The 144,179-nt window shown below is 34.0% G+C and overlaps 8 protein-coding genes and 1 pseudogene across 14 annotated transcripts; 5 read left to right on the plus strand and 4 right to left on the minus strand.

Annotated features, from left to right (window-relative positions):
• Positions 1-3,648: 3,648 nt before the first annotated feature.
• LOC140842757 (casein kinase 1-like protein 3) lies at positions 3,649-9,759 on the minus strand. Of its 3 annotated transcripts, XR_012120480.1 has the most exons (16): positions 9,518-9,758; positions 9,347-9,387; positions 8,746-8,815; positions 7,872-8,020; positions 7,676-7,771; positions 7,525-7,592; positions 7,083-7,144; positions 6,927-6,990; positions 6,737-6,821; positions 6,533-6,659; positions 6,270-6,346; positions 6,066-6,120; positions 5,592-5,728; positions 5,216-5,404; positions 4,925-5,034; positions 3,649-3,850 (listed from the first exon to the last, which is right to left on the minus strand). XR_012120480.1 is itself a non-coding variant. In XM_073210882.1 (15 exons), exons 1-14 carry the CDS (start codon positions 9,591-9,593, stop codon positions 5,264-5,266), a joined length of 1,248 nt encoding a protein of 415 aa, XP_073066983.1. In that variant the 5' UTR covers positions 9,594-9,759; the 3' UTR covers positions 3,649-3,850; positions 5,216-5,263. The 3 variants fall into 3 exon arrangements, 2 of the variants coding, with proteins under 2 accessions (XP_073066983.1, XP_073066982.1); XM_073210882.1 differs by lacking the exon at positions 4,925-5,034 and having other exon boundaries at positions 9,518-9,759; XM_073210881.1 differs by lacking the exon at positions 3,649-3,850 and having other exon boundaries at positions 4,659-5,034.
• Positions 9,760-17,430: 7,671 nt separating this feature from the next.
• On the plus strand, positions 17,431-21,354 carry LOC140842758 (chloroplast processing peptidase). The gene is made up of 5 exons (XM_073210883.1): positions 17,431-17,942; positions 19,613-19,750; positions 20,644-20,730; positions 20,947-21,014; positions 21,100-21,354. Exons 1-5 carry the CDS (start codon positions 17,466-17,468, stop codon positions 21,233-21,235), a joined length of 906 nt encoding a protein of 301 aa, XP_073066984.1. The 5' UTR covers positions 17,431-17,465; the 3' UTR covers positions 21,236-21,354.
• A 7,641-nt stretch (positions 21,355-28,995) lies between these two features.
• On the plus strand, positions 28,996-36,675 carry LOC140842759 (putative ABC transporter B family member 8). Its single transcript, XM_073210884.1, has 9 exons — positions 28,996-29,362; positions 29,463-29,517; positions 29,687-29,865; positions 31,741-32,198; positions 32,980-33,520; positions 33,888-34,067; positions 34,153-35,439; positions 35,657-36,072; positions 36,160-36,675. The coding sequence occupies exons 1-9, from the start codon at positions 29,135-29,137 to the stop codon at positions 36,527-36,529; spliced, it is 3,714 nt and encodes a 1,237-aa protein (XP_073066985.1). The 5' UTR covers positions 28,996-29,134; the 3' UTR covers positions 36,530-36,675.
• Positions 36,676-38,362: 1,687 nt separating this feature from the next.
• On the plus strand, positions 38,363-68,737 carry LOC140842760 (uncharacterized). The gene is made up of 22 exons (XM_073210885.1): positions 38,363-39,405; positions 42,400-42,515; positions 44,970-45,178; positions 46,131-46,250; positions 48,274-48,402; positions 48,485-48,610; positions 49,630-49,685; positions 49,773-49,872; positions 49,987-50,104; positions 50,417-50,626; positions 54,389-54,716; positions 62,296-62,389; positions 63,308-63,416; positions 63,623-63,894; positions 63,978-64,105; positions 64,330-64,564; positions 65,494-65,682; positions 65,801-66,081; positions 66,189-66,372; positions 66,475-66,717; positions 68,368-68,453; positions 68,572-68,737. Exons 1-22 carry the CDS (start codon positions 38,573-38,575, stop codon positions 68,714-68,716), a joined length of 4,311 nt encoding a protein of 1,436 aa, XP_073066986.1. The 5' UTR covers positions 38,363-38,572; the 3' UTR covers positions 68,717-68,737.
• A 15,039-nt stretch (positions 68,738-83,776) lies between these two features.
• LOC140842761 (heparanase-like protein 3) lies at positions 83,777-87,928 on the minus strand. Its single transcript, XM_073210886.1, has 9 exons — positions 87,265-87,928; positions 86,259-86,295; positions 85,975-86,158; positions 85,736-85,884; positions 85,406-85,636; positions 85,139-85,328; positions 84,920-85,045; positions 84,397-84,496; positions 83,777-84,300 (listed from the first exon to the last, which is right to left on the minus strand). Exons 1-9 carry the CDS (start codon positions 87,520-87,522, stop codon positions 83,929-83,931), a joined length of 1,647 nt encoding a protein of 548 aa, XP_073066987.1. The 5' UTR covers positions 87,523-87,928; the 3' UTR covers positions 83,777-83,928.
• Positions 87,929-90,446: 2,518 nt separating this feature from the next.
• Positions 90,447-94,920, minus strand: LOC140842763 (ubiquitin C-terminal hydrolase 22-like). Its single transcript, XM_073210887.1, has 3 exons — positions 93,861-94,920; positions 93,083-93,207; positions 90,447-91,592 (listed from the first exon to the last, which is right to left on the minus strand). Exons 1-3 carry the CDS (start codon positions 94,745-94,747, stop codon positions 90,820-90,822), a joined length of 1,785 nt encoding a protein of 594 aa, XP_073066988.1. The 5' UTR covers positions 94,748-94,920; the 3' UTR covers positions 90,447-90,819.
• Positions 94,921-99,991: 5,071 nt separating this feature from the next.
• On the plus strand, positions 99,992-104,240 carry LOC140842764 (translocase of chloroplast 90, chloroplastic-like). Of its 4 annotated transcripts, none has more exons than XM_073210890.1 (3): positions 99,992-100,164; positions 101,345-101,473; positions 101,894-104,240. In XM_073210890.1, exons 2-3 carry the CDS (start codon positions 101,350-101,352, stop codon positions 104,149-104,151), a joined length of 2,382 nt encoding a protein of 793 aa, XP_073066991.1. In that variant the 5' UTR covers positions 99,992-100,164; positions 101,345-101,349; the 3' UTR covers positions 104,152-104,240. The 4 variants fall into 4 exon arrangements, with proteins under 4 accessions (XP_073066991.1, XP_073066993.1, XP_073066989.1 ...); XM_073210892.1 differs by lacking the exon at positions 99,992-100,164 and adding an exon at positions 100,238-100,257; XM_073210888.1 differs by lacking the exon at positions 99,992-100,164 and adding an exon at positions 100,373-100,529.
• A 1,999-nt stretch (positions 104,241-106,239) lies between these two features.
• Positions 106,240-116,533, minus strand: LOC140842765 (synaptotagmin-5-like). 2 transcript variants are annotated; one of them, XM_073210893.1, is made up of 13 exons: positions 116,280-116,533; positions 116,093-116,197; positions 115,932-115,982; positions 115,730-115,850; positions 114,951-115,072; positions 113,474-113,575; positions 113,227-113,301; positions 110,929-111,008; positions 110,542-110,692; positions 110,202-110,432; positions 108,507-108,800; positions 108,189-108,302; positions 106,240-106,552 (listed from the first exon to the last, which is right to left on the minus strand). In XM_073210893.1, exons 1-13 carry the CDS (start codon positions 116,382-116,384, stop codon positions 106,406-106,408), a joined length of 1,698 nt encoding a protein of 565 aa, XP_073066994.1. In that variant the 5' UTR covers positions 116,385-116,533; the 3' UTR covers positions 106,240-106,405. The 2 variants fall into 2 exon arrangements, with proteins under 2 accessions (XP_073066994.1, XP_073066995.1); XM_073210894.1 differs by lacking the exons at positions 116,093-116,197; positions 116,280-116,533 and having other exon boundaries at positions 114,951-115,080; positions 115,932-115,956.
• A 6,642-nt stretch (positions 116,534-123,175) lies between these two features.
• LOC140842766 (probable sucrose-phosphate synthase 1) lies at positions 123,176-130,964 on the plus strand (annotated as a pseudogene).
• Positions 130,965-144,179: the final 13,215 nt, after the last annotated feature.

The raw sequence follows: 144,179 nt of genomic DNA on the forward strand, positions 1-144,179 counted from the left end.
GTGTCTAAAGTTTGATTTTATCTTTATATGATAATTTGGCTCACACACCATGTTTATGCAACAGCATAAATGTTTCTCAAGATACAGCTAAAACTGTGATAGCACTCCAAATCACATGCATTGGTGACATAAACAAAAAATTATGCAGAAATATGCAAAATGGACGAATACGAATGAAATGACTATTTCGGTGTTGAATGAATTCCATTCTTCAGGCAAGAATTTTGTCAATGTCTTTTCAATAGTAGTAGGGGCATATTTCGAATAGTTGTGTTTATTGGATTTAATATCATTAATGTTCTAAATCGAGTCTCATTTGATAGTTCAAAAATTATGTCTACCAACTCCAACACTCGTGTCGTCAAGTTTGGATAGAAAGTTATATTGGTTAGCCTTGAATTGTGTGTGATGTAATTTGATGAAGTAATATCTTGTTAATGAAAACAATTATAGAAAACTATACATTTTTTAAAAATATGTTGATAAGTTCATAATGAAACTTAATCTTATAGTTACAATACAAATCTATTGTATGACATGTATAAATTAGTGCGATTGGCACCTCGTGCCTTCCATTAGCATTTTAAAGATTCCCCTTAGATCAACTGTTATAAATTTTGAGTATTAAAAAAAATTAAAATGATTTAGAAGAATTTGAAATATATATATATATATATTAGATGTTCCGTTAATAATAACTAAAACAACAATACAGACCTAAATTTATTTTACGCCTAAAACATATGACAAATTGACAAACATGCGTAGGCTCCATTAATCTCATAGAGAGAGAAATTTTATATCACTACTCATTTTTACCACTATATCATTTTTGTACTTCTTGTACTACGATACAGAGATAATTTCTTGAATTTTCATAAGTTTTATGAGAACAAAATTTAAATTATTTGCAACATATATTTATTTACACACAAAAATACAAAATTTGTTCATATTATTTTAAAATCGATCACTTTAGTTGTCAATATTTCCCCTATTTGTAAATATAAAATGGTCCATCAAGTATGCTTTTGTTATAGATTTAATGTCTATATAAATACAAAAACTTCTATGAGATCGACTCGCGGATTAATTTTGTGAGACAGATCTCTGATTCGACTTGAATCGTGAAAAATATTAATTTTTTATATCAAAAATATTAATTTTAATTGCAAATATGAGTCAAGTCGACCCATTTTACAAAATACTTATTCTATTAAACACTCGCTATAGAAATCTATGTGGACACCGCAGAGATATGATGAAATTGTACATCCAATAAAAGATGTCGCAACATAAGAGTATTATTTATTAAAGAAACTATGTTTTGTTAGACAATGTGATATATTTGAATTTTCTCATTACTACCAGCTATAAGTTTTGTAAACAAACAAGTCTTCAATCTTACCATTGATGTCAGAGTCAAGCTCATAAGTTCGATTCGCATTCATTAAAAAAATACAATTATTGAGAAAAATATTGTTGAAATACAATAATTATCGTATGAGATATCACTTGTAGTAAAAGAGGAAAAAATTCATTCCTACGCTACCTGAATTGATTTGAGTCAAATTTTTAATTATTATAAAATGATTTTTTTATTTATTATAAATAAAAATGTATATATATAAATAATTGGTATTGATATTATTAGAGGGTTTGATATAAGCTATATATGTGTTAATATAACATTAATGAATTTATATTTTTTATATGGGCTCTCTTATTTTTGGTTAGTATGGACCAAGGATAAATTTACGAAAATCTTTCTTATCTACAATACTACCCCTAGACTATTTAAATTTCCGTAAACTTATCCATAGTCAATACTAGGGTCAAGTCCTATGGGTTAGTTTTTGTCCCGTAGGTTCTTAAGTGGTCTGGAAGGAGTTGGCTCATGATGGTTCGAGCATGACTCGATGAACTAAATTAATATAAACAGCCTAAGTTTTAAATTTGAGAATTTTATATTAAAGTTAGAAATTGTTCGGGATTAAAACACATTAAAAACGAATATTTACGAATTAATTAAAAAATCTAGTATTTAAGCTAAATAAAATTATGGAAAATTTAATTTAAACTTAAATAATTATTTGGGACATGTTAGAGCCAAAGAAATTAAGAAAAAAAATAAAAAAACGTGAAATTTTATGTTTAGGGATAAAACGGTCATTTTACACACGAAAATTAGTAAACGTCATGACAGTGCTCAAAATACTGTTTTATATGCTAATATGTTTATTTAATGTTTAAAGAAAACCCAAAGGGTAAAGAAATGAGTTCGGATGCAGACATGAGGCGAATGGCGATGGTTACTTTTGTTCGGAAATAAATGGAAAAGATACATGGTAGTTTAATTTAGATGGAAAATTGACAAGAAAGGAGAATATAATTAAATTTGTAACATATTTTACCTTTAAAATAGATATATACAAAGGATAATTTTGGAATTATAAAAAACACTTCATATGCATGTCAAAACATTAGTTACTCCAAGGGACAAAATGTTTTAACTTTTTGGAAGGGTGCAGATATATACTTACCCCAAAAGGTAGATGAGGGGTTTAGACCCAAATGTATATATTTTGGTTAGGGATGTCAATTTCCTCTGAACCTGTTGGAAGATCCGATACTCGACCCGAATATAAGAGGGTATGAAGGGATTTTTAGACCCGATTAAATAATTGGGTAATCGGGTATGGGGATTTTCGGGTTCGGGTATGGAGGCGGGTTTAATATAATCCGACTCACACCCGACCCGATTACCCGTTTAAATTAATATATATAAATATATGTGTATATATATATGTATGTGTATAGTAATTATATTTATTTCTATTAAAGATTCATCTTCTCAAATCCGAATAAATCGGAACTTTTTCTTTTCTCTTCCCTTTCACTTTCACTTTTACATTTCAAGGTTTTACCACTCTTTTATTTTTCATTCAATTTCTCATCTTCTCCACTGGCAAGTTTATTCCATGTTTGATTTCAAAAATTGAAAAATACTTTATTTCTTGATTATGGTTCATCGTATTCCTTAGTTCGGAGATATGTATGATTAGTTCGAAGATGAAAACATGTGTTCCTTAGTTCATTGTATTCCTTCTACAATGTCTAGTGATGAAGACATGTACGATTAGTTCGGTGATAAACCGATCTAGTTTGATTTTGGGTTGATAATGTTTACATATGATTAAATTAGGGGTAGTCCATAGATGATTAATCAATTGAATTATGAATTTTTGAATATAATGTAAATTCTACTATATTTTTGTTGAATTGCATACTTTTGTTCAACTAATATAAAATATTTTTAATATTTTGTTATTTTTTCTATAAAGTTTCTTTTGTAAATTTTTATCTTTAATAATTTTAAATATTCATAACTTCATTGAAACAATTTAAATTTGAAAAAAATTCAATTGTATATGATAATATGGTATTTGGATAGGGTACGAGTATCCGATAATCCGATAAGTATGGGGATGTGGATGAAATTCAATATCCGATGGGTATGAGGATGAGGATGAGGATGAATTTAATAAATGGTTATGGGGATGGATATATGAAATCCGACCCATACCCTACTCCTTGTCATCCCTAATTTCGGCGACCATAACACTGCCACTCTTTGCAAGGTACGAATAACATCGATGGATCACACCATTTCATTAATAAATGCTAACCTTGAATCATCAACAAATCCTCGGTAGTTTGTTGCCAATCACAGAAAGCTTCAAACTTATCTGGCATTAGTTGTTTGCAACAGCAATCGCGATAAATCTCGCCAAATAACATTTCTCTGCTCATCAATCAAAGTCGGCATAACGCGCTGGAAAGAGCACACCTGAAATTTAATGTGAAATATGGTATGTTCCGAGAAGTATCATATTTTGACACATCTTTACTCAGTATTACTGTTAGACAGAAACAAGAGTGAAAAACATTGATAACATTTAACCATGCAAGAACCCATATATAAGAAACAAGAGTGAAAAACATTGATAACATTTAACCATGCAAGAACCCATATATAAGAAACATAGATATTTCAGTTTGGTTGAGCAAGCTAGAAAGATGCACAGATGACAACAAAACATAGTTTCTTTACTAAATAAAAATATCCTAACATAGAGTAACCAGATAAATTTTTTTTTTTTTTTTGAAAAGAGTAACCAGATGATTGCAGGAACATAAATAGGTTAATTTACAGATGAATCATCCCAACCACAAAAATTGAACTAAAAAAACAACACACACAAAAGATTCATAATTAACTGTAGTTAAACAGATGGTGCAAGATAAAATTCAGGAGAACAAATCAACAAATTAAATTCAACATGGTGAGAGTTGTGGACGTTGTGATCTATGTGACGATAAAGAAGGAGAGGGTCCGAACGAGGGATCAAAGATAAAGGCATTTCTCCTTAACCATTGAAGAAAGGCAAAAGAGCACTCAGATTCCAAGCGCCAGTAAAAGCTTGAGAGAACCAAGACCCATGGTCAAAATTATGACCAAAAAAACAAAAACAAAGTCAATGGAAGAGGTTTCTGCCCTAAACAAGAAATAGTTGAACAAGGCACAAAATTCGACAAATATTTCATCACCAACAAATCTAGTCAGGTTAAGCAGGCATTCTCATGACAATACCGGGTGCACAGAATAAGGATCTAAAGGTGGCAACATAGCATCAAAATGCTGTGCACATGTACAATGATTCAAAAGCCACCATATGGACAAGTGAGACAGAATGATTTATTACAGATTAACATTTCATTCTTCTTACTGAACAAAAAAATCAAAACAGCAACTAAATAAATGTTTCAATATAGGAGAAACAGAATGCTGCCCTATATGCAAGCAACAACCAAAAGTGTTCACTGATGATCTAAATTAAGACATCTAACATGAGCTTCACACCTCAAAAAGAATAGTGCATTTCGCAGACCAGCTCCTTTGTAATTGAACATTACCATATTCCACTAAAATGGTAATGAAGTCTTTAGCAGTACTTTTGACACGATGTTTACCTGGAAAACACAAACAAGAAGTATATAAGGACTAAGGAACAGAAAATGGTTCGCTGACATGCATCATAAATTGCGTGCTGAAATTTTAAAAGAAAAAAAAACTACATATTGAAAAAGAGAAGTGGAAATGGCAGGTGGATGAGGGAGAAAGAGGAAGATAGAGGCTTAAGTGAATGAGTACCGTATAAATCATTTGGAAGAAGAAATCCGGTGTAGGGAAGATATCCAACTACTTTGACGGACCAATGCTATCACCATTTTCACGAGTAGCATTTGCTTCAGTTGATAAATTAGGTTTTGAGGCATTCCCTTTTGCCACAACAGCAGGAGTGAATGAAGTAGGTGTCAACTGCGGTACACCGCTTAGCACCTACAAAAGAAAGGACATCGTGTTTCTAGTTTAACTAGAAAAGGAAAAACATGATATGATTGCCCCAAGCAATATCGTACACAAATCAATGTTATGAACACATTATCACAAAAACAAATAATTTATTCTTGAAGAAAGGAAAGGGAATAAGCTTGTTCCACTTTCTCTAACCAAAAAGGTTGCGTACATTTCTATCCATAGGAATCCTATAAGTAAGATTTCGATTCGCCGGTGATCCAAATTGCACGTGAACACCAGGATTGGTAGCAGCATTATTCGACCTCATACATTCACCCAATTCAGCCGAAAACAATGCATTGTTATCTGCAAAAATGACATGCAAAAGATTCCAGAATTAGCAATCTCACAAAATTTGGAATTATCCCTCTTATATGCATAATGAATTACTAAAGTTATCCTTATTCTCAATTTGTTTTTCATGCATTGTATTTCAATTTCAACCTTGGTCAGACATTCTCGCAGCACTGAAAACCATATGACAAAAACTAGGCTCGAACAATTAACTTAGAGAGTATATACACTCCAATGCATAACTTCGTTACTTGAAAATAATTGAATCGAGAATATTATTTTCAACAGGAAACAACATATAATCATAAGTTCTCATTTATCGACGAAATCTATGTATCAAAATTCTAACCTCGATGCTTTTCCATGTCCATTGGAGTTGCTCGGCTACCCTCACAAGAAATTGGCTGTGAAAATCAATCAAAGAATGTTTGAATATTATGCATACCAACTCACACAGTAAATGAAATATTTTTTATAGTAATCTTTCCAAGTAAGCCATGAAGTATGTTGAATCGGGAAAATAAAATGAGATAACAAGGAAAACAATTTACACCTGCTGCTGGTTTTCACTTGTTTGTGCCTGCTGATACTTCAGAATGGTCCAGTCAAATATGTAATCAAATTCATACCCTGCAAGATGACAAGAAACAAATCAATACTTCAAGCCAATAAAAGATAAGGGGACAATTCACAAATCAAATCCACACTTCAGTTTTCCAAACAATTTACAATATCCAAGAGTGTGATTTATCACACACGTGAACTTTTATGAAGCACAATATCTACGTAAACCTGGAATAAAGCCTTGGCCCTAACCTTCACGGGTAAACAGTTCACGAAACAGGCGTTTCAAAAATCCATAATCAGGCCGTTGGTCAAATTTCAACGAATGACAATAATGGAAGTAGGATGCAAATTCCACAGGATGAGACTTGCACAAAACCTTCAAGACATAATTGATGAACAACAAAATATAGAATAAAAAATACTAGAATTATAATTATAGATGAATGTATCTACCTCAATAGTAGTTGACAGCTTTTTTTCAGAAATTTTGTCATATTTTTGCTTCTTCGTAGCAGCTTTCAGTCCCTGCCACGGAAGGCTAGAAGAAGATTATTGGTTGGTCAAAAGATGTACAAGTAATGATCACATCCTTAAACAATGGAAAACATATTCAAAATAGTGAAGGAGAAAAGAACAAGCACGCCTTCCTCTCAAGAAATACAGAAGTACATATCCAAGGGACTCTAAATCATCTCGACAGCTTTGCTCTTCAAAATAAATAAAATGGGAGTTCAGAGCCTATCTCGTCACTCTTTTACTGAAATAAACCAAACAAAAGGAAGTTTTCTCCTAGCTTTACCAATCCCAAGATGTGTATTACAACTTGCATACCGCGCAGTTCCTGTCAAATTCCCATTCTCCCTGTAGAGTTCAAAGTTAAACAAAACAATGAAGATCAATAAACCTGAGATAGAATGCCACTCACAAGTGGAATGAAATGAAAACACTGAAACAAATCAGAATATGATTCAAATAGTGGAAAAAATATTATTAATTTTAATTTCCAAAACAACACAAATGAAGATTATAAAAAATGAACAAAGTAAGATGTCAAATGAGGTGTGGCCAACCTCAGGCAAACCAATTACTCAATTGGTGAACCATGCGGTTTCTCAGGAGTCAGGACTTAAATCCCCAATCTCAAACGACATCAATTACATACATGAGAATTTATCATAAAAATTAACAAAATTGGAACAATTTTACCAATGGTTTCACAATCAAAGAGCGAAAAATGTAACCTGTATGTAATGTGCCGGTTACTTGAATCTCGATATCTTTTAGCGAGGCCGAAATCAATAATATAAACCTATGGAGTGCGGTAGGGAATAAAATTACAAAAAAAGACGAGGTGAAGGGCCAGAAGAAATGGTAAACATAACAATGGCATACTTGATTTGCTTTTCGACCAAGACCCATCAAAAAGTTATCAGGTTTAATATCCCGATGTAAAATCCCCTTCGAATGCACAAATTCTATTCGAGTTATCTGTAGACTCAAAAAAGGAGAAAAATTCCAAATCAGAATACCAAAACAATTTGTGACCGCAGAAATAAGATAACAAAGTATCGTTTATCTATTAACTTACCATTTGATCAGCCAACATCAAGACGGTCTTAAATGATAATTTCCGACCACAATACACAAAGAGATCCTCAAGGCTTGGACCGAGTAAATCAAGGACAAGAACATTGTCATCCCTGTCCACACCAGACCACTTTGTACCTGGTATGCCACCTAAGAAGAGAGAAATAGAAATAATTTATAGGTAAATAATGAAGACACAGTTCGTAATTTCAATACGTCATGCTAACTCAGCAAACCAAACATGTTTACTGGAAGCAACATCATGCCTCAGGACACAAAATAAATCTCAAGGTAACACTATCATCTTTGTCAGTATTGCTGATAAGCAAACAAATTGATGAATATCGACTGAATATATACACAAAAAAGCTCAGTTTAACATATCGGCAAAGTAACTTCTGATATACTTCCTTTATCTCAGTCATCAAATCAAAATAAGATTCTCTCATAGACTAAATTACAGAGATCTTTGAACTTAAAATTTTCTTCCGCAAATGATGCACTAAATTATCTGTCATTCCTTTTCAAATTGATTATCATAATTAAGACGAACAACTGACAAGATGTGAGAATTTCGGTGCTCATACGAAAAATTTTGACTTCCTTTTTTTTGTTTTATATGGATAGCGTCGAATGATTGCTCAATCCAAGCTTGACAGCAATAACAATGAATGTCGTCCGGTCACCTTGTTTCTTTTTATTAAAGCAATAAATGTTCTTAAAAGCGCACAATTACTTCCTCACATAAGCGAATTACGTGTGAATTTGATTGGAATGAACCAATCATCAATCTATTATGTCATTCACACAACCCATGGATTTGAAAAACACGTGCCAATTGCACACCGAATCCCTTGGGATTCAATAGTACATACTTCCTCCTTGAAGAATCTTGTATAACTTGGCCTCATAAAGAAGTTGATGGTGCTTGGTTTTGTTATTTTCCTGAAAACAGAAACAAATAGAAAAACTTTTGATTAGCATCCAATATCACACTGACTAAAAATCTTCTCTTCAACAAATAAACAAATACAGACAACTGTTCCATTTCTGTAAACAGGACCTTCCAAAATAAACAAACCAAATTTCTAACAATCCCACGTTTAGTCGATTTGACATAGTATAAAGGATCAATTCAAGTGCAATGCGGTCATGTTTTTTAAGCAAATTGGTATGAGGAACCTGATTTAAGAATCCTTTAACACAACCTTCGACACAAATTGATGTGAAACCACTTAAACCTACTTAAAAGCACACAAAATAGCAATGAACCTAAATTACAGTGGCTTTAGTCTAATTAGCACTTCTATTTCATGAAAAATAATAATTAAACAATAAGAGATACTCCGCTACATGCAACTTTACAATTCTATTCCATCTCTCATCAAATTATAAGCAAAAATGTACAGAACAGAACAACCACATACGCAGAAATAGAATCCATCAGTTTCATTAGCTAAAGAGGGGGGAACTTACGATTTTCACAGCGACGATCTCAAAACTATCGACATGCGTAGCTGCATAGGGGAAAAAGGTCAGAAAAATCATACAAATAAAAAAAAGGTCAGAAAAATCATACAAATCAAAAAATGGCTAACCTAAAGTGACTAAGAGAAGTATGATACATAAATTGAAAAGAGAACTCGCCGAGAAAGATTTCACCGAAGGATCCACTACCGATCTTACGGCCGAGCTTGAATTTGCCTCCGATGATCCTTTCCATCAGATCCAATCTCAACTCTCATCAGTCAATCGAAGCTCCTCAAAATTAGTGTTCGCAAAGAGCAATGGAGAATTTTTTTTCCCGGGAAGAAAACAGAAACCACACACCTAAGAGGGTTTATTATTTAGTTGTTCGTTAGGTGATATGTTCTTATCACTGTCGAAAAAGAGAAAAGAGAAGATTCATTGACTAGTTGCACTGGGATGCCGGGCCGGGCCCGGATTTGCCCCTCTCATTTTTGTCCTCCAACTTCGTCTCCATCATCTTTATATCTATTTCGATCTTAGTTTTTTATGACACAGATCAAATATTTATTCTGATTTCAAAAATATTAATGGGGTGTATTTAACGTGAGAAATTTATTGACTTTTATGACTTTTGTAGATTTTAAAAATCTAGAGCTATTCAATTAAGACTTTTGCATACTCTATAGAAGTATTGTGGTATTCAAAATAGACTTTCATGGAGTTTTAAAAAGTCAAGTGGTATTCAACATTGACTTTTATAAACTCTATAAAAGTCTACAAGTATTCAAATTTTCCATGGACTTTTAATAACTCCATGGAATTCATTGACATACAAACATTAAAGCCTAAGGTACAACTACAAATAGTAAAAAATTGTATTTGGTTCACCCCAAAGATTTGAATGGATTTTTAAAACTTCTAACTCTCTCTCTGTCGCTTCACATCACATATCTTCATATCTTCTCTCCTTTCATCTATTTCTATTACTCTCTCAAATTTTCGAAGTGTATTTCTATATATATTTTCATCTTTCTTTTTTAAATTTTTTATTTTTTGGCTGATTGTTTATTTAATAATTTTTTATTTTAATAACACGGGGAAATTTTGAATTATAGAATTGATTTTGTGATTTTTAATTTATGATTTATACAAATTAATGTAATATTCAATAATAATAAAAGATGATCAAAAAAATATTGTTTAATTCTTAATAATTGAATAGTTTCGTAACAACAATTATTTTTTAAATTCATTTTCGTATTTTTAATTAATATGTAAGCTATGATATTTTTATACAAAATTATATTCACACAATAATAAATAATATTATTTTTACATTTATTTTATCAATTTAAAAATAAGATTACATGTTAATCAATTGATGTATTTTAAAAAATTTACAAACATACATATAAACCCACATATATATACATGTAAGGATTGAATATGTTATATATGTCAATTAATTATTGGTTCAAAGAAATTAATAAAAAATCACATGTTATAGTTAAGTACAAAATTTATAAAATTCTATAAAAAAAATTTACAAAAGTCTATAAAAATCTTGCAAAAAAGTCTACATAAATCCACATAAATCTGTTTATAAATCTGTGAGATTCCATAAAAGTCAATAAAATTTATCAAATCCATAAAAGTCTATCATTTAAAAAAGTCATTAAAAGTCATCAAAACTCTGAATTGAATACACCTCACTTAGTTTGGCAATACAAGCACAGTTCAAAAAATTTCCTAAATCTAGTGATAATATTGTTCAATATTAATAATAATAATAATATAAATAATATTATTACATCATTAATATTAATAATATTATTAATTTTATTTTTGACGTGACTTCGAGAATGAAAATAATAATTTCATATCGGTCTCAAATTATTTCAGATATTTTAAAATTCGAAAAAGTGTCGGATTTTTCCGATGAGCCCGAACATGTCGAGAAATATGTCATCCTTAATCTGTACCGTACCACTTGCGTTACGACTCTAGCCATCTGGCAACCCATGGTGATTTGGTGGCATGCAAATCGTGGAGGAGAGATGAATCATGAAGATTTTTTAGTCATGTCAAGTCCTCGTGATTTTTTATTTCAGAAAAATAATTTTAGTCTTTTAAAAAAAATTTCCAATTTAAAATTTTTTGGTTGTTGAAATTTAGGTTTTAGTTATATACTAGGTATAGACACCTCAATTTTTGAGGTGTTTACCCAGTCTTTTTTACATGTAATCGATTCTTTTTTATATTTTAAAGATATATTAGTAATAGGTAAATTTTACGTATACATTCGATTTTTTAAAATTGATTCACATTTATATTTCTTAAAAATAGATATTCTTGAGTTGTTTTAGATAATGAATTGAATAAAAAAGTATGTAGAGGCTGAAAGAATTTTTCATTCATTTAAACCATAATTATCATATTCTTAGTCTGGTGATTATTGACATTATTGTTAAAGCTTAAAAACAAGCTATATTTTGCTTGAATCTTGTTATCAAAATATTAACAAATTCTAGATATAATAACAACGGGATAATATACATATATTCCATGTAATAATTCCAGGTAGTACATATCTAGAAAGTAGAAAAATCCTAGCTATGTTCTCATTATTACAAGTGCACTTTAATCCTCGTTTCTGACTGTTGAATTAAACTTGAAGAAAACAAATCTCATAATAAGGTGAGTTAATTTCTAGTATATTTATCGATATCCAGTTGTAGAAATTTTACTGATTGAAAATAAAAATATTAAGAAAATCTAATCATATCATCTTAATTTATTGAAAACTAAACAACTTGTGCAAACAAACTGGTTAGAATTTATCAAATTGCATTCTTGAAATAATAAAGACAAGCTATTGATCGTAGTCAACCACAAACAGTAATAAATTCGGATAAACTACGTATATTATCTATTGTTATTTACGAGGATATCCGCAATTCAAAGGATATATATATAGCATCTACTAACAAAATCCGGAAACCAGCTAGATACATCAACTATTAGCTGGTTTTGAGATAAAAGTTTTCAAGACTGTAAGACCGTTTAAGTGTACTTACTGAGTTTGCCGGATAATGTTGATATCTAGCTCTGTTTCGATATCAGCTGCGTAGTCTAACAGAAGAGAAAGCTTTGATTCCATGTTAAGTGCCCTTCATAAGTAACGGCAGTTAGCTTAAAACCCTTTCACAAGCACAACAAATATCTTAGATCCCTCGTATCAAATGCAAGCTAAATCCTTTAGTTATCTGAACTTAGTATTAAGGCAGAAACCGAGAACCGAAAAAAACATACTGAAGTAGTATAATTGTGGAAACACCAAAATAAATTTTCTATTCATCTAATTTTGCCCATTATTGCATAACCTAATCCAAGAAAGAGTAATGAGCTTTTGTGGCTTCAACCGCGTGCTTGATTTATCGCATGATATAATGAAGTCAGTTGGATCACATTATTGATTTAATAGGAAATGATTGAAGCCCACTTGTTTAAACTAAACCTAAACACCTAACTCCCGAGAACAGTTGCTCACTGCTTTTGCAAATACCTAGGTAGATCATCCTAATCTGAAGCTTGGAGATAGAAAAAAAGTGTTTGAGCAAAAACAGATTTCCCTAAATGTTTTCAGATGCTTGATTGGAAAATTTATCTGGTGTCTAACTTCAAAGTTTTCCCTCTCCGTGGTCTTCTGTCCTAAATATGGTTTATTTATATTAGTTTTCAGTTGATTCTCATTTTATATTCTTTAATCATTGGCTAACCACGTTGTTAATGGTAGCACCACAAATAAAACACAGGACACAGGTAACAAACCGAAACAAAACCGAGGGAAAAAAACAAATGCGAACTAACTTAGGAAAATCTGCCGGAGCCCAAAAAGAGAGAACACCGTGAGGCCAAAAGCGAAGGACCTACAAGGTCACCGAAATCTATATGGCCATCCACATCCTTAGAACACGGGCAAACAAGCGTTAAAACCATGCGTTCTATGGTTAATTGGGAACAAAAAACGAGCAATTCCAGAAAAAAAAATCAAACAGAAAGTTTAATTGCACAGACAGGGCGTGCCAGCAGAATGCCAGATTCGAACAAATCCAAGGGAAACACGCACCCGGTTGATGCTTTCCAAAGATCGACCGACGCACGGAACGGTGGAGAGAAAACGATGGCAGCAAGATGGAATCTTGAATGAGACCGAACAACATACGAAACGATTGAGAAAGAACGAATGGTGGAAAAGGAAAGCAAGGAGCTGGAATTGAAGGAGAATGAAGAGAAAGAGAGAACCGAATGCTATAACCCTTCACAAGCCTCCTTCAGTCCTTCTATTGACAACACAAACCCTTGCTCTGTTGGAGGAAAGAAGGCAGAACACGTGTATTTTGGATGACCGGCAACCGTACAAAAACAGGCCCATTTCAAATTATTCGTGCTTTCATATATGTAGATATATTTTATTTTTGGTAATTTTAATATTTTTTTTGTTAGAAATGTTGATGTGATACTATATATATTATTGATATATTAGTGTCACACCAAAAAAATATAAAAAAAATCGCAAATCTGTGTTTATAAGACCAAAAATTAATTTTTCATTTATTCTATGTGGCGAGGTTGGGTGTAGTTTCGAAATATGTAGGAGCAAATGCATTGTATTGGGGGATTCACCGTTCGCCTATGGGTGAAGATATTCTATGTGATCTGATGAGTTAATAGTGCAAGAAGTCTCTGGCCAAAGCAAAAAATGTGCTTTAGAGAAAGGTGTTTTTTTAGTTGCACATACCATGCCACTATTAGTACTCAAAGATAAATCACGTTGTTATCGAATTCATTTGCAACTCTTGATATATCAATGATTGTAGATTCGATCGGGATATGTGTGTGGACCTTACTGTACGCTAACCATGAATAAAGGTTTTTGCAGGCACTATCAGTGATACCTAGGAGATCACGAGACAATGCTACTAGATGCTCTTACCATGATTCGATGGTGTAATCAGAAATGAGTTCTGACATTCTTAATCAATATGTTGATGAAAAGAATGTGGCTAACTAGGGTAAGCCCGAATAAGAATAAATGTTATTCTGAATCACATAGAGATGTGAACCCGCGGCTAGCTGTATATTTGAACCATTGAGGGTCATACAAATATCGGATTCTGTGTTTCCGTTGAGATAGTCAAATTTCAAGGAGTTGGAATTTGACGACTATAGTTTGATGGAGATCAAACAAGAAGCTTATAAAGGAGTTTATGAGCTGATTCAATATGATTGAAGAAATGGAAGTTATCATGATTGCTAAATAAGGAAGGATAGTGGAACTGTCTGTTTTGTTAAAGAGTTCACTAAAACTGGCAACTGCCCAATATGGTAAATGAAAATTTTGATCTTCGAAATTTTCGATTTTCATTATATGAACAAGATTTGTATCCTCGGTACATTGGCGTTTTCGGATCGTCGATCTGAATTATAATGAGTTCAGAAATACACAATAAGAGGACATAATAAAATAGAGATTTTATTCAATAAAATCCACAAAATTCCTTCCCCAATTACAAAGATAAGTCTCGGCCACCATCTTGAAATTTGGAAGAAGATTTTGGCGAAAAGCAAATTAGATTTGCTTAATTATGGATTAAGAATCTATAATTTTGGTGAATGATTAATTAAGAGTTAATTAGCATAAAAACTATGATTTTGAATCATGGATCTCTCGGCCAAGACACAATTGAATTGAAAAGGTTTAGGCCAATTTTTTTTCTTCCACCGCCGCACTGTTTACAGTCTCAACTCACAAATCGTTTGTGATTTCTATTGCAATCCAAGCGAGGAACATAGTTTTCGATCGTGGACCTAATTTAGGCGATCAAATCTGAAGAGCAGTTCGTAAGAAATACAAGAATGGCTATATCCGCCTAAATATCAGAGTAGTTCGGATTCCAGCGATGAGAACGCAAATATATAATTCTAAACGCCCTACGTATGTTTCTAAACACACGACGCTCAAGGAAAAAAAATTTTAAACTTCTATTACGTCTTGAGTGCGAAAATACGATGTTTCAACACATGAAATCAATAATTTTTCAGATAATTGAACTTAATATTTAATACTTTGAATATCTAAGAGTATTATGGGTTTGCCTGGTGACCGCTCATTTTCGACAATAGTGTTGTGGAGTTGGAAACAATGGATAATTGTATTTGTACATCACTATTATTGCCACCAGAATCAACATTAAAGGATGGACTGGAGCCCAGGTGTTTGATCTGTGATAGTTGTACCCAGGGACGGATCCAGGAATAAGAGTTGGGGTGGACTTGAACTCAATATGATAAGTTATATATTATTAAAAAAAAAGTACATTATATCGTTCAACGAAGTTGTGCCTTACGGGATTTTAAAACATAAAATTCATCAATAATAGAATTTACATCAATATGTTTAGCTAAATCTCGTTCAATATAGAGTGTCAAACAATCGGCATGAAAGTCATCCTCCATTTTATTGCGAAGTGCCGTCTTCACATGCTTCATTGCTGAAAAAGCCCGTTCAATAGTGGCAGTAGACACAGATAATGTCAAAACAAGATGAATCAATCTAGTCAACATAACATAAACACTTGACCGTCCACTCTCGGTCAATTGCTGACACAACTCAACAAGTGTAGAAACCTTTAAATTCTGCATCACATCGAGTTTATAAATGTATCAATTCATACTTCAAAACAACAATTTCTTGATCTGTGAAATCTCCAGGATAAAACTTCTTCGCAAGCTTGCAAATATCATCACTGTTAAATGAGTCAAATGAATTTTTAGGATCTAAAGCTATACTAAGAGAAAGAAGTTTCACCGATAACTCATTGAACCGAGTATTTAACTCCATCAAAATGAAATCTATTGCTGCATTAAAAACATCAAAGTGGTAATGATGTTCTATTGAATAAACCGTCGCTAATTAAAACCGCCGATCCACTTTTTTTTTTATTTTTTAATAATTTAACGACGATTTTAGCAATAACCGTCGCTAATATTTGCGACGGGTTTTGATAAAACTGTCGCCGATCCCCATCGGCGACAGGTTTACTAAAACCGTCGCAAAAGTAGCGACAGTTTTCAAAAAACCGTCGCTAAAACCGTCGCTAAATAAAAAAAAATGGGCTGGACTACAGCCCAGTATAGCCCTAGCGTAGATCCGTCTCTGGTTGTACCATACGAGTACAGGGAGGAAATACACAATAAACATTTCTTCGAACAGAAACGGCGCGATTTCTCGTCTGCACAACGAAGGCTCTGCACAAAGTACATCGAGAAGACTGAGAGAAGCACCAAGGGACGGTGGGAGAGGGAGTAGGCTAGTGACAAAAAAAAACGAAAAAGAGCGGTATTGTCAGAAGAAATAATCATTTCAACAAGATGGAGAGACGAGCATCGTATGGTGGAGCTGGTGGTGGAGATGCATTTTCGGTAGTTTGTGAGGCGAGGTGGAGGGATTTGGTGATCAAATGGGCAGGAAGTCGGTTAAAGAAAGCGGAGAAAACATGGGGGCTTAGGTGTAGTGACGGAGACAGGTTTTCATTTTTATCTGTTTTTATCTGGTTTAAATTTTTTTAAACCATGGTTAATACTGAAAAATAGAATCTTGGACTACTGAAAAATAAGACAAAATTTTATATATAAAAAATATCGGAAAAAAATCATATGGACTACCGAATTATCTAACATATTAATAAAATATATCATATTAATAAAATATTAAAGCTCACGAATTATCTAACAAAATAACTTTGGTTCGAGTTCGGTTCGAAAATATGTTTGAACATTTTCGAGTTCAGCTCAAATCCGTAAATTCGAGTATGAATTAAATATTTATCGACTCGTTCGAAAAATTTGCGAACCAATTCGATTTGTTTAGAACCTAATATGTGCCCACATGTGCCTTGCCATGTAAATTACGAACAATATTCTTATTAAATGAATAAAAATTAGAATTATTTACAAAAATTAATACATATTTGCATAAAACTAATGCAAAGTTTAGAATTTAAAGTGGCTAATTTAAGTCAGCGGTAGCTGGGTCTGCAAGGAGAGGCAATTTATTATTGAAATGGTAAGTCTACAGTTGCTCCCTGGCTTCGCTTCTCTTGATAACCCAATCTTCACGTCAGTACATTTCTCCACCCCCGCGGCCACCAATTTTTGTGAATCGAACCTTATCCGTCCACGTTCTCTCTCAAAACCCGCCAAGTTCGTGTCTTTGAACCATAATAGAAGAGCCCAGATTCAGACCCTTCATTGTAACGGGTCCAAACAGGACACCAAGGAGACCGCGGCCTTTGACACTCAAAACGATGGTAATGGAGGCGGAGGCGACGGGGGCGGCGGAGGAGATGACGAGAAAGCGGGGAATGATAGTGGGATTCTTCCAGATTGGCTGAATTTCAACTTTGACGATGCTAAAACTGTTTTAGCGGCTCTCGCCATTTCGTTGGCCTTCAGGTCGTTTGTGGCTGAGCCTAGATACATCCCATCTTTGTCCATGTATCCCACATTTGATGTTGGAGATAGGATTGTCGCTGAGAAGGTTATTTCTTTAGTCTTATTCGTTTGCATTCGTTTCTTGCTAGTGTTTTATGTCTTTGTTATATATATATATATATATATATATATATATATATATATATATATATATATATATATATATATATATATACATATATATATATATATACATATATATATATATATATATATATATATATATATATATATATATATATATATATATATATTGGCCTGAATTTAGACCATACGGGAATCGAACAAGTTGGAAAAACAGTTGAAAGCATGAAGACTTGAGAATAGTGATAACAGTAACGAAGACTTGATTTCTATCAACCAGTGTCTGAGGTGCTTCCCATTTGGCACACGATTTTATCCTTTTGTATAGAGTGAATGAAAGCTACAGAACTTTCAACTTAGATTTCCCCTGCCTATTGTTCATTCTTAGTAACCCAGGAGAACATAGACAAGAAATAACCGTAGTCCATGATGAGCTGCTAGGCAATATGGACTAGTGGTGGCTTAACTTCATGATGGATATATATTCGAGGCTTACCACTCATACTACTCAACATGACTCCACTTCGCTATTAATCCATTACAATTATACTTCTGACATCCCTCCTTAATTTTTAAAATGAATTGTACTCATGTAATATCCGAATTTTCCGTGGAAATTTGTTTATTTACTGGTTCTTCTATTTGACCTTTGGTATTAACAAATAGCAAATGAATTTCTCCATAATCTACCAGTTTTCCGGTAAAATGACACAAGGTTCTTTAAATTTCATTGGTGCACAAGAGGATCTTGATAGCAGTAGCCAGTAGGGGAAATGTTATCACAGTATTACTGTGGGAGCTGCAGGCTTTTGTTGTAAATGTTCTAGGATTCTCTGATAACTAAATCGCTTCGTTGGTGTACTCCAAAAAATATAAATATCTAACTTGACAATATGGCCATTTATGAAAATGAGATGACATTTTTTTAAAAAAATTTATTTTTGAGATATAGGAAAATGTGATTGATATACGTTTTTATTCATAGGAATATGAATGAAAAAAATGGAGACAGACATTGACCAAATTTTCTCCAACTTCAGATAAATATCACTCATTTTCTTTGAACTTCAAACTTATCAACTCGTATCACTTGTGGTGTTCGAAACCTAAATTGTACTTTAAGGTTCTTTTTCCATGTGTGGTTTTAAGTTCATGCTGGATAATCAAGTAAGTTGAAGCTTTTTCTTAAATTTTTTTAGTCTCGGAACCATTATTTGTCTTTTTTTAAGGAGATCATTATTTGGTCTTTTTCGGCCTTTTTTATGGTGGGTTCATGTGAAGATATATATCGAAGAGAGAAAAAAATACAGTACAAAATTTACATGGTTCGTTCATGAAGGTATACATCGGCAAGTAGGCTAAAATCGTTTTGGTATATCTTAATTTAGAATACAGTTATCTCATGTTTGTTTTGATGAAACGATTTTGGGTGAGTATTGAAGAAAACCTTTTATCCACAATTCATGTGCCTTTAATAGGTTACAATTTTTGATCCAGCATTGCCTGGTTTTTATCGCTAGTTTTGCATCGGTGATGGAGTTACTATGTTGTACAAGTCTCAATGTTTTATCCCTAAGCCAACCTCTTCAGACCAAACTGCCATCTTATACTTGCATTTATCTCAACTTACAGGTCACATATTATTTTCGGAAGCCTTGTACCAATGATATTGTAATTTTCAAGAGCCCTCCAGTGCTTCAAGAGGTTGGCTACACAGATGAAGATGTCTTTATTAAGAGGATTGTTGCAAAAGAGGGTGATATTGTGGAGGTGCTATTTAAAAACTTTGCTCGCTTCATTTGCCCTGTAACTTAAACCCATTCACTCAAACACTTTAGAACTGTTGTTTGACATGATCTCCTGCGCATCTAAAATATTACGGGAAATAAATCATTCAGTTGTTTTCCTACCATTCAGGATCAATCAGAGTTAATCAGCATGCTACTTTCGGTATTTTTATAGTTTTGAGATGAGAATGGAGAATGAATTAGTCAAATTGTGACTACATGGTTTATCTGGTTGATTTTTTTGGAGATTTTATGAATAATGCACCATCATTATTGTAGTAAAATATCCCAGATATCTTGTGGAAGTTTATTAGATCTCCACAAGATTCACATCTTGTAAGATAAGCCATTGTCATTGTCATTGTAAGAGAAGCGAAGTTAGAAGGTATGTTGGATAATGCCTCAAAATCTTTGACTACTCTCAGCTTTTGAAATTTGATTCTTAATCTTATTTGTCTTTTGAAAAGTATCCTACCATGTGTCTTATTTACAGCAGCTAATTAGTACTTCTAAATAAATTTACCTAGTGATTCATTCATTTCTTATTTTATTGCTCCAGACTGCATATTTGTTCATCTTATTTTGGCTTTTCCAATTGTCAGTCCCATACCCTTTTGTTCCAATCTTGAGGGAGTTCATCGCATTTTGCATACAACATCATCTTGAGCGTCAAGGTCTCTTTTCCTGGCAGCAATATCAGTTTATTTCAAAGCCCTTTGGTATCACATATTCAGTTTTCAACAAATTCCCAATCCGATATTTTCTTCTCCTCTTTCTCAAGTTTTTGTTGCTTTCAAGAGGTATAAAGTTTGTTTGCCTTCTAAATGTTTTAAGAATGTGAATGTGTGCAGTGTTTTTTACTTCCTGATTATGCAGGTTCATGATGGGAAGTTGATCGTTAATGGCGTAGTCAGAAATGAAGACTACATTCTTGAAGTGCCTAAATACGAAATGACAAAGATAGTGAGTTCAGTTTTCTCGATTTTGGCATGCAGATCAGGCAGTTTATGAAATTCTGTGACTCCCTTCGTATGTTTTAATGAATGATAATAATGGACAAGCAACAATGATCGAAAAAGCACAAGGGCATAAATTTTTTTTTTAATATCAAAGCATAATGGAATCATTATTCAACTTGGTGAATGTTCAATCAGTTTTCTAATGGCCTTTTTGGTGCAGCTTGTACCGGAAAACTCGGTATTTGTGATGGGGGATAATCGAAATAACAGCTACGACTCGCATGTCTGGTAATAGTTGATTTCAGTGAATTTTGCATAGCAGCTAGTTGCATATATGGTCACTAGTTAGTTATGTTTAGAATTTGTGTGGTAGGGGACCGCTTCCTTCAAAGAATATAATCGGGAGATCGGTGTTTCGATATTGGCCTCCTACGAGACTTGGTGCCACTGTTCTCGCCGAAGGCTGCGCCGTTGACAAGCTGGAAAATAGGAGCGTAGCTGCTCAATGATCAAGATATGACCACTCGCGCGCCTGTTCATTTATGCCTTCTCTAATTCGTTGGAATTTTGTATCATGTGGAGACCTTAGATTTTCATCATTAATTTGAAGGCTTACTATATGCTCTTATCATATGCGTAAACCCGACCACGGTTGATGCCGTGGGTTCCCGGGGATCCCCAACCGATTCATTGAACTGATAGTTCTGGTTTCAATTCTGATTCCAGTCAATAGTAGGTCTCGGCTAAGGTTAAGGGTCGACCCTTGATTTTTAAAGATTTTATCAAGAATAATTATGTTTAATATTTTAAATCTTGGAATTTTTTTTAAAAAAATCTTCAACTAAAATGTAATAACACATATATAAAGAAACAAAAGAGCGTAGTGTAAAGAAATCAAAACCATACGGTTTCTCTTATCATAATGTTCATTCCAATCGTGACTATTTCTTATATTTAGAATTAATTTCGTTTGCCATTATCGTTTTTGTGAAGTGACATAAACTTATTTTCTTCGAAAGAGATATGAGTTCGAACACACTTAAAAACCCAAAAATCCTCTAGATCCCTTAATCTTGTAAGAGTGAGTCTCATGTGAGACCGTCTCACGGGTCATAATCCGTGAGACGGGTCAACCCAACCCATATTCACAATAAAAAGTAATACTCTTAGCATAAAAAGTAATACTTTTTCATGGGTGACCCAAATAAGAGATCCGTCTCACAAATATGACCCGTGAAACCGTCTCACACAAGTTTTCGCCATCTTTGTAATGAATAAATACAAATTTCATTTTGTTCAATATATTACCTCCTGAGATGAAGGATTGCTTCATTGAAACTGTCGACATGAGGCGAGCTATAGTCTATTTTGTTATCTCATCGCACACATATTTTATTCCATATATCCAAACAAATCACAAAAGAATTTATCACCTGACTATATATTCATGTCTTCATCTAATTTTGATTATTGTTTTTAAAAATGTGAAATAAAAATTGATAGGATATTCTTAGAAATTTAAGTCGAGTACGAATAATTTTATCTTTGAAAAACATTTGATTGTCGATTCTCATGCCTTTTTTATCACGAGATTATAAGACAATGTTTCCAATCACTAAAAAAATGATTTTTGGTTTAAAAAATCAAATTTATTTGTTTCTTACTGTTTAATATAATCGAAATATAAATTCTGGTGGGATGTTGATTCTGCTTCTACAAAAATGATTTTGACAAAAGGTTAGTATTAAATTAACTTATTTATCAAACACTACCCATTCTGATATTTATTTTTTCATTTTTTATTTTCAAACATCATCTATATCTGATTTTTCTTACTTCTTCATAATCTATAAATTTAATAAATTGTATAAAACATATTTTTTTTTCAAATACTCTCTTCCCCAAGTTGTGTGACACAACTCAAATATTAGATGTTTTTTTAAATTATTATTTAAACTTTATTGCATGCATTTTAAAGAGAGAGTTTAGTTCTTAGTCTCTTGTCTTTATTCCTATGCTTTTATGTTCGAAACTTTTTGACTACTTTTAGGAATATATATTGAAGTTCAACAGCTCCACCATTGATATTTCAACAATAACAAATATTCCACTCGCGATAGTTATAATGATTAATGACCAAATCAAGCCTAATTTATCAATATATATAATTAATACTAATTAATAATCTCTAGCCAGGATGAGGCTAGGATAAAGTAATCAAAATCTCATCCATTTATTATGTTTTGTTTCTTCCCACTCATATTTGTCATATTATAAAACTAATCTCATTTGAGCCATGCATCTTTAAAAATTCTCACTTTTGGGAAAGATATTATTAACATGATACCACAACTAAGAGATCATACTTTTTAGTAGGGATGTCAAAAACGAATCCAATATAGAATTTAAGTTAGGGTTGGAGGTTTTCGAGTTCGAGTCAAATCGGGTTGGACCTAAAATCAAAACCAGAAAAATTATTTGGGTTGGGCCGGGTTCGGATCCACCCAAGTTGACTTGATTTTTTTTTTAAAAATAGTTTTTAAAATAGAATTAAAAAATATTGGCTATATTTTTTATATTTTATGTTTGAATTTTTTAATTGTATATCGATATCATAATTTTCATCTTATAATATTTATTTTGTAAACTATTGATTTTTTAAATAATTGTTTATTTTTTGTATTAAAAAATACTTTAAATTTTCTATAATTTACTTTTATATCTATGAATTTATTCATAAATGAGGATGTTTGATAAAATATTTATTTTGAAAAAAATTATTGAAATTTATTTGACATGCTTGGAAATTTTTTTAAATATTTATTGATCTCATTAATTTTAATCATGTAATATTTATTTTGTGTGCTTCTTTTATGGAGTAATTAATAGTTTACACAACTTCTACTCTTAAATTTAAATGTTTAATCCACAAAACATAATTATCATATATCTAGGCAATATTTTGTTATTATGTGTTTAGATTAAAATATTAATAATGTGTTTTGAATTTTTATTTAATTATTTTGTTAAATAATAAAACAACAATGTTCGCATACTTGAATATTAAAAAAATCATATATATTTTTAAAAAATCATATTTTTTAAAAGAACTTTTCAGGTGGGTCGGACTAATCGGGTTGGTGCAGTTCTCGGATTGATGCGGGTTCGAGTTGAGAAATTTTTTGTATTACCCATAATTCAACCCGACCCACCCTAATTTACACCTACTTTTTAGACCACTTCCTAGATCAAATCCCTGTATATTCTTTCCATTTATAAGTTGAATTCGCAGGTTCTCTTGTAGCTTAATGTTTCCTCATTTTTAAAAAGCGCACACACAATATAATATAGTGCATGATAAATGTTTTTTTGTCCGGCCACTACCTTGTTTAATTAGTTTTGAGTTTTAGTTTATTAAGTAGTCAAAGTTTGGTTGTGATATACAAAATTTCAATTTTCATTTTTATTGGTCAAATTGATGAGATGAAATATGACAAGTCAGAAATTTTTGATGTAATGTCAGTATTTTTCAGTGCTTTGTCAACAATTAGATCAAAATAGCCAAAATTAAAAGTTAATGTATCAAAACCAATTTTTGAATAGTTAATGAACCAAAACCCAAAATTAAACAAGGGCAAAAACTTGTGTGAGACGGTCTCACGAATCATATTTGTGAGACGGATCTCTTATTTAGGTCACCCATAAAAAAATATTACTTTTTATACTAAGAGTATTACTTTTTATTGTGAATATGTGTAGGGTTGACCCGTCTCACAGATTATGATCCGCGAGACGGTCTCACATAAAACCCACTCTTAAACAAGTTAGTAGAAAAACTACGTTTCCTATAAACTGTATATTTATTATCGTGGAATAATATTCACTAGCTCAAATTTTTTAGAATTTAATTTTTTTAAATAATTTATGGTCGGTGCATGGTATTTACGCAGCAGGTATAGTTTTATGCACGTGTACAATAAAAAAAAGGGTTTAAATAATGTTTAGCACGTAGTATCCTATACTAAGAATTTTTAAAGTCGATGAAATTCTTTTAGCACTAAATAATAACGCCCACCTCAGAGAACTCATGCAAAGTTTTATTTTAATATTCGTCTTTCAAACGTGCTTATATATATATATATATATATATATATATCTTGCTCTCCAAGGTTATTTAAATTTTGATCATGCGAGAAGGAGTTGAATGATTGCGGGAATTACTTAGTAGCGACGTCGACCCGCGTGAATAAAATCAGTGAGTAATTATTACATTCAATTACATATGTAGTTTTCAATGTCCTATATTGTGGTTTAATTAATTTTTTTGTTTTTATAATTTGGGTTGGAAACCGTTTTGGTTCAACATTCATGTTAAAAAGATCTATTGACATGTGAATTTTAGACAAATGTATTCTCGGCAATAGTTAATTGTTAAATCTCGATTGACCGTACGATTATAATAAGAGAAAATTGTGATTTTAATTATGTAAGTTAGTGTGTCTTGTGTTTTAGTTAGTTATGTAATTTGTCAAAGTTTGATCTTCATACAGTAATTTATATATGTATTTTGGTCTTTTTTCGACCGAAATCACTAAATCTATCGAATATTGCTCAATTTATCATACTAAAATTGTAATATTTTAATAATAATTTTAATCTTTACTCTAAATGTATATTTATTAAGAGAATATGGAGGGTTTTTCTTCTATTTATTAAGAGAAATGCTTTATGAAGATGAATTTTAAACATCAAATATAAACTTTAAAAAATAATCTCAATCACAACTAAAGCAGAAGAAATCAAATGAGAGTTTACTTTCCAAACTCACAAACCAAATAAAAAACAATATCCTATAATCTTAATTTAAGTAGAAAATAATATGAAAAATGTATTTAAATTAATTATTTTAACAAAACTTTCATTAGCCGTTATATATATATATATATATATATATATATATATATATATATATATATATATATTCTATTTTATTAAAGTTGAAGACATTATAATAATCATCTAGGAAGGATATCGACTTTTTCCAACTTTACCCTTATATGATACTAATATTACACTTTTGTTTTGTTTTTTTTAAAAAAACTTCAACACACACTTTATTTATTTATTTTTTTATTTCAACAATTCAAATATCAATTTAGTCATTCAATAATTTGTCAAATTTCACTTTAATCTATCGATAATGATAAGAAAGACTGTATACACGCATGATGTATGCAAAGTAACTAATATATAGAGTTGGCAAGCGATGGCCATTCATGCATGTTTTCATTTTAATAGAAAATATCGTTCTCTGCTGAGTTAACTTAGCCAAAAAAAAAGGGGGAAAAATTAATGAATGTGATTTTATCCTTATCGGGTTCTTTATTGAATTCGTCTTTTTGTTAAGTCACTGTATTTGAACAATAATTCACCAAAAGGTGGTGTTGATTGAAATCTCGATCGACCCAACGCTTCGAAATCTACAGATCTCCTGTTTAAAGCAAATCAATAATGGGATCTGCTACTGACCCATTAAAGCAAAAAATTAAAATAGATTTGATAATTGATATTAACTAATTGTTTTGATTTTGTCATATTTATATATATTTGAGTCGTATAGGTCTGGATATTGTGAAACAGTCTCACGGATATATTTATTCGTGAGACGGATCAACCGTGTTCATATTTACAATAAAATTAATACTTTTGACTTTATATTATTTTTTATGATAAATATCTGGCTCACAATATTGACTTGCGAGACCATATAGATGTATTTTTATGTAGAAATTAATGTTATAAACCCACAATTTTATAAGGGGTTGGTGATAATTTATTATATTCAACGCAATTTTTAATATACGATCGTGAAAATTATAATTAGACTCACCTATATCTTACCTGAAAAAATACCCTTATAAAATTATAATTTAAACTATCCCAACCTCTTCATCACTTCACCCCCAAATTAAACCACCGCATCTACTTTTCAAATTCCTGTCCGAATTAAAACGATATGGAGGTAATTAGGTCACACCTTCAGTTGACTGCTGCTACGTGATGCAAATTGATTCATCTTTAATATATACTTAACTATCTAAAAAATAAACAATATATACTTTTCTATCCAAAATTGTTTGATAATAATTAACTAAAATATTAATTAATGTCAACAAATTCATTTTGATCATGATGATGGAATCTTTATTAAAAAAATTGGTCATGTTTTTTCACTACTCACCTGCAGGTAAGAAGAATATTCTTGTTTTAAACAACATTACACACACATACACACACATAGTTTTGATACATTGTCCAACCACTATACTAATCAATGAGGTGACACTTATATATCTTTCAATATATGAGTGTCACTTCATCGGTGGATACGATAGATGAGCAACATATCAAATATATACACACACACACACAAAATTTTGATTTGTTGTCACTAACCGTACATACTTCTGTGCCAAATAATGAAGCGATATTCACATATTAGAGGTTTGTTTCACCCTACTCGTGTAGGCAGTGCCTGCACGGGCAGTGAACGGCCCGGATCACTCCACATGAGTGCTCCGGGCCCATCTCCATGTAAAAAAAAAAAAAAAAAATTGACTCGGAAAAATCCGAGCCATTGGATCGACCCCTGCGGGCGGTAGGGTCGACCGAACCCATATTAGATATACAATTTTGATTTGTTTCATCATATCTAATAGGTAACTGTCACCTCATTAATGAGCATAGAGATAAGCACGGTTGGTGAGCATTATATCAAAACATATATCATGAATTGTTTACACACTAATACACCTCGGAATTATATATATATATATATATACATATATATATATATATATATATATAATATATAAATAGATAAGTGGACAAAGTGATATTATATATAAAGATATATTGATGTATGGAAAGCAAATTAAACTTTCTTAATCGTAAGTGCATGCCATATCTTTACTAGCTTGAAAGAATATTATACGATTGCACGCAAAAATATTGATAAAGGCAAAGTGATCCCAAAGCAAGCTTGAAATGGCCATAACCAACTAATTGAAAGCAAAAGAATAGAGCAAGAAAACGCCTCAAAGTGTAGGGGTCATATTCATCTTTGTTGAAACCCTACTTAATTACAAAAGAAATATCATGCATTGAAAGAATTCTCACCCCCCCCCCCCCCCCCCACCCCAACCCCCAGACAAACGTCCAAATAATGGATTGGCCTTGAAGGTATTGGAGGCTACCGTCCCGTTGTTTATACTTGTAAAGGTTAGGATATGACTATGAACTCACGGGCTGAAAAAAGTGTAAATGGTCAGTTTAGTCGTCTTTATTGTCTTGTTTTCTGTATTATTATTTTAATTTGTCAAAGTCGGGGTCTTAGTTATATAATTTTGCATTTTGTTGGTTTTTAGTCATATTATGACAGAGTGCTGACGTGACATAGAACACGTCAGCAATTTAATTTCCGGTATCACCCCAAAATTTTCTGGCATCATGTTAATGCATCAACAAAATCTGACTACAAACCAACAAAAAGACTGAGATCCAAATTTGACAAGTTAGATGATGAAAATAGAAAACAAGACAATTAGCTCATATGCAAGACGGTCGATATCGTGTTAAGCACTATATGCATCTACTATGATTGTACCTATACTAACCATGATGTTACCCAAAAGTATCTCCATTTTTTATCTACTAATTAACTTGTCATATTTTGAGTTTTGATCCAATAAATATTCAAAACTCCGTTTTAGTGCTCTAACTTTTAAATTTTGGTTCAATTGTTGACGTTGTACCAATAAATGCAACAATTTCTGCTGCTACATTAGCGATTCCCGACGTCATATCAGCATTTCTCGATGTCACATCAACATTCTGACAAAATATGACTACGAGCTAAAAAATAAATTCAGAGTTACTGCACCAATACCAAACTTGAATATATATTTAGAAAACCAAATTCCAAAATGTGACATAATTAGTGGACCGAAAAAATTATTTTTGCCCCACTTAAAGTTTGGTAGGGCTATAACTAACAAAGGAAAGATAAGTAATTTGATTTTATGATGTAAGAACGTTGCAATGAATAGTAGGTATTACACTAAAGTTGAACCACTAAAAAAGGAGTGCAAAAGTTGTATTTTAGTAAAGTTAAATTAAACTACGTACGTTGTTTCCATTTCTGGGGCCACCTTTATGCTAAATATCATGTTTACAGTTTATAATATATATATACAATCGAACTATTTCCAGTGCATATATAGGTGAAAAGAAAAGGTTTATATTATTCCAATAAACACTAAATCCCATCAATTCTTGTTAATTTCTGTTAACAGGGAAACTGATACATTGTGTTCTCTACGGAAGGAAATATCGAGAAAGGGTATGCGATGGCTAAGGACGAGAAGAGAAGGAGTTTCTTGACTATGATCTTCAGATTCTCCGACCGGGTAGACGTTTTGCTGATGTTGTTGGGCACGTTCGGAGCCATTGGAGATGGCATGTCCACAAATTGTTTGCTGGTTTTCGTTAGCCGCCTATTTAACAGCATGGGTTATGGTAAATCAAAGGATGATCAGAATAATAATGGGAATCAGTTCATGAAGGAGATTGATCAGGTTAGATTTCACATATATTTTCATTAAAGCCACACACACACACACACACACACATGAATGTTTATATAACTCACAAATTTGGTTTTATTTTTCTTAACAGTGCAGTTTATACTTCGTATACTTGGGGATAGTTGTCATGGCAGTAGCATTCATGGGTAATTTTCTCATCAACTAATATGATATATACATGTAATTTATTACTATTATTCTTGTTTCACATAATATTGAAGAGAAAAAGAGTGATTAAATATATATATAAGCAATGTTTATCAGTATATATATAAAAATCTTGAAGTTTGGTTATATTTGTAATGATTGCTGCAGAAGGCTATTGTTGGAGCAAAACCAGTGAAAGGCAGGTCTTAAAAATCCGTTACATGTATTTGAAAGCTGTTCTTAGGCAAGAAGTGGGGTTTTTCGATTCACAAGAAGCTACTACTTCAGAAATTGTCAATAGCATTTCTAAAGATACTTCTCTTATTCAAGAAGTTCTCAGTGAAAAGGTACGTATAGTATGCGTGCGTTACTTTTTTCTATTTAGGTCTACATCTCCAGCATTTTTCGAAACCATGTCGAGCTTAGATTAATCCAAAATCGAGATAGATCCTAGCCATTATGGGAACAGTACTACTCTCCTTTCGCCTGTCGGTCTGACTAAAATTCGTTCTTAAGGAGAGAAACTAGTTTTAATTGAACCACTCGAGCTAATAGATGTTTTGTATATATATCTACTATAATCCTGATCTTGATATATATGACCAAATAACTGCATGTGGCTTTTGAATGTTTAATGACACGGAAAAAGAATCAAAGAGATAAATTTCTTGCTTTAGCCATATTTTTTGAGAATGGGATCCATTGTTTTTATAATTTTGTTAAAATTTTAGTATTTTCTTTTAAGTTTTGGTAATGCTATACCATGAATTTCCTGAAGTTTAACTGTACACCGAAAGGAATTCTTCGGTTTTGAAAGAAACATATTTTAATATCTGATCAACCGATTATATTACATAGAATGATAGTATATATTGGGCATCAAGTTAATTTTGAGATGTGCCAAAATTATGTAGTTGGAAGAAAGGAAAATGAAAGTGTAATTTCTCTAGCTGCATCTGCAAATCATTTCATGGCATTTCATGCAACTTAATTACATATAGCAACCAATTAAAAGAGAGAAATTCTAAAACCACTCTTGTATATAAGTTTGTTTATGTAGCCTCTTTATCTGGAAAATTAAGATTTTGATCATGTGTAAATTGGTCGATTTTGAACTTTAGTCTTGTAATTTGTGAAAGTTTGGTTTCATTCAATAACTTGATTTTTTTTTTTCCGAAATCATTATATTCAATGAATATTGCTTATTTGACATCGATGTTCTTTTTCGTGACTCATGACGATAATAAAACCTATATTACATATGATTTATTTGCATCATATGAGGTATATGTAAGAGATAATCATTGCAAGATAAGCAATATTTGTTGAATTTAGTGATTTCAGGCAAGTAAAGACAAAAAAATTCAAGTTAGTAGACCAAAAACAAATTTTGACAAGCTACAAGACCAAAGTCCAAAAAAATCAACTTAATTACATGACTAAAATCCTAAATTTTCTTGAATAAAAAAAATAATTCAACGCAATAAACTAAATCAAGTTACATATCATGAAAATTTTAAGTATTGAATTCGAACTCGAATAAGTGTATTCCAGTTCGACTATGAACCGAAACTTAGAAATTTTAATATTTTTTCTTGAATTCGGTTCCAAGACTCGAGTTTGAGTTCGACTCGAAATAGACGAGCATGTTCACGAGCTATTCAAATTATTACTTAAAAAAATAAATGCACGAATACTTAAAAATCAAAATATATTTATTTAATATAGAACTATATCATATTAATACAATATTATATATTGCGAGTGGCTCGCGAACATCAAACAAAATAATATAGACTCAAGTTCAGTTTGCAAAATGGTTCACACATATTTGAGATGTCCCGTATTCGATAATTTCAAATAAGAATTAAATAATTTTTGAAATGACTCTAAAACCTGTAAGTCGTCTCGATTCGTTCACACCATACAGAGATCTCTACTTATACGAGACATATGTATAGCAAGGTGCAGCTATAGGGGTTATTTATTTTATCTCTGTGACCTCCAGAGTCCCTCAAATGATTTTTGTCTCTTCATATTTCAAGAATAAACAATATGTTTAAATCATATAAACTTTTAAAATATGAATTTTCTATACATAATTATCCAATTTTTTTGCAAAAAGAATTCAAGTTGATTGAAACTCTCAGTGTTTTCTGATTCAGACTTGTTTGCTTGAATGAAAAACATAAACGACAGCAAATTCATTTCCATACATGCAGGTGCCTATATTTCTGATGAACATGTCAGTGTTCATCTCAGGACTTGTATTCTCAGCCTATTTCTCTTGGAGACTGTTTTTGGTAGCATTTCCCACAATATTTCTCCTACTAATTCCTGGGATACTATACGGCAAATTCCTTCTCCACTTATCCAATAAGAGCTTCCAGGAATACAGTAAAGCAAATGGCATTGTAGGGCAGGCTTTGAGCTCCATCAAGACTGTGTATTCATTCACAGCCGAGAGAAGTATTATTCAGAAATATTCATCCACATTGGATCGCACGAAAAAGCTCGGACTCAAGCAAGGAATCGCGAAAGGCCTCGCCATCGGAAGCACTGGGCTTTCTTTTGCCATATGGGCTTTACTTGCTTGGTATGGTAGTCGTTTGGTCATGCACAAAGGCGAGAGTGGAGGAAGAATTTATGCAGCAGGCGTTTCATTTGTCTTGGGTGGATTGTACGTATGCCTTTATTTTTCACGTCACCACATGTTATTGTAGCTATTCAAATATTTTTAGTGTTGCCTACACTGCAGTCATTCATAATATCTTGCAATATTATTGTGTGAACAATAAATTTGTTAAGATTGGAACTTTGACCTAACTCAACCCCAAAAGCTAGCTCAAAGGGGGAGGATTGTCCAAGCCAATATACGCCTACTCAAAGGTTATTTATCCAACCGATGTGAGACAATTAACACACCCCTCTCTCACCCAGGAATGAACATCTGGAGCGTGGAGTTTACAAATGACCCAATTATGGGCAGAACGGATGGCCTAATATTGGCAGTCCAACACATAACGGTGAAACCCGGGCTCTGATACCATGTTAAAATTGGAACTTGGACCTAAATGGTATATATGGGATTGGACAATCCTCCCCCTTGAGCTAGCTTTTGGGGTTGAGTTAGGTCAAAGTTCCAATCTTAACATGGTATCAGAGTCCGGGTTCCACCGTTATGTGTTGGATTGCCTATAATTAGGCAACCCGTTTTGCCCATAATTGGGTCATTTGTAAACTCCACGCTCCAGATGTTCATTCTTGGACATGAGAGAGGATGTGTTAATTGTCCCACATCGGTTGGATAAATAACCTTTGAGTGTTATATATGGGATTGGACAATCCTCCTCCCTTGATCTAGTTTTTGGGGTTGAGTTAGATCCAAGTTCCAATCTTAACATTAAGTCCAAGTTTCAATCTTAACAAAATTAAAATGTGAAATTCATGATGCTCGACAGAGCCTTGGGGGTGGCAATACCAGAAGTGAAGTATTTTACAGAAGCATATGTTGCAGCATCTAGAATATTTGACAGAATCGACCGTATACCTGAGATCGACGGTGAAGAAACAAGGGGGCTTGTCCTAGACAAGATACGAGGTGAACTCGAATTCGAACATGTCATGTTCACATATCCTTCACGCCCAGACACTATAGTGCTCAAGGACTTTGACCTTAAAATCGAAGCGGGGAAAACTGTAGCTCTTGTTGGTGGAAGTGGGAGTGGAAAATCAACTGCCATCACATTGGTACAAAGGTTTTACGATGCTAATGGTGGTGCTGTGCGTGTTGATGGTGTGGATATAAGAACGTTTCGGTTGAAGTGGTTAAGAGAACAAATGGGATTGGTAAGCCAAGAACATGCGTTGTTTGGGACATCTGTTAAAGAAAATATCTTGTTTGGGAAACTTGACGCGACCATGGAAGAAGTGGTGGCAGCAGCAACGACAGCTAATGCCCATAACTTCATTAGGCAGCTTCCAAATGGGTATGAAACTAAGGTGAGATTTTTTAGAAATTTTCGGGTATAAATATGATTTTAGCCTTCCCCACTTCATCATTTTGTTACTAACCTTCATATTACATCTCTTCATATTTTAGTTCTTATGTTAACAGAAAAAAACTTGGCATGAACATAGACTTACTAATGTGAAAAAACAAAGAAAACTTGATACTTGATTTGTGTTTTGGACTTTTGACAGATTCTAATTTCGAGTAGTTTCATTATAGATGGATAACAACCTTGTGTAACACATAACAGGTTTTAGCTCATTAATTTTTTATACATGATTTAGCAAGTAGATTTACTGATTTCTTTCCATCACAAGCGAAAGTCATAATCGGTGGTTACCATATATGTATATATAGGTTGGAGAAAGAGGAGCATTTTTGTCGGGTGGACAAAAGCAACGGATTGCTATTGCTAGAGCCATCATTAGAAATCCTGCAATTCTTCTCCTTGATGAAGCAACAAGTGCACTTGACTCCGAATCGGAAACACTGGTTCAAAATGCCTTGGATGAAGCCTCTATGGGAAGAACAACACTGGTAATCTCTTTTTTCTTTTCTTTCCCCCTACTAAATCAAGGATGTAAGGATTAGTCGATTGACCTCTTTTATTAAATGTCATCAGGTTGTTGCCCATAAGCTCACAACGATAAGGAACGCAGACCTGATTGCAGTTTTAAGTAATGGATGCATAGTAGAGATGGGCGATCACACTGATCTCATTAACAAGAACGGTCACTATGCACAACTGGCGAAACTTCAAAGGCAATTTAGTGCTATGGATTCAGAACAAAGCCTCGAAAGAAATATTTCTTCGCTATCAAGAAGCAGTGCAGGCAAGAGAAGCGCATCAAGATCAAGCCCTGCTCTTTTTGCTTCACCATTTCCAATCGACGACAATACCCCTCCACCACCATCTTACCCCGCACCATCCTTTTTAAGGCTTCTTTCCTTAAACTCGCCTGAATGGAAACAAGGATTTATGGGTAGCCTTTGTGCCATCATTTTCGGTACAGTACAACCTGTTTATGCATTAACCATAGGTGGCATGATTTCCGCCTTTTTCGCCACCAGTCATGCTGCAATGCAAGCTTCTATCGAGAGATATGCTCTGATTTTCTGCTCCCTTTGCGTCGTGTCCATCACGGTAAATCTCTGCCAGCATTACCATTTTGCTCGAATGGGCGAGTGCCTGACTCAGAGGGTAAGGCTCAAAATGCTCGAGAAAATGCTGACGTTTGAAACAGCATGGTTCGATGATGAACAAAACTCGAGTGCAGCATTATGTTCGAGACTGAGCAATGAAGCATCCATGGTGAAATCCCTTGTTGCGGATAGACTTTCTCTCTTGATTCAGACGACAACAGCTGTAATAACTGCAATGATATTCGGGCTAATCATTGCTTGGAAGCTTGCACTTGTAATGATTGCAGTTCAACCGTTAACAATCTTCTGCTTTTACACTCGAAAAGTTTTACTGTCAGCCATGACAAGTAAATTTGTCAAGGCACAGAGTCAAAGCACACAAATCGCTGCAGAGGCCGTATATAACCACCGAATTGTGACTTCATTTGGGAGTTTGGAGAAAGTACTTCAGATTTTCGAGGAAGCTCAAGATGAGCCAAGGAAGGAGGCAAAAAAGAAATCTTGGCTAGCAGGAATTGGTATAGGGTCGGCTCAGTGTCTAACTTTTATGAGTTGGGCTCTAGATTTTTGGTACGGGGGGAAATTGATCAACAGTGGAGAAATATCAGCTGGGGATGTATTCAGAACATTCTTTATATTGGTGAGCACTGGGAAAGTTATTGCTGAAGCTGGAAGCATGACTTCTGATCTAGCCAAGGGCTCTGCTGCTGTAGCATCTATATTCGAAATCTTGGACCGAAAATCTTTGATTCCTGGTTCTTTTTCTGTAAGACATCTTCAACTCTAAAAGTTTTATATGATACATATCAAATGTTTTGATTTAAGATGCCATGGAGCATCAGACAAAGAACTACATGTGTCAATTGTAATAATGCAAGTAAGACTAAAAAAAAACAAGATGGGAGAGGGCTAAAATTTTCATTGTTCAAGCGCGCCATTTAATTTGAATTCTTGAATTAATTTTTACAGTTGCATTTTGTTAGGCTGAGGATGGCAGTGGAGGAATGAAGTTGGAAAAAATGACTGGTGGTATAGAGATGAAAAGGGTGGATTTTGCATATCCAGGGCGACTTGAAACACCCATACTCCGTGATTTTTGCTTGGAAATGAAACCGGGATCAAGCATTGGACTCGTAGGGAAGAGTGGCTGTGGAAAATCGACAGTAATAGCCTTGATACAGAGATTTTATGACGTGGATCATGGTTCGGTGAAAGTTGATGGAACAGACATAAGGCTTCTGGACATTGAGTCATACAGAAAGCACATGGCACTTGTCAGCCAAGAACCTGTCATATATTCAGGCAGCATCCGTGATAACATAGTATTTGGAAAGCCTGATGCTTCGGAAAATGAGGTTCTGGATGCTGCAAGATCAGCCAATGCCCACGAGTTCATCTCGTAAGCATTTAACTCCTGCAAAACTTTATTTCAACAAATTAGAGATTGTGAAAAAAATATTTGCTTGTCTGGATTGTTTGTGTGCAGATCATTGAAGAACGGATATGAAACCGATTGCGGTGAAAGGGGACTGCAGTTATCAGGAGGCCAAAAACAACGAATCGCAATTGCGAGAGCCATAGTTAGAAATCCAACTATATTATTACTAGATGAAGCAACTAGTGCACTTGATGTTCAATCAGAACAAGTTGTGCAAGAAGCATTGGACCGTATCATGGTTGGAAGGACAACGGTTGTGGTCGCGCACAGGCTTAACACGATCAAGAATTTGGATTCGATTGCGTTCGTCATGGATGGGAAGATAATAGAGAAAGGAACCTATAAGCAACTCAAGAACAAGAAGGGTGCCTTTTTCAATCTCGCCAACATTCAAAGTGTAGCACCAGGTCCTGAGTAAAACTTGTGTTAAGGACCAAGATGTGTCATCCTTTTTAAGAGTTTTGTATGATTCCCAGTTTCATGATAAGTAGTTTTCTTTGTAATAAACTTGTTTTTGAATCCCGTGAAATCTTTTTCATTGCATAAATGCTTTTTGAATGCTCATATTATATGGAAGATAATGAGAATAATTTTTTCTTACCTTGTAGGATTACCATGACTAATGACATATATATTTTCCACAAAATCACATGTGAGACAGTCTCACGAGTCAATTTTGTATAACATGTCATTTATTTGAATCACCTATGAAAAAATATTAATTTTTATGACAAAAATATTTCTTGTTATCCTAAATATGAAAGTGATGGACCCGACTCACGATATGTAAGATCGTCTTTGAAGAGAATTATTATTTGATATGATAACAATAAAATACTACTTGTATTGCTAGCGCACACACACACACACACACACACACACATATATATATATATATTGGCAAAAACTTGTATGAAACGGTCTCACGGATCATATTTTGTGAGACAGATCTTTATTTAGATAATCAATGAAAAAGTATTGCTTTTATGCTACAAATATATTTGGCGACTCTCAATTTTTTATGAAATTATGTTTATATAGTTGCTTGTGAAACTAGTTATAAAAAATATAGCTATTTACATAGTGTTTGCACATTTTTATATATATAAAAAGAGTATTGCAGATTTTTCATTAACTTTACGAAAAAAAAATCATAATCATTTATTTTTATATGGTGCAAACATTATCTTGAATTAGTCATTTATAAATTTAGTGGGATATTTCTTTTTATCTAGATAATCTTTTTAATTATATCATAATATCGGTTGGTACAAGCAGCTTTATCGAAATACCAACAATCCAAGAGCCTGCTTTTTATGATCCACCAAACCGTGAATTAAATATGTTGGCAATGCCGTTGGATGAGCATTTGATCATTTTTTTGAGATCATCTCACCGATTTTAATTTGTGAGACATGTCAACCCTACTCATATTCACAATAAAAAATAATATTTTTAGCATAAAAAGTAATATTATTTCATGGATGACCCAAATAAAAGATCCGTCTCACAAATACGACCCGTGAGACCGTCTTACAAAAGTTTTTGCCTATTTTTTTTATCCAGCTGAAAACATAAATTATAATTTTTTTTTTTTTAAAATTCTTCATTTAGAAAATATATATGAATATGTCTATGTGAGACCGTCTCACGGATCTCAATCTGTGAGACGGTCAACCCTACCCATATTCACCATAAAAAGTAATACTCTTATCATAAAAAAACAATACTTTTTCATGGATTACCCAAATAAAGATCCGTCTCACCAAATATGACCCGTGAGACCGTCTCACATAAGTTTTTGTCTTACAGAGCAGGTCTCATGTGAGACCGTCTCACGGATCTTAATCTGTGAGACGGGTCAACCCTACCATATTCACAATAAAAAGTAATACTCTTAGCATAAAAAATTATACTTTTCATGGATGACCCAAATAAGAGATCCGTCTCACAACTACGACCCGTAAGACCGTCTCACACAAGTTTTTGCCATGACAAAAATATGAGTTTATTATTAAAATCTTTTAGTCTCAAAATAAATATACATATTCATGATATTCTTAGAGTAGATTATAAAGTAAAAAATAATAATTTTAATATAAATTGAATTAGATTTTTTTTGAAATCAAATTGAATTAGATTATAAATATAAAAAAAATTAACTTGTGATATAGCATGAATTAGTTTTTGTGACATTCTTACGTCATTGTATGATGTATACGAGGAAGTTCAATGTAACATAACGTTAACCTGAGAATATACACCACACTGGTCATACAAAATGAAAAGCAGAGGTATTCTCCGAACTCCTCGCCTTCTCTCCACCTGTACTCTCCCCACGCTCTTCTTCTTCCACATCTACGTACATGCATCTTCTTCATTGACCAAGAACAAAACACATACGCATACGCGTATCTGTACGAATCGCTTTTTTCTCGAAAAACTTTGAATCCCATTATCAATGGCCTCAAAATCTTCGCTTTTCGTGTATTCTTGCCTTTTCATTTCACTAATTCCCTTGAATTCATTCGTTTTTTCGATCCCGGATGATTTTTCAATCATAGAATATGACTCTGCGTCTGCGTCTTCCAAACTCTTCCGGGGAGATTATTCGCCGCCGTCTCCTCCGCCGCCGTCTCCTCCTCCCCATCCGCCGTCCCTCTCCTGTGAATATTTGAGGGGTGTGGGCTCGCTTAATACCACATGTGAGCTCGGCTACTCCTTGAATTTTGAGAATGATATTTACGTAGAAGGTAGCGGTAATTTGTTTATTCTCCACGGGGTGAGTTTAGCGTGCCCCAAGTTTGGCTGTTCTATTGTGATTAATATAACTGGTGAATTTAGATTGAACCCTTTTGCCGAAATTATTGCTGGCTCCGTGTTCATTGTTTCCGGCAATGCGAGTTTATTAGGGGGCTCCGTGATTAATGTTACGGCACGGGCGGGTGAGCCACCAGATCCATCTACCGGTACACCTGATGATTCAGTAGGGGGCGGTGGAGGGCATGGAGGAAGGGGTGCGAGCTGCGTGATGGATAATAAGAAACTGCCGGAGGATGTGTGGGGTGGGGATGCCTATTCATGGGAATCATTGGATGAGCCATGGAGTTACGGAAGTAAGGGCGGGACCACGAAAAGGGAGGAGGATTTTGGAGGGATTGGGGGTGGGAGGATTAGGATGGAGGTAAAGGAATGTGTTGAAGTGCGTGGTCAGCTTTTGGCTGAAGGAGGGGATGGCGGCATTAATGGAGGAGGAGGGTCGGGTGGCAGCATTTATCTCAAGGCACAGAAAATGTAATCCCGCTACAAACTCAACCTAACTTTTTGCTAATGAATCTGGATTTTTGCATTATTTGCATGTCAATTCCATATGCTTGTATCAGCTTGCCTTACATGGAATAGTTCAATAGTTATTTTCATCTCCCAATTACTCGGACAGTCGAATACAAACAAAAAAGATTGCTCACCCCTTTATCCATGTGAACTTGGAGAAGTGCATTTGATAGTATTATTTATGTGATTCATATTTATTTTGCATGTCGTGTTTACACTATGATAGAAACTGGTTGTTTATGCTAGTACGATCACAAATAATCCATTGCAATATGATCAAACCAAGCATTTTGAGCTTGACAGGAACTTATCAAAGATAGCTGAGATTTTGTCAGGATAAAGGTTCTTAAGAGTGTAGATCAAATAGCTAATGAAAGGCATATCTAGTTCTTAATTGTTTATTCTCATTATCCAAGTTGGACATGTGTGATATCTATGTACTAGCTCGAGGGGGATAGTTAGCATGTGCATAACATATATAGGATTTGCTGTATTATACATAGGATATTAGTTGTCTAATTGGTTTTTTCCTGGAATAGGTTGTTTATACATTGTTTAGACACCCTTGAGATGTATGAAATTCATCCAACCAATTCATCAATTCATACCAATGATAAATTTTAATGGAACTGAATTAATTTCTTATAGTCAATACTAAAACGGTTGTGAAGAGCTAGAAGTGTAGAGCACCTAGATTACTTTTCGAATATTGAGTGTTTAGTTCGTGGAATTATCCATACACTGCTAATGCTTGGAAGAACTTGGCTTTTGAAGAGCCCTTTCATTGTTGGGTGGTTGTACTTTTAATCTCACTTTTTAGCAATTCCATATGCTCGAGTCTTGCTAACGATATCCTTTGGTTCACTGCTCTTACACGACAAGTATTTGGAACAAAGTCATGCAACACTTGGGATTTGAATGGACATTTCCTTTGAACTCAAGAGATATGTACCTTATGGATCATTGCTATCTCAAAGGAAAAGGCCTAAACCATTTCTGGCTCATCATAATCCATTGCTTATTTTGGTCGATATGGCTGGAACGAAACAACAGAATATTCAACGACATAGAAGAGAATTCAGAGAATCTGTGGGAAACAATTAAGATCAGAGTGGCAAAATGGACAGTTGCGATTCCGGCATTTAACCATTTACTAGTAACAGATCTTGTTAGGGATTGGTGTTTTATCTCATGTTGATTTATTGAAAGATGAAGCTTTCATCTTTTTTAACTTACTGGTTTTCTGTGGATGGCTTGTCCACTTCCTATTGTAATCTTTGCCTCAATATTATCAATATATATTAGTTTCTTATCAAAAAAAAAAAAATTTGACGGAGAAATATCATGCTCCCAGTTGATGTAGCTCCTAAATCGAAGTGGATCTCTTGGCATAAGTCCCCTTACCTAGCTGAGACTTTCAACTGGATACTGCAAGGACCATGCACGAGAAGAGATTTTCTTATATTCCTTAAGTAGAGCTAGAAAGAACTAAGAAGCAAGCTTGTCTTTTCTTCTAAACCTTAACTAAACATTCACCCATGGTCCATCCATCTTGCACTTAGTTTAGAAGTGAAAAGCATCGGAGATTTCCTTAGAATGGTTGTGGTTGTGTTGTGGATATTTTTATTTTTCATCATCGCTGCTATTAAGTTATCTTAGAGATTTTGGTATTTGGTAGTTCATTGCATCTTTTGGTCGATTTGGTTGGAGTGGAACAAAAGAATTTTCATAAACACATTAGAGTCTCCGGACGAGGTCTGGGAGAAGATCAGATTCAGAGTTGCGACTTGGACGACTAAGCTGCCAGAGTTTAATCATCTGTTTATCTCAGATCTAGTTAGAGATTGGAAATTTATATGCTATTGACGATAGTGTAGTAGTTCTTTTTCTTTGCGGGGTGTTTTGAGAATTTCTCATCCGTTTTGTTGTAACTTCTTTCTAATATATTCTAATAATATTATCGTTTTCAATATAAAAAAAATTATCTTCGAGATCAAATTTGGGAAAAATTTATAGCAAGCTAGACCTCATTTTCATTATGAAGCACGTAAGGTGCATTTGCAACTTATTAGGCTGATGTGGTATGAAAGAGCTATGAATTTTGAGAACTAGGTGTAGATCATATCCATGTATACCAGGATCTTGCTCTTGCTACTTTTGCTGAAGGGGGATCTGTCAAAAAGACTTTTTGGTGAGAAAATCTCGAGTTGTAGAAACACACAAGAAACCTCTCCCAATCAATTTTAATCCTATATTCTGAGGTCAGGCCAATTTATTTGTATCCTTGACTGTAATCTTACCTTCAACATTATCTTTGCATAAGTCTTACTCTAAGAAGTGGCGATAAGGAAGAAAGGTTTAACTAAAGACTTCAACCAGGTTTGCACCGAAATTTTTATTGACACCATGTTTACTTTGAAAAAAAAAAATTAGTTTTAAGACTTCTTAAGAAATATTTAGCAGATTATGGGACTGAAATATGTAATTTAATAGTTTCATTTGGTTTCTTGTTTGTTGTTGTGAAACATTATAGAATAAAAGTGTTTTGCTTGTCATTTAGCTTGGATGTGTTCAGTACTTGGTCAATTTCTGGATCCTTTAGCTAGATAAACAGCATTTGTTTCTCTTCTTAAACTAGCATCGGTTGCTGAGGTTGGGATTTTATCTGTCTCTTTTTAGTGTCTTTGATGGTCATGATAGAAGTTTTTGTTAAATGACCTGCTCATCTAAAAGCATAAGCAAGCAGATGTTTGATAAATGATATCATCAAGTCATCCTTCAACATGCATGTTGTATTCCCTCTCCCTAGCGTTAAATGCTAAACTCTTTATTTCGAACTCATAAGCTTTATGCCTTAGACCACCTTGTTTAAAATTTTAAGCTTGTAGACATGTGATATGAGACACTTAAATTTTTTTTATTTCTAAAAGCAATGTAATTTTTTTTGGGGCACAGGATAGGAAGTGGCATGATATGTGCTTCTGGAGGTGATGGATTTGCCGGAGGAGGTGGAGGAAGGGTTTCTGTCAATGTTTTTAGCAGGCATGATGACCCCATATTCTTGGTCCATGGTAAGATATCTATAACACAAAAATTGAACAAGTTCATACTTGGTGACATCTGCAATTTGAAATTGAGTTCGAGAATAATTATATGTTATTTGTTATTGTGAGGGTCCGTGCTCTTAGTTAATATTTAATTACCAAAAAGCGAAAAATAGTTTAAAATGTTCATTTGGGCCTACAGAAATTTCGGCATGACCTCCCGTAAGTAGGACATTCCAAAAATTTCAAAACACAACAACATTAATCAACCAAACAAATATCCTACAGCCGCCTGGCCAGGACTAGACACAACATACCACAAATAAGATCAAAAACAACATAAAAACATCACCATACAGCTACACAGGACATCTCCCTGGCAAATGTATCAAACCGGTATAATATATAAATATCTGGTAACTCAGACACAAACCAATTCCACTACTGGGTACCACTCGTTGACGCTCCACCAGACGCGTCAAATCCTCTGGAATGACCTGTCATGACATCAAAAACAACCACAACATAAAAAGAAAATAGGGTCGGACCACAGTACGACAAACCAGTAAAATTACGACGTATATAAAAGTAATGTAATAATACCAAGTAAATGAAATGATATGCGATGCATGAATGATAACAATGGAATAACAGATACCAAATGGAGTCCAAACGAATAGCATCATCAACAGTAACAGTAACAGTGGCCACCCGTGCCAGGAATGAAGCATCAATCGCCGCTCGTCCATGCACGTAGCTTCGAGAATGCGAGTAGCTAAGTCGCTCGTCCCTAGCTGTCATCTGAGAATGTGGCTAATCCTAACCCACTCGTCCCTCTGATGACTCAACATATCTCAACAGAATCAACATAAATCACCGTCAAATGAGTCAAGGCTCAATATGTTATGCCAATACAATCTATGCATGAATGCATCAGAATAAACATTCAAGGCACATAATAGCAAACAACATCCGCTGAATATTCTTACACGTCAATATAAACGTCATAATAATATAGGTTTGAGCGTACCTCAATTATAAATTACAATATCACAGTAATTTCTTAAGGACTTTCTGATGAACTCATCCAACGATATAACCTACAATATAAATTTGCTATATACTTCAATATATTGCATTCCAACTAACTAAAACAATTTAAATCAGAGCGGTTAAAAATTGAATTTTCGGCATCCTAAAAACCCATTCAAAATCTAGAATATTTTTATTTTATAGGAAACAAAACTTTATTAATGAAATAAGAGTAATTTTACAACAGTGGACTAGAAGTTCACTGTCCTAAAAAGGAGAGGTACAATATCTAATTCAACAATCTAGTGATACACGTAATCCCAACGTCTAAACAAATCAAAATCTAGAATTTCAAGCTTAATACCCCAAGAATCGAGGCTAAAATGCACAACGGTGATCTCGCGGAGGTGGCTCACCGGAAAAGTCGCCGAAACCAAGCTCAAAGTAGCTGGAAATCAGCTGAAAACAGGGGGAATATAAATTGCTTCGATTCCTTGCTCAATAAACCCCACATCAACAAGAAAAATAGATGCTAGAAGCTCACCAAATCGGACAAAGAATGAAACGCAGCTATTGGCTCGAACGTGAAGGATGAAGCTCTGATTTCTGCCGATTCAGATTGGAGACGGAACGCGTAGCTTGGGAAATCCGACTGCTGGACTACCGTGCTACTACTTCGGCTGCTGCCAGGACGGCGATATGGTTAGCTCGGTGTATAGGGGGATTAATATAAATTTATCACATAGCGTACAAGTAGGGTGGTCGAAGTGAAGAAATGCATATGATATTTTGTGTGATCGTAAGGTACCCATAAAATTCAAAGAGAAGCTTTATAGAACTGCGGTTAGGTCTGTATGTTATATCGATAATGGATCCGAATGTTGGGTGGTAAAGTGGACACATGAACAAAAGATTAAAGCCACAAAAATGAGGATGTTAAGGTGCATGTGCGTACATATAAGAATGGGTAGGCTATGAAACGAGCATATTAGAGAAAATGTTGGGGTTGCGCCTATCGAAGAAAAATTGAGAGAGACACGTCTAAGATGATATAGGTACGTACAAAAAAGAATAATAGAGCCTCCAGTTAGGAGATGCGAGATCATGAATAGTACCCATATCAATAGTTAAAGAGGGATAATAACGATTGAGCTTGATAAGCATGATCTAAATATAGACAAAGATAAAATAGGAGACAAAACACAATGGCGTAGGAGGATTCACGTAGCCCCCCACTTAATAGGATAAATACTTGTGTTGTTGTATATAATAAAGATACTAATGCAATAATTTTTATCATGGTGAACTGTAGCTGCTTTTCTGAACGGGCGAGACCCTGGAAATATGTGGTTTATTAGTCTACTTGTTCTTTTCCACTTTTGGCATGCCAATACTGTGCCATTCTTAGATTGGCATTCTTATGACTACTTATTTGTTGCTTTTTGACAGGGGGAAGAAGCTTCGGCTGTCCAGAAAATGCAGGTGCTGCAGGAACATTCTTCGATGCAGTTCCTCGAAAACTTATCATCAACAATAACAACATGTCTACAGACACTGATACTCTTCTTTTGCAATTTCCTAACCAGCCACTTTGGACAAATGTTTATATTCAAAATCGTGCTCGGGCTTCTGTTCCTTTGTTGTGGAGTCGTGTTCAGGTAAACAATCTTAGAGTTTTATAGGTTTCTCGTAGAAATTTTTTGTCTAAAAATCTTGTGGATTTTACCTTCCATTATTTTCTTCATGATGATTATTGTGCTTTCTCTTGTTCCAACTGGAAAAGCTATTGGATGATTGGTGGGAACTCGTGTTATCTCGGTGTATTAAATATTTAGGCCGTCTATTGAAAATGAAAGAAAGTTTCTTTCTACAAAAACAGTGAAACATGTCTAAACAGTGGAAAACATGAAGTAAATAAACGGAAGTTACTAAATGATATGCAAACTGAATGAATTAGATATATTATATTACTTTAGCTGATAGAACTCTCCTTTCTCTTTGTAAATCCTTCGCTTCAAACTTTACATCTTGAAAAAATGTGTCAGAAAGCCATTTGTGAGAGTAATTTACCTTGCATGCAGTTTCCTGACAGAGCTCTCCTTTCTCTTTGCAAATCCTTCGCTACAAACTTTTACATGAAGAAAAAATTGTCAGAAAGCCATTTGTGAGAGTAATTTACCTTGCACACAGTTTCCTGCTTGGGAGCATCATCCCAGCCCTTGAGACACTCTACATTAAGTTGATTTTGCATTTACCCAATGGCATAGTGCCTTTATGTCCCCTCTAAGCATAGGGTCCCACACTGGGATATTGGACCGTGGCTTTCTCCTCAGTCTTCATTTTGAACATCAATTCTGAACTTATTATAATTCACTTTCAACATTATGATGTTATCATTGGTCAGAGTCTGAAACTTTCATATTGCTGCGACCCTGCTTGTATCTATGGAGCACTAGTTATAGAATTTTAAGCTTCATCTAGACAATAACGATAGCATATTTGATTTTTTTTAGCTTGCATTACTTAGAGAAGTGCTTCAGTAAGAGCTGTTGCATGTGTAATCTTCCACTAATATTGTAATGTTACTGTTCTATGTGAGTAATCGAATAGGTTCGAGGACAACTTAGTTTATCATGTGGAGCGGTTCTGAGCTTTGGGCTTGTGCATTATGCTTTGTCAGAGTTTGAATTGATGGCCGAAGAACTTCTGATGAGTGACTCTGTAGTAAAGGCAAGTAATTCGAATCAATATATATTCTCATTCAAATTATCATGACATTTTTTTATGACATTTTACATTTTTCCTGCAACATAGACTGCAAATCACTTTCATGTTGGCCTACTTTGATCTCGCTTTTCCGCTTTATGAACCACTTACTTATTTTTCATTATTTTTTGTCATGATTTTTTCCCCTTCCTTTTCCCTTTATTTCTCGTTTTCTTTCTTTCTTTTTGTTTTTGGTCTAGGAAGTAGATGGATGCTGGATTTTAATGTTATACTGGATTTGAATGTTATACTGTCCTGGCATGTTCCTTTAACAATTTATTATCATGCATTATCGGTTACCTCCTGCAATTATGTTGCTTAAACTTTGATTTTAACTGGTGTCCTTGTTTTCATAATGTGAAGCTATGCAGCCTTTGATAATTTGGCAATGAGCAGGATTTCTTGACCTATTTTACCTAACATCAAGCTACAACTATATTTAATATTTAATATTTTTGCTAATTACTTGTAGTATGACTCGACTAAAAAACGTATGAACTAAGAGCAGAAGACAAGGATATACATTGTTGAAGAAACACACATGCTTGTTACTCCACAGATTTTTTACGGTTTGGTGATTTTATGTCAACAATCACAATTTTTTGGGGTTTGGTGAATGTGATTTTATCAAGATTTTGATATCTTCCTACTCTTGATTCAAGTTGGATATAATCGTTATTTCGGTCAACTCGTTTCTTAATTCTTGTCCTTGTTTTATCACACATTTATCGAGAACTAAATCAAATCGCAGATAGACTAGCAAGAGACGCACTGAGCTCATTATGGATATGGGCAGTTGCATAGCTGAGGAGGTTCTGGCTTAGTCTCCTCTTTTTGTTTTCGTTATATGAAATAGCAGCGATCAGCCAAACCCCTCACCACGATCATGAGAAGAAAACTCATTGTTGATATCATATTATATCGTCTTCGATCTTTGTTCTTGTGTTTTTCTTCTTATCTCCATTATCAAGTCACTTGGAAGCTGCAATTCTATGACAAACGAATCTTATGTTTTATCAAATCTGAGCTGCAAAGTTTTGAATACAAGAAAAATTGTTCCAGAAATTTATCCATATGATTGGTATCTGTACATTCTCCTTGATGTCCCAATTAAGATGAGGAAAATAAGAAAAATGGATCCTAAACTCTGAAAGAAATGGGCATGAAATAATAATAGATCTGAGTAGTAGTTGGCTGCTCTAGTTAAAGGTGCAGTTTCCTTTCCTGAGGTCTCCAGGTTTACCACCGTTCTCGAAGGAACATACGTGGGCCATTTCAGCATTTACATAAAGTGAGATGGACTTTAACTAGAGAACAGTCACATGACAATTCCACGGTGATTCTAAGTGGTAAATCTGATTTTAGACCTTAAGTGGTGGGTTATCTACGTCAACTCATGATGCAATATGCTACCCAGGGTTGCGTTGCTATTGGATTCTTCACAGAATTTGATTTTCGACCAACATAGTTATTGCTATAGGATGGTGCAGGCCCATTCGGTTTGCTTCATGTACACAAATTATCTAACCTCTGGTTCTGATCCTGCTGTTATTTGTGTAATCACTTCACAGATGTGGGAAAATTGCAAAAGAAGAAGTGTATATTCTTGTGTATCTCCTTATTATATTTGTGCTCCTACAGTACACGAGAACACGGGTGCATGTTAAATACATCACATTTTATGTGATTAGTTATTGATGCCATATTTCTGCCTTGTAAATTTTTGTAAGATATTAGCACCTGGTCTGGTCAAGGTTGTTTTAGGTCTCATTGATCTCCTCTTGGCAGTTTCTCATTAAATCACTGATGCCCTTAAGGAAACTCTTCGCTTATTGTTATTTAGAAGTTCACCGATGTATTCTATGGACAATAAGATTATCATCTTTGCTCGTGAAGTTTTATGGTGAATTGTTGATGCAGTGTGCATGATTTTCTGTTATTCTACTTTTAGTTTAGTGGCTTGACGCATCTCATGAAATTGATTTAGATCTATGGGGCGTTGCGAATGTCTGTAAAAATCCACTTGATGTTGAATTCGAGAATGCTAATTGATGGTGACAGTGATCCTATTGTTGCAACATCCTTGCTTGAAATCAGCAATTTAGTAGTTCTGAAGGTAATTTATTTCTCTTTAATATATTTAGCCGCAACTTATTATCATTTAAAAAAAAAAAATTAGATAACTACTTACATTCCAGGGATCATCTATCATACATTCAACTGCAAATTTAGGGCTTCACGGACAAGGGTCATTGAACTTGACAGGCCCAGGAGATGTTATCGAAGCTCAGCGTTTGGTTTTGTCCCTATTTTATGCTATAAATGTAGGTTTCCTTTAGAATTTAATTGACAATTTCTCCTTAAAGACAATTGTTTGGGCTCCACCTGTGTTTATTAACAGGAATGTTTGAAATTACCTTTTGAAAAATTTCACTTGAAGCAAACAGAAATGTTAATCTGGTCAGTATTGTATGTACGTTAACTTGACTGCCTTGGGGCGCTAATCCTCCTTCGTATTGCATATATGATGATGGGTGGAGAATTCTCGTGTTTCTTCAATAAGATATCACTTTAAAGTTTAATCAGGATTATTTTTATCATTTATTTCAATATGCAGAGGAATTTCCAAACGCACTCACATACTACTTCATGTTTTTCCAGTTTTAACCCAACATGTCACTTGCCTTCTCACTAAGATGTCAGCTGCTTGAGACAGGACTAATGCTAGCAATATGCCTTAACTGTGGCGGAATTCTCAAAATCACTTGGTTTTCCCATATTGCTTAAATTGTTGCAAGTTTAACTAACATAGCATGTTTTGGGTGTTGAATTTTTCTATCTCATACAATTTTTGGTCCTATTACTCGGTACACGTAATTCTGTAATTATATGGCATGAAGAGAAAAGCCATTCTTTTGCACAAATCTGTTTAAACTTGTACATGTTAGTTCTAGGCGTTAGATATGAAAGCAACTTACTGAGCCGTTTCTTTCCTAGTTATGAACTGTATGAGTTCTAATAGGATGCGTCCTCAATGATTTGCATGCATAAAAGCCTAGTTATGAGCATTTTTTATGACATCCTCAATATTGGTTGGAGAAATTGGTTCTGGTCTGAAACAGAGACCTAGTTTATTTCTCATCAGCTATTTTAAAGATCTTATGTGGACTACCCTGCATTATCTATTAAGTTCCTTGAAAAGAAATTAATTTAATATCTCATTTTAAAAGAAGATATGAATTAAACTTAAAATTTGTTTTTTAATAACTTATTGTGCTTCTAAATTTTCTATAACATCAAGTAGTAACCATGTTTGCTTACTCTGGCCTGGTTTCCTGAAAAGGTTGGGCCTGGATCCATTGTGCAAGGTCCCTTGGAAAATGCTAGTGACAGCCACATGTAAGTAATATAATAGAGTCCCTTGAATGTTGGATCTACTTGTCTTTCTGCTGCACTAGATTGATTTTAACTCCTGGGCAATGGTAGGGCACCGAGGCTTTACTGCGAACACGAAGATTGCCCCATTGAGCTGGTTCATCCACCTGAAGATTGCAATGTGAATGCTTCATTATTCTTTACTCTCCAGGTGCTCCATTATTCAGATTTAATACCAGGAGAAATTTTAACTAAATGTGTGAAGTGTGCTGTAATACTATATTTGCTCTGCCTGTTGAAGGAGTACATGTCTTTCTTCGTGCAGATATGTCGAGTTGAGGATGTCATTGTTAAAGGTTTCATAGAGGGATCTGTTGTTCATTTTCACTGGGTCAGAAATGTGATTGTAAAATCTTCAGGAGCAATTAGGTCTTCTGGACTGGGTATATTCTTTCCCCTAGTATAAGTTGATTCTTGTATTGGACAGTTGCTGTGGTACTCTATCATGACTGAAAAATTTAGTCTTTCCAAACTTATTTGTCAAAATCTCTTTTTTTGTTAGATATATTCACCCCTTCTCTTGCGTCAAGACTTGTTTTTTTTTTTTTTTGATGAAAGACTAAATTTATTATAATAAGTAGAAGTTACAAGAGAAAGCGGATGAGTAGTCCGCGATAGTTACACAGTCAAGACTTGTTTTTTGAAGTTATAATAATCATGTATCGGATCTGAAATATTAATCCGGAGGTTTACAGGCTGCACTATTGGGTTGGGTCATGGAAAACTTCTGCCTAATGGTCTTGGCAGTGGGGCTGGACATGGTGGTAAAGGAGGGGATGCATATTACGAAGGAAGCTACATCAGCGGTGGTAATTCATATGGGAATGATGAGTTTCCTTGTTCACTTGGTAGTGGAAGTGGAAATGAAAGTCTACCTTCTGCAACTGCTGGTGGTGGCATTATTAGTAAGATATTGATTTGAGACTTTTAGCTTTGCTGCTTCTATTGGCTGTAACTTTTTTTTTATTTAAAAAAAACGATATTTTATTATATTAGGAAAATTAACTTAAGATGTTACAAAAGGATGATAAGTTATCCGCAACTACTTAAAAGATAAAAGACTCTTCGTTATTTCGATAGCAAATAGAACTCCAATCCCTAGTTGAATCTGAAATCAAGAAATGCATAAAATCCTGAGTCCTTCGTTTTCCAAATGGCAACCCTAAACCCTCCAAATAAATTGAAAATAAATTGAAAGGAGGAAAAGAAGGAAATGCATTATGGAAAAGAATGATTCATAAAAATATTTTACTGTGAAAGATCTTGAGGAATCCTCTTCCCAAACCCTGAAATCCTCACCTTCCACATCCAACCTAACATTTTCTAAAGCCCCTGACAAAGAACTCAAATCACTCACTTCTCCATCACTCAAATCCCTTCGAAAGTGCAAATCCCATGATAACAAAGGTAATCTTCTTCCTCTTGAAAGAAATGGGTAATAGGCTTGTTATGAAGCAAAGAGATCTGGAATAAAGCTGGGTATCATTCTTTAAAAGATGACTCTTCTCACCATTTATTCTCCCAAAATCTAATGATATTCCCCCTTTAGCCACTGCCCTCACCGTTTGATGAAAAACCGGGTAAGTACGATAAATAAATTTCCAGGGACTTTTAAATGTAACGTTCCTTGCTAAACCCACATCCCATCCATTATCCTGCATCCCATATTTGCTTCTAATAACCTTCTTCCATAACGGCGTCTCCTTGACATATCCTCTCCATCACCATTTCCCCATAAGTGCCTTATTTCTCAAACAAATGTTCTCAATGTCCAGTGCATATGTTGGACTACTTGGCTTGAAAGAAACAGAAGGGTTTTCGAAGATGTTGAAGAAAATGCGGTGACATGTTGGGACAGAATTAAGCTTAATATTGCGTTGTGGATTGGCAATCATCACGATTTTAAGAACGTCTCAGCGCTAGATTTATTGAGAAGCTGGGAATATGTGTATCATTGACATAGTTGTTTTCGTGTTTTTCATTATGAGAGTGGACCACTAGTCCACTATGTAATCCTTCTTATCATATTATTAATAAAATATGTTTCTTATAAAAAAAAAAAAAAAAAAATCATTTCTTCCAACTCGCCAACTTCATCGATATGTTTGACACTACGGGGTTTCCCAAAATTCAGTTTTCATTGGATTGCCCCCTAATGGAACCCTTAGATATTTAATAGGTCACTCTTCTCTCCTACATCCAAGCTCTGTAGCCAGCCCCTCCATCTCTACTTCTGTACAGTTTATTCCCAACGATGCACTTTTTTCCAAATTGATATTTCATCCCGACGTTTGGCAGAATGAGTACAACATCTCCAACAAAAGCATCATATGATTCTCACTCTCAATAAAAAAAATAGAGTGTCGTCAGCAAATTGAATATGTGATATCTCAACTTTCTCTCTACCAACTTCCATACCCCGGATCTCGTTCATCGCCTTCGCCTTATCTACCAATCTATCCAATCCATCTACCACAAGATTAAACAGGAAGGAAGAAAGTGGATCCCCTTGTGTTAGGCCTCACTCCAAACCCTTTCTTTTGTAAAACAAACTCCAAAAAGCTCCAATCCACAAGATCACACTCTTTCTCAAAGTTAACCTAAAGACCCACCCTTCCTTCTTTTTCTATCTCATTTCCTCAACCACTTCTTTGGCTATAAGACAACAATCAAGAATTTGTCTCCCTTCTATGAATGGGCATTGATTCTCTGCTATAGTTGTACTATAAGAACTTCCTTCAATCTTTTCAATAAGACTTTTTCGATAATCTTATACCTGATTGGCCTAAAATCCTTAACCTTACTCGCATCTTGTTTCTTTGGTATTAAGCATAAATACATTTTATTGATGATACCATTTACGACACTTAAAAAAATTGTGGAACAACTTCACCAAATCACGTTTGACTGTATCCTAGCACTCTTGAAAAAATGCCATTGTAAAACCATCTGGGCCTGGAGCCTTTGATCACTCTTAAACACGGCTTTTTTAATCTCCTCCTCTGAAAATGGTTTCTCCAACTCTGTTCCAACCTCATCATCAATCGGACTCCACTCCTTCAATGCTCCCTCCCCCACCCTCTTGTTTACTATATAAATTAGTGAAAAAATTTATTATTGCATCTTCGATTAGCGCCTCATCTGAGACCACTAACTCATTCTCCAATTCCAACTTGTTTATCATGGACCTACTGCTCCACTGATTCAATAACGAGTGAAATTTTTGTGTGTTTTGAATAGCAATCACTTGGCAAATGGGGGACCATTTCCACTTGGTATAAACGGTATGTTATACAGTAGCCTGAATGGCTAAGTTTAAAAAAAAAATGTTGCATAGAAGGAACTCTTAATATGAGTGCATTTGGACTATATAGGCTAATCAATCCCACTATATTTGGTATACCAGAAACCAACTCATTGAATTAAGGAACCAGCTAATATAAAAATAAATAGAGAATATTTACAACTCTATAATTTCTCCTAACAAATTCCTACACTAAGATAGAGCAACTGGACAGCAGAAAGCAGAAAACAGAATTGATCACTCATCTCTGCGGAATTTGTCATTGCTAGTTGTCTTCTACAAACAATATTGAAAGAAAATTACGATACATATAAACAGTAAAGACATGTCCTAAAGCCTCTGTCAATCAATAGAATACCATTATATCATTACATCAACAAAGACGCCCTTTAGAGCCGGTGTATGATATATCAAAGACATCCCTTGATAGTACAACAATATATCACACTGCCCATCAATGAATATTACAGTTCACTAGTTTAGTTATGTATGAATGAACTCGGCCAATGACAACCCGTTTAGCCGGTGTATTATATGAACGAACTCGGCCATTGACATCCCTTAGATCCAGTATTGATCTTTGGCCATAGGATCAACAAGTGGAGGAAACAATGCAATAACCCTTGAGTCCTTGACCACTGACCTCCCTCAGGGTTGGAATCAAACTTTGGTTGTGGGATCAACCAATGCTGAAATCAGATATTATTCCCTCAGCTAGTATCCTCCTCGAGAGCCGGCATCATTTGGCTCTGACATAAGCAAACATAAAAGATGATACAATATTCCCTTGACTGCTGACCTTCCTTAGTGTCGGCATCAACCTTTGGCTCTTCTATCAACCTTCTAGCATCAACCAACGCTAGAATGCATGGTGAGACAATGTGCATGTCGATGGAAGAAGAATTAGAAACCTTTGTAGTGTTCAGATAACAATTTTTAATCAACTGTTATGGAGATGGACTAGCTTCCATATAATATTGAGATCAAAATATCATATCATTGATCATAATTTTATATGAAAATCATTGTCTTGGAGTCAATTACTCGATAACAAATATTGTAGCAGTGATAACTCACTGAAGAGATGTGAATGTACTTGGGTTGCAGAATTTCATTATCATCAACCATCTTCCTTGTTTTGTTTTTCTATAATGCTTGAATCAAAATTAAATAAAATAAAAGTTATTCAACATTCAATGCTCGATAACTCCAATAAAAACTTTTATAATTCATAATAATGACATTATCACAAGAGAAGAAAAAATATATCGAATAGATGCATATTATATGTGTGTGTATACATGTCATTATTATGGCAGCTTACACTTAACTAACTAACGTATCATTAACATTTATGTTATAGTTATGGGTTCACTCGAACATCCAGTGTCGAAATTGACAGTCTATGGTGAGCTTATAGCTGATGGAGAAAGTTATGGAAAATATGTTGGAAAGAAAGAAAGTGGATTTGTTTCAGATATAGGTCCAGGAGGTGGTTCTGGAGGAACCATTCTTTTGTTTATTCATAATTTGGTCCTTGGTCATACCTCAAAAATGTCAACCGCTGGAGGGCATGGAAGCACAAACGGTGGTGGTGGAGGTGGTGGGAGGATTCATTTCCATTGGTCGGACATCTTAACCGGAGAAGATTACTTGCCAATTGCCATTGTTGAGGGGACCATTAGTGTCAGGTTCGTTTGTCTGTGCATCATCTAATAATTTGGCAATGAAACAAACTATACAAGTATGTTTTAATTCATAATTTTATGGCTTGTTTATTCAATAGCTATAGGGTCATTTTGAGTTGCTTTTATATTATGTTATCATTGTCTAAGGATAACACTTGTACAAATGTGGGGATCAAGTTTGAAAACTCCAATCGTGGACATCTCTTGTTTTTGGATTGTAAGAAATAGAAGGCAAACAATCCTGTGAACACTTTCAGGTTTTTTCTGGCGAATTTGTAGATATTCATTTGATAGCTTAATTGTAAGACAAGATGTGTGGCATTTAGTTGTTTCATATGAAGTACCTTTGGTATTTTTGTAGAGCTTTAGCCATTTAGGCTAATGTGGTATGGGCGTAAGTGTTTTTGGTGGATTTACATAAATAATCTATTTTGTTGTGTGCTTTTTCTACTACGTTTTTACTTAACAAATATTATCTTAAAATATGTCGAGCTATGAGAAACTGAGTTGGACAAAAATTTTGTGAATTGATAAAAAGAAAGATATGATATGTATAGTTAGATGAAGATTACCGCAATGAGTTGGATTAGGTTTCTATGGTAGTATCTGATTTGATAGAATCAATTAGGATAATATTGGTTGATTTGATAGAATCAATTAGCATAATATTTGATTTGATTAAGTTTAGTAAGGCAAAATCTTCCAGATTTATTGGATTTTATTTTGTTATGATTTTATAGTACTCTAACATTGTACATGTATAATTAAAATGAATAAAGTTCTCTTATTTATCTTGTCGTGCATTTATTTCTACATAGTATCAATGCCGAGGATTAGACTGCATGAACTTCAAAGCAACCATGTTGGCGTTGGATCTGCTTCTTCTGCCACAAGCGGTGACGGTAACACATCGGAGGGCGGATCTCAACCTCCTTCAAACATCATCTTTTCTGATACAGCCTCCCTTCAAATAACGATTCACAATTTGAATGGGAGGGATTATCTTGAATGGGCGCAATCTGTCCGTCTTGTAATTGAGGGCAAAGGCAAATTAGGTTACTTGAATGGAGAGGTAAAGCCTTCACCCTCGGAGATGCAAAATATAAACAATGACGATTTGAAAATTCCTTGGTTACAACATGGTTGATCAAATAGAACTCACCATCAAAAAACCAATTATGTTTTTTCCAACTTCCCAAGAAGTGTGGGAGGCTATTCGAGAGACGTAGTATGATTTGGAAAATTACTCTCAACTATACGAGCTTAACACTCGTACGTTTGGAAAATTACTCTCAACTATACGAGTGTTAGAGCTTAACACTCGTATGTGGAGGATATAACAAAGGATCTCGTGATTTTACAACATATTACAACGAACTGATGTTTTTTGATAGGAATTGGATCTCATTGAGAAATGGGAAAGTAGCAAGGACAACACTCAATATGAAAAAAAGAAGGAAAGGATCCGTATGTTTGTGTTTCTTGTTGGTCTGGATAAAGAACTGGACGAAGTTCGCGGCCGCATACTTGACCTCAACCCTCTTCTGAACACTCGCGAAGTCTTCTCTGAAGTGCATAGGGAAGAGGATCGACGCCAATTGATGCTACCAAACTCTATTGATTTGCCGTTAGTTACATAAAGCTCTGCCAAGGTTAACAAGAACAATAACCTCTGTGAGGACCATAAGGGTGTGAAATCAAAATTCTTTCGCGAGAAGTGCAACAAACCATGTCATACCATCAATACTTGTTGGCACATACATAGGAAACCAGCCCATCTAAAAAAAGTCAGACAGCAACACCAACATGGATGGTAACAATAGTCGTCGTGCCTTTCAAACAAGCAGTATCGACTCTGGACAGCAGCCATCTTCCTCAGAACCTCTTCCTTTCACAAAGGATCAACTGGACCACCTTTACCAATTGTTTCAAACTCGCTCGAATCCCTTCAATCCTTCCTGTTCACTAGCCCAAACAGGTATCTCTTCTGTGGAAAACGTTGTAACTTCGATTCCTAATAGCTCGTGGATTCTGGATTCAGGTGTTGCGGATCATATGAAGGGGTTGTCACAATTTTTTCGTCCTATATTCTTTTCGTCGGGAATCAAAAGGTTAAAATTGCTGATGGTTCTTTTTCTCCTGTTGCCAGGAAATTAACCTTTATTGTGTCTCCTCCTTTGCATTGTGAAGTGTGTGAACTAGCAAAACATCATCACAGAAACTCAAGAAGGAACAGTAAGCATAATAATATAATTATATATAACTTATTATACCTTACAAACTATCGGCAACAAAATAATAGAAGTTACTAGTATATAGGAGAAAATAATTGTTAGTGTTTCGCATTTTATTTTGGATTTACCTCTACACTGAATGTGAGCATAAAAAAGAGATTTGAGCCATAGAAGTGCCCCAATGATGGTTAAGGCACTCACTCCCTTCATTGTAGAGATCCACCTTATCTTGTTTCAAGGTGTAAAGGCACTCAGTCCAACAAAGTGATATGATTGCGGATAGGGAAAAGGAAACCCAAACGCAGCCACTCAAAACCTATTCCAGAAAGAAATTCCAGCTTCTAAATTAGCGCAACCACCTCTAAACATTTCACAAGCGATAGATGTAAACGATTGTTCTTACCTGGACTTCGATTAGGTTAATACGCCTTCCGAATTGTATGAATTTCCACGATGTGTTTCCTATGATCTTAATCTAGATCATCTTTCTCAAGTGATAGATCACAATTATGTTATCAATCAATATATGACCTCTTAACTGAAAGCATTAAAAGCAAGAGAACACAAATAAACGTTGAGGAATTCAGTCGTATAGATCAAAAAGTTGTAAACATAGTTTTCAACCGAACTACGCCGTTTCTCTAGAATAGAAGATTACTTCATAAACAAAATAAACGAAAACAAATCATGTTTTTCAATCCAGACATTAATCTAAGAATTATCGAAGAAAAGAAACGATGTTAAATTTGCTTATCCGCTCCCAGATGCAATGTTCTTCGTCTTCGTACCCAAGTTCTTTTGCTTCCCACATCTTCCTTTCGGTCATCTCTCCCACGTTTTCTGTGTTTTTCTCGTGTATTACCTCTGATCCTCTGTATCTCCTTTTTGGGAGGATTTATGGTTCGGGGGAGGTGGGGTTCTTCGTTGAAAGATAGATTTCCCGCTTTGTTTCAGCTATCATCATTCCACAATCTGCCTATATCATATTTTACCCGTTTTGATGATGTCTCGCGTAATCTATCTTGGGATTTACATTTTAGAAGGGTTGTGAGAGATGAGGAGATTGATCAGTTGTCAGAGCTTCTAGGTGCTTTAGATTCTGTTAGGTTGGTTGAAGGGGTAGATGATTCTATTGAGTGGTGCGAGGATTCTTCGGGTATCTTCACTGTCAAATCATTCTATGATTCTCCCTGATATTCTTTTTCCTGTTTTTCCTCTGTTCCATGCGATTTGGAAAGTTCCCGTTCCAAACAAGATCCGTTTTTTTTCTTGGTGAGCTACTCTGGGTAAGTTACCGACCTCGGAGATGATTCAAAAAAGATTTCCAGGATATGCTTTGTGTCCCAACTGGTGTGTTCTGTGCAGAAATGATATAGAGACTCAGGATCATATACTCATTCACTGTCCTTTCACGACATCATTATGGGCTAGAGCATTGCAAGAGCTGCGGTTGGTTTGGGTTATACCGAAGTCAACAAAGGATTTATTCAATATTGATTTGGGAAATCAAACTGGTAACAGAGGGAGAATCTTTTGGCAAGTGGTGGTTCACTGAATCTGTTGGACGATATGGCTGGAAAGAAATCAAAGAATTTTCGAAGACATAGGGGATAATACAGAAAAGTGCTGGGAAAATATCAAGATTAACATTGCTATGTAGATTGGCACTCATCTAGATTTCAAAAATGTCTCCATTTTAGATTTAAAGAGAGATTGGGAATATGTGTATCATTAAATTAGTTTGGATTTTGTGTGTTCCGTTATCACAGTGAACTTCTAGTCCACTGATATAATCTTAAATACTTTATCATCAATAAAATAGCGTTTTCTATATAAAAAAAATTGCTTGTTCTCGGCGCTGAGGCGCCTAGTCTCTTGCATCACATACGCTGAGACGCTTGATATTTGGCGCTTATTTCCAGCATCAGACGCTTAGCCACCTGTCTCTTTTCACCCCAACAATGCCTCGACACTTGATAATTGCCTTTATTCGTGCAAACAACCAAACCAACACCAAAAACGCATAACTCTTCTCCAAAACTAACATAATTCAAGTCAAATCGAATCATAAACTTTGTGCAAAAAATCACACTTATCAATGATGTCTACCAAACACAAACTTGTCAATTACTATAAGAAAAAGAATCTGAACCTGTACTAAACATCTCTTACACCTTTTTATGACCTACCAGAATCTATCCCAAAACCATAGTCTTATTAATCAATCTTCACAACATATCCATTCCGATAAATCTATCAGAGGCACGAAGAGACATGAAGTGGGAAGATGCCACTTTTGAACAAAATAAAACATGGGAACTTGTTATTTCCAAAGGATGTTAAATCCAGTATTTCCAAGACTGGACCAGATATCATCTAATAACCGTTTGACCGGTTAGAACTGGTCGGACCGATATTGAACCGGGAAACCAATCCGGTTTCAATTTTTTTTTTGCGAAAAATTAATTTTCTTATTTTTAAAATCTTATATTTAATATTTGATTATATATATTCCATTATTTGGAATTTGGACTTCGTTAATATTATTTTAGTTATATTAGAGTTTATTTAATATATTGTTTTTGTTTTAAAAATATGTATAAGTATAATTCGTATTTTGAATAAATGTTTATGGTTATTTAGTTTTCTAAACTACGGTAAATATAAATTGTCTTTTTATATCCATCTTTTATGTTTTAAAATTTAAAATATATTATTCATTATATTATATTGATATTTATATAATAAAATAGTCTCCATCTGGTTAAACCGATCCGACCAATTGGACCTTTTTTTTAGATAGACTGATTCGATAAACCGGTCCGGTTATCAAAACATTGGTTAAACCAATTGGTTTTCAATGGGTATTCTTTTTTTTTTTTTTGATAGAAAACTAACTTTATTATGATATTTAGAGGTTACACCATTTCCGCGGATGAGTAATCCGCAGCAACGTTACAAACAAGAAAAATAAAGTGCAACTCTACGTCATCATAACAAACTTCTCACAACCATACAAATTTCCAGTCCCTAACTAGATCTGAGATACGTAAATGATTGTACTCTTGCAAGTTGATCGTCCAAGATGCCACTCTGAAGTTTATTTTCTCCCAGACTTGGTCGACGGACTCCGACGCATCTTCAAATATTCTGCTATTCTTTTCCAACCATAGGAACCAAAAAATGCAGTGAATTATCAAATACCAGAAGTCCTTGAATTTTTTCCCTATGGGACACATGGAATCGAAAATGAACAGATCTTTAGCTTGCCTCGGGAAAGCCCATTGAAATCCCAGCTCTTTAAGAACATTAGTCCAAATTCCTCTCGAAAAAGAGCAACGCAGAAGAAGATGATCTTGATTCTCTTCATGTTTTTGACATAAGCAACACCACTGCAGCCTTAGCACGCAATCCTTCCATCTTTGCACCGAGTCACACGTAGGCAGCTTCCTCAAGGCCACGATCGACGAGAAAATCTTAATCTTTTGTGGGACTTGTACTTTCCAGATGATGGCACAATTGAACGATGTAAGGCGAGGCTCCTTGCAAAAGGATACACTCAAACATATGGACTCGACTATTGGGAAATATTCGCACATGTTGCAAAGAACACGGTATGTATCCTCGTGTCATTAGTTGCAAATTTTCGATGGAATTTGTACAATTCGATGTTAAGAATACATTTCTTCATGGTGACCTCGTAGAATAAGTATATATGGTGATCCCACCGGGTTTTGAATCTAAAGAAGGGACAGTGTGTAGGCTGAAAAAGGCACTCTATGGTTTCAAACAATCACCAAGGGTCTAGTTTGGAAAACTACGAGGACCATCTTGGGATGCAGACAAAGCTAAGGAAATCATTCTTTGCTTGTGGAGCACTCGACTTCAGGGGGGTGACTATTATGTTGTTGTATGTTGATGACATTATAATATCCGGGAATGATATAGAAGGAATACAAGAACCTCAGCAGCTCCTACTCAATGAGTTTGACGTCAAAGAACTAGGGAAGTTAAAATGCTTTCTAGGAATTGAAGTGGCTCACTCACGGCATGGGATATTCATTTCCCAACAAAAATACATGCCGGATTTGCTGAAGGCCCAGGAAATATGTGTGAAAGCCGGTGGACACCCTATTGAAGTAAATCATTTCCTATTTGATGCACTGAATGACACAATGGTAGATAGAGGTTCTTATCAGAGGCTGGTTGGGAGGTTAATATATATTTAACTTACTCTATACCAGTTATTTCATATGTTGTATGTGTGGTTAGCCGTTAAATGCAAAATCCGAAAAAAATACACCTCAATTCATTTCATAGGATTTTACAGTACCTCAAGCATACTCCGGGAAAAGGCATATTGTTCAAAAAAGGATGCTATGACTCTTGAAACCTATACGGACGCCGACTATGCAAGCTCTTTGGATTATAGAAGGTACACTTCTGGTTATTGTACATTATCGGGAGGAAACCTAGTGATGTGGAGAAGTGAAAAGCAAAATTTGGTTGCAAGATCAAGCACAAAATCAGAATTTCGAGCTATGCTGTGGGAATACGTGAACTGCTATGGTTGAAAATGAACTTGATGATTTGAGAATTAAGTGGACGACGCCCATGAAGTTATATTGTTACAGTAAATCAGCCATTGGCATAGCTCACGGTCTAGTGCAACATGACCGAACGAAGCACGTTGAAGTTGATAGACACTTCAGCAAAAAGAAAATGCAAAGTTGATTAATATGCACTCCTTTTGTCTCTTCCAAGGATCAGCTGGTAGATATATTCACAAAGACACTATCTAGTAATTTGTTCAGAGATATTGTGGGCAAGCTTGGAATGAGCGATATCCATTCATCGGCTTGAGGGGGAATGTCAGATTGTGTAGCTAATATGTGATTTGATTTAATCTTGTATTATGGTATATAAATACCGTGGATTATATTAGTCATATATTGAATATTTTATCCCAGATTTGTAGGGATCTCATTACTAGAGTTGGAGGATTTGGCTCTGAATCATATGTATTCATATGTAACATTGTAATCAGTTGCTCATATAAGAAATTATATTCTTTTCCCACTCTTTGATTTATGTCACTCAATTGTCCAAATTAATTGTTCCAATTTTCTTTGATGCCTTCCATATTTTCTAGAAATGACAATTCTTCATAGGGCAAGGTTAAAAGTCCTTGGGAACTAGCACCAACTTATAAGCATCTCTTTTGAGTTTAAAACGCATTTATTTGCTTTCTTAATTAAACTGTTGTGGTTGAATTTTCATGATTGGTGTTGTTTTCATGATCTTTGGGTCCTGATGTTTTGATTTTCATGATCATGATGGCACTACAGAGGAGGGATTGGGAGAAATATGGGGCAAGATGGTGAGAACGGAACTTTAAGTGGGAAAGCTTGTCCGAGAGGACTTTATGGAATATTTTGCCAGGTGATTGTTTGCTTTGCTCATAAGCACACTTCAATTTAGACTATTTTGATGCATCTTAGTGTCGCATGGGGTTCTCCTTCCAGTGAGAGTTCAGTGGTCTTTTCCAAGATCAACATGGTAGCATGTACACTGCGTTTCTTGATTCGTTTTTACCCTTTATGTCTCAAATGTCTTAGACTTCAAAGAAAAATGTTGGTAGGGAATCAAATGTGGTCGTGTTGAATGACAGAACTTTCACAAACCTTATTTCACATAGTACAGTTTGAAAAACCTTTTTAAAGTTCTTTTTAGATTTGATCAAAATGCTTTTACTTTTCTATACACCAAGACACTAATATCACTAAACATTGCTGTACTTTTTATTTACTGTGTCATATCTTCTCCTATAGGCAGCACTTTTTGATTTGAAAGCATGAAATGTGTATTTGCATGAGGTTAATACAAACGCATAAAACTGTACGAAGTAACAGTTAATATTGTCTAATCATTTGTTCTGTAGCCAGTGATGAATTTATTTATATGTATACGAGGAAAGAAATGCACTTCGTTTGTTGAAAATCTTCATTTGTTTTTTTTTCTTCCCATTTTTTCTTTAATTTACCAGGGTTTTCGGATCTTTATAGTACTGATTAGAGAATTGTTGTTTTGACAGCCTGCTAATAGTTAACAGGTGGATCGACACTCCACTGACCAATAGCTACTTAAATTATGCTTATGTGTAAGAACAAGATTATGTACAACCACAAATAAATGTTTTATGAATGGATTAAGGTTTATGCCCTTATGTTGTACCATAGGTTTATGTCATCGTAGAACATATATGATTTTTTTTTTCAAATCTGTTTTACTCTTCTTTTTGGAGAGTATCTCATTTTTAACCAAAGGTCGATAACAGCTAATATTTATATAACTATGTAGGAGTGCCCGCTTGGGACATATAAAAATTTGACAGGTTCAAGTCGAGACCTCTGTTGTGATTGCCCATCTCATGAGCTTCCCAATCGAGCTACATTTATCTCTGTTAGAGGTACTTCCAAATTTGTAGAATTTAAGTTACTTTTTATTTGGTTACAATGTTTCTTATTGAATTTTAGCAAACCAATTGTAGTTGAATTTCTTATAGTCTAGAAAAATAACATAAAAATATTTCAAACTTCTTTAAAATCTAATCATATACTTAACTCTTTTTCCTTTGGAATTGGAATAACTTCTGAATTATTATTTTGTTTGCAGGAGGGGTTGTAGATGGACGATGTCCCTACAAATGTATATCCGAGAGATATCACATGCCTCATTGTTATACTGCCCTTGAAGAATTAGTATACACTTTCGGAGGCCCTTGGTTTTTTAGTTTCGTGCTCTTAAGTCTCCTTGTCATCCTGGCTCTTGTTCTTAGTGTTGCTAGGATGAAAATTTCTAGTGGAGATGAATTACCAGGTGTGATGACCAACCATCGTGGCTCTCCAATTGATCGATCATTCCCTTTCTTAGAGTCGCTAAACGAGGTTATTCAATTACTATTCACTTGTTGTCAATAAATCAAGGAAGAGTTTTTACTAAGATCTGTTTCATCACTTTTTTGTCTCAGGTCATGGAAACAAGTAGATCTGAGGAATCCCACACACACATCCATCGCATGTATTTTTTGGGGGAGAACACTTTCAGTGAACCTTGGTATCTCCCCCATTCTCCTCCTAAAGAAGTGAAAGAAATCGTGTATGATCTCTATTTCTCCTCATATTTCGTTTTCATTCAATATAGACACTTATCATTTACACATTGAATGTACTTATTAAAAGAATTTGTTGAGGAGTATGGCTTATACTTGGTAATTTTATTTTTCTATCTCGATCCTTACCTGGAAGTAAATTCTAAGTAGAAACGATATTGTTTGTTGAAGATACTCTTAATTCTCTTTCATAACATTTTTTTGTTGACAGATATGAGGACGCTTTTAACCGATTTGTTGACGAGATAAATGCATTATCATTATATCAGTGGTGGGAAGGATCAGTTCATAGTATTCTTTATGTTTTTGCATATCCTCTTGCATGGTCATGGTTGCAATGGCGTCGCAAGGAAAAAGTACAACGCCTACGTGAATATGTTCGGTCTGAATATGATCATGCTTGCTTGCGTTCTTGCCGATCACGAGCTCTCTATGAGGGGTTAAAGGTATGCTTTAGTACAAGTTTCTTTCATGATAAGTGATTGAAAGTTTGAAAAGGGGCGAAGAATAACGAAGCACGGTTGTGTGCTTACCCGAAAAACTCTTCAATTATACAACTAGAGTTTACAATCTTTATATAGAGAAACCTATGTAACAAACCTAGATACCACAGTCCTAAGAGATATAACAAACTCCTAATAAATAGGATCAATTGTTATCTACCGCTAAGACTAAATCTAATCCTAACAAACAATTAAAAAATACACACGCTAACAGTGATTCCCAATTTTGTGCGATTAAATTGACTGCATTATAATGTGATGTAATGCTGGCAATCAACGATCCATTTATCCTTGGTGTGAGAGGGTACAAGCCCACCGACCGATAGAGTTAAAACATAAAAAAAAATACTAGCATATTGGATGGAAGAATGTTTCAAGTTCCTAGCAGCTCCGCAATTGCTTATGAATTTTGTTGTGGACCATAACATTGTCAACCTCTTGAGAAATTAACCCCACAATGCACATTCTAGATAACTTTTACTCATCAATCCTTACTTGATTTGTGCATCTACATGTGGCCTATGATTCGAACAAGGGTTTTATTATCAACGGTAGCCCAATGATGACCTGGTGATGGTCTTTTTCTAGGTGAGCACTCAGTTGTATTGATTCTTAACAAGAGCACCGATGTTATGATGTGCTGTAATATGGGAGCCTGAACCCTAAACATTTATCTATTAGGTAGGAGAGTTTTAAACTTGTATGAATATGCAATTTGCCCCTGGAACCGTAACAGAGTACAAGATAACATTCCTGGGCATCTACTACAACTTCCGCAGAAGTTTCTGTTCTATTTCTATGAATCATCCTCGTTTCATGCCAATAAGATTCACTTTTTTATTGTGTTGATCACAATTCTTTTGTAATTGTAGGTAGCTGCAACTTCCGATTTTACATTAGCTTATGTTGATTTTTTCCTCGGTGGGGATGAAAAGAGGAATGACCTCCCTCCAGGCCTTCATCAAAAGTTCCCATTGTCATTAATGTTTGGAGGAAATGGATCTTACATGGCTCCTTTCTCTCTTCACAGTGATAACATTCTTACTAATCTGATGAGTCAGGTGTGCTGTCTGCTAGCCATGAATATAGATTTGTGTTAAGAAATTTTCAATTGTGTAATTTATCTATTTTTTGTGCTTCTTGGGGTTCTTTAAGTCCAACCAATGTCTCCTTTTGCAGTCTGTGCCACCCACAATTTGGTATAGGTTAGTTGCTGGTCTAAATGCACAGCTTCGTTTAGTCCGTCGTGGACATCTTAGGACAACTTTTCGTCCGGTTATCCACTGGCTTGAGACTCATGCAAACAGAACTTTGTGTGCCCATGGTATTCATGTTGATCTTGCTCGCTTTCAGCCTTCAGCTAATGGATATTGCCAATTTGGACTTGTCGTGTCTGCCATAGAGGATGATTCATCAGTTCAAAGGCCAGATAAATGTTTGTTACTTGAGAAACAATCTAGGTAATTCACTTTCATGCTTTCCTTTAGATCTTAAATATTTTCTATGGCTTGATTGATGCTGGTCTCCTCTCACTCTCTCTCTCACTTCAATTTCTGGTAACATGCAGTTTGCCTGCCAATCGCTGGAAAAAAGCATTTGATCTTGTTAGAGTCGGTGAACATGCAATGATGCAAAAAAGATTTCCTGGAGAAGTTTTGCAAGTGAAGAACCTACAAAATGTTTCTGATGGAATAACATTAGGTTATCCTCTTTACTACGTAGTTTGTAACATGAGACCTGTTTGCCATCAGGTAACTTCAAATTGTTTCACTGAATTGAGTGTAGTTTTTTTCCTAATTGAACTTTATCAAGGCTAAAAAAATCTCTGTCTCACCCCTTTTGGAATCTTGCAGGATCTCATTGGTTTGATCATTTCAGTACTACTCCTAGGAGATTTTAGCTTAGTCTCGCTTCTCCTGCTTCAGCTTTACTCCATATCCCTGCTAGATGTCTTTCTGGCATTGTCTATTCTACCCCTTGGCATATTTCTGCCATTTCCAGCTGGTATCAATGCTTTATTTAGTCATGGACCTAGGCGATCAGCTGGACTCGCTCGTGTGTATGCTTTGTGGAACATAATTTCGGTGATTAATGTTGTAAGTAGTAACTGAACACATTTCATTTTCCTTCTCTTGCGAAATTTTTTATCCGCTTTTATTAAACGTATTATAAGTTCTTAAATTTTGTAAACAGTAGTACGAAAGAGAGATTATGTGCAATTGGCGCAGAAAAAATTAAATTTTTGCCTGCGATTCATTTTCCTATTGTCTTTTGAGTTGTATGGATGTTCGGATGTCTCTGACAGTAGTTCTCTACCCGCTAGTTTGGCACAAATATAACCAAAAAGTTAAAAGTTATTCTTAGTTTAGTGGCATTGGAAAACCAAAAAGAAATTCCTAATTTTAGTCGATAAACTCTCTAATTTGTGGGAATCGGAATTTAATTATCATCCCCTTCTTTCCTTTTTCCTGTCATGATTGATTGTATCTCCTTAATATGTCATAAATGATTGTATCTCCTTAATCTATATATGTTTCCTATTTTATTGATAGGAAACTACCTATAAAATGCCCTTATTTATTTGCACGAAGATATAAGAAAACTATCATTTCTTTCTTTCATAGCAGGTATCAAATCCTAGATGGTTGTGAGAGAATTAGTAAATAACTAATATCAAACCCTCTCTATAGCAATGCTATGATCTGCAAGTGGCCGAGCCGGCAGCTTAGTATAGCCATCATGGATTAAACTCTCAACCATTATTTGTTCTTTTACGAACAGAATTTAGTTTTTAAGTGGCTTAAAGCAATTGACTCAATTTGCACCGCATCTATTTCGTTTCATTTTCTCATCAGCCCATGTTTTTTCATTGCCTTTTTTCACTGCTTTACCATAGGCTTAAATATAAGCACTATAAAATGCCAATCCTTAAATCAGAAGAGTGATTCCCTAATTAGGCAAGCAGGATAGAACATTGAGCTGTGTTGGAGAGTTTCTTCATCTTCATGACTCGGCAGTGAGAAGGGTTGCTTAGCCTTTTGGATGTTCGATCTTTTTCCTGGGGGAAACATAAATGAAGAAGTAACCAGAAGCTTGAGGAGCAGATATATGCAATTGGTACTGAGGATACGTCCTTACAATCTATGCAACTTCTGCACACTTATTCCACTGTTCGAGCTTCAAACAAATCTATGCTTAAGCTTGATTGGAGTCTTGGAAAACCTCGTTAAATTCCCAATTTCAGTCATAAATTCGCCTGTAGGATCGAGAATCTGATCAATATTAGCTCTTTTTTCCTTTGTCTTCTTTGTTTACTGTGCATGTCTGTAACAACAGCTCCAACGGTGGTATTGTCATGACAGATTTTCTGCGTTAAAGTTGGCATAGGAGAACTTGACATGTCATGTATACAGTCCAATGAAGAAAATTGGGACACCAACAACATAAACATGGTCATTAGCGATTCTGGGTAGCTTTATCTCAGCTCGTCTTTATGGGTTGTGTGTGTCACATGTAGCTATCCCATTCTTCATTATCTGCTTTAATTTTCATCTACTTGATTTTTTTTGGTTTTTTGTCATAATGCTAGAAAGGGTATATTCATGTGTTTTATGGGACCATTTTCAAGTGCAATCTCCCTCTGTTTTTACTGTATGATGTTACCTGATGTGCTGACGGTAAATCCAATGATGCTCTAGCGCTTTAAATATTTGGCGGTTCTTTATTTTCATAATAATATTGGGCAGGTGGTCGCCTTCATATGTGGGCTAGTTCATTTCAAAGCTCAATCCAGTAAAAAGCACCCTAATTTTCAGTCCTGGAATATTAGCATGTAAGATTTACATGTGTATTTAGCTGTTAAGTGGTGGATGCTTCTTCAAACACAAACCAGTTCTTATAAAGTTCGAAATTTGATTCGTTTTTAAATATGGCGGTGATTATTGGTGCAGGGATGAAAGTGGTTGGTGGATACTGCCTTGTGGACTCGTCATCTGTAAAATAATCCAGGCACGACTGATCGACTTACATGTTGCTAACCTTGAGATTCAAGATAAGACATTGTACAGCAATGACCCCAATGTTTTCTGGCAATGAATGATTTACTCTTTCTTCGTTATCGATTCTTTCTTTTTTACGCATTTAAATTCTAGTAGTACAGAAGGCTAGGAGTCTCTATTAATTTGCTGTATATAAATTTTTGTTTCTGTTGTCAAATTGTACAGTGATGTTTTTCTAAAGTTTCTGGCTTTTTGTCCCTTTCTGTTTTTTTCCCTTCCGTACTCTTATCAATTGTAAGAAGATTTTTTTAGGAAACTAAATTATATTAATAAAATATATAGTCTTAATAAGGTCTTGAATTATCTTTTAGCCCAATATGTTATTAGAGAGAGATGTAATTTAATTTGGGAGGAAGTTTACGTTGTTAAAGTAATGTATACACATTCTTACAAAATATACATATCATATTGTCTTTTTTATTTTCATTTAACATTTTTTTTGTGTTTTTTTCATTTAACATTTTTTTACCATATAATTTTTTAAATTGTTTTTGTTTTCGTCACAAAAAATGAAGTGTACACGCAACATGAACGTCGATTTTTACAACATCATATATATCTATCTTTTTTATTTCCCTTTAACTTTCTCCTTATTTTGTTTGTTTTTTCATTTTTTTAATCATGTATTTTTTAAAATTACCAAAAATGGATTGTAGAAGCAGGGCGGAGCCAGGATTCGTGAGTACCTGGGGTTGGTTCTATCACGTATTAGACAGTAATAGATTCGATCGAATTTACTAAAATCGAATTAACTGAACTTTTTTTCGACAAACTTTATTATGAATATCTAATAAATCAAATCGAAAAATCAATTATTTTGGTCAGTAACACAATTAACCAAAATTTTATAATTTTTTTTAAATAATAGTGTTTAAAATAAAAAAAAATCCAATATAACTTGACATTTTTTATTTTCTTCATTCCTTGAGTTTGTAATTGATGTTTGCTCGTTATTTATTGATGTGTACTCTTTTGGTTTAAAAATAACTTGACAATTTTTATTTTCTTCATTCCCTGAGTTATTTAACTAGAAATATTCAATATTCCCAAAAATTTACAACAACAAATTATTTTTCAAATTTCATACTTATAATTCAATTTTCGATTATTATAAATAGAAAAATCACAAAACAAGCCCAACAATAATTGCTCATTAATAATCATCATACATTTCAACCAATTGATTATTATTCTAAAAATATGCAACAATAGATTTTTATGGTGAAAATTTAAACTCCAAAATTCATATACATTATAAGATAATATTATTGCAACTCAAATAATCACAACTAAATATTTAACATAATTTTAGAGTCGTCGAAATTTTATCTCAAAGTCGCATAATTTCAGAACATACGACAATAAATCAACCAATATACAGTAATGAATTATGATTTATGAGAGTTGTTTTATTTTTAGCTTTTAAACATGAGACTAAAAAATAAAAAATAAAACTGATAAATTTGTTCTACTTTTAATATGAGGCTGAAAATAATTTAAAATTTTAAAATACTAATTTTTTCCAAAAAAAAAAAAAAAAATAGGTGGGGCTGGAGCCCACCCTAGCCCTTGGGTGGCTCCGCCCCTGTGTATAAGCAAGTATTAGTATGTGTATCTATGTTATTATATTATTAAGTGTGTAGACATGATAATAACTACTTAGAGAGGACATTAACTTTTTTTTTCTCAATTTTACCCTTATATGATACTAATATTACACTTTTTTTTTAAATCTCAACACACTTTTATTTTTATTTATTTTATTTCATCCATTCAAATATCAATTTAATCCCTCCATAATTTGTTAAATTTCTCTTTAGTACAACGATAATGATAAAAAAGATTGTACACACACGCATCGCGTGTGCAGAGTAACTAGTATATATGATAGATGATTATTATTGTGACTGCAGACACAGAAATTCATATACTTAATGAACAATATATCAAAATTATATAAATATATTTGAACATACATATATGTATACGTATATCAATGGATGCTTTTTAGTTGAATAAAATGTTGAAGGATTTTCACATTGATAAACAACTTTTACGAACGTTTTTTTTTTCATTTATCATTTTTTTAAACATGTAATTTTTAAAATCGTCTTTGGTTTCATTACAAAAAAAATAACTCTACAAGTACGTATGCGTGCGTGGAATATTATAACCCTAAATTTGTCTTTTTTTTCTTTCCATTTGACTTTTTCCTTTTTTGTTTTGTTTTTGTATTGTTCTTTCATTTTATCATTTTTTAACCATTTATTTTTTTAAAATCTTTCTGTTTTCGTTACAAAAAATGGATTATACAAGCACGCAATACGTACGCTGGGTTTTATAACCCCAAATTTTTGTCTTTTTTCTTTCCATTTAACTTTTTCCTTTTTTTTGTTTTGTTTTAGTGTTGTTTTTCATTTTATCATTTTTTAAACCATGTATTTTTCAAATCGTTTTTGTTTTCTTTACCAAAAAATGGACTGTACAAGCATGCAATGCATGCATGAGACACTAGTGTGTTATATATATATATATATATATATATATATATATATATATATATATATATATATCTACTTACATATAAATATACCACTTCCAATTGTGAATTTCCATGTTTGTCCTTCTCTATTTATTTATTTAGCTTAGCAAGTAGTTTTTTTGTATGGGTTAACTTGTAATTTACTTCTTTTATCTTAATTAACTAATTATTAAAATATGATGATTACTATTCATTAAATGCATTGAATTTATTCCTACTTCAATCATGAATTTCCATGTTTGTCCTTCTCTATTTATTTATTTAGCTTAACAAGTTGTTTTTTTATATGGGTTAACTTGTAATTTCTTATATATGTGTGCGTGTGTGTCTTAATATTCATTGAATACATTGAATTTATTCCTACTTCCCGATTAATTAATCTACTTACATACAAATATAATACTTCCAATTATGAATTAGTAAAATATATTTGTCAATTTTCACAAAATTTAAAAATTACATCTATGTCTCTAAGGATTTATTTCTATGGTTATTATAAATATATCACTCCCCTCATCTCAACTATATATTAGTATATATTTATTTTAGTTTTATTACATCAATTTATTTAATATATTGTATTTTTTGGGGTTTCATTTTATTTTAGTGATTATCTATTTTTATTTTTTACTTAATTATTTAATTGTTATGTTGGTTTTTTTGATTTAATTAATTTGATTTATCGATGGTTCGTTTTTGTTTCCGTTTCTTTTTCTTAATTTTTTTTTTACGGTTTGGTTAATTTATATAATATATCTATTATTTTCACAAAATTATGAGATTATAGTAGTCTGGAAAGATTTATTTTGATAGTAATTTTGTGCTCTTCTCTTCCGAATTATATATATGAGCAGTATTATTCATTTAATACATTGAATTTATTCCTAACTTTTCCCTCCTTGTTATTCTACGTGGCTTCTTTTTGTTTTTTTTCAGAGTGTGGTTAATTATTAATTAAATAGTAAAATATATTTGAAACTTGTCACAAAATTTGAAGTTTACATCTCGATTTCTCAGGATTTATTGTTGGTTATTTTGAGCTCCCCTAATCTAAACTATATATTAGTCTATATTTATTTGATTTTTATTACATTAATTTTTTTAATGCATTGGATCTTTTAAGGTTTTATTTTATTTTAGTGATTATCTATTTTTCTCCTTCTATGAGTTTTTTTACTTAGTTATTTAACTTTACGTTGGTTTCCTTGATTTAATTAGTTTAACTAATCAATGGTAAGTGTTTTGAATCCATTTTTTTCTTAAACAATTTTTGCGGTTCTGATATAAATTATATTAGTTTCTAATGATTTATTTTGATAGCCATTTTGAGCTCTCCTCAACTAACTAATGAAAGAAATTTATTCTCATTTTCAACTTCAATCTCATTATACTTTTATTAAATAATTTATAACAATATTTGACCTTAAATAAGATAAATATTACAAAAGTACTTTAATATGATACTATATTTTTATTTTTAATTTCTTACATTGTGATATTAAATAATTGTATCAGTGTATATATCAAGCTTATGCTTTTCTACAAGTGTGATTAAAACATGTCAGTAAATATCTTTTTTCATGGTAATTTTCCACAAAAAAAAATTATACACTGAGAGTATGTAGATTCTATATGCACTTTTGAAAATTTTTCTAATGTTTTATTTGTAATTTAATTTGATTAGTTTGATTTATTTCAACTTTATTCATATAAAGATAAATTAATGAGAAATTAAAAATAATGGAAATTTCTTTATATTTATGAAATAATCCTTATAATTTTTTAACCAAGATAATCCTTATAATAAATATGAATTATAGTGATACTTTATTAGCATTTGTTAGATATAAAATTTTTATATATGATATTTTTAACTGAGTACTACGTATTTTTTATTAATTGGTCTTGTGAGACGGTCTCAAGAAAAATTATTCGTGAGACAGATTGACTTTGTCATATTTAAAATAATAATACTTTGGCATAAAAAGTAATATTTTTTTTATTAATAACTCAATTAGGATTTTTGCCTCAAAAAATTGACTCGTGAGATCGTCTCATAAATTTTTTATGTTATTTTATTTATATATGTGTTTTACTATATATACATATATATTTGAATGATATTATTTTAAAATTTTCTTTCACATAAAATTATTAAAATCATTATTGATTTACAAATGATCTATTCTGATATAAAATTAACTATATATAATATGTATTCTAAAAACAAACAGAGAAAGTAAACAAAATTAAAAATTAGCAAAATCACAATTGATATTTAACTTAATAACAAGATTAGTGATTTTATTTTAATATTATTATGACAATTTAGTTAAATAAGAGAATTTCATTTGACAATCGTTTGTCTAAGTGTATTCAATTTGAGTATATTGTAGGTTTTGGTTTCGGTAAATTAACTATTCTTTTATTTTTATTTTTATTATTTTTCCATTGTTAATTATATTTGAATGAAAAATATATTTGTTAATTTGAGAAAATTGTCATTATAATATTGAAAAATATCATGTGAATAAATGAATATATATGATTTATAGTCATGATATAATTTATATATCTATTGTGTTTTGATTATTTAGATTCACAAAAGCTCACAAACAATATGTTATTTAAACGATTTTAAACATTATTTAATATCGTGATTATATTTTTAATATTAGGCATCCACGTGCATCGCACGTGAACATTCCTAGTATAATCAAATAAATGAGTGTCATCTCAGCGATGAACATAGAGATTTACACGATCAATAACACATATCAAAATTATGTAAATAGATATGAGCATAAATATATGTATACATATATAAATGGATGCCTTTAGTTCGAATTTTGTAAAATTCTAAGTTAATATGAATATAAGCATGAAAACCAGATCATTGTAAGTACCTTTAACGTTATGAAAATGTATTTTCGTACAGTAAAATAACTTAAACTCTCTGGATTGCTGGATTTAAATTATGTATAGAAACTAATGAGAGAATATAATTTCATATATATTCAAAGAATGAATGAATGAATACAAGACATGTTTATATACAAAACATAAACTCAAGACAGATACGGAATTATGAGATAAAGTAAACATAATATACAAAAAATAATGCACAATATAAGATAGAAATGTATATTCCAATAGGCCCCCTCAAGATGACTGAGCTCAAAGAGACACCAATCTTGGAACATAATAGACGAAGACGCGAGCTAGTGAGAGGCTTTGTCAAAGCATCGGCCAGTTGGTCGGAGGACGAGACATGAGAGACACGAACTTTTTTACTCTGAACCAGCTCACGAAAAAAATGACAATCCAGAGCAACGTGCTTCATGTGAGAATGAAACACGTGATTTGCACATAAATAAGTAGCACCAATCGCAGTAGATAGAGATCGGAGAAGGCTCAAGGACAACGCCAAGTTCAAGAAGCAGGGATCGAACTCATGGCAGCTCCGCGGCTGTAGAGGCGACGACTGAATATTCAGCCTCGTAGATGAGCGAGCAACAGAGCCCTGTTTTTTGGAGCTTCACAAGATCAGATTGGGACCTAGAAACACCATATGTGCATCAGTCGAAATGTGATCATCAACATCACCAGCCATGTTGGTCTTCGTAAGGATGTCAACGAGATACTTTTTCTGAGAGAGACAAAGGCCCCCTACATAAGAATCAACTTCAACACCTAAAAAATAATACAAGGAACCGATCCTTAACAGAGAACATAATGCTCAACTGAACAATGAAGCCCTGTAGCGGTCAACAGTGCTATCAAGCTTTCCTTTAATTCGAAACACCCATTTGCAGCCAACTACATTCTGATGGGTGTCAGATGGAACAAGATCATAGGTGCTATTAAGAAATAGAGCATCAAATTCCTCAGACATAGATGTACGCTAGCAGGGATCTTTAAGAGGAGTAGTATGTGTGGTTGGCTCGGATGGAGTAGTGTCAGTGACTGACAGCAGTGAAGCCAAACCGAGGGTTGGGCTTGAAGATATTATTTTTTGGAGTGGGTGACCATAGGATGAGGACCCGGGCCAGGGTCTGACGATTCGGGTGGATGGTTCGGCGGGTCAGGCTGGGCAGAGGGTGCGGCTAGGTCGGGTGGAGGGGTTGGCAGGTCGGGCTGTGCGGGTCTGGGTGACGGTGAAGGTGAGCAGAGAGGTGAAGAGTCCCTAGACAGGAAATCCTCTATAGGCACACCAGGCAGCAATCTAGGAGAGGAACCATCACCAAAGCCACCATTAGCAAAAGGAACCTCGGACACAACAAATACAACATGGCCCAAAACAAAGATTTTTCCTGAGGATGACTCATAACACAGATAGGCTCTTTGGGTAAGGGAGTAACAAAAGGAAACACAGGAGGAACAATGCTGCCTAAGTTTATGTGGAGCATATGGGCGATGCCAAGAATAGCAGATACAACCAAATATGTGAATGTGCGAGCAGTCGTAATAAACGTGATCAAGGATGGAGATAACGATCAAATGATGATGTTTAACATGATTTGATCCACGGGAGATACGCAGAATTGGCCGTCTGAGGGATGGGAGTCATCAACAAATCCAAGCTGATCATGACTTGTGAGGAGCGTCGTGAATTGCAGACGCCATGAGAGATAATTGGAAGAGGTGAGATTGATAAAGAGCGCATGAGGAGCAGCATTGAAGGAGATTAGAAGAGCAGGAGTGGAGGAGGCCATATTTATATGCAAAATATAAACTTAATAAGGAATTTTGAATGAAAATATACAAAAGATAATGGACAATATAATATAGAAGATATATTCCAAAAATTGTGAGGATCTAAAATGTATATATAATTCGAATCTATATTGCATCTGGATAGTAAAAGAACTTTTAAGAATTTGAATTTTATCTTTTAAATTCGAATTATTTTTAATTTAAATTTGCGTGTTTGAAATTTCTTCAAATCCATCCCTTTCTATTTAATACATCTGTTGTTTCGACCCAGTCTTAAACAGACAATTTGAGAAATCTAAATGATATAGTTAATAAAAGAAAAACTATTGTAATTCTCTATGTGCATCGGAGGTCGTCGTTTCGAGTGTGGGAATTCGATACCAGATCGTCGGAGGCTAGTCGAAAATGTTAATTCCCAGATTCCGGCCACCTAAACATATGTGAGCCAAAAACAAGAGAAGAAATTTTGGATATGAACGCCATACCCATATCATCCTAAGCAACTCCTTTTCACTTGACTTACCATATATCCATATCGATGCCTATCTGACATTTTCGACCAGAAATAAATGTATATTTTGATTCAAAATCAGTAAGAATCAATGATGAAATATCACTGTGAATTCTGTCTGTGATCAAGCAACACCAATCAATATACAATTAGCATCAAAAGGTATCTCTTACCTGGTGTGCCTCCTGTATCTTGTCGGTTGGTTCAAGAATCACTTGGGTGGATAGATATTTTCCTTGCTGCTGCGACATGCTATCAGTTCTTACGCTGACAAACACAAAGTTTTTTTTTTCTTTCTGTTATTAATCTGATATATCAAGAAACATGGCATTGTCCTGTGTCCACAGCCGAACATGATAGGAATGCCAACTGCCAGAAAGAATGCGAATGGAACAGGGCAAGATTTCTACTTCTTCAATTTTATTAGTTCGGGGTTGGATTCTAACCATTTCCATGCCAACTGGAAATTTTCCAAACAAATTATTGTAAACCTTCTGATCAAGATTGCAACTCGTGCTCACCTGACAAATCTCCATTTCTATCTGATAAATTTGAAGGGATTACATCTCCAGTCCTTGACCAAGAACTCCTCAATTAATGTAAGGTTTGATACTCACAAATACATGACCAACCGATTACTCCAATCACTTTAACGTGTTGGGGTTCGTGCCGGTTTGTAATTTTGACTTGAGAGGAGATGGGTATTTAGGGGAATATACAAGGTACTCCAAGTTTATACTTTAGTCGAGCAGTTGCATTTGGCAAGGAAATGAAATGATTGTGGGAATTGTAATAAAAGATTGAGCATATACTTGCAACTTAAATTAAAATGGGAATAGAAAAGACACCATCAAGCTTGCTAGGGGTGCATACTGAATAAAATGACTGGAGAAATCAAGAGATCTTACAGGTGAATCGATCGGTAACATGTGAACCATATCTGAGAAGAAAGATCTGCTGAAAATCTACAAATTAAATACTCAAGAATTTCTTATAGTTTGATATTTTCTGAAACTGATTTTTCAATGCATGAGATTTTGATGTACTTTGAGAATGATGACAGATATGAAGATCCATGCAAAAGGAGCAAAAAGTGATATTGGCGCGGCTCAATCTGAGATCGTCGTTTACTCGTTGCATGTGTAAATCCGTCTTCAAATTGAACCGCACCAACATCTCGTTCTTTAACACCCAACGACACGCATCCACAACAAGTGTTGGTTTTAGATTCTAGCATTTTTTTCTTAATTTCTCTCAATATTTTGCTTGGTAACAACAAAGAACGGAACGTCGCATTATAAAAGGAATAAAGGATGCATCAAAATGGTCCTATGTAGGATCAGAAAAGACAACATGATCATTACATATGCCGACAATCTACTGAAAAATAGACATGGAATCATAGGAGATGTTTCTTAAGAGGGTTATCTATGTTTGGTCGTTGGGGTTGGTTAATGATTCTCAACTTTGCCAACCAACATGATCTGGGAATTTTTTCTTGAGGAGCATAATCATTCATCAGGCAAGAAAATACGTTCATTAGGTCATACAAGAAGAAAGGAGGGGGATTTAAGGAAAAAACAAAACCAAGATAACATACGCCTATTGGAATAAGATTATCATCTCAAATGCATCGATTAAAACTACATTAAGCTTAAATACTAATTGATACTGCATGCATGTGTATAAGAGGAGTTCATTAACAGAAACAAAATTATCATTTACTCAAAATTTTCATAAAGCTCTAACTCTAAACGACAACAAAAAAACACAAACAGAAGATAATCGCTAGCTCGAAATTACGAGAATAGATAGAATCTAGCTAATAAACTATGTATATATATGTAACATAAATATGCACAAAGATACTGGAAAATGTAATTAACGAAGAGGTGTATGTGTGTATATATGTATGTATGTATGTATGTATGTATGTATTTATAATGTGTGATTGAGTAAGGCTTGCTTTGGGATGACAAGGAGAAGAAAGTGAGGTGAATGATATCAATGGGGGAGTGAATCTCACTTTAGAGTTATCATGCTTAATTTGAACTCAAATTCAAGAAACTTTCTTCCTTGTCTTGCGCATGCACCTGAAATATTCTCCACCAAGAAAACACAAACAACCCCTTTTATCGTACCTTGTCCCCATTAATTAAATTCTTCCTTTATATCATGCTAGCTTTCTTTGTTTTTTTTTTTCATCGATCAAGATTCTGCGTGGGAAGATGAAAAAATTGGTGTATATATCATATATTTCATACTTTTTGTTTTAGGATTGTTATAATAATAGAACAATGTCCTAATTATTTTGCTCATCCATGCATGTAAACTAATATATACTTGATATTTGCTCAGATTAGGGTCTGTGCAATTTCAACCATATATTTTTGTGTACTCCGACCTTATGTATATATATTGCATGTTGTAGATGTATAATTAAGGACATACTTTGGCGATAAAATCCTATATTTTCGTAATGTAGCGTATGAAAGGAACAGAAAAAATATATCTATTCGACGACCGAAGAAATTCTATATTACAAAATTATGTAAAGCATGCAAGATCATAAGACACGAACATATCATCTAGTCTAGGCGAGGGAGTCATTTTTTACCCAAAATAAAAGGTTGATTTAATTAGTTCATGCAAGCTTTGACTTACTCTCAAGTTACTTAATTACTACCATTTATTAATGAATATTTGCGTGTATAAATATAACTTAAAGGAGAAGAAGAGACAGCGGGGCCAAAGGAGAGGTGCCTTGGTGATGCAACTGCAGACAATAATCTTGGTTTTCTACACTTTCTACTAACTCACTACACATACTTTTTACCTCTTTAATTAATTAAATATAATTTAACGAGATTTGGGAACCCAAAGAACCTTCGCTGTTGAAAAGCGACTCTCCAATGTTTGTCTCTAAAAATGTAAAACTCATTATTTGGGGTGACCACTTCGCGTGACCTGATTCTCACACGCCTTATTAAACCCCTTTCTCATGGAAATTGCAATTCATTTTTCGTCTGAAATTTTGGCCAACTATTGAGTTTTAGTCATGTATTTTTTAATTTTTGATTGTTGAAGTTCATTTTGTTATAAGTGAGTGTCACGTCAATGTTATGCAGCTAAGAAACAAAAATAACTTATTGATACAGGAATTTGACTATATAGATTATGAAAAGTGAAAGGAATATTTTATTCATATTTAATATATATTTTATCTAAATAGAAATATTAGAATTTGGTATTTCTAGACTAATTTAAAATGATTAGATGATAAGATTTATTCCTAAATAATTTTATTCTTGGGATTTATTCCACATAATTTAATTTAAGAACTTATCTCTAAGATATAATATCTTAATTTAAAAATAGAGTTTGATTCATAATAAACTCTTGGTTTTCGTTATTTGTAGGATTTAAGCATCTATGGAAAGAGATTAAGGAAAAAGAAAAAAATTTATATAGACGGAATACTTAGAGAGAAAATGATGATGGAGTTTTGCTAAGAAAAATCACTACGCAGCTGCTGAAGGATTTGCTGAACCTGAACAGATACGCTTTATTTGAGGTTAGGGTCGTGCTCGAGTCGAATATTATCCAGTTTATAATGGATTATGCTCCGGTTGGGACCCGAAATACCTAACCCAAATGCTCATTCACACTTGCACATTAGTAAATCTTGGTACACGATAGCTCAAAAAGAAATTCTTGGTACTTGATCAATATGAAATTTTGATTTAAATATAAAAAAATAAAATAAATATCGTTAGAATAGAATACGAAACATGCTATTAACAAAAAGAATGATGATATATATATATATACACATTAAATATTTGTACATCAATTCTTATACTCATATCTAGGAGGTAAACAAGCTGAACCAAGCCTAGCCATATCAGTCTCGGGCACGACTCATTTAAAGTATATACAGTCTCAAGCTCGATTCAAAATTTTATCATGAGACTTGAGCTTGGCTCGTTTGAAATTAATAAACTCGTAAATGTTTTGAGCTCGGTTTGTTGATAGTTCGTTTATCATGTTTAACGATTCTGACTCGAACTCTGTTCGTTAAGCGGACTCATTTTTACGCTCGTTAAACAAGCTCGTTTTTGCACTCGTTAAACAAGCTCATTTTCAAGCTCGTTATGCATTCTTACTCAAAAGTCCAGCTAAAATATGAGAATTTAAGGGGATATGCTTCTCATTTTATACTCTTTCGAATCCTTCTCTCACTCAAATATTTATGTGAAACAATGCAAGTTGTCTTCCATTGCTTGAGTTATGTACAATCATGTTCCAACAAATTAGTCGAGTTCGAGCTCGCGAATATCCTCACGAGCTTATGAGCCAAATATTTTCAAACTTGAGGACGAGCTCGAGCTCGATTCGATAAGCTTAACGAACAATTTCAAGCGAGCTTAATTGAACTAAACTCTGAATAGCTCGCGGCTACTTGGTTCGTTTACATCCCTACTCATATACGAAAAGACCAAACTACCACTAAAAACCAAACACACAACTCATTTTTTCTGGAAGTCGTTGTATAACAAAAAAAAACGTAATTATTTCAAATGAAATATATAAATTTTTCTTTTTATTACTATGCTATTAGACTTGTACTTTTAAGTTCAACATCCAAAATAAAAAAGAAAAAATTAACATGCCCAGATTTCTTACAAATCTCATCATTCACATGTGTTTTTTTCACACCATGGTCAAAATTCATCCAAGTTCAAGAAGACAAAAATGTTCATTCATCTTTCAAGCGAATATGTTAATATAATTTATATAAATGATATACAAAAAATGAACTAATGTATTATGATATGTCAATTTATTTAATATTTTATTTTGGGAGCATAACACTCTCTAAACAAATTGAAACTAAAATTATGGAATTTAAATTTTCTTTCAAAAATAGAGAAATTCTTTTAACCAAAATTCCGCAATAAATTGAATAAAAATATAGATTAGGCTAGATATATGGGAAGCGTATATTTGCTTAGTTTTTTCTGATTTTCTAGCCTGTATAAATATTGATGACATTGAATAAGAAAAGCAATACAGATTATCTAAAATTATCATGGTATCAGAGCCAGGTTAAATCCCATCTTCTTCGGCACTATGGCTGCCGCCAACCCTTTACCGCCGCCTGCAAAAATCGATTCCAGCTCGCCATTTTACTTAGGGCCACAAGATCGCCCTGGTGATTTCATTACTCCAATCCGTCTGAAACTCGATAACTTTGATGATTGGTCTCATGCTATTCGTGTTGCACTTTCTTCTCGGCGCAAATTCGGATTTCTTAACGGCACAATCACAGATATTGTTCCTCCTTGTACGAATGATGATTGGCTAACGATTCAGTGCATGCTTGTGTCATGGCTCATGAATACGATTGACCCCGAGGTACGTTCTATGCTCTCGAATTACGATAATGCAAAACGCTTATGGGATGATTTACATGAAAGATTCTCGGTTGTGAATGGTCCGCGTATTCACCAACTTAAGGGCGATATTAACAGTTGCGAGCAAACAAAAGCTATGCCTGTTGCGGTTTACTTCAGTAAATTGAACGTTTTATGGGATGAACTTGATAAACATGAGCCTTTGATTTCTTGCAAGTGCGGTAAATGTACGTGTCAAGTCGGTAAGCAACACAGCCAACTACGTGATGATGACAGGTTGCATCAATTTCTTCTTGGCCTATGTTCTGATTATTATGCACAATTGCGATCGACTCTCTTGTCACAGGATCCTCTTCCTACGTTGAATCGGGCATTCCAACAAATCGCTCAAGATGAGCAGGTTCGGGGGATCACACGCATCACCGAAGAGAAACCCGATGCAGTTGGTTTTGCTGTGAGAATGGAGCCTCAATCGAAACCACGCCTCGATAAAACGACGAAGGCAGCCTTGACTTGTTCTCAATGCCACAAATCGGGTCATGATGTTACAACCTGCTTCGACATACATGGCACTCCAGATTGGTACGTGGAAAAATATGGTTCTACCCTTGAGGGAAAAGGAACTTTGAAAGGGAAACAGTCAGCTTCTTCAACAAGAAATTCGACAAGTCATGGTCGTAATGGCGTTCGTGCTAATGCTGTTGCACCCGCAATTCTTCACAGTGCATCTCCTGCCACCTTGAGCCACGCCCCTGCCACACAATCCTTTCCAAGTTTCTCTGCCGAACAATGGGCGGCATTCTCGGCCGCATTTGGTTCTCCTTCTCCTTCTTCTAACAGATTGCAGGGTAAGTTAGGTATGCCAGATTGGATAATTGATACCGGCTGCTCCCATCACGTTACCGGTAACGAATTATGTTTATTGAATATTAAAGCAGTTTCTTCATGTCCCGTACGTCTTCCAGATGGTCAGACACTGGCTGCCACTAAAGAGGGTGCCGTGCAACTAACGGACACCATACTGCTCCAAAATGTCCTTTATGTTCCTAATTTACAATATCAATATATCGCTATATGGATATATTTTAGTATTTTTTATACATATAATTTACTATGAAAATTTTAATTTGGCCCCTAAACTATTAGTCAACACTTGAACTCATTAGTTCGTTTACGTTTGAATCCTCCTCGTGTTAGCCAAAAACCCCACTGCTACGTAACTCCGATCCTTAATGCTAACGTTTGAAATTTCACAAAAACATTTACTTTTATTTCGTGTCCCAATATACTTGAAATATTCTTTCTTAATTCAAGGAAACACGATAGTTATTTGAAATTGTTTTTTTTAAAAAAAAAATATCATTGATTTGGTCCTCTCTTCTAAACCATAGAATTTTGTATGTATATCTTCAATGTTTCAAGAAATACGAAAAAACCACTTTCCTCTCAATTATAGGGTTTTTTTCTTCTTCTTTTTTTTTAATCTTAAATACATAGTCCAGTTTCTACATTTATTCGTGTTTTTTCTTGGTTTTACTATATATCTTTGTTAACTATGATTTAAAAAACGTGCAATCATTTTTTGAATAAATTAAATAAATATAAAATAAGAAATTTATATATAAATTTGTTTTTCTAATAATTTTTTAAATCCATGTGAAAAAACAAATAAGTCTAATATTTAGGACTGATGTAGTATTTTAGATATTTTAATATAAAATCCAACATAATTTATTTGTCAAGTAGGAAGTCAAATTTTCCTAATGGGACCGATTAGTTTACAAAAATAATGAAAATTTAATTAATTTGTACTAATAATTATGGTGAATATCCCTTCATTAATTTCATCATGTATTATTAAGAAGGACAATGTTTTTTAAAAAATTTCAAAAACAAGAAGTGCATGATAGCTTTAACCACTTAATTGTGCTTGACTTGATATTATTTTGAGAGGAAAAACAAATTACATTGGAAACCTATGCCCTCTTTTCCACTGAAACCAATCACCTAAATGGGGAATACAACATATGCATCATCGAGTTTTGTATGAATGCTTATATAACCTACCCACATGCTTGGATGGCAACACTAGGCAAGTGAACAAACACAATGGAGTAAGGAGCAAGAGTCATTGGCTCTGATGAATTGAAGAATGCAGGTTCCATGGCAGGTATAGCACCCGATGAATCAACGGTTAACGCCTTCCCATTCAGCAAAACGGTCTGGCTTTGTATATTTCCGTCCATTGGGGTTAGATGGTATTCTTCTCTTTTTGCTACAGATGCTTGTTTATCATGAGGCAACAATGTCACCTTGGATCTGTGTTTGTGATGCCTGTGCCTTCTGTGCACTTGCATTGACGTTCCACTGAAGTTGAGTTCTGCCTGGACAGTTGTGTTCCCGTCTAGATTTATCAGTAGTAAAGTAACACCTCGCTGAACAAAAGATACATGACACTGTTAGGTCGATTGCTAGCAATGTAAATTTAGAGTCGATTTCAGGGTAGAGGTACTTGGATAAATCAAACGTACCGATTGTTTTGAACAATGGGCATAAGCACGGATCATGTTGGTCCCCGTGAAGTTTGTTGACAAAACGTATCTCCCCATAAGGCGGTGCCAAAGAAGTGCGCTGCGAGAAGGCCGACAGGATGTTAGCAATCAAGAAAGGATGAACAAATAATTAAGTTTGATCAAGCTTCAAATATCTTGAAAAGTTGCATCAGCAATAGCTGTAAGATCAAGGTATTGAACATATGTCAGTTTCAAAATATATGCTGGCGATGGTATGAAGATATCTGCAACTATCGTAAACTTTTTATAGCCAACCAAATAAAAAATAGTGAAATTATGAAAATTATTTTCATTAGAATTTTGTTTTTGTTCGCAAAATTTTGAAAATTTCAGAATATCCTTGAAATTTTGGTGAATTTTTTTTTAACACAAACAGGAAAGCTAGAATTTCATTTTAGTAGGTTGAAAAATCCGGAGTTCAGAATTTTGAAAGGAAATTTAAAAATAAAAGTACATTAATGCAGGAAAACTTTCATTTCACCTGTAATAATCTGGATTTGGATTAAAGGTGGTGGTGTTAAGTAAACCATAGTTGCCACCAATCAACGACTGCCTACAATATGTCTTTGTATCATGAGCAGATGCCATTCCCAATTGATTCAGGTACCTATTATATAATCACCGAACCAAATACATCAATCAGCTATAAGCAGCTATATGGTACGAGGATTTTTCGGTTGCAAACAGTATATGGGATTACCAGAAACTGAACACGAATGCGTTCGTTACTTTATCACGTCCACTATTATACGCTCCTCCAGACTCACCTACCCAAGCAACGGCTGAGGTCCCAGAGCTGTTCACTATGCTCTGGAGTCTTGGAAAATCATCTCCTCCAGAATCAAGAATAGATGGATTGAGAATCCTATCCATAAGGTGCTCGTCACTGCCTACAAATACAGTGGGTGATTAAATCTTATTTTTTGTTAAAATCATCAATTTTGATGTTCTTAGCAAGATTTAGTACCTGGGCCTAGATTGTATATATGATGAGTGATTGCATTTAGCGATCCATTTGTTTTAGCTATGTATTGTTGGAACCATCCGGCATCAAAGAATCCTCCAGGACCAATGGTTAGTGGCTTGAGACTAGTCTCCTTGTAAATATCTTGAACTAAATTGTATAGAACGACTGTATCAGCAGCATATTGATCCACAGAAATTCCAACCCCAACACCGCTCCCACTCAGCTCGTTCCCTGACAAGAAAAGAGGCATGTTGATAAACTTTTCAGATTATATAAATGCTTCTGATAAAATATCTCATTAATTTGACCATAAATTGTGAGGATTCTTACCAAGTTCCCAACCGAAAATATCATAACCTTTCTTGACAGTGTAACGAATGAAAGAGGCAGCATTAGTAGGATCCCAAGGACCAGTTGCGGTATTATCTCGCTGTATTGATTTCCCATTAAGTGCATTTAATCCAAAAATTATAAGAGCCCTGAATTGAACTCATAAAAAGTAGCAGCAACTTTTAATACTAGCATGATTTTTTTAATTATTGAAATTCAAACCAAAGTTATGTTCTTACCCAGATTGATTAAAGAAGGAATTTAGCTCATCCCATCTAGCCAATGGAAGGCACCCTTCGGTGAAACCGAACAAAACTGATGGGTTCTTGGTGAATGAATTGCAGGGCTTCGGATTATCTTCCGTTTGATATATGACTTTGTCTTGCAATGTACCACCCAATCTGATCTTTAATGGTGAAAAAGCTACATGATCATGTAAAAGAATAAAGTTAATATCCCATCATTTTGATTGAAAAGTGCAGAAAAACGTGCAATTACTTATTTCGTGTTAATGAATCTATACCTCGTACTGCATTTAAGAGAACGACATTCTGGAGATCCTGCACTCAGAAACATGAAAATCCTTGCATAAGGCATGTTTGTTCATGATCTTCAAATCAAAAAGCTCTTAGTATATAAACATTAAGCTTCGCAATGAAGAAATTTCGGATGGCAAAGTTTATTTTTTTCGCGGAATTGTTAGAACTTTGACCTTATTCTTTATAAAACAAATTAAATTAATTTTTCAAGACAGAATAATTTACTGGTTCAACATCATCTCACATCCATGAATCACAAGACAAACTCAATGGGAAGAGGTGTGATTTCCCTAGAATAAAAGACAATTGCATATTTCATGATGAGGTCCTCAAGATACATTTGTCACAAGCCATAGATATCTTGTATTCTTGTTTGCTCTGCGGTTGCTTAGTTTTGAATAATTGGACGTTCCCTTTCACCAAACTGTACCAAATTTTTACCAAACCAGAGATCTTATTCAACCAAATATTTTGATTCAAAAAGTGGTGGAGCCACATTTGAAGCAGGGTTGGAAATTATGGATTATCCCTGTCATGATAACCCCTAATTTTTTTTTTTATTTGTTTCAAGAAAAAACCTCTCAATCTTGGCTTGATATTGTGTTTTTGTACTCCAAAGGATTAATTAAAAACTTTAATGTCGGTCCGGATCCACCCTTGGCCACCAGAGCGTAACAGAAACAGAGAAAAGCACAGGAATAATGAACTTTAAAGCCTCAAGAACATAAGATAGTGATTTCTTCCAATCATAAATAAAACAATGATAACCATCAATTACTACCCATCAAATTCAATCATGTCAAATGACACACGCACATATAACAAGTTTGCAGATGCATGCGGACCAAGGATTCGGAAAGCGGGGGAAAATCTCAGCTATGGAAGCGAAACTTGAATTTTCCAAAACTTAGCATACCAAAATTGAGATTTTTCTCGATCGCCCCTCTCTGTGCGCCTAGTAAACATGGGACAATGATGAAGAAAACATACCAAATTCAACAAAGAAACGTGACCCCAACTGCAAGTCCCATAATCACATTTCTCAGGTGGCCACCAGTCCAACGTAGCGCATATAAAATCCTTATCTGTCTTAGCAATGGGGCTTCTCCCATCCACGAAAACTCTTCCCTCCACAGCCACATCAGCATTCACATCACAAATTAAGCTAAAACACAACAAACACACAACAATACACCAACCCTTTTGCAGAAAAGAGTAGCCCATTTCTGAGGCATCAACAGAAAGCATCAAGAACTCTGCTTAAATACCCAGTTACATGGCCTCGTTAAAAACAAGAAAGATTGCAAATTTAGAGGTTTAAAATGTGCAAAAGATGCTTTTTGGCCATTAATGGTTACTCAAAAGATTTATATAGCAAGAAGTCAAGAATTCGGATGAAACCTATTTATATATACAGATGAATGAAAAGCAAATGGAACATTGAATGAGTTGATACAGCACACCACCATCCAAGAAAATATTCAACAAAAATTCGATGCGGATGCTGTGGTGAATGAATTTCAAGATTTAGGTGAGGCTCTTGGGTGTATCTAATACATTTCAAAACAAGTTATCTATATCTATATCTATATCTACATACACAGTAATTGTGGTTCGTTGAAGGGGGTCCATTTCACATGTTCTTTGCCTCTGGTAAGCAACAAAGCATTGCCTAAGAGTAGGGGGAAAGATAATAAGGATGTCGAAATTCGAGAGTCGTCAAGTGTCTTTGTCTGTGGGGACACACTATCTTTTACTTAATTGTTTTTTAAGGAAACTATTACCTAATTTGACTGTTAAGATTGGGCTGTTCATTTAATATTATCGTTGAGCCATAATTATATTTTAAAAAAATTTATAGTAACAAATAAATAATACTAATGATTGAAACAATATTGTTACACGCCATTATTATTCGGGTATTTTATTTTTAATCTTGATTAATTATTTAATTAAAAAAATGATTTATCATGTGTATTTCGTGTATTTAAAATACACATAAAAATGTCAATCTTAATTAAATAGTTGATCGAAGTTATTTTACAAATTTTCTTTTATTACTCGGAGATCGAGATAAACTTATATTTTCTTTTTAAGTTTTATTTTTATTTCTTCGTGTTGTTTAGGTTTATTCAAATAAACCGTAAATTTTACAAGAGAATGTTGTTATCTATCTTATATTTAGTGGTATTTTTCTATTCTTTTAATAATATATTCATGTTTAATTTGTATTCTTGTAACTAATTTAGTTGTATCGAAGATCCATTAAGTAAAGATGAAATATAAAGTTTGTTTAATATAGTTGTTTGAGTAGGTCTTTAGTGAGACGGTCTCATGAATCTTTATCTATGAGACTGGATCAACCCTATCGATATTCAAAATAAAATGTAAATACTCTTAGCATAGTAAGGATGACTCAAATTAGAGATCTGTCTCACAAAATACGACCTATGAGACCGTATCACACAAGTTTTTGTCTAGTTGTTTTTTCCCATTATATTTTAAGTCTGTTTGGAAAAAGAATCAAGTTTATGTATTTTTTTAAAAATAAAAAATAAAAAATAAAATAAAATAAAAAGTTTATGTATTTTTTATAAATAGAGCAATTTAAAGAAGACATAATCATGTGAAAAAAGATCGTGGTGGATGCTTTATTTTTTTTATCAAATAATTGATCATAAAATGTAAGGTAGAGGTTATCGAAGAAAAGGAAAAAAGATTTTAGAAAAATGGTAGTGCCTCAAAAACATATCTTTTCCACTTTCAAAATTCTTTTAAATCTATAAAGATATATTTATCTTTACCTATCTATATCATTAAATTTTTAAATATCATTCATAATTTGAAAAAAAAATGTAAACATAAACCAATCGGGTACTAGTTACAAATATTTATTCAACACTCTTAAGGTTATTATTATAATTGTCTATTTATTTTTTAAAAAATTATTAAATTATTGAATCTATCGCTAAACCAAGTTGAATGTTCACGAGACAAAACTTTATTTGAAAACAAAAGATAACAATAAAAGCAAGATCAACTCATATGTCCATTTATTAAGAAGGAAAAAACTTGTGTTAGACTGATTTGACGGGATATATTTTGTGAGACGGATATCTTATTTGGGTCATCCATGAAAAATTATTATTTTTATGCTAAAAATATTACTTTTTTGTGAATATCGGTAGGGTTGACCCGTCTCACGGATAAGATTCGTAAGATCAGCTCATAAGATACTTATTCTATTAAGAAATGTGAATGAATTCCATTCTTGGCCCGATTACCTTTTCACAAAAAAAAGAAATTATCTTTTAGCCAAATTTCAAAATTGAGGAAAGGCATTTAAGCTTTGCATATTTTGTGTTTGGTATCCGGCCCGATCAAATCGGGTGGTGTTAACATTAAAGTGCTTACTATTTTCTCAATATGAAATGGTTCTCCATGTTTGAAATGTTAATTCTACACCTAATTGTTTGTTGTTACCATTTAAAAAAATAAGTGGTACATTTTTGTATATTACTATATTTAGTAGTTTTTTTCCCCTAAACCTCTTGTCGGAGTTTAGATATATTAGAGATTGGAAAAAAATTTCAAAAGAAATTCATTAATTAGTAATCTCATCTCACGGTCCAAGTGATTATAGGTTATAAACTCGTCTATCAAGAAAATATATACATGTTCTTTGATGTATAGGTGATTGAATAATTTAAAAGGGTATCGGAGTAATGATTAATAGAGATAGTCGGAGACATTCGTATTCATAGTAAAAAGTGAAATTCTTGGATTATGGAAGATAAACAACTGCGAAAGCTATTTGCCAAAGATGTTTTCATTAATCAAGAACACATAATTGCAAAGAAGATTTTGTGGATTAATTTATAATCAATCTTTACCACTTATAGCAAGATATACCAAACATATTCATATTAAATTAGACTTTATGTTAATTTAGAAAGTTGCCATAAAAAAATATTCCAGAAAATTTATAACTCAACTATATGTATCATATCCCAAAAAAAAAAATCTCATCTTTTTTGAGTTTTTAAATATCATATTACTCATTATATAAACATTATTATAAAAAGATATCGATTTAATTTATTATAATATAAACTCCACTTTTTCTACACAAAAAGTATTTAACACCAGAAAAGTTTATTCATATACACACGGTTTAGCTTAGCTTCGGTTGGCCGTAAAATAAACACTGCACCGCCGAATCAGATTAATGCCAAGAAAGCTAAATGGCTCTTTGATCAAGCTCTCAACTTGTTGTACAGATACACCTTTTAGCTTTAATCAAACCACAAACATTTCTGTAGAATCATCACCTACAGTAAAATAAACGGAAAAGACGAAGGAAAGGAGAATAAATGAAACAAAACAGATCATTCTATTCAAATCTATTTCTGCTTTATCAAAATTTCAAAATGACAAATCTGTATGATGCTCCGATAGAGATGTGCACCTAACAAGAACAAGTAGCACGGGCTTACTGAAAATATCGACCCAGAAATGTTGGTCTAAGTTCAGGTGAGGTCCTCTTCATACAGCAAAAGTCGTTGCACTCGCTCGATAGTAAAGCATTTTTTGCACATAAAACATCATGTAACCTTGAGCAGATCTTACAATGTTGTCATTGACTTGAGTTATCCATGCATCATCACACTTGTACCATTGATTGCTTAATCTAAGATATGTAACATAGTGACCGGCATCAAGTTTACCCGAGTGAGTGATGACAGCAAACAACTCAAACTCTGATGAAAATTCACTAGAAGGATCTTGCTCGTCTCCATCAAATGGGAAGATTCGGTTCCCATACCTACTTCTTAGAATTGATGATGATAGGTAAGGTGCCATGTCCATGGAGAAAGGGAATTGTAGATAGCGGTCAATTTTTTTTGACATTTTACGGATTGATGAATGCTCAAACCTTTTGATATGAAAGCAGGAGACCAAAGGAAGCTTTCTTATAGACATCTGCTTAAGAGATTCCTGCCTCACTTGACATTGCTGGCAGAAAAATTTTTGGTCAGAGCCCAACCGCTCTGGTCTTGTGAAACGATCTAGACACCCCATTAATGTAGAAATGCCGAAGTTATGGCTAGTTTTCATGGAATCTTTTTCACAATTGACAGAATTATTGGATTTTGTAGGTGTCGTTTTTGTGGAGACAGCCAAATTTGATTCCAAATCCAAGGAGATATCCACGCATGGATCATATGTCGTAGATGTGAAACCACAGGACGTGCACATGACATCAGATCTCAGGATCCCAGAAAACACACGGTGTGCAATACAGCAGTCTCCGCTTCCTGCACAACAGAAACAAGTGGTTACATAAACCATCGGGACAATCATTCCTACCGAAACTGTGAAACATGCCCGGGCAATTAAAGCCTATCTCAGCCACAAAAAGTGAAACTGGAACAGTGATTGTATGAAGCTTGTGATTCAGGAAATGAGAGCATGCTCATTCTGCTAGTGATTCACAAGATGAAAATTTAATATTTATCGTTAAATTTTATAATCCAAATACACAGCTTAGCGACACTTGCTAACCGTAGTAAGAAGAAAGATGCTGCAGGTCATGATGGCATTCGAATCACATAAAACTAGAACTAAGAGTAAGAGTGTTCTTGAAAAGACGGTGAAGTCCACTACGAAGGAAAGGTCCAAAGAGATCCATGGCTAACACCAAAATCTTCAGATTTCTGAGACAAATGGATCTAAAATGACAGCCTACGAATAACTAACACTTTAACAGCACTAGATAACCTTTTCAAAAGTGAAGACCCTGGTAGCAACAGCAAGGCTGAAGTTAACACATGAAAAATTCAAGACACAAAGTTTTCTATGAAGAAACCAAGCACACCAAGGAAAGTGTAACTTACAGGAGTGAAGCAGAAGGCAAGCTTGCAATTTGAATTATTGACCCTAAATCTGACAGCACTGGTCAATTTCAATGCCTAAAGCGATGAGAAAATCTAGACCAAGATCCTGCATTTAGAAATTGCTGGTTACTCCATCTGTTAAAAGTATTTTGGCTCTCATAGATTAGAAGAGATTCTACGTTAAAGAAGAGGGGGTTGGTTGGACAAGAAGATGTAAGAAATTTGGAGTGATGCTCTAAAAGCACAAAGTAAATGGAATGTGACAACTCTAGGTTTTATTATTATATCCAACCATATCTAACATGCCTGTCCAAAGAGGAAGGAAACAAATGTCGATGGATCCTAAATTTATCAGTTGAAACCTGAAAGCATTCAACATCTCAAACATTTTAGTTTCTTCATTAAATTTACTGGAATAAAAAACAATAACAAAATTATGAATCTTTAAGATCGTACAGAATATACTAGGTAAGAAGAATTTTATAGCACGCAGTTATTTTGACTTATTACTTCCAACACTTTATATTTGCACAAGATTCAAAAAAACAGGGCAAAGCAGTGCTAAACTGATGGTCAATTGCCTAAGCGATGGCCAGTAAAAATCACGCCTTTGTTTTCTGAGAAACTTACTATGAAATAGAGAACTTTAACTTAACATTTTCGTCACAAGAACCTGACGTGAGGCTACATAAGACCATCCTAACGTTAGGTCCATGATAAAGTTGAGCCATTTTCACGAGAAATCATACAGAATAGCTGTAGGACCTCAATCCTAAGAAATGAAAAGCTGTTGAGGCATGCAAGGAGAAAAGGAAATTATTTGCAGCAATAGTGACTCATCCTGCTAGTTTTAGCCTCTAATCTCTGGGATCAATCAGGAGGAGAAGTTTACACTGAATTGTTGGTCTTACCTTGGGAGTGGTGCTTGCGTTTATCCTTCTGCATCTTTTCATGAATACCTTCAAGCATGGATATGAAAAATTCATGTGCATCCTGCTGTTCATAACTTGCAAGGTTTGATGCATGCTGCCACCAGCTGCAACAAAAAATACAGCCCAATGAAGAGTTTATCCTTTTACCCAAGCTAATCAAAACTGTTAAAGGCATTCAACGCACATATTTCAGAGATGTGAAGGACAAACATATACGAATTGCAGCAGAAAATAAAAAATATAGGCATAAATTAATATCTTTAGTTAAAAAATATATAAATAGGCCAGCCTATAGATAAGGTAATTTATTTATTTTACTCAAAGACCATATAATATAAAAGAATTAGAGAAGCCACAAATATTATCTGACTTTGGAAAATTTCAAATCAAATATGTACAAACTAATACACATTACACACTATTCCAGAGAAAAATCCAATTTTTACTCGATGATTAACAAACCAATGTGGGGTAGATGCACCAAATCTACGAAATCCAGGTTTCATGTTTTTTTTCCTGTCTAGTGCATCTTAATAACTAACAGTGTCTAAATATCCAGCCAAAAAATGGAAAAGAAAATGCAGCTGTCAAACTCATGACAACCACCTTTTAGGGACGGAAATTGGTTTGCTACAAACCATGAACTATCATATAACAACCAACTGAAAAACAAACCAAAATAGTATTTAACAGCCAAACGAAATCTAATTCGTCGAGCAATGTACTGCAAACCACAATTTTCAACTTAAATCCAGACCTGTATAAAAACTTTGCAGGGCTGTATGGCTTACGATCACCAGAAAATGCAGCAGAGAAGATGGCATCCAAATCACAAGCCAAACACAACTGCACATTCTTAGTTTTGCTTTTACTGCTCTCGCTCTTTCGAGTTGCGATAGTTCTATTCTCTCTCTCACAATAGAAACGATTATGCTTATCGCTCAAGAAATAATTCCTTAATGGTGGGGTATGAAGCAACGCTTGCAAAACGGAATTCATAAAACAAGTGTTCCCAAGATTGCTCAGCCCCCTCAAACCCCATGGGAGTTGACTAAAGGGCAAAGGGCTTGAATTCTCCTCGATCAAAGCCTGCTCCCTGAGATCCGGAGTCCATGGTTTGTAATCAACGCGCCGCCGCTTCCGTAGATTTTCAGGCTTTGGAAAGGGCACCACCCCCACCGAAGCGGCAACAACGGCGGCATCAAAATCCTGATCGTAGACCTGATCTCTGCACGTGCAGCAGAAGAGCTCGGCCCGATCGACATCCACCACCACCTGGTGTGACGTCTCCGCCGCGTGCTGCGCGGCATGTGAACGGCAAACGAGGGCCGCGCACGAAACGCAGGCGTAGAGGTATGGTGGCGCACGGGAGCAGGCGCTACACCGTATTATTTCACCCACCCGGATAGAGGCGCGGCCGAGGGGGCGGACGCGGAGGCAGTCGTGCAGGTTGCGAAACGGATTCTGTCCGAGCTGCAGTCGAAGCTCCGACAAATGCTGACAAAAATAACTAGGCTTTTCAGCAACCGGCGCCGGATCCTTCGAATCAGGAATTGGTTTCTTGGATTTCGACAATTGGGTCTGGTGTGCATTGATATTCCAAGAACTCCGAAGAAGTTGGTGGTCCGACGATGAGGAAGACATTGAGAACAAAATGAACCCAACAATGGGTAAATCGAAAGAGTTTTGAAGCTTGATCTTGATCTTGGTGAAAATGGGGATGAACCAGAGGGGGAGGGGGGTGTCTGGCTATTCTATTGACTGTTCATTTTTCATGGAGGTACTACTTCGCCCTTCTTTTGACTAGAGTACAACGATGCCCTCACGTATTGGCTTAATTATCAATGTTCTAAAGAGCTTCAAATGTCCTGAAATCCGGATATCGAATTCCAAATTTTTCAAGTTTAAATGAGATTATCATAAGTTTAAACGAGATTACTATATGTTTAAGCGTGAAAAAGTGTTTTTTTTATTTTTTAGTATAATTGTAATTATCTCAAACCAATAAATAATTTAAGTCTGATGCATTAATTCTCATATTTATAAAAACATAAAAATCTCAAAATTATAATCTTTATTTATTTTTGCAATTAGATCACATTAAAAAATGTTAAATATTTTCAAATTATTATCAGACATGTTTAATCATAATTAAATTTAAAAAATAAACATCTAAATTATAAACCTCATTTATTATATTAAAATAAAAAGACATACCTTCAAAATAAAAAAAATTTAAAAATAAATAGATGTGATTAATTGTGTTTAAGCACACTTAATCAAACGCCTTACTTACGCTTAATTCGGTCAAACTACAATTTAACCATTTTTTTTCGAAACAGGGCGTTTTTATCGAGTTTCAAGCTAAAACGTACTTACTTAAGCACGTTTAAGCGAATTTTTTAGAACACTGTTATTTACAATGAAAATTAAACAACTCTAGGGAAAATAAATGGGCATACAACGGTGATAAAGTATTTTAAATTTATTGTGTAGATAATTTGATTTGAAATTTAAGGTAAAAAGATTTTTTTTTTTTTAAAAAGAAAAACCAAATAAGAACAATGAATTTGACATATGAATTTGAAATCAAATATCTTCGAATCTTTCTATCAAAACACAACTTTACCTATATGATTGATCATATACCATGCAAAATATATTAAAATAATAGTTTCTTCCATATATGTTATGTTTTCGTGCATTCATGTTAAAGTTATAGTGAGAAAATTTGTGTTTTGATCTGTGAACCATTTCAGTGTCACTTAGTCCAGACTAAAAGTCCTTTGTAGTCTACTCACGGTTGATCACAGACAGATCAAGATCTGTTATACCAGTGGTTGAAAGTGGAAAATAAACAAGACTACACATTAAAGGATGTGACAATGGATTTTGAGGGCAGAGCATATTCTGAAATCTTCTGAAATGATCATCTGCTTGAGAGAAAGAGTGGACATACTGTAGAGCGATTAGGAGAATTCAAGAGAGCTCCCTCTTTGTAAATTCCATAAGAGTTGCATGAGTGAATTCGAAAATCACAATTGCTTTGTATATGATCAATCAAATCATCCTTGAGTAGTGTTTTATGTGGATGTAGATCGATTTTTGATCGAACATAAATCCCGTTTTTGATATGTTCTTTTTCTGTTTTTGTATGTGCTTGAGTTTTTTATTCAATATTCATTAATCATTGAGTTCTATAAAAGGAACAATACATTTCTGCTGAATATAATAATATATAACCACAATATTCCTTGCAAGTGGCATCAAGTTATTTGAGTGGATCAGATTTGGAATAATGGTTGCCAAAAACGAGAGACCAAGATTCGAAGGTACAAGGGATTTCAGCCTCTCTGGAGGGGGCATGTATGCCATTCTAGCACAACAAAAGGTGACAAAAGTACTGGGTGGAACCAAATGTCTCTCCTAAAAACTATCTGATGAAAAAGAATATGAGGCTCTGGAATTGGCATTCAGAACGATTACACTTCATCTAGATGAAAAATTTCTTCGAGAAGTTTCATCTAAATCAAGAGTTGATGGGCTTTGGAAGAAACTGGAAGAATTGTATATGAAGAAGTCTCTTCAAGATCGAATAGTCCTGAAAGGAGGCTATTTGGATACAAGATGATTGAATATCACTAATCAAGTACACAATTATAGACAAGGAGAATATGGTGCGTCGTTTGATGAGCTTTGTTCGTGTTTGGACATAATACATCAAATTACTACATCATACTCACCTCAATCTAACCGGGTTGCAAAAAGAAAAAACCGAACTTTGAAAGAAATCATAAATGCATTAGTAATCGGTTTGGGCTTATCCTAAACTTATGGGGAGAAACAATATTATCTGCAAACAACATATTAAACGAGATTCTCCACAAGAAAATTGATAAGTCATCTTACGAATTGTTGGAAAGCCATAAACTTTATTATAAATACATGAAAGTGTAGGGGTGCTTGACCAATATTGAAATATTAAAGCCAAAGCTAGTCAGAATTGGACCGAAGACGGTTGACTACATATTCATCGGATATGCAAATAACAGTACTTCCTATAGATTTATAATGCACAAGTCTGAAAATTCTGAAATTATTGACTGCTGACAATTCAGTCAAGAATGTTGTGTTCTTTGAAAAGATAAGAAAGAAGAAAACTCTAGCAAAAGAAAAATAAGAAACGAGATTGAAGGTTCTGCAATACTGATGAACCTTCACAATATAAAAATCACTATAACAAACGAAGGTCTTCGAAAGAAGAAGAACTTAGGCAAAATAAAATGGCTAGAACCTTGAATCTCTTCACATCTATATGCTGGAAAATGAACAAAAAAACTTACAAATGCTTTCTCTAGCCCTATAACTCCACACTAGAAGAAACCATCAATACAAACATGGACTGTTTTATGCAAAACTATACTTGGAAACCAGCGGATCTTCCACCAGGTACCAAACTATTGGGATGCAAATGGGTCTTGAAAAGAATATCTAAAACTAATGATACAGTATAAAAATACGAGGCTGGATTAGTGGATAAAAGTTATATACAGAAGGAAGGCATTGATTTATTTGTTACATATTTACCAGTTTCAAGAATAATTTTCTTTTGTATACTCATTGCAATTGCAGCTTTGCATAACCTTAAGATACGCCAAATTGATGTCAAAAAATGAATTATTGAATAGTGAACTTGAAGAAGAGATATTTATGAAAAACACCGAATGTTTGTTCAGGGTCAAGAAAAAAAGTTTGTTGACTCGTTAAGTCTTTATATAGATTTAAATAAGTGCCAAGCAGTGACACAAGAAATTTGACAAAATGATGTTGTCAAATGATTTTAAGATCAATGAGTGTGAAAAATGTGTTTACATCAAAGACACTCGAGAATCTTATGTAATAGTATATCTATATACAGATGATATGCCTATAATATGGAGTAATCAAAACATAATCAAGGCAACAACGAAAATGTTGACAAAAAAAATTTGATAAGAAAGATATGATTATTGCTGATATTATACTTGAGATTAAAATATCTAGAACTTCATAAGCAATTGTCACATCTCAATCTCACTATGTTGAAATTGTCTTGAGGAAGTTAAATGCTCATGACTTCTCTTCAGTAAAGACGCCTATGGACGTGAGTGTCTATTTGGGTAAATCATGGAGAACCAGTGTCCCAACTAGAATACTCCAAAGTTATTGGGAGCCTTATGAATATTACTAATTTTATTCGACTAGACATCGTTTGTGCGATAAATAAGATTAGTCGATTCACCAGCAATCCTAGTGATGTTCATTGGAAGGTGTTGACAATTGTGCTTAGATATTTAAAACACATCTTGGAATATGGTTTTGTATTATACAAAATATTCTATGGTGCTAGAAGGATATATTGTTGTCATTTGGATTTCTGACACCAAAGACTCCAAATCCGCTTGTAGCTATGTTTTAAGTATTGATGGTGATACAATCTCTTGGAGGTCATGAAAACAAACCCGATTACTAGATCCACAATGAAATATGAATCTATTGCATTAGATAATGCCGCAAAAGAAATATAATGGCTTCACAAATTTCTAGAGAATATTCCTTGTTGGACAGTTCTAGTGCTTGCAATAATGATACATTGTGATAGTCAGCAGGCAATTGCAAAGGCATCAAAGAGTATGTACAATGGTACGTCTCGCATAATACAATGCAACAATTAATTTAAAATGGAGTTATCTATATTGATTACATCAAATCAAAGGATAATTTTGTGAATCCGCTTACGAAAGCATTAAATAGAGATCTAATGTACGACTTATCTAGTGGAATAAGTTTAAAACCTACAAAATAAAGTTATCATAATGGAAACTTAATTTTGTTGATTGGATATCCCCAGATCTTGGTACAATGAGACAAATAAATTATGAAAATTTGAGTCAACACTGGGAAATTATTATCTTCTCATTCTTCGGACAATAAGTGTCGTTACCTACCAATGTAGTGGGGTTAAATATTGAAATTTTACTAGCTCTTTAGCTTGTAAAATGATGAGTATGATATGATACTTTTAAAAAGAGACCACCTATATGAGTGTGAGAACAGATAGCCTTAACGAAACACTTACGAAGTTTAGAAGTGTTCAACGGCCAAAACAGATACAACCGATAAATAACCAAATGAAAATAGTAGGAAAGTAATTGTGTATGTATTGTTTTCTGATTTTATACTAGCTGTCAAGAAGTTAAAGACATTAAGTTCACTCAAATTCACTTTGTGGCCTACTAAATCCGATAGTATTCTGTTAAGGAATGTTCAAAGCAAAAAACTATCTATCATGATATCATGTACAGCCTAGAACAATCCATGATGCGGGAGAGACACCTAAGACGTCTAATAGTTCTATTTGACAAGAGTTGCGAGTTTTTCATTATTTTTGCATCCAAATGATATTCTTTGATGGTTTTCGTTTGAATTTTGGACAAAGAGACACCTCATTAATGAAACAACATGTTCCTATATATTCATATCTACAAATACATGATATAGGATTATTATTAAACATTTTTTTATCAAGTTTTGCATCAGATTTTTTGAACTCGTGCATACATGTTGACTTATCCTCTTATTCTTTCTATACAAAAGAGAAAATATAGCTTTTTTGAGTTATTATTATTATTATTGCAATTTACTATGTCATTATTGCAAGAAGAAGATGTTGAATTCTAGAAGAAGATTGTCATAAATCGAATTACCAAGGCGAGATAATTCATTTGTCATTTTGGAGATTTCAGGTACTACACAAACAATATTAACTGTATTTGACAAAATATGAAAACTCGTGAAAAACGTGGCATTTTCATATTGTTAAAGAAGACGCGATCTTCTTATAACACGCTTTTGGCTGAGAGTTGTGCTGCCCTCGTCGCGTCTTATCTTTCTTTGAATTGTAATCAAGAAACCCCTCGATAGTCCTTCGTTATCTTCGCCTGCATGGATTCATTATTTACAAGCTGAAGAATCCGTTGTTCGCTCTCTGTTGGATTCAATTCAGAAGATAGACAGCTGAGGTATGGAAATTGTGAAACTATTTTGGTTTTTTGTATCTGCGAATCTATTGGATTGGATATATTAATTGTGTTTCAAATTTCATACATATGGGTGTGTGAATCGATATGATCTACTCGTATTTTTCTCAGTGCTCCACAGTGGGCTTAAACCTAAGGATTGCTTGCGTTAAAACTAGTTCCATTTGTTTGCTTTATGTTGGACTGTTGGTTGTTCATTGCCTTTCGAATTGTACGAGTTAATGGCTTTACAGCTTTGCTTATTGTATCTTTCCTGATGCTTTTAATGACTGAGGTCGTGTTTCTTTGCCGATTGGAGTATCGGAAGTTGTTAATTGCTGTTGCTGTACTGAACTTGAGTACAAATCGTGAGTTTATAAAGTTCATTTTATTTTTGTGGACGTGAAATGAGTGAAATGAAGAAGATTGAGACGTGTTTTAAGTAGGTGGCATCTTGCCTGTTTAATTGTGGTGTAAGTTTGGGGAAATTTGCTGTAAGTTTGAAGTTCTTCACACGCTCTGCAAGAATTATCTATAAAGTCCTAGGATATAAAAGAAAAATCACCGATCAAATAGTCTATTGCTGCATTGAAGGATCATCGACATTTTCCTTCTCTTTGTTTCACTAGTTGACTGAGTTGAACTGTTCCGAAACCTTTCACTACTAAAGACTTGGCCTTTGTCATTTACTTATTCATACGATGGACACCATAAACTTCTTTAGATTGTGCAATGAGGAAAATCTGCACTTGAATGATGAAAATTCCATGGTTTGAATTTTATTTAGACAACAGATTACCCAACAAGACCTGGTTAGAAACGATGAAACAGAACAAAATTCATTTAGACACGGATGACGATATAATAGGGATAGAGCACGATAGCTTAGCATAGGAGGATCTATATGGCCGACCGTACTTAGTGAAACAAAGGCCTGTTGTTGTTGTCGTCGTAATAGGCTGCTCGAGAAATTATTTACTTTTTTTTTACAGATACGTTCTTTTTTTTAGTTCCATGTTTTTTCACAAGGATTTCACTGTCATGGCTCTATTATTTTGCTTGATATAGGATGATTGGTCATCTTGTTTGTTGGCTTTAACTATACCTGGGAATATTATTCTTTGATTTACTTATGTCCCATAAAGTTCACCAACAAGTTTCATTTTCCTTGTACCGATCACAGTTCGCATGGCAAGCATTAAGGATTGGGTTATATCTCAGATGATATCAAAGTCAATAGGATCCACAAGACCACTCTCAGCATCAGAAAGCTATCTAGACGAGTCTCTTAATGAAGAGCTAGGGACTCAAGGTAAAACGCCCTGCTTTACATTGGCGCTTTTGGTTGTTTATTAGCTGGAGTTTATTTTACTTGTAAGAGTTTTGATATGAAAGCATACAATTATTATTGGTTGGATTATGACTGAAGAGTTCCTTTGGAATGAAGTTTTATATGTACTTTATTTCATGGAAAAGGAATTTCTCATTGAACTTGAGTAGTGAGGTTAGGAACTTGCAATGATAGGCTACCACAATTTCGTTATAAGAAATATTCAGAAAATTTCGAATTTTTTGCTCACTAGTTTTGAAATTTTTTATTTTGTAGGATCTTGAAAATTAAAAGAAATCACTAGTTCTGCTTGCTTATTGAAGTGTAAAAATAAGATGTTTGGCTTTATGTAGATTATGAATTTTCTGACAGCAGCTGCCTGCTGTAATTTTTATACTTCAGGGTTGACCCACACTAACACTAATTTGATTACGCAACCAGTTTCTGCCGAGACACCATGCTCATCTGGTGATAATCAGATGGCTCTGCATCCCACATCCTTGGGAATGGAAAGCTCTTCTGGCTCTAGTCTCAGCAGCGTGGAGACGGATTTGGATCCTCTTGTCATGGTTGAAGCTCTACAAATCAATTTTTTTCGTATTCTTCAACGACTTGGCCTGTCACGGGATAATCTTTTGGTGGTAAAGGTCTTATATCGGATCCAACTGGCAACTTTTATTCGAGCTGGTGAATCAGATTTAAAAAGGGCTAATTTCAAACTAGACAGAGCTCGAGTCACAGCAGCAGAGCAAGAAGCCATTGATATACCAAAACTGAACTTCTCTCTTAGGATACTTGTTTTGGGTAGGACTGGTATTGGCAAGAGTTCAACAATAAATTCCATATTTGGTGAGCCAAAGGTAATAACTGATGCATTTCAGCCTGCCACTGGTCAAGTCCAAGAGATTGTTGGGCTTGTGAATGGCATTAGAGTATCTTTTATTGATACACCTGGCCTGTTACCTCCGTCGACAAATTCTGTGAGAAAAAATATGAAAATTTTACATTCCGTGAAGCGGTTTGTTAGAAAATCACCACCAGATGTTGTTTTATATTTTGAACGCCTCGACTTGATGGACATGGGGTATCGTGACTTTTCATTAGTGAAGCTTATAACTGACATCCTCGGCCCTGCAATTTGGTTCAACACCAACATTGTTATGACTCATGCCTCTGCAGCCCTTCCTGAAGGTCCAAATGGGTATCCTGTCAGCTTTGATTCTTACGTTAGTTACTGCACCAATTTGGTGCAGCACCAAATTCACCAAGCTATGTTGGATACAAAACTTGAAAACCCTGTAATTTTGGTGGAGAATCATCCGTACTGTATGATGGATAACAGTGGGAGGAAGATACTTCCAAATGGACAGCTGTGGACATCCCAGTTCATGTTATTATGTGTATGCACCAAAATTCTTGGTGATGTTAGTAATATTTTTGAGTACGGGGACAAAATACGGTTGGGGCGTTTGAGCAATGTCCGACACCCTTCTTTACCTCATCTACTCTCGTCTTTCCTTAAGCAGAGTGTCCATTTGATTTCTGGTGGAGCTGATAGTGAAAATGACGAATTCTTTTTTTCTGATATGGAAGAGGAAGATGAATATGAGCAACTACCTCCTATCCGTATTCTAACTAGAGCTCAGTTCCAGAAACTGACGTCATCTGAGAAAAAGGATTATCTTGATGAGTTAGATTACAGGGAGACGCTTTATTTGAAGAAACTACTGAAACTAGAGTATATTAGAAGAAAGGAAAAAGATAATTATGGTTTGGGATCTGATGAGAATACCGAAAATCAAGAAGGGCCACCTGAGGCAATTATGCTGCCAGACATGGCTGTCCCGCCAAGTTTTGATTCAAGTTCCCCGGTCCATAGATTTCGCTGCCTTGTTACAGGTGACCAATTGGTAGCAAGACCAGTTCTCGATCCACATGGATGGGATCACGATGTAGGTTTTGATGGAATCAACCTTGAGATAACCACGGAAGTAACAAAGAACACAATTATGCGTGTTGCAGGACAAATGAGCAAGGATAAACAAGATTTCAACATACAATCTGAGTCAACCGCAGCTTTCTTATTTCCAAGTGGGCCTGCTTACAGCATTGGCCTCGATGTCCAATCTGCCGGCAAAGAATTGATATGTTCCATCCGTGGCAACACAAAGCTAAAGAACTTTAAACACAATGCTACTGAATGCGGTGTTCTTGTGACATATCACGGAAACAGATATATTTTTGGTTCCAAGATTGAAGACAGCATCTCATTTCGGAGGAGGCTGAACTTAAAAATGAATGCGGGTCATGTGACAGGTGCTGGGCAAGTTGCCTATGGCGGAAGTTTTGAAGCGACTTTACGAGGGAAGGACTATCCTGTGAGAGATGAAAAGGTAGGTGTGTTAATGACAATCATTTCTTTAAACAATGAGCCAGTTTTGGGCGGAAATCTGCTGTCTGACTTTAGATTGAGCCGGAGCACATCAATGTCAGTGAACGCCAGTATCAATAGCCAGAAAATGGGTCAGTTAAGGTTAAAGATAAATAGCTCTGAGCGCATGGAAATAGCTCTGGTTGCAGTTATCTCCATATTCAGCTGCCTGTTTAGGAGAAAGTCCAAAAAAGATCTTAGCAGTACAGAAACTCTTGAAACAGGCTAGTTTTTGTTTTTCCTTCCTAGTATATATTTTTTTTGAGGGGGGGACGGCGATGAACTTTGGATCGATCTTAAGATAACCATATTCGAGAATTTGTAAAGAAAAAAGGCATCCGATTAAAATTCGAGTATTAGATAATGAAAATAATTCATGAATTTACTTAAGTTATTGTAATATGGTAAAACAGAAAAAGCTTGTCATCGTTCATCCATCATTTAGATAAAATAATTTGAGCCCAAATTTTTATCAAACAAAATTTAAGGGAAAAATGTATTTTTTCCATGTATGTTTTTTTTTGTGTGAATTTGATTATGTATGTTTTAGTCATATATTTTCTGATTTTTTGTAATTTTAATCTTTTTTATTGAAAATCTGTGTGTGGCACTATCAAAGGTATCAAGATTATGAGTCTAGAGGGTTGGATTTTATGTTAAAAAGTTCATTCATCATCGTCATCATCGTTATCTCCGGTTCCGGAGTCGGCTACATGGATATTAATTCTTCAAATTAAATGATTTTCTCACATGTCATCTCTTAAATCAAGATATAAGATATCTTTATTAACCAATTTATCCAAATTTTCAATGATTTACTCATCTTACTCTTTCATTAACATGTCAATCTAAGGTATGTCGGATTGAAGTCGTGTTTGGTCTCTTCTTCACATGATCAAACCATGTTAGACATCTTTCCCTAAAATTATTTTCAATGGGAGACTACAACTAAATAGTTCATAGTCATTTCATTCACACTTATATATTTGTGCATTTTACTACACATTTTAACATTCGCATCTCTGCTACCGCTATCTTATACATATGTAATCTTGTATTGCAATATTTGCTTAGCACTCCGAGCCATAAAGCATAGCTAGTTGAACATTAGTCTTATAACATTTTTTTTTCAATCTAGGAGGTATCTTTTTATCACATAAGACTCCTGATGTCGTCATATTCATCTACTTCATTCACGTTACTTTAATCATATGGTCTATTTACAAAAAATAAAAAAACAAAACACATATATATTTATAGTTGGTTTCTAAAATATAACTTGAAGTCGTAGATTAATTAAATGAGTTTATATAAGAAGAAATATAACTTGAAGTCGTAGATTAATTAAATGAGTTTATTTTTATTTCTAACAAAACACATATATATTTGATTTATATTTATAGTTGGTTTCTACCTACTGTTCATACAATGAGTCAATTTAAATTTTTCATCCATTAATAATTACAAAACTAAATTATTGAAACTAACAAAATAATATAATATGAAGTAATGAAACTCAATATATATGTGTATATATATAAATATATTAGTATTATTTATATTACAAATATATAATGAGAAATATAATATATAAGGGTAAGGTTGAACTGAGTAAAATTATCCTTAAACATTAATTTAAATTAATGTCATGTCGTCACTATTTTGATGACTCATCAACCTCACGTCTGAAAAAATAATTAAAATTACTTCGAGAAAAAAAGATATTAAGACATAAATTTGAATATTTATAAGTCAAATCATAAAAAATCAAACATTACATACCTAAAATACAATTTATCCATTTATTAACGAGAAAATTTTAGATTAGGACATACACTATTGATTGATTATCAACTCCATTTATGAACTTTTTTATATCTAAGTATAAACTATTTTAAAGGTCTTATTTTATACATATTAAATCAAAATTAATTTAGAAGGTTGATTTTACCCGTGAACTCAATACTTTTGACACCTAATTTTTATGTATTAATGTAAAACGACATCTTTATTTTAATCATTAATATAAAACAAGGAAATTTGTTTTAAAAAGTGTTTGGCTATCTCTGTGCAAATGCACAGTACTGAGAATTAAAATTTCTGATAACTCAATTCTGGCTATCTCTTGCAAATGCACAGTACTGAGAATTAAAATCTCTCATAACTCAATTCCAAATAAACTCTTAAATGAATAAACAACAATGACATCCATGAACAAGTGATTATTTTCGTGTCTGCAAAAAAATTGAGAACCCCCACCACGTACTTTTATATGCCAAGTAGTAACTCCAGCCTCTCTCAACTGTGCTCCATCCTCTCCCCATTTTTTTATGTACTAAAACCAAGACAATTGTGTATACATAAAATATTTTGTAATTTCTTTAAGGTCGCATCTTTTTTCAAAATGTATAAAAGAAGAGACAAAAACCGTTGCCAACAGAAGATCTGCATTGCTATACAGCCGCGAACACACAGGAGATGGATTAGGAATCCCTGTAAATTGGTTGTGGAGTCCATTTGAGATGTAAGTTGAGGGTCCCTGATTTAGCACCATCCAAAGGAATGGCATCTGAATATTCACCTTCCATCAGAACCCGTGTCAATGTTAAGATGCATCCTCCCATATAATCCTGAATGCAAATGAAACACAGAAATAATGACAAGAAAATAAAGAAATCTGACATTGGAGATATTCTCATGACTCACTGCAGGGACTCTTGTTGCGAATTATTTTTCCATTATAACTTATGCTAGCTTTATAAATTGCGAGAGCATAATCTGAACATTTGTCAAACAGAAGTTTTCAAATATATGATGCTGACATACATAACTGTAATGATTTCATGATGACCGTTCATAAGTACATCACTGTAGACAATTTTATAGATGAGAACCCTACATGAACTCACACTGTTGATCCCTAAATCATGTCAAAATTTTCGAATTTATCATAGAAAATTAAACCAAAATTAAAGACATGGGCAACATCCTCAACTGAGCACTAATGCCAAGCTTGAGATCCCTTACATTATAGCCTTCAATTATAGACAGAACAGCTAAATCAGATTCAAACGCAAACAGGCAGAGCTCAACCACCAGACAAACATTGTGTTTTAACAGTTCAGGTTTAAACTGAGTATGGTAATTTCCTCATCCCCTGACAATTTAAGATTCTCTCGAGGAGAACAGCCACATCATCTCGCATCGTGGACATTAATTCATGCTACACATAAATGGACAAAAAAGTCAGTTCTCGTCATCTAGTTTTGAAAATTGCAAGCTAGCAATGTCAGGATGTATCCTCGGAACAATTGTTAATATTGAGGCTGTAGTTCAGGAGGATTCCTTTGATGTTACATAAATATGTTGTGCAATCTACCAAAAGTTGGAATAACTGTAAGATGTCAGCATCAGTTTTTTCTTACTTCAGCACTGAGGGGATTACACTGGTGCTTCCTACAGGAACAAAGCTCCTCCAATGAGAACTTTTGAAGTCCATCAGAGAATATAGAAGGTCGAGATTTTCATACAATTCAACTACAAAATTTTAAATATCCATTTTATTGCTTTTGACATGTTTAGGAGGATCAATTTTCTTTTAACCTGATCCATCGGAGTTCTGGACTAGTGTAGACCAAATAATATCAATTTCTCAAAGCCGCTGCAAAATCTTGCACGTGCTTTCTTGTGTTCAGCTAATGAATAACATCCATACTTGAAGTTCAACAGTTAAATGAATATAATCGATTTTGACCAAGCATTTTAGAAGTACCCACTGACCACTGAGCTAGAATAAAAGTGTATTATTCACAAGCTGTTAGTACATGAATGAGCCACCCTGTATTAGTGAATATGTCAATGGCATGGCACCAATTTATTAAATCCAAAATTATCAAGTCGGCATACAAATGAATAATTACCAGCTGCATGTATATCCGTGCGCTGTCTCAATGCAACTCTTGTGACATGGAACTATAGATGTTAAATATTTAAATCTGACCTTATGTACCACCTGATCAATTAATTTTAACTCAAGAACAAGAAAGCCGTCTAATATCAAATTACTCTATGAACCCTTGTCAATCCAGTGGAATTTTCCCTGTTAAGTGAAACTACTTTATTCCACTATTTCCGCTTGAACAAATGTGATGTCTTACCTGGTAATCCTTTCATAGTGACTTGTTTGTCCAAGATCTAGAATATTTCTTGACCATGTTAAACCAGTATATTGTACCATGAATAACTGTCAGAAGAAAAGAAAGGTACCTTTCTGAACGTGTCATGGTCCCACACTTCCAGAATTAGCATATCATGTAATCCATCTTCAACAACAAAATCAAAAGTCTGGTTCCAAGCTGGATTTAGATTCTCGTTCACAACCTAGAAAATAAAAAATAAAAAACAAAAGGGAAATTGATCACATGACAATTTCAGAATCAATTCAATCTAAGAACAGTAGAATAATCAAGTCATGAAAAAGATCCAATATAAATTCATTGGAGTTCAGAAAGAATAAAAACAGAATAATGTTCTTGAAATGTCTTTACATGAAATCCTCATAACATAATTCAAAGAGAAACACACCCTCGTTTTGTTTCTCGCTTCAGTTTTTTTCAAAGAGAGAACCACATAGGGGTCTGCCTTCCCCATTAGATCTGCTGGTGGCAGGTCTTCCGCGGATATCACAGTAACAGAAAGTACACCTCTCACATAGACCTCCTTCCTTCTGTTGACTTTACCACCGTCTTCAACTGTATCTTTCCCTTCCGCTCCACCTTTTAGGACCTTCTCCAAGGAAGTCAATGAAAACTTCTGAGCAAAGGGATTGGTAAAACCATTTTGCATGCCATACGGGCAATAAAGAAGCTCCAAGTGAACCTAGAAAATAAAAGTTAGAGATAAACATAAGACAGAGACTTAATGTCAATAAAATTAAGTACACATCTGCATTTCACTATAATCTTGCTACAAAGCAGATTTATGTCCTAATTCCGTTGATTAGCAGTAACTTTGGGGTAGATGATAGGAACTCAATTCCTATTGAGTAATTTTGTGCTTGCTAACTCCAAAATTAAAAAAAATAGGGAGGGAAAGAGAGAAAAATGGAGCATAGAGTTGAGGAAATTTTATGAGGCACCTTAAGTCAACCCATCTTTTATCCATGCTATTTATAGTTGTGGAAAGGGTGATACCAAATCTACAGCAGTAGTGCTAGCTTTACAAATGTACAACAGCAGTGACAGCTTTACATATGTATTTTGTCAGTTGTACGTAGGAGTCCAATTATCTCTATGCAACATTACAGCATACAAAGAGAGTGGGTAGTGAGTACCAACGGTAGACCACTTGTATGCCCCATATAAGGACAAAAGACAAGTTAAAAGATTCCACAAAACAAAAGATGCTGAACAGTTAAAGAAGGATCCCAATGCTGGAGGTTACACATGCAGCACAATAAAGTAGGTCACAGTGACATCACCTTTGTGCCATTACATTTCCTGAATGAGGCTTGAAGGTTTTCGGTAGAAAAATAAGAAATTCAGTATCATTCAGCAAAGAAAATGTTTGTTAGGTCCAAGAGTTCCCACAGCCTTGGAATAATCTAGACGTGAGGAGAGGGGAATAAAACGTCAAATAGGTGAGGGATGGAGCATTCATTCAGTTATTATTTTGTATTCTGGACTAGCTTTGGATAGGGATAGTAGCATTTCAGCTAGAGTTTTGTATCAAAGTTTTCTCTGGGAAACATTGTCATTCTAGTTGCCATAGATTTTCAGTTCGTAAATCGTGTTTCTAGATTTTCAGTTCGTAAATTGTATTCCCAACAGACAAAGGTCTAAGAAAAGACTAAACAACCAGGAAAATGGGGTGGAGGTCGTTTCTTCATATTTCCAACTGTTAAACATTGTTTCTATAACAATATTTTAATGAAAGTGTACCCACCCACTTCAATTTGGGTTCCTGATCAACATTACACATTACTAATCGATCTCAAAGGTAAAAATCTATTACTATTTTAATCATTTTAATTATGAAAGACAAAACGAACAATCAAATGGCAAGTGATGGAATAATCAGCCATTCTAATATGAAAATTTTGAAGATGCTACTTCACATCAGGTAACAGAGGAAAATTCTAATTTTGTGGTGTTCATTTTCTTCTGTCCCCCATTTATCTGAACATGTTTATTAAGTTCCCAATACATGAAACATAAGCATTTAACATTTTAGTTAGAAACATTGCCATAATAAGAAAGTAAGAGAAAATACATATCTCACCTGCCCCCTATTCTTATTGTCTCTCTGAATGTCCAAATCTTTTACCAATTTCAACCACACATCCTTCACCTTGCCTGGCTGAAGCTCAGTTAGCTGGATTTGAGCACAACCAATTATCTCAGCTGACTGAACCCCTTCTTCATCATAGATTTTTACAGTCAAATGTTGTGTAGATGCATCTTCAATTACAAACTCAAAATGTTCATTCCAGACTGGATTCAACTGATTGTTCTGGAAGAGAGGAGAAGAAATGAAAGACCATAAAATCTCTGTGTTCAACTGATACAAGGGCCATGGAGAACTTTTTTAAGACAAACATATATATATATATATATCTTACAATTGTCCTGCTTTTCTTTATCCTATCACGCAAAGGTCGCACATATAACACCGCAAAAGGATCAGATTTTCCTATAATATCTTTATTTGTTAACTCCTTCGCTTGTACAAGTTTCACCTCCAAAGTTCCGACAGGCTTCAGTTCAAGGTCACTGGGAGTGAAAGATGTATATAACAAATTATCATTCTCATGCTTGCAAATTTCTTTGTGGAAACAACCTCATCAGAATGTTTAGCACAACAGACTCACTTCAAGAAAAATTACATACAATTCATACGCAACAAAAAAATGTTTACCTTGATCTTACCTTGGACAATTGTTAGATTAGATGTATACGGAGCATATTAAGCGAACAAGGAAAAAACAGAGATTTTACATGTGGCTTACCTATAATCGCCAGGTAATATCTGGATAACTTTCCGAACAGGCCATGTAATAGAATCTTCAACAGCATCCTTTATGGTGCTCTGAAAACAAATGCTATTTGTTATTGCTAGAAGGAATGATGGTACGATAATCTTATTTTTGGTTGTGCCCGAGTGAATGAGTGACCATATCTATAATCTGGTTGCAAAATCTAGTACATAAATGAAAAATCTCGAAGCTGTAAAAATTTGAAGTAAAATTTTTTCACTTAATCAATGGTGGAATAATTTCTATATATTTTGGTTTGATTACAAAGCATATTTAATCGCACTGTTAGGCAGAACAAAGATTCACTGCTGAAGCAGCAGAGCCAGGGATAGCAAGTAGGGATTTTTGCCACCTGGCTTTTAAATTTTTCTATAATCGAATTTTTTTTTACATACATATTGATTAAAAGTCACTTTCTCCATCTTCGTAGTTCGTATCTGGAAATATTTATTAGATAAAAACTCCAACCCCCCTAGAACGAATTCATGTCTATGCTACTGTCAACTGTGATCAGTTCAGTCAAGAAAATTCCAAGTTGGAGACATCCAACAAGAAGATTTCAACAACATCCGTACATACAACAAATCTAAGACAAGAAGCGTAAAGGTTTTTTGCCTTAGCTAGAATGGAAATTAACTTTATCAGAAGAGAGACCCTTCATGTAAAACCAAAGAAAGCAAGTTGGAAGATTGTCATTCTCATTTTATTGTTATTCTTGGATTATTATAAAAAACAATCAGGAGATTGACACTCAAAACTTCGATTTCTCACAAGCTAAAAGACATAACTGTGTAACAAACTTTACAGCACACTTCCCAAACAGTAAAATCTGTTTTCATTCTCTTTAAGTTGTTACGTTCGCGGGTAATGGATCTAGTTATGGAGCGATTTAGGGAGAATTCACCACTCGCAAGATTGTGAGCGTGTTTCTGAGATTTTCGCCCACGTCTCGCTATTTTTGATAGTTGGGAATTGAGGCTCGTTGAAGAGAGAACCTCAAGATCTCTGACTTTGGTAGAAGCAACACAATTTCATGATTTTATTTCCTCACTTTTGGTAGATATATATACAAGGTTTTGACAATCCAAACTAAAGGATAAGAATCCCAATCTAATCCAATTGATATCTTCCTAGATGATATCATCCTAACTAATAACAACCATATATAAACAATATCTTTTGAAGACGTTGGGTTGGGCTCGGTATTTGCTGGGGGTGGGCTGGTCGTGACATTTTACTTCACATTGATTCTGAATGTTAGCGAGTGTCTATGGTTCACTTTGAGTAAAATAAACACTTGGTCAAATTTATGCTGATAATATTATCTTTGCAAGCACTGGTGGCAAGAAAACATGTAGAAGGATTATCCTATCTTCATTATCTCTGTAAATCCCTATATTCATTACAGTTAAATATTTGTTGTTTTATTTATTTAATATTAATAAATGTTTGAGTTAAATTTCCAATCACAAACTAGTTCATCGGTCTTTAGAATTTTAAATTGGGAAATTTTGCATCTTTCTAAGCAGATTCAGAAAGAGCGCTGATGTCAGATCTAACAAGATCAAGAACTAACTAAAAATAGTTATTTTGCACTTCTGAATCAGTTATCAGAAACGATACTTCCTCAATTGGTTCAAATCTTTTCGAGGTGAATTTAATCCATTCACCTACTCATACACTAAAAATAGCTCTTTGGCACTTCTGAACCAGAGACAATATTTGTTAATTGATTAAAATCTTTTCAAGGTGAAAATAATACATTCCTGCTGCTAGACAGTTTTCTTCTTATCACGGAACCACCACCATGATTTAAAGCTTCACTGAGCTAATTAAATTAATTAGAAAATTCCATATGATAAAGAATCCCATTTTTTCTGCAACTTCATTTAATTTAAATACCCAAAATTGTATGTTACAGTCATTCAATTATATGCCATGGATCTGGGAAAACAAAAGCAAACTATTCAGATCCAAATTTTGCAAGTTTTCAAAGAAACAAGAAAATCAAATCAGAAATTATTCTTTACAGTACTGTATACACATCAAACTACAGCAGATAAGCCTCACAATTTACACATTCAACTCATGCAAGCTTCGGACATGCTACCTCTGATGCTTCATGCAATGATGCAAAAAACAGACTTGAGCACGAGAGCTCATGAAAAATGTCATTAAGACTCCTGCTCATAAAAAGCATCCTTAGCTCATGTAATATTAAGAGCAAAGATGATCAAATTAGATGGAAAATGGAAAACAGGATGAACAGACCTCGATGGCATCAGATAGGCCAGGTATTGTTGAGATGTCTCCTCCAATAACTTTGAGTGTGAAATCCAGCTTTTTCTACGAGTATATAAAAAAACTCGAAAACATTTGACGTGACAATAAGGGATATTGATAGGTATACTTCAAATAAATTGCTACTTTATCATTTTAGTGAATACTCCTTTCCCTCAATTTTCCATATTATATTTTGCTTAAAGAATCCCAAAAACCAATAAAGAAAATGCTCCACCTTTTTCCGTAAAGAAAAACAAACTGCTCCAAAGCAAGGAAACTCATCCACCAGCGGTCTGAAAATCAGCCTGAAGATGCCAGTAAATCCAATATTCTTCACCTACATCAGAAAAAAGCTTGGCATGAAAAAATAGCTTTCACCAAGAAATTAACACAATTGGTACTAAAAAATAAATTAAATAAATGAAGGTGTAACGGGGATTTCAACACATCCCATATTTCCAAAGGAAAAAACTGAACGACTTCTAAAGAAAGGCAACTGGACCTATGCTTTACATCTTTAGTTTGTCCAGGGGTAAGTAACAGATTATTATTGGCCAAAAGATATTTGAGAGGATATTGTCTAAAAGGAAAAAGATAAGCATGTAGCCAAAAAATAACGATAGTTATCATGTTTAGGATTATATCTGGAGTCCTCAAACGCATAGTGCCCTATGAGTAATGCAGTATTTTATAAATGTGGACCAATCCCGATTAATGCCTGCAATTGTATAACATATATAACTGCTATTACGAGATTTTAAACTGTTTTTATTTTTTCTCACGCAAATATAAGTTCTTTGCCACCCTAGCCAACATCATATATCTTTTCAAAGTAGAGAGAGCACAATTAACACAATCGAATGCCAATCATTTTTTTATAGCAGAAACTTGATAAATTCAAATCGATAGATTTAGATCTCATGAAAACTTTAAGTCCTGTAATATATTTCCATTTACTCATGCTCTGGTATTCTGTCATGTAATTTACAACTTCCCATAAAATTGTCCGAGTAACATCTTCTCGTAAAATTTTGGTGGTAGTGCTTTCCAACCCAGCTACCACCTGAAGCTGATACAATCATCCCACATAAGCCTATAATTTTGGCTCATTGTCTCGAAAGAACACATCATGTTCTCCACATAGACGAATAAGGTACCATGTTCGAGCAAGAAGAACATTTATCCAACTCAATCCCACATTCCCACCCATTTAGTACCACAAGGGAACCACACAACAGGAAAAAATTCTCCTAGAGCATCCTCCATGCATTTATAACTATTTGTAATGTCAAATCAACTTTCTTCATTTCACACCACACCACAAGCATCCGTGTGCATATTTCGTAAGCATCATAATGGAACATCTTTAAAACCCATACCGGCACTATATTGATTTTACTCAATAACCAATAGTTAAATGTATTCACTTGGGCTTTTTAAACCATGCAATTTGGCTTAAAATGACACGGCTCATGATACAATTGAGCAGCGAAATATAGCATAAGTTCATGGCAACCATCAGTACAAAGACACAATTGAAACAAAAAATGGCCATGTTGCTAGTTCCTGATTCAATAGATAAAAGTTGTTGGCATTATGCAGTGACAGACAGAGGAAGGCAACGAATTGAAAGAACTTTACTAAAAAAATCGATTATATGATGGAAAATAGCTCTTTAAAAGACAGATATATTAAGTTAGTTAATAGGTCACCTGTACAGGTAGAGCGACACCAACATAAGTCTTAATATCAAGTATAATACTTGGGTTCCCATCCCACTGCATCTCCAACTCTATGGTGATGCCTTCACTGCCGTCTTCAACAATTGTAACTCCTGAAGCACTATAAGGCTAATAAGCACATCAACATTCATCGAACTGTGTCTCCTTGCATCTCAATAAATTCAACTTATCACTGTAGAAACTATTGAGGCCACAATAAAAGAAAAGTACAGAGTATTTGGCAAAATGCATTTCACTGATCAAGACTCAAGCAATTGTAAATCACAGGAGAGCGATTTCATAAATTAGCTCGATAGCCAGAGACTGCTCAGAACTCCATTTTTTGGCTTGAGTGGGAAAGAAAATAGCCGAACATGTTCTTAACATGGCTCATCTACTCAACTGCAGTGATAACAAGTCGACTGTTGACGACCCAATACCCTTAAGCAAAATTGCCTTCTTATACACCCCCCCCACCACCCACCCAACACACACACACACACACACACACACATACACACACCACCAAAAGCAGCTTGCATCGACAATAGTCTCATTATTTTTCTACTTCGAGGCACCAAAACGATGACTCGACCGATTTAAAGTTTTCAATGGATAACCATATCTCCATAATAACTATTCTTATTGTCAGTAGATATCAACAATTTGGCAACCATCAAATAACATCAACCCAAAATCATTGTGGTAAAAAATCAATAGATATAAAGAATTTATCATCAAGATTCAAGATAACTATTTCATAATCAAACCTGTGAACTGGGGTGCTACTGTTCCAAGAGTGAACCTAGAGAATGTTAATGATGCCAATATCATAGGCCGATATTGCTCTAGAATTGGCTCCAGGTTTGCCTTTATAAGCTCAGACGCAGCCTTGAAAATTCGAACATGTTAATAAATTAACCAAAACCAGAACTCCCCCATTCAAGGAATACATATTGCACAAAATTATACCTCATCAACATAGGGCCAAATCTTTTCCAGCTGAAGATTAAGCCAGGTCAACTAAAAGTAAAAAAAAATGAATCATATTACCATCGATAACTACTTCACAAATCACAAGATAGCAAGAACATGCAAAACAGTATAAAACATTAAAACAAAAACAAACCAACCTTTTGCCGCTGTGAGAACACTAGCCAAGAAGGATAATACTCAGGCGACAGTATCTTTCTCGAATCTTCCACGGTCATTCTAGCAAACGCCGCAACCGTAGTAGCCTTTTCAATCGCAGAATCAAAAATTCATCACTTGCTACCAGAAATTCAATCGAAGAAGTAACAGAACAAAAAGTGAACTTACAAGGTCAGAACGCTGTTTGGATCGTGCATTTTCAGAGCGGACAAAAGCCACGATCAAAGCAATACCGAAGATCAATCCAATCACCAAACCTGCTACAAATGACATCCCTAAGATATATTCAACTCAATTTTACACCTCAACTTCAGCTTCCCGAATATGAAAATGAAGCGAAGCTCCGTGTCTATTTTGAACTTGACTTTAAAGGAAGATTAATGGCCCACTTAGTGGATTAGTAGTGATTTAAAGATTGTCTAGTTGTAATTATCGAAGCAATTGTACGGCAGAATCCCTACGATTAGTCTCCTCGAATTCTTACAGTTGACTGGTTCCACAGAAGGATGAGAACATCAAAAAAATTTAAAAAGCGTTTGACAAAAAGAACAAAGTGTTACACGAGTGCAAATATAATAGCACAACTGCAGACTCAGCTACCGTAGGAATTTCGAAAGGTTTGTCGAAAGGCCTGACTTTGTGGTGTCCGAAAAGATTTTACTTATTTCATTGCCGACATATGACTGGACGAAACAATTTTTTTCCGTTAATTTTCGAAAACATTTTTTCCGAAATTTAAAACAATCTTTTTATTTATGAATGTTGTTTGAAAGATTAACATATTAATTTCAAAAAAAAATTCTCATTACACGACAGAGAAATTTATGGGAATAAACAAGTATTATTACTTAAATCTTTTACAAAAATATATTCGTAACAGTTGCTTCAAACTCATAAAGTGATTTACAAAATTGTTAAAAGTTTTCGAAATCTCCTTCCTATCTAGAAATAGGTTACGTCGATGTTATTTGTGGGACAGTGCTTCCACAAGATCTGGATCGTTGATTTTAAAGAATTTGGTTAGAGGTGTCAATCGGGTAGGTTGGGTGGGTTTCGGGTCAACCCGTGAATTTTTTTTTTTTTTTTTTTCAACCCGAACCCGAAACAACCCGAAAACCCCCAATCCGAACACGAACCTTTATAACTCGACTCAACCCGTCTAACCCGCCTACCCGAATTTTATTAATTTTTTTAAATTTTTTTAAAAAAAATTAAACAAATAAAAATTAATAATAATATTTTAATTTAAACACATAATAACAAAATTTTCGATTTAAATTTGAATGTTTAATCGTTGAAAATTAAAAGTATGTTTACTAAATCAAATAAAAATATACAAAATAAATATTAAATGATAAAAATTTATCATATAAATATACAATAAATTTTGTTCAAACATACAATATATAAAAATATAGGTAATATTTTCAAAAAAAAAAAGTTCGCGGGTCAACCCGCGACCCAACCCGACCCAACTCGAAACCCGCCTAACATGGCACTAACCCGAATCCACCCAACCCGAACCCGAAAAACCTCAATCCGAACCTGATTCTTTTCGTGTTGGGTCGTGTCGGGTTGACGGATCGTGTCGCATTTTGACACCCTTAAATTTGGTGGACCCCACATATGAATTGGTGGACCCCGCCTATGTGTGATTAAAACTGGACCTTTGATCTTTTCATGGAGGCAGTGTCCCGTGAGGTAGGGTGGAATATTCCCTAAAATATCACTTGACGCCTCGGATTTTTTTTTATGCATTATTATTTTTACTATTTACAAAAACGGAAGCAAGGCCACCCGTCTCCACCTCACTTTTTGGCAAAATGGGTGGTGGGATGTGGTGGTAGTTCAGACGTTATCTATATTAATTGAATTTTGTTAGTTATTATATATGTTTGATCTAGTTCGGTTATGCAACGTCAAGTAAGTATAGATAATGTTCAAACTAGTCCAGTCGATCTGAAATATGACTATGCAAATTGAGTTTTTTTATAATAATTTTGATCACTGGTCAATGAGATATAATCAAAATGCTTCAATTCTTCGGATTTTTAGTTGGTGTTGGGAGTGTTCGTGCAACTTGTAACGCCGGAAAATCAGTTAACTTAGATAGCGTGCATGAAAATTATCAAATCGCTAAAATATTTTAATTAAATGATTGTTGATGCATGAAAGATATATTTTGAGTGACTAAATGATTAATTGTGTAATTTTGCTTAATTGCATAATTTAAAGATTTTTTTTAAACGAATATCGGTGGTTGATCGAGGACGGAGGATCGGAGACGATAAAGGTGTTAAAGATTTAAAAGTTAAATTTTTATTTGTAATTAAAATATATATACATATATTAAATAATTTAATAATTATAACATTTTTAAGATCAAATTTAAATTAATTAGTGGGAGCAACAGATTTTATGTATTTTATAAAAGATTTTTTTGGAAATAGGTATTTTTTAATATTTTAATTTGAGGCCCAATAATTTTATTAATTTAATGGGCCTAATTAATTATTTAAATTAAGATTGATTAATCTCATTAATTAATTAAATAATTAAAAAGCCTTTTTGTTTTTGTTTTTTTAAAAAACTTAAACCTAAACACCTACACACACCCCACGAAACACGTACAAAATTACGTGAAAATTGAATTGAAGAGAGGAGTTCAGCGGGCGAATCCTTTTCCTTGGCCAAGGGAGTTTTGACAATTTTCTTCTCTATAGTTATTCGATTTTCTTCATTGTTCTTCCTTCCAACAATGATCATTCGACCCGCTTACATTCCAAATTGGATTTTGGTGGGGTTTTGACAAGAAAAAATGGTAGAAATCATCATTCGTTCGTCATCGACTTCCAGCGCTTCGGTATTCGTATTTCGAACGTTTTAAACGCAAAGACATGTTACTAAACTTTCTTTTTGCATCATTCAAACCATATATGTGTGTTTAATCATGTTTGTATGAATAACATAAAACTCTCCTTTTATTTTCGTTTTTATGGCTTGTACAAGTTAAAACTTGTATTTTCATGCTTTCAAACTCATGATTATGATGCATAAAGGGGCTATCATCATAGGACTATGGGAAGGGATGAATTTCAGTATGTTCAAGGGTGGTTGAGGGACACGGTTAAGGGTTGTACATGTAAGACAAGATATTGAACGAATATTGAGATCAAATGGGGCTAGGGTTTGCGTTTCTGGTCCTAGGCAAGAGAGACTGCTAGCTGTTGTTTGTGATGTGTTCAAGGGTCCTAAAGGAAACTAGTCATGATACTCAATGGGTTGTGCAAGTGTTGGAAAGAGAGGATAAAGGTTGAACGTTGTTTTAGGTTGTTTAAGACATGTAAGGGTGCAGCTTAGGGCTGGGGGTTTTAGTGTAGATCCCAAAATCAGTATACATAAAACACATCATTTATTTAAATCGTTAATTATTTATTTAATTTAAAAATGATTTTTAGAGATGCATAATTTATGAAATTGCATTATTTTAAATTATTATATGTTTAATTGACGCATGTTAAAAATGTTTCTGGAGTTGTATGTTTCAGGCGAATATTCGATGCGGGATCGGAGAAAAAAGAGACCGGCAACGATTTATACGATTTTTGACCACGTTATTTCAAGTCAAGAAAGTGGTATTTTAAATGATTTATTGTTTTTTTAGCATTTTAAAGTCTAATTTAATTTATTAGGTGATTTTGATATTTTAAACTTTCAAAGTTTAACACTCAAGTGTTTTTTTATTTTAAATAGGGGATTTAGTATAATTAGGGTGGTTTAACATTTGATTAGCATGTTAATTATTTTATCAAGCAATGTTTCCTCTGAATTAAAAGAAAACACATGCACACACACATTCCCACACACACACACACTCGGCCAACACCCACTACACACACCCACAATCCATTTGACTTCCATTCCATTTTTCTTGTGAGCAGAGTTAGGGTTCTTGAGCCTTATTCCAGCATCCACCCTCAAATTTCAGCAGTCACACGATGTTTTTAGCAGCAAAATCGTGCCACGATTTGTCCTAGATCAATCCTCGTATCTCTCCGCTTCTGTATCGTCGTTTCGTGAGTATATTCATCAAATGCATGTATAATCTTTTATTCAATCATCGATCTTGCCATAGTAGATATTTTGATGTATGTTATGCATGAAAATTCGGTTATTATGTGCAATGTTTGAGCAAATACGTTTTGAAACGATTTCGAACAAATTTTAGATCTCAAAAATCGTTTTTTGATGTCATTTCGAGTATTGTGTAATTTTGGTTGGTTTTATCACAAAAATCGTAACACGTTGCGTTATCTTCGATTTGACGGTAAATTCGAAATTTTTGGACAAGAAACGAGTGAGATAAGCTTTTTTTATCGTGACATCACTCAAGGAAAGATTTGTTTTTACATCACAGAACCGTGTTTGCTGTCAATTCAAGTACTGCGACTTTTTCGTTGATTTTCTGAACATACTTTAAACATAAGAATTGTAGTACGTCGTGTTATCTTTGATTTGACAGTAAATTTGTATCTTTCCTGATAAGAAATGCGGGAGATATGATTTTTACCATGACATTGCTCAAGCTGTGAAAATGTGTGCATGTTCTTCACGTTTTCTTAAGTTTTGGTTGCAGTCTTTATTGGGATATTTTGAATCTTTGGTGATGTGGTTAGGACAATATGTCCAGAGTATTCCAACGAAGACCTCGACGTTTTTAAGTATGTTCGATATGCAAAGAAATTTCATTCTCTTTTGATCCCTACTTCTTTGCGATTGCGAATAAGATAACCAGCCTCCCTTTAGTTTAGCTCAAAAACTCCTCTTTCTTTATCCTATGTCACATATTAAACAATCAGCCTGTTTTTTTAGGTATGCTAATTGCCTTGTGACCAATTATGAACGGGTTTGGAAGCGGTGAATGTGGTCAATGACCTCTCCACCTCGGTAAAGCGTGACATGGTTTATATCAGGATTGAGAAGCGGTAAAGTATGACCAGAGACCAATCCACCCGGTACAACATGACCGAGGATCTCATGTATGTGGTAGTGGACATCCATGTCAGCCCAGTAATGTGGTTTAGTCTGATCAAAAGCATTTATGTTATGAGTCACTTGCTTTGAAACATATCTCTACGTAAGATGAGGAAATATATACGTAGGACATGTAACGTATAAAGAATGGAACATTGGACGTGGCCAATTACAATTAGTGCCACGCAATTACAAACCCAGCTTAAACAATTCGAGAAAAAAGAGTCTACAAAAGGGTTCAGAAAATGGGTCCAATTTAATGACGAAATGGCTCAACTCAGTCATTGATTTCATTGTGTGGTACTTGAATGTTCATTGGATTATTTTGTTTATATAAATCTAATCATTATCATTGATCATTAATGTTGTATATCTTATACATACGTTGTGTAAATGTCGTATTTAAGAAGTATTCTCAGATTTTTAGTTCATTATTCTCAGGTTTTTAGTTCAACTAAAAAAATTCAGATTTTTAGTTCAACTAAAAAAACTAAGAATAAATAAAATTATAGTTGATTAAAATACTAAGCAAAATTATATACACGATAATAACACATATATAAATATATTATATAACGATGAAACTAGCCACTGTTATTTTTTTACGTGAGTAAACATCTTAACGCAGTAGCCTACAAACCGCATTGGACTAATCCTATGCGCCAAACTTGTCCGAAATATTGTTGATTGGGGGAATCAAACCCATTAACCTTGGTCAAACACTCACCAACTCTACCAGCTCAAACAACTCTCATGAGCAAATGACGCTAACATATTATTACGAGGGATTTTGATTTAATTTTTGAATGTCATTCTAATAACTAATCAATCTGCCAGATACACATATCATTTCATACTGAATTCGTACAAGATAATCAATCAATATCAGATACTTCTACATGTTTATCGTCACTATATTTCAGTTATATTCGATATAATCAACTATCATATCTGGATCTTATTGAATAATTTGATAGCTATATTTTGAATTTTTGAACAATCACTGGCTTATATTCGCTGAAAAATCAATATGGATCACATTAAGAACATGATAAAACAACCTATAATCTTGAACCGTATCTTGGCTTCTTGAAATTAACACAATTTTGTTCTTAATGTTGTAATAGATATCTATTAAATTAAAGAGGTGTTCCAAAAGTATTAGACATAATTTTCTATTTTTAAAAGAAAAGTATTAGACATAATCAATGTAAGTTGACATTTAAAAGTATTAAAGAGAGAGAGCAATAAATCCTAACCGTCATCCCCACCTCTTGGAAAAAGCACTATGAAAGGGAAACAAGAAAAGAAAGAGAGAGGCCCCCATTAATACATGACACGTACACACATACATGCAAATAAATAAATATTAATCTACCTTGTTTACTTGTAATTTTTTTATAATTAATTTAATTTATATTTAAACGAAGATTATATGTGATAAATATGGATAGACTAAACTATAATTTTAAAATATAAATTAAATAAAAGAAAAGAAAAACTAAATCAATAAAATGTATTAAGTTGCACAACTTTCTATTTCTGTTTGGGAAAAATATGTTTCATCCAATGAGCTACAAACACTTTGCATAATTTAAAATTTTATTAATATATTAGTATAAAGATAACATGAAAATATTTAAAAAAAATACAAAAACTTGTGTGAGACGGTCTTACGAGTCGTATTTTGTGAGACGTATATCTTATTTGGGTTATCTGTGAAAAAAAATTATTTTTTATACTAAGAACATTACTTTTTATTATGAATATCGGTAAAGTTGACATGTCTCACAGATAAAGATTCGTGAGATGGAGGTTTTGCATTTATTAATAACATAAATAAAATTTTTATAACGATAAAATTTATAATCACTGTCATTCGATATCTATTTTTATTAATATAATTTTTTATAACTATAAAATTCGTAATTGATGTAATTCGATTTGAAGATTAGATAAACATTTATAATTAATTTTTTTTAAAGATTTTATATTTATTTGTAAAGAAAAAAGTGACAAATCATATTTGTTGTCTCTCTCCTCTCTACACGTGCATTCGCATCCATACTCGCTCGCGGGTATATGAGATCACAATACATATACGGATTCACACGCAATTGCACTGTAATGGCGGGAAACGACTGGATTAGCAGCTATTTGGAGGCGATTCTGGACGTTGGCCCTCCGATTGAGGATAAGAAGTCATCTCTGTTGCTACGGGAGAGGGGGAGATTTAGTCCCACTAGGTATTTTGTGGAGGAGGTGATTACGGGATTCGATGAGACCGATCTCCATCGCTCTTGGGCCAGGGTATGTGTTTTTTTTCTTCTTCTATTACCTGTGCCTGTATTTGTGTTTAGATGATTCTGATTGTGTGTGTTTGTTTGTATGTGAATGTAGGCTCAAGCTACGAGGAGTCCGCAGGAGAGGAACACGAGGCTGGAGAACATGTGCTGGCGGATATGGAATTTGGCTCGCCAGAAAAAGCAGGTGTTTTTTTTAATCTTCGAATCTTGAGGGGAGTGCTTCGCTTATGATCTCTGTTGCGGGTGACTGTTCGTCTTTGATTTTTTATGCTTTTTATGGTTACTTTATCTATTTGATAGATGCAATGGTTGACGGTTTGAGATTTTTTTAGCGGAATGTGGTGATTGGTAAGGACGTGAATGCGATAACTGATAAGGGGCAGTGCAAGTGGACTGAATTTTTTTTCTTGAAGCCATCGATTAGAATGTTTGTAAATTGTAATTAACCAGGAGCTAAAATGAAGGGGCGAAACTTCTATACTAGTTTCACATTATTGAGTGTAGTGGCAAACAAGTGCTGGTTACTTCACTGTGAAATGCATTTTCACGATCGTAACCTTTGATTGCAAGTGATCATAATAGTTGTGGGATGCTAAAATGATTTATATCATTAGTGCTTCTTCTACAGAACAAGATCGAGAGAAATCACATTCATTGTGCTTGTATGCTTTCTTGAAATATATTTTAAATAAATTCCTGATTTTTGTTTAGATATGCAACGTTTACCATCTCGTTGGCTACAACTTGTGCAGTTGTGTGATTACAACCATTTTCAGAATTGCCACTGCATGATTTTCTCTGACATCATTCTGATTTGCTTATGTGCCATGATCGTAATTTCAAATCCACCCTGAAACTTCCCCTCAGTTTTCTACTTCAATTCCCAAAAAGTGCTTTTAATGTTTAGCATGGTAAAATTTTGTTTCGTAAACCAAAAGTTAATGACAGCAGATTCTGGGATTTACTCTGTTTAATTGACTTATTTTAAAAAAATTGACTGATATTGACTTTTAACATTTAAGGTTTGGCGAGAAGCCGAGAACAGGCTAACTAACTGGTGCTTTGATTAGAAAAAGCTTTTTACTTGCTTTGTTGGTTTATTCGTTACATTTTTGATACTCTACTACTCTAGCTACTCATCATTGCTTTCAATGACTTATAAGTGTAGCTTGAAGGAGAGCAAGCCCAGAGGATGGCTAAACGTCGTCTTGAGCGTGAAAGAGGTCGCAGAGAAGCTGTTAGCTGACATGTCTGAAGACTTATCCGAGGGGGAGAAGGGGGATACAGTTGGTGTGCTTTCAACTCATGTTGAAAGCACTAGAAGTCGACTGCCTAGAATTAGTTCTGTTGATGCAATGGAGGCCTGGAGTAGTCAACAGAAGGGGAAAAGGCTGTACATTGTACTGATTAGGTAATATTGTGAAGTTTGAGTAGTGATAAAAAGGAATTGACATAGATAAAATTTGTTTTTTCGTGGCTGAAGGAAATACGATCTTTTAAAATTTTCATTTTTGATGCTTCGGTCTGAAGATTGTGATCTTCAAAAGGTGAAGACATAATTACCTTGCTTTCTTGACGGTAGTTCTCTTGCAGCCTTCATGGTTTGATACGTGGTGAAAACATGGAGCTTGGCCGTGATTCTGATACTGGTGGTCAGGTAGGTCTGGTTTCAAGGAATGCTCATCTAACAGTTCTTTTCCTAGTCATGTCCTTTGTGCTTGCGTTTTATGAAATTCTCAACCGCATTGTGCAGCACCGAGTTGAATGTGGCTTGATTCGTTTCACGTACTCTTTTCTTGCTTGTAGATGACTTCTTTCCTATATTTTCTTTAGGTGAAATACGTCGTCGAACTCGCAAGGGCTTTAGGTTCAATGCCAGGTGTGTATCGCGTCGATTTGCTTACTAGACAGGTATCATCGCCAGAAGTAGACTGGAGCTATGGTGAACCGACAGAGATGCTACCTCCACGAAGTTCAGAAGGCTTGATGCATGAGATGGGAGAGAGTAGTGGTGCTTATATAGTTCGCATCCCATTTGGTCCAAAAGATGCATATATTCCAAAAGAATTACTGTGGCCGCACATCCCCGAATTTGTTGATGGTGCTCTTAACCACATTGTACAGATGTCAAAGGTACTCGGTGAGCAAATTGGTAATGGACACCCAGTTTGGCCTGTTGCTATCCATGGGCATTATGCAGATGCAGGTGACTCTGCTGCTCTTTTATCCGGTGCTCTAAATGTACCAATGATTTTCACTGGCCATTCTCTTGGCCGTGATAAATTAGAGCAACTTTTGAGGCAAGGCCGACAGTCGAGAGATGAAATCAATTCTACTTACAAAATAATGCGTAGAATAGAGGCAGAAGAATTATCTCTTGATGCCTCTGAAATAGTCGTTACCAGCACAAGACAGGAGATAGACGAGCAGTGGCGATTGTATGATGGTTTTGATCCTGTACTGGAGCGTAAACTACGTGCTAGGATTAGGCGTAATGTGAGCTGTTATGGAAGGTTCATGCCTCGCATGGTTGTAAGTACTTCTCACATGGATCTCAAGTTTTTTTCTGAAATCATAAGTTCTTATGATTGTGTATCTTGCTGTTTCTTTATGACATCTTTCGTCTATCCCCTTTTTTAGCTAATACGGATAATAATTTACATGCTGTTACTGAAGTCATGTTTATCGTTATGTTTTTATAGTGGCTCTCTGTGGCTTGATGCAACCATCGAGAAGATTTTTCCATATTTTAGTTGGGAAGCAATTGAACGAATTACCAGTGATGTGACTTAATTCACCATTTAATGACCAAGTCTAATATTTTAAGCTAAATCAATTTTAGTTTTTGATCCTTTTGATCGTGAACTCGAAAGAATTGTGTGTTACTTCAATTATGAGGATGAAAGAAATAAAAGTTCTCATTGTTAACTCAAGTTTCAGATAGAAGTGGTATCAATCTTATTTGTTCTATTTCATCATACATCGCAAATTTATAGTTGCGGCAGTTATAGGTACGGAAGTTTTACTTTATCATTGTGATGTAATAAGTGCATGATTTTGTGCTTTCAGGTGATTCCACCTGGGATGGAATTTCATCACATTGTTCCACATGATGGAGACGTGGATACTGAACCAGAAGCAAACACAGACGGGAAGTCTCCAGATCCACTTATTTGGACTGAGGTTAAACTCGTTAATCTGCAGTCCCATTCATGTGTGGCAACTTTATTTCTGATTTTTTACAACTATTTAAATATATTTCCTATATATTTTGTACGACCTCTAGAGTTTCAAAGTTCATGCCACTTTCTAATAGTGATCTGCAAACAGGTAATGCGCTTCTTTTCAAATCCCAGGAAACCCATGATACTTGCACTTGCCAGGCCTGATCCGAAGAAAAACCTTACTACCTTGGTTAAAGCATTTGGGGAATGTCGACCACTGAGGGAGCTCGCTAATCTTGTAAGTTGGATAAATACTGACATAAATGTTTGGTGAATTATGAGAATGCACTAGTGTTAACATTTTCAATTGTTTCATTTGTGATAACAGACCTTAATAATGGGGAATCGGGATAATATTGATGATATGTCGAGCACGAATGCTTCTGTTCTTTTATCAATCCTCAAGTTGATTGATAAGTATGATCTATATGGCCAAGTGGCATACCCAAAACATCACAAGCAAAGTGATGTTCCTGACATCTACCGTCTAGCGGCGAAGACCAAGGTATTCTCTTGTTTTGCTTACATCAATGGCAACATTGACTCGTTTGACGGGACTGACCCATAAAGTCAATAGTATGCTTGTTAATTTTCCTTTTAGGGTATCTTTTCATGTTCCCTTGAATGGAATGCCTAACCGTGCATGGGGAAGATCTCTGTTGCTATGTTTAAATCTTTGCTTAATTGAGCTGGATGAGTATTTTGAAACTTTTGACAGTATACATTGGCACCACTTTTAGTTTTCTGTTAAAAATGTATTCTAAAACATTAATTTTAGGAAGCCCTGGAATTAAATTTGGGAAAGGAAAATGATTGTTTTTTCAAAATATTGCCATCCAGAAAAGCCAATAAACTTTTTTCATCTAAACACCACCCAATATAATATTTTCATACCATAGGGCTCCAAATGTCAAATTCAATAATTTAGTTTTCAAAATACACTTGATGAACTTGTTTAAGAATAATAACAAAATTATTAACGAAATATGATATTTTTTTAAAGTTATTTTTATAAAATTTTAATTTAGTTATATCGAAATGAGATTAATGAATTCAAATCCTTAACCCAGGCTTGAATGTACAACAATTTAGACTTAAATAAGTAGTTTTACCAGTTCTAGGTTTGTATTACTTTACCGTCGTATTATTATTTATTCTTTTGTATACAACATAATTTTGTGTGTGCATTGGCATGATATGATTGAATAAGAGTTCCATTGAATGAAAGATTTAAAAAAATTCAATCAAGTTTTCTGATTTAAATATTTTTGGATTAACTACAAAAAAATTAAATTATAATATTGACAGAATAAGTTAAGGCGTTTTGGGCACGAAATTACTACATTTTGACATGTTGGACTTTTGGTGTGAAATGGGAAGATGAGTGTCAGGGAAAAAGTAGGTTTTGGGTTCTTTTGGATGTCTAATTTTTTGAAAGAGGTTGTTAGTACTTTCACTGAAGTTATGATATCACTGGATAATTTTGCAGGATTGCTTGAGGATTAATTCATTATTTTTTGACAGGGTGTTTTCATAAATCCAGCTTTTATTGAACCTTTTGGACTTACTCTAATCGAGGTGCGCCTGCCTTCACATTCATTAAGTTTTGGCTAGTAAAATTATTCTGGTGACTAAAGTGATTTCTTTGACATAAAATAGGCTGCAGCGTATGGTCTGCCCATTGTCGCCACAAAGAATGGTGGCCCTGTCGACATACACAGGGTATTTTTATTCTTTTTCATGAGATGGACTCACAAGGATTTCATTCAACATAAGGTTATCTTGGTATATTGTATATGACATTGTTTTTCCATGTTGATGGTAGGTATTAGACAATGGTGTCCTTGTAGATCCACATGACCAGCAATCTATTGCTGATGCTCTTCTTAAGCTGGTTGCAGATAAGCATCTCTGGGCAAAATGTAGAGCAAATGGATTGAAAAATATTCATCTTTTTTCGTGGCCAGAACACTGTAAAACTTATCTCTCTAGAATAGCTAGTTGCAAACCAAGACAACCTCGTTGGTTGAAAGACGAAGATGAAGATGAAAATTCAGAATCAGATTCTCCAAGTGATTCCTTGAGGGATATACAGGATATATCTTTGAACTTGAAATTCTCCTTAGATGGAGATAAGAATGAGAATCAAGAAAACATGGATGGTTCTGTGGAATTAAAAAATAACCTAGAAAATGCCGTGTTAACTTGGTCCAAGGGTGTTGCGAAGAGTGCAAAAAAATCCGTGTCTATTGATAAAGGAGAACAAATTTCTAATTCTAGTAAGTTTCCAGCATTGAGGAGGAGGAAGCACATTTTTGTGATCGCCATAGATTGTGATGCTAGTTCTGGTCTCTCTGAAAGCATTAAAAAGATCTCTGGGGCCGTAGAGAAAGAAAGGACTGAAGGTTCAATAGGATTTATTTTATCAACATCCTTCAACATTACAGAAGTACGGTCTTTTCTGATTTCAGAAGGCTTGAATCCAAGCTACTTTGATGCATTTATTTGCAACAGTGGTGGTGATCTTTATTATTCATCTAGTCATTCAGAAGATAACCCCTTCGTGGTAGACTTATATTATCATTCACATATTGAATACCGATGGGGTGGTGAAGGGTTGAGAAAGACTTTGGTCAGGTGGGCAACTTCTACAACAGATAAGAAGGGAGGAAAGGACGGACCTGCTGTTGTTGAAGATGAAGAGACTTCAGCTGACTACTGTTATTCTTTCAAAATTAAAAAGCATGGAGTGGTATGATATTTACCTTTATGTATTTAATTCCATTTCATTCAGAGCATTGAGCCTGTTAACAACTTGAAATGTGTTGCAGGTCTTAGCTTATTACTGATTATTGAATTACATCTGGTTTAGGATCAGGCTCTTAAAGTTTTGTTGTTACTCTTGAACTATAACACCTTTATCGTATATCATAACGACTTTATTTTGTGTTGCAGGTTCCTCCAGTGAAGGAACTAAGAAAAATGATGAGAATTCAGGCATTACGTTGCCATGTGATCCACTGTCAAGATGGAAGTAAGATTAATGTAATCCCAGTCCTGGCGTCACGTTCCCAAGCACTCAGGTACTTCTTTTTATTAATGAATCTGTTTTATGACATCTAGACAAAAACAAGGGTTTTATGACAAGCAAGTCAACTTCATCTTGGTTGTATGTTAAGGTTCTGGTGCTGCTGGAGTGTATTGTACTTTGAAGTGTTGAAATTCAGACCATTAACCTTGCAAATAAATAGTATGACCAAAAGAGAAATCAAAATCACTTATCCGCAATGTTGTAAGAGTATCGTATATCATCTCATGATAGCATTGATGGTACTGTGATTCCACTTATACTGTTCTGCTGCTGATGTGGCATGTTGAGGATTCTACTACTCTAGATTTATCACTCCAGTTCATTGTTCCTGATTTAGTAGCGTTGGTTGCCACCAAACTTGTAACTATGCTGTGTAGCCTCGGCCATCGATTTCAAATAATTAGGGTGGTGGTTATCCATGTTTGTGAGCCACTGAGTGCACTTCTTGGCCACACTCAAGACCACAACTTGCACATATTTTGTATGGCCACACGTCTCTTGTTGCAACTCAAAGGTCAATATGGAGTCTCTATGATAGGAGATTAGAGTGTTGAATTTCTTGCTAAGTTCAATAATCCTATCAATTAATGTAGAGGAACTTGCTTTGTAGGTACTTGTACCTTCGTTGGGGTATGGAGTTGTCAAAAGTTGTGGTTTTGGTCGGGGAAAGTGGTGACACCGACTATGAAGAAATGCTCGGGGGTGTGCACAAGTCTGTAGTTTTGACTGGAGTTTGCAGCAGTGCGAGCAGCCAAATTCATGCTAACAGAAGCTACCCACTTACGGATGTCATATCTTATGACGGCCCTAATATTGTCAAAACCTCCCAAGGTTTCAACAGTTCTGATCTCCGAGCCTTGTTGGAGGATTCACAGGTCTTCAAGGACTAACATTTCCAATTCTAGTCCAATAATGGCCTGATGTTATAAGTTGCCTCGTGCTACATACAAGGTATTTACAACATTGTTAAAAGCTTAGATTTCGCTTTGTATTTGTCACGATCATATGATCAAGAAAGAACTCTTGGAGCAAAGTCGGCCTTTGATGCTTTGTTTACATAGGAAAATAATCTCTTGGTCGGCAAATTTGTATATGGATATAATAATAATAATTATATAGAACCCGGAAGATCTCTTCAAGCAACTGACATCAGATTTTGAATGATAATTGCTCAAAAAATTGATATGGATCTGTTTAATGATGCAATTTTGCTTTTTATATATATTGCATACCGACTATGATAATTTTGTTGGCTTAATATTTTACACGGATATGGGATGTGCCAGTAGACTTTCATAAACAACTGAAATTGTTGAAGAGGAGGGAGATTTGTTGAATTGTTTGCATCAAATGCGCAATAACTCTAACAGCGCCATTATTGTTTTTCCACTGCATCATCCAAGTTTTTTTTTCCTTTCTTTTTTACCTTTTTAGTTTAGTATCTTATTTTATTGAAGTTACACTTGATGTTTAAATATTAGTACCGCATTAACATGTACGGTATCCCAATACTTGATACACCTGCAACATACCTTATTATCGAGTTTCAGAACCATATTTTGATTTTTGAGTTGTTATTTTAGTTTCACAGTGAACCTTATACTCATCGAAGGACCAAGGTATATCAGATGCAACACTTGAATTAGGTAATGTTTGTGAATATTTGAAAAAAATTATAATTAATTTTATCTTTATAAATTTCGAATCAAATAAGCTGGTTGAGTTGACAGTTTGTCTCGTCATGTGGGGGCTTGTGGGTTAGTCCGTCTCAATTTGTCAAATATAACTAAAAATTAGGGCGTTTCACCAAATAGGTCACCCAAATAATGCGGAGTGGTCTAGTCTATTTGTATACTTTTACCAAAACATATAATCACAATGTCAAATATGAGTTTTGATTTTTAAATTCATAAATTTTTTTTGATAGAAAGAATATTTAGATTTAAAAAATGGCTTTATACGTATACATTATTCGTTCTAAAGCACTAGTATGTTGTATGCATTACAAAACCCACCAAATACTTGATATCTATATGTTGGTATTGAAGTTGTGCCCATCTTTTGGTACGGTGTTGTGATAGTTTATTATTATTTTTCTCTCTTTTTTTTTTTTGGGGGGGGTTTACCAGACTTAGATTAGGAATCCTAATTAATTTATACAATTATATATTATCTCTATCTGAATATAAATCAAATTAATTTAAAAAATTGTACAAGTACGCCGCGTATGTGTTGATGTATTAATATTTTTTTAAGGTTGTGTGTGAGCTAAGTGTATTTGCTTTTAATGAAATGGTTTTGAAATAATTAAAAGACGAGTAATAATGCAAGCTAAATGTAAAAAAAGAAAGAAAAAGCTATATGTTTTGGACGTGAAAAAAGTTGTCTCCTCTTCAAATGAACAAAAACACAAAAAAAACCCAGTTTTTTAAATAAAATTTTATGTTAACTTTTAATTTTTTTGATAAAATTAAATTTTATATTTTAAATCATGAATATTTGACATTTCCTTATTTTTAAATCCGAAAGATAATGAAATAAATCTCAAACTCCTTTTTTTCCTCCATGTAATTTGTGATTTCGAACTTGAAAATTTATATATTTATTCTAAAATTTTGTATGTAATAGGGGAACTTGTCAAAAAATCCATATTCTTATTCTCAACTTTCTCTTTACTCTCTACCCCCACTAAAACTTTGTTTCAACTCCCCATATCTTTTAAATTTCCAAATTTATCCTTATATCTTTATTTTGAGTAATTGATTTTTCATTTGTAAATAATGACACATCATACTTCCATAAAATAAATTAAATCTTTTACCTCTTTGACCGGAGTACCACCGGGTTATATCTACCGTATTTTACAAACTGCTCCTCACAGCCCAACCACGCGATCGCAATCGATGGTTACCGATATAGATTCCTTCAGCAGTACTTGGCACAACCCTAATTCGTTTCCTACCTTAGGGTGTATAATAAAAGATAAAATTTTGAAAATAATACATGAGAGGAGCTAAGAGCAAAGATCTCTTTATTCAAACACAAAAATTTATTAATACATAGTAACCTCCTGTAGAGGAGGAGAAACTTGTTTAGCTACTACTCACTACACACGTACACTTGAAAGAAAATTATTATAAATAGTTTGAAGAAAAATGAAGAGGTTTATCGATGCCTTCATCTTCTTTCTGCTTCTTTATTTATAGAAGGCTCCTTCGGATTTGAAACTCGGACTTCAAATCTTCATTTGCCTTTACAGCTTGCTTAGAGACCCTCTAGTGGTTGAGTGGTCCTTTCCTGCAATGTCTTTTTCTAGATTATTAATCTAGACATCAACTTTTCTCATTCTTTTATTTCACCGCACTGTCAGTAGGAATGCTTTTGAAAAAGATCAGCTGTAATTTCGTCCTCTTTTTCTTGGAACGTTTGAGCTAATGATCTGAGAGCTTTCAGCTCCTTCCTTTCATGCTTGATTTTTCTTTTTAAAACCTTCAGATATGTAAAATACATTTTCTGTAGATTTTCTTTCTTGGTGTGTTTCACTGGTTACAATCTGTCCTTATTTATAGATGAAAATTTCGGAACCAATTGTCTTGCTTTTATTCATTGGATTCTTTTAGTCTTTTTAAAGGTATAGTATCCAATGTCGTTTTGTCTTTTACCACTCATTACTAGCAGTTTTTTGTGTCATTTACCACCTATTATTGGTGGTCATTGTCCTTCCACTCACATGGTGGATTTTCATTTTGCTAGTGGCCTGATCACATGTACACTTTTGATTTTGTCGAGGAATCTTTGGTTTTCGTTGTCCTCGAGGAAAACGTGAAGGTGGTCCATCCTCACTTGTGCTTGTGTCGGTAAAGTGTTTTCGATCAGATCTCGTTTGAATCCTTTACCGAATTCAGGTTCCTTCTGGTTTTGGCATTTAAAACAGATGTTTTCTCACCATCTTTCTATATGTGCCATGTTACAGAATTTTCGGCGAGTCTCTTTACTGGCCGGCAACTTGCTGTTCCACAAAAGATTTCTCTTTTTCTCGAATAAATCTTCTGCAAAACTTGTGGTTTTTCCTGTCATGGTATTTAACAGGAATGATCCGTTCACTGAATGATTATAAAATTTGAACGGGAACTTGACTTTGTCCATCTCAGTGAGACAGACCCATAAACCTCATGCTATTCGTGTAGACATATCATCTTCAGAAATTGAAGCCACCAGGGGTGTTTCTTCTGTTGGAGGGTCCTTGATAAATTTTTGAACATTTGTATATAGCCTCCTTAACTTGATGAAATGAAAAGCTTCGTGAGAACCTTTCCCTTCTGGTTCTGGTGCTGCACTGAAAAAGTATAGCTCCAAAACATCTCCTCTGGACAAATAATCATTATTCGCCCAAGTTTTATAAACAGTTTCTTGGATCCATTTTGGTAGTCCGAAAATTTCCGGAAAGCTTGGTGATGTAGTATAAACTGAAGCAAGAGCCCCGAATTCATACCATGCATTGACTTCCTTTGGATATGAATTTGGTTTCATCCATACCCTGGGATATTTTCCTGAAACATCAACCCTGTTAGTAGCTGGGTTAATTTCAATTCTTGTTTTCAATTTCTCCCAATTCTGCTGATAAACCTGAAATGGAGAAATTGTTGCTTCGTTAGTACCAACCTTAGATTTGCCTTTGTCAATACGAGGCCTAAGCTTGATCTCTCCCTCTTCAATCCCCGAGGTAAATGGTTGACTTGAAGACTCAAGATAAGGATCAGGAGTCTCAATTTATGTTTCAGCCGACTCATCTGGTGATGATCCCGACTTAACACTTGTGCAATGGATATTTGAATCCCCCGCTACAGGTATAGAGTCCTATACTCGAAAAATCTCCATTTGGGAAACCAATGGCTTCTCAATGCCTTGGAGGATAAGCTTTTGCATTACAGACCATAACTGAGTATATGCATGTAAACAACCTGTAATTCGATCAGAGACAATTCTCTTATCAGCTTGTTGTAGTCTTCCCGCAACTTCTGCGTTAACAATCAACTTGTTGAACTCGGTTTGAAGCATTTCAAGGTGTTCCCTCAAATGCCTCTGCATCTTGATAAGAGCATCAATGTCAATGCTGTTCATCTCTTGTTAAAAAATCTGCAAGAATATTTTCATGAGATTTTATTATTATAATATCAAAAATATAATTCTGACAGAGTGTTTGCCATCTTAATAGTCTGACTTTCTCAGGTTTAGATTCAATTCTATTCCTTAAGAAAGCTTTCATCTGTGTATTATCAACTTCCAAAGTGAATTTCTTTGCAAGTAAGAATAATGACCATTTTTCAAAAGCCCTTTTTACTGCTTAAAATTCTTTCTCGTTGATATGACATCTGATGGCTTCTGCATCTGAGAATAACCCACTACAATATTTACATGATTGTTCTCCATCTGGTGTGAGCTTAGTAAGAACTGCTGTCCACCAATGATCACTGACATCTGTATACAATGCCATATCATCTTCGTCTTGAGGAATAGTCATTTTTGGAAGATTTTTACAAACTTTTTTTAAATGGATGTCCTTCTGTGTGTTCTTTTGTCCATATAAATCTTGCATCTTTTTTCAATAATGGACTGAACACCTTCCTGTGTTTTGCTAGGTTTTTGATAAACATCCCAGCAAAATTAACAACTCCTAAGAAACTTTGAAGTTGCTTCTTGTCTTTGAGATTTTCTGGAAAAATTATGCACCTTTTCCACTATGTGTTCTTCCAGAATTATTCCTGACTCATCAATTTCAATTCCGAGGACTGCTTTCTTTCAGATAAAACAAGTCTTTCTTTCTTGCAAACATTAGAGAAAATCTCCAAATGTTTAACATGTTCATTCATATCTTTAGATATTATTAAAATATCGTCAATGTAAACAAACATAAACTTAAAATAATATTTAAAAAGATTATACATCTTTCTTTGAAATATCTGAGATGAATTAGTCAATCACATTGGTAATACTTCCCAAATATAATGTCCTTGAGGTGCGGAGAAAGCTGTGAATTTCTTGCTTTCTTCCTGTATCTGAATCTGATAGAATCCGGACTTGCAATCAAATTCAGAGAATATCTTGACATTGCGAATGCAACTAATCAAGTGTTCTCTACTAGGTATAAAATACTCATCAAACTCCATAATCTTATTAGTTAGGGTTTATTTTTAGGCAAAAACTTGTGTGAGACGATCTCACGGGTCGTATTTGTGAGACGGATCTCTTATTTGGGTCATCCATGAAAAAGTATTACTTTTTATGCTAAGAGTATTATTTTTATTATGAATATGATTAGGGTTGACTCGTCTCACAGATTATGATCCGTGAGACGGTCTCACATAAGACTCACTCTTATTGGTATGAGTTTAAATCTTAGCGATTTTTTTACCTAACTAAACTTTCAACATAAAATGTTCCTTTTGAGTAGAATTTAAGCATATTTAAGCTAAAATAGTCATGTTGTTGTCTAATTTTACATGAATTTTTAGCTCAATTCTTTTCTTTTTTGCCGCAAATTGTCATGCTTCTTGCAAGATTATAAAAGCACATTTCTTTAAATTCATGAAAAAAAAAAATCAGTATTGCTTTTAACTCAAAGATGGAATAATAACAACAAAAATCCATTTTTGAAAGGTTCGGTCAAAAATCCAAAATGGTGATATCTTAAAAGTATGAAATTAAAAATCGTATTCAATATCTAACTTTATAAATATTAAAATTTTCTATTTAGATTAAATACACACATTTAAATTTTCTAAATCATTAATAGGCCAACTCGACATCAAGGCCAGTCTTTGTTTAATATTATTTTTGAATTCTTAATCATGTGCTTGAGCGGATATCGTCACGAGTGTTACGACAAATTTGATTGGAAGGGGTGCGAGACCCGAACTACCCAACTCGATTGCCCACCCGTATTGATAAGTGATAACTTACAAATTTTCTTTTGGATGTTAATACATTTAGATATAGTTTGGTGCACTTGATGAGGTGAGATGCGATATAATTTTTTAATTATCTAATATTTGTCTCATTTTTTAGTCATTTCAATATCAACAATTAACCCGTGATGACAATATATGTACGATACATTATATATCACTACACACTCAGACGATGAACATGATAAGTATGATATAGATGAAATTTTATGATCATGTCATTTGAAAATCATGATTAATTTAGATTTTGCAAGAAAATTTAAGATATTATCGAATAATAAACACAATAATCATACAAGTTAAAAATATGACAAACAATATATCATTCATCTTAATACATTATTCATCCATATTTTGACATTTACTACTCATATCTTATTCATCTCGTCCATAGCACCATATTGTATCTTACTTAATATTATTTATTTCTTTATTTATGATTCAAGACTTTATACATATATATGTGTGTTGGTTGATACCATATTCTGTCCCAATATTTTATTTTTGAACACTAATTAAACAAATTAGGATTAAAATAATCTAGGTGCATTAGTTTGTTAAAAGTAAAGGAATTGTAATTTTTGGAAACAGAAATATAGAGCCTTCAAAGTTTTTTTTTTTTTTTTTTTTTTATATCCTAATATAAGAGATGGGTAAGACTCGAACTTGATTCAATACAAGGAAAATTCCGGTGAGATAATTGGGCCAAGTCCTCGATAGTGGATAGATTAACAATCCCACCCCTCAAAGGCCCAACAAACGCACCCTAAGCAAGACCCAAGGATATATCAATATCACACTCCCTCTGATTTTGGGTTTTGTTAAATCGAGTAGCCCAAAGTAGGGATGGCAACTTTCTTCACGGGTTTGGGGCCCCGCAGGAAAAACCCGAAACAGGGATGGGGATCTCCGATTTTTTCGGGTTTGGGTTTGGGTTCGGGGATGGGGATTTTTTTAAATCCCCGATGTATTTCGGGACGGGTATGAGATTACTATCCCCATCCCCGAAATCCCCGAACCATCTCCGTAAATAATATCAATAATAAAATAATAGTTTTATTAACATTAATAATATAATAATATTATTATTTTTTAAAATATTAATAATCTTATTATTATTCATATTGATATTAATATTAATATTATCTCTAATAATTATAGATAATAATAATTTTTAGTTTGAGAAAATCTCTGAATTCGTCATCGTCTTGCCATATTAATATTTTTGAAACGGGGATGGGGACGGAGATGAGAAGTTGATCCCCGAAGTTTCGGGTTTGGGGATTCCCCGAACCCGAAAAAGCGGGGATCGGGGCGGGGATGAGGATGGGGATGGAATTCGGGGATGGGGATGGTAATGGCAAACCCGTCCCCACCCCGACCCATTGCCATCCCTAGCCCAAAGTCATCTAGGAGAGATGATTTAAAATGGGTGGATTTTGATTATAATTTTATTTTTAATAATAAAATAATAAATGAAATATTAAATTCATACATGAATTATTTACTCGTTAGTTACATAAAGTAGAACAAATTTCAAATGTTTTTGTTATTGGACGAACTTGAAATTTATCGTGATTAACATAAAATTACTGTAACATCAGGTGAATAGATAGATATATGATGAATAGCATGGGGTGAATAGATAGATGTATGATGAACTTGGATCAATAATTAGGTTAATGAGATCCTATCTATATGGGCACTGCCCTCACTCCATTTCAACGGGTAAGATTTTGTCACACATATAATTTCAAAAAAAAAGTGGGACCTAGATATGCATGGGCAAATCTTGGTCATCTATCCTATCATGAGAACAATATCCACATGGATAGGACGAAATAAACCTGATAATCATACGCAAGAAGACCAAAAGGTGATGGCCTAGAAAGAGGTTAAAGAAGAAGCATCGACAACGACTTCACCCCAAGAAATAAACCGATAAGTTCCCTCCAAAAACAGATATCGAAAAGAGCAGTGATTGATGCAAGTCATTTCATGTGAGAATGGCCCATTTTGCTTCTATTATCGTTCCAACTAGAAAAAATAAATGGTTGATAAATAGAAATCAGATACTAACTTATTCTTTTTTTAAAAAAAAAAAGAAGAAGAAGAAAGCTGTTATTTGAATATAAAACTTTTAAATCGAAGGGCCTAATCATACGACAAATAATGTAACTGATTCCATATAAAAGATAATTCACTCAATTGGAATACAAGTTAAAAGCCTTCCTAGCATGACTCGCGTGGTTACGAAGGGGTTTTCTGTTAGGTTATAAACTCAAGAGAGATATCATTCAAAAATAATTATTTATCAGATTGTGTAACTTTCTTGAATTTAAAAGTCACTCTTTATTAGTTTAATATATCGATGTTGTATATTTGTAATATTGTCAATCCCTTGAGAAGCTGACGTCCGTGATTGCCTACTCTTGACGGCTTTCGCTCACTTTTCAATGTATGCACGATACAACTTAATCAACCTATAATTTTTTTTATTGACACTGATCTGATAATAACCTTTTTCTAGATCTCCTCTTTCGCTACACCGACTCTCAATAATAACATCAATGTTAAGTTATAGACTCAACATGTGTATTATCATCTCAAAAAGCTTACTCATTGAGTGATATAACTTTCTTGAGTTTATAAGCAACTCTTTATAATTAATTTAATATATCGACATGAGATATTTGTAACATTATCTTCTTCTTAATTTGAGGATCGTCGCGAAGCTCGTCCTCTCTTTTTTGCTTTCGACTGTTCTGTTCTTATACTTCTATGTTATCATGTTGTGGTAGGGTAAGGGTCGTATCCACTTAATTTGTTAAAGGGGAATTGGGATCGGATGAGGTGAGTGGCAGCAAATGGTCCCTCCCCCGAATTTTACCAAACAGGTTTGTTTGTACAACCTTCTCGTTTCGACACTATGCATGCATTATTTCATTGTGACTTAATTGTTTTTTTTACTAATACATTTATCATTAAATTATTCACTACGTACGTCCAATAACTTTTTTGTATATTCTCAAAATGCTCATTTAATTAAGATAAAATATAAAATTTATTATAAATATATAATCGGTTTTCAATGATATATATTCTTAATCTGTACGGAAACCATACGATGTTCTGTATGTATCTGAGACACAGGATGATTAAAATACATGTTTTTGTTATCCCCATAAAATTTCAAGAACTTTCCAAATTCTTATTGTTATAAAACAAAATAACAAAGTGAAATAATTGTGCCACTATGTATGTATGAATATTGAAGTGGACATGTCCTAAAAGTGGACGTTACGTGTGCTAATCTCGCCTCCACGTGATTTGGGAGTTAAGGAAATGTATGGTTAAGAGTCGTTTAATTTACTCTCTAAATAGCTAGCTTGTGGGTTGCAGAGGACCCTTCCAATTATTCACTTGCCTTTCCCACTACAAAAAGCTAATCGGCCCCTAGAAAACCATGTTATTTTAATTTTTTTTGCCCACCTGATCTTGAAATCTTGGTTACGACCGACAGATATCATACCCCCAAAACAACGTTCTCTTTCAGGCTTTTCAACCAATCGATTCGACCCCGGAGAGCGGCTTTTGCTAAAACTCGAGCAGTTTCTTGAAAACTCGATCGCTTCATATATGAAACTTTGAATATTTAGATATGCTCTTGTTATTCCCAACAAGACGGCTCGGTAAAAAACCGCTCCTTCCAATGCGCGCCGCCCCATTCGTTCCGCTCGCAACAACCCAATTAATTCTCCGGGTGAAAAACATTAAACAGAATTTTTTTATTCCCGGATAAACACAGTAAATCAACATACATAACCTTTTACTGACAACCAAAAATCTACCTGAATTGTTAGGAGATGGAAGAGGAGATTTGTATAGGGACTGTTGACTTTGTACTATCCTTTTATTATAAACCCTACACGACTAAAGCACGCAGCTCTGTGTGAAGCTGTTCATGATGGGCAAATGTCACGACGTACAATAAGATGAAACTGTACTTTGCTATGAAAACAGACAAATAATATATAGTACAACATAGTAACTATTTTTTCTTTATTTATTATATTGATTCTTATGTATTCATACACACAAATTCTCAATATTATCTCACGGATCAATTTTATGAGACGTACCTCTAACTCAACTCAACTCATGAAAAAGTTTAATGTTTATGTTAAAAGTATTACTTTTACAAGATAATGTATGTCTCTTGTTAGACGATCTCACATGTTATATTCCTCAAGCGAAGTTGACATGATCCATATTTGAAATCAAAATTAATACTTTCGGCATAAATCAAAGTAACACATTTTCAAGATTAGTCGTATTAAGTAGGAGATTTATCTCGTAAAATTAATTAACAGTTTTGTCTTAAACGATAAAAGTGTGAGATTGTTAAGGTCGGTCGAAGATTTATTCAAGCATCGTTTTGGTAAAGCTACTTCGTTATGAATTATAAACAAGATAAGGAGTTGATATCGTCCTATTGAACAATGATCATTGATCATATCGTAAATCTCAATATGTGAAGATCCATCCATATGCAACACAGAACTTGGGTCTATACATGCGACTTCGAATATTATCGATTCGATTCGTTTACGTCCTAATTTATATAAAATAAGTTTCTGGGTGCTTATATTTATTTTTTTAATACTAAATTGCTGTATATAAATTTCTTTTTTGTTGTAGAAATGAGGATTTTCTTCTTCTTCTTCTTATTTTCCTTTTCATGCTGGTTCGGATTGATATCAAACATATACTAACTAGAAAGAGTGTACGAACATGAAATTTTCAACGAGTTTCATTTTCGCCAGAGACATTGTTGAAAATTGAGTGGATTATCCAATTGTTGGAAAAAAAATTGACTTTGTTCGCAAATTTCGTGCTTCATGTTTTTTTCCTGTTTCCCTTCAATTTTGTCGGTAAGATGGTTATTTTTTTTTCAGATTTGCTATTTTTTTGGGTAAAATATTTTTGAAAAAATGAGGGTAAATGAGATCATGATTGTGATTTGTTTGTGGGTGGCAACTTTATTGAAATATATCTTCAATTTGTGGAAACTTCATATTTCCAAACACAAAAGAGAAATGTCCATGGAAATTGTGCTTTAAATTTAGTTAACATATTTTAGTGCTTTTAGTTTTATATTTAAATGTTATAATTTTGTTTTACACAAACATAATTTTTTTCTACTTATTTTTTTTATAATTTTAACTTAAGATTAAACAATTGTGTGTGCATCGATTATTAATATCTAATTAAATCACAACAACTAAATTTATTTCAATAAATTGTTATGATTGTACACTTAATTAATTACTTTATTATTATATTTATAGAATTTATAATATTCAGAGTACTATCTATTTTATTTTATTAAAATTGAGGATATGATAGTAACCACTTAAGAAGAACATTAACATTTTCTTCTAATTTTACCCTTTATATGATACTATTACACTTTTTTTTTGTTTTTTAAAATTTCAATATACATTTTTATTTTATATTTTTATTATAACAATTCAAATATCAATCTAGTCCCTCAGTAATTTGTCAAATTTTATTTTATCGCATGTGCAGAGTAACTAATATTAATTTTTTTGAAGAAGCAAGCCACTTAATATTACTTCAGCAAAAATAAAAATTAAATGGACATCATGCAGCTCTTATTTACCAAATCTTGATGAATTTTGGCAGTTTAAATGGGTTCCAACCGCCGTGAACCACCACCGGCCTTCATCAACAGCCGACGCCGGCCCCTTGAGCAGCGCCGTCGCACGCACCAGAAACAATGTGCTCAGAATAATTCAGACGACAGAGAAAGCGACACATGCACTATGTTCAGAATGACACAGCTCCAAAATCTTTTATTAATATATTGGATTCCCATTTTGAATTAATTTTTTTTTTTTTTGAATAACTTTACCAAAAGAAAATCAAATTCATCTATCAAATTTAATAGACAAAAAAAAAAAAGGAGGTGTGGATCCAGGTGGGTCGATAATCACGGCGCGTGCTCCGATGGGGTCCCGGAGTGTTGGTGGTCCCTTAAAGGAAGGAGCGACGCGTGGATGTCGTACGGCTCTGTGGTCAGTGTCGGGCGCTGGTTTTAATTTTATCCGGCTGTCTACCTCATTTTTCTAGGTTCTGTGTATCGATGGAACCATTTTTGCCGCCCTTCTATCTCCTTTTCCTTTTTTTGTTTTTTTGTTTTTTTACGATTAAACACGATATCTCGTTTCAAATTTACGTTTAATAAATTTGTTTATTATTGAAATTATTTTACGTCGAGCACGAATGCGTGATGGGTAACGAGATACTAGCTAGTGCAACATTCGATATTTGCAAATGAGTATGTTTCTACTCTCTTGTGAGATGGTCTTACGAACTTTTATCTGTGAGACAGGTCTATCATACCGATATTTACAACAAAAAGTAATATTCTTAGCATAAAAAGTAATATTTTTCATGCATAACCCAATAAGAAATTCGTCTCACAAAATACAACCAATTTTTTCTCTTACAAGAGCATATTATTTTAGAATGAGGTTTAAAATAGAACTCACTAAATAGAAAAGTGATGAAATTGACTGTTGAAAATATAACACATAAAAAAATTATGGTACATGTAAAACAAAATTTATACATCAATTTTTACAACACAAAATTTCATTTACCAAAATCTCACGATAAAAAATTCAATATAAAATCTTATGATATGATATCAGAATTTCACGATAATATAATTATTGTAAATATATTGTACGTTGTTGTAGTTTTGTATTATTCATTAAAAATCGAACAATTCAAAATTTGACCCCAATTTTTCCCAATTCGGGACTTAGTTTTCCAATTGGAATATATTACCCATTTGACTAATTTTTTTCAACCAAGAAGCCAAAAATATGAGATAAAAGTAAAGATACTATATAAATTATTAAACTAGTTTTTCAAAATATTATATTAATTTTAAAAACTCAATAAATATATTATTTTTTGTTATAAAAATTATTCTCAAACTTAAGATCTTAATATATTTTTTGTAATAAAAATGATTCTCAAACTTAAGATCTTAATACCAAACATAATATAAATAATTCCATCATGTAATAGAAAACTTGAAGTTGAAAGAAGATTTGATGAAATTTTGGAATGTTTGAGACATTTCAATGCCAAAAGTTGAAATGTTGTTTGGTCAATAAATCTGAAATTTCAATAGAATTATTGCTTTTGAGATGATGAATATATAAGAAGTAAATAATAAAGTATTTAAGAAAAATAAATAAATAATAAATAAATAAATAATATTATATAAAAGACGAGGAATCGAGTGACGAGCAAAATAGTTGCTGTAGATGAACACTCGAAAGCATTCAAAGTAACGTCAATCAAGAGTCATTCATACACGTCTCACGTTTTTCTTTCTCCCATTTTTT

This window comes from Primulina eburnea, chromosome 10 (assembly GCF_022965805.1).
Source record: "Primulina eburnea isolate SZY01 chromosome 10, ASM2296580v1, whole genome shotgun sequence".
Taxonomy (NCBI): Eukaryota; Viridiplantae; Streptophyta; class Magnoliopsida; order Lamiales; family Gesneriaceae; genus Primulina; species Primulina eburnea.

Coding starts and splice junctions, on each gene's coding strand:
- LOC140842764 (XM_073210888.1), top strand. CDS start 100,439: ATGCTTTTAATGACTGAGGTCGTGTTTCTTTGCCGATTGGAGTATCGG. Junction 100,530..101,344: donor ACTGAACTTGAGTACAAATC/GTGAGTTTATAA, acceptor TACCGATCACAG/TTCGCATGGCAAGCATTAAG. Junction 101,474..101,893: donor TGAAGAGCTAGGGACTCAAG/GTAAAACGCCCT, acceptor TTTATACTTCAG/GGTTGACCCACACTAACACT.
- LOC140842763 (XM_073210887.1), bottom strand. CDS start 94,747: ATGTCTTCCTCATCGTCGGACCACCAACTTCTTCGGAGTTCTTGGAAT. Junction 93,208..93,860: donor CCTGCAAAGTTTTTATACAG/GTCTGGATTTAA, acceptor TTTTTGTTGCAG/CTGGTGGCAGCATGCATCAA. Junction 91,593..93,082: donor ACGCAAGCACCACTCCCAAG/GTAAGACCAACA, acceptor TCTGTTGTGCAG/GAAGCGGAGACTGCTGTATT.
- LOC140842757 (XM_073210882.1), bottom strand. CDS start 9,593: ATGGAAAGGATCATCGGAGGCAAATTCAAGCTCGGCCGTAAGATCGGT. Junction 6,660..6,736: donor AGCTGTCAACTACTATTGAG/GTAGATACATTC, acceptor TATGTCTTGAAG/GTTTTGTGCAAGTCTCATCC. Junction 6,347..6,532: donor TGAACTGTTTACCCGTGAAG/GTTAGGGCCAAG, acceptor GTCATCTTGCAG/GGTATGAATTTGATTACATA.
- LOC140842761 (XM_073210886.1), bottom strand. CDS start 87,522: ATGCTTTCTGTTGATGCCTCAGAAATGGGCTACTCTTTTCTGCAAAAG. Junction 86,296..87,264: donor ACGTTTCTTTGTTGAATTTG/GTATGTTTTCTT, acceptor TTCTGAGTGCAG/GATCTCCAGAATGTCGTTCT. Junction 85,637..85,735: donor TATTTTCGGTTGGGAACTTG/GTAAGAATCCTC, acceptor TTTTCTTGTCAG/GGAACGAGCTGAGTGGGAGC.
- LOC140842759 (XM_073210884.1), top strand. CDS start 29,135: ATGGCTAAGGACGAGAAGAGAAGGAGTTTCTTGACTATGATCTTCAGA. Junction 34,068..34,152: donor CTATGGGAAGAACAACACTG/GTAATCTCTTTT, acceptor AAATGTCATCAG/GTTGTTGCCCATAAGCTCAC. Junction 35,440..35,656: donor TGATTCCTGGTTCTTTTTCT/GTAAGACATCTT, acceptor GCATTTTGTTAG/GCTGAGGATGGCAGTGGAGG.
- LOC140842765 (XM_073210893.1), bottom strand. CDS start 116,384: ATGTCATTTGTAGCAGGTTTGGTGATTGGATTGATCTTCGGTATTGCT. Junction 115,983..116,092: donor TGTTCTCACAGCGGCAAAAG/GTTGGTTTGTTT, acceptor TTTTACTTTTAG/TTGACCTGGCTTAATCTTCA. Junction 108,801..110,201: donor ACAATAAGAATAGGGGGCAG/GTGAGATATGTA, acceptor TTTATTTTCTAG/GTTCACTTGGAGCTTCTTTA.
- LOC140842758 (XM_073210883.1), top strand. CDS start 17,466: ATGGTAAGTCTACAGTTGCTCCCTGGCTTCGCTTCTCTTGATAACCCA. Junction 17,943..19,612: donor ATAGGATTGTCGCTGAGAAG/GTTATTTCTTTA, acceptor CTCAACTTACAG/GTCACATATTATTTTCGGAA. Junction 19,751..20,643: donor AAGAGGGTGATATTGTGGAG/GTGCTATTTAAA, acceptor CTGATTATGCAG/GTTCATGATGGGAAGTTGAT.
- LOC140842760 (XM_073210885.1), top strand. CDS start 38,573: ATGGCCTCAAAATCTTCGCTTTTCGTGTATTCTTGCCTTTTCATTTCA. Junction 42,516..44,969: donor CCCCATATTCTTGGTCCATG/GTAAGATATCTA, acceptor GCTTTTTGACAG/GGGGAAGAAGCTTCGGCTGT. Junction 62,390..63,307: donor TTTATGGAATATTTTGCCAG/GTGATTGTTTGC, acceptor ATAACTATGTAG/GAGTGCCCGCTTGGGACATA.